This window comes from Diospyros lotus, chromosome 12 (genome assembly GCF_014633365.1).
Source record: "Diospyros lotus cultivar Yz01 chromosome 12, ASM1463336v1, whole genome shotgun sequence".
NCBI lineage: Eukaryota > Viridiplantae > Streptophyta > Magnoliopsida > Ericales > Ebenaceae > Diospyros > Diospyros lotus.
This window is the reverse complement of record NC_068349.1, coordinates 12,200,942-12,345,120: the sequence shown is the minus strand read 5'-3', so window position 1 is coordinate 12,345,120 and position 144,179 is coordinate 12,200,942. Positions and strand designations below refer to the sequence as shown.

The 144,179-nt window shown below is 34.2% G+C and overlaps 5 protein-coding genes across 9 annotated transcripts; 2 read left to right on the top strand and 3 right to left on the bottom strand.

The window, feature by feature from the left end:
- Window positions 1-11,138: 11,138 nt before the first annotated feature.
- On the bottom strand, window positions 11,139-13,209 carry LOC127787088 (protein RGF1 INDUCIBLE TRANSCRIPTION FACTOR 1-like). Of its 2 annotated transcripts, XM_052314946.1 has the most exons (5): window positions 12,752-13,209; window positions 12,465-12,641; window positions 12,310-12,384; window positions 12,084-12,224; window positions 11,139-11,872 (listed from the first exon to the last, which is right to left on the bottom strand). In XM_052314946.1, the coding sequence occupies exons 1-5, from the start codon at window positions 12,752-12,754 to the stop codon at window positions 11,516-11,518; spliced, it is 753 nt and encodes a 250-aa protein (XP_052170906.1). In that variant the 5' UTR covers window positions 12,755-13,209; the 3' UTR covers window positions 11,139-11,515. The 2 variants fall into 2 exon arrangements, with proteins under 2 accessions (XP_052170906.1, XP_052170905.1); XM_052314945.1 differs by lacking the exon at window positions 12,752-13,209 and having other exon boundaries at window positions 12,465-12,745.
- A 25,224-nt stretch (window positions 13,210-38,433) lies between these two features.
- LOC127813933 (uncharacterized) lies at window positions 38,434-44,370 on the top strand. 3 transcript variants are annotated; one of them, XM_052355076.1, is made up of 5 exons: window positions 38,434-38,688; window positions 40,670-40,822; window positions 41,116-41,295; window positions 41,774-42,333; window positions 42,442-44,370. In XM_052355076.1, exons 4-5 carry the CDS (start codon window positions 41,859-41,861, stop codon window positions 43,701-43,703), a joined length of 1,737 nt encoding a protein of 578 aa, XP_052211036.1. In that variant the 5' UTR covers window positions 38,434-38,688; window positions 40,670-40,822; window positions 41,116-41,295; window positions 41,774-41,858; the 3' UTR covers window positions 43,704-44,370. The 3 variants fall into 3 exon arrangements, with proteins under 3 accessions (XP_052211036.1, XP_052211035.1, XP_052211034.1); XM_052355075.1 differs by having other exon boundaries at window positions 40,676-40,822; window positions 41,790-42,333; window positions 42,442-44,367; XM_052355074.1 differs by having other exon boundaries at window positions 41,790-42,333; window positions 42,442-44,367.
- A 16,321-nt stretch (window positions 44,371-60,691) lies between these two features.
- LOC127787432 (adenine phosphoribosyltransferase 3-like) lies at window positions 60,692-87,183 on the top strand. Of its 2 annotated transcripts, XM_052315476.1 has the most exons (7): window positions 60,692-60,867; window positions 61,094-61,161; window positions 61,392-61,502; window positions 72,527-72,619; window positions 75,094-75,243; window positions 76,558-76,616; window positions 86,832-87,183. In XM_052315476.1, the coding sequence occupies exons 3-7, from the start codon at window positions 61,397-61,399 to the stop codon at window positions 86,883-86,885; spliced, it is 462 nt and encodes a 153-aa protein (XP_052171436.1). In that variant the 5' UTR covers window positions 60,692-60,867; window positions 61,094-61,161; window positions 61,392-61,396; the 3' UTR covers window positions 86,886-87,183. The 2 variants fall into 2 exon arrangements, with proteins under 2 accessions (XP_052171436.1, XP_052171435.1); XM_052315475.1 differs by having other exon boundaries at window positions 60,728-61,161.
- A 10,557-nt stretch (window positions 87,184-97,740) lies between these two features.
- LOC127787002 (uncharacterized) lies at window positions 97,741-99,072 on the bottom strand. Its single transcript, XM_052314824.1, has one exon. The coding sequence runs from the start codon at window positions 98,726-98,728 to the stop codon at window positions 97,922-97,924; it is 807 nt and encodes a 268-aa protein (XP_052170784.1). The 5' UTR covers window positions 98,729-99,072; the 3' UTR covers window positions 97,741-97,921.
- An 11,048-nt stretch (window positions 99,073-110,120) lies between these two features.
- On the bottom strand, window positions 110,121-115,050 carry LOC127814057 (protein NRT1/ PTR FAMILY 6.3-like). Its single transcript, XM_052355282.1, has 5 exons — window positions 114,891-115,050; window positions 114,591-114,768; window positions 114,466-114,505; window positions 113,085-113,665; window positions 110,121-111,208 (listed from the first exon to the last, which is right to left on the bottom strand). The coding sequence occupies exons 1-5, from the start codon at window positions 115,003-115,005 to the stop codon at window positions 110,338-110,340; spliced, it is 1,785 nt and encodes a 594-aa protein (XP_052211242.1). The 5' UTR covers window positions 115,006-115,050; the 3' UTR covers window positions 110,121-110,337.
- Window positions 115,051-144,179: the final 29,129 nt, after the last annotated feature.

Below are 144,179 nucleotides of genomic sequence, written 5' to 3'. Positions count from 1 at the left end.
CTCCACATATGGATGGAGATGTCTCTACACAAAGAATGAAGTGTTTTAGGAGACTTTTTCCTAATCCAGATGAACGTGTTATTGTTGATGATGAGTTTGCTGATTTTTCTCTCAAAAGTGGGCCATTTGGAGACCCAGATGCTATCTTGAATAGCTATGACAGGGAACCTAGGAAATGGTGGGCATGTTATGGTTCACGTGCTCCTTTGCTTCAAAGGTTAGCTTTTAAGGTGCTTGGACAACCTACTTCTTCATCTTGTTCTGAAATGAATTGGAGTACTTATTCTTTCGTTCATTCATTTAGAAGGAATAAATTAACTCCAAAACGTGCAGAGGATTTGGTCTTTGTTCATAACAATCTTCGTCTTTTATCGAGAAACACCTCCCAATATTATGACGAGAAGACAAAGATGTGGGATATAGATGGAGATGAATTTGGAAGTATGGAAGATGTGGTTATTCTCGAATTTGCTAATCTCTCCTTAGATGAACCAGAGTTGGAGTCTATACTCTTTGACGAAGATATTAGTTAGTTTATAGAGACATAGCATGATGAACTGAATGAACTTTTATAAATTGTATTATGTTTGATTCTGTTATTTAAATTCTATGTTTATTTTTAATTACTAAGTCATGTGAGGATAATAGAACTTTCTAAATATTGTTTATGGTTATTTGAATGCATTGTGGACTTTATGTTTATATTTGTTTGAATACATTATGAAACTTATGTTTATTATTTATATTTGAATTTTTTTATATTAAAAATTATATTTATAAAAAAACCCCTATATTTTTTAAATTTACAGTTTACCCCGCGTTTCCGTTTCCTACCTTTTTAGAAAAATACCGTTTTCGCGTTTCCGTTTCCGCGTTTCCACGTTTCCCGTTTCCGTTTCCGTGCAACATAGCAAATAACTAAAAACATAACTAATCATATCAATCCGAGTAATAAGGCAAAAATAATGAAGTAATTCTTGTTTTTTTTCTAATTTCACTAGCAATCATGAACCTCTCATTTATGTTTGCAAATGGGATGGTATCCAAAAATTTGGCCAATTCTTTCTGTTGTTGTAATATCTTTCCTAATTTGTTACTAACTGAGCACAAATTTTTCTCCATTCTCTCTAATAGTTTGTCAATAGAATCATTGACAATTGAAAGCTCATTTGAAAAGCTCTTTACTCCCATCCTCATTTTCTTATTACTCCCTTTCCTACTTGAATTAGGGGTAGTCTCAATTGATGTAGCTTCATCTCCTCGCTCCCCCAAATTATTAACCTCTTGTTCCCTTAGTTGTTATTGTTCCTGATGATTGTTCAAGTCTTGGAGTATTTTAGTAGATGACTAAGCATATTTTTACTTGGCTCTATTATTTCTCCAAATTTTCACCCAGTCATCATAGTATGGTGTGGGTTTTTCTCACATACTTCACATATTTGTCTTTCTGTAGATTTAAAATTAAATATTTTAACAAAATATGAAATTTTTTTAAGTCAAATAAATAACAATAAAATTAGTAAAATAAAAATCAATAAAATATATTATTACCTCCTCAAACTCGGCCCATACCTCCCCACTGTCATACTTAATTATTTTAAGCATGTCATTCTTATCAAATACAGTGTTATTCATCAAAGTTTGAAGACAATTGTAGAACCTCTTCTAAGTATCCATCTTTGAAGTGATATGCAGCATAGCTTTCAGGTTTATATTGGGAAAAATGGCCTTCAACCTAATCTATAGCTCAGTCAAGTAACCACTTCTCCACTAGTTATATATCTTGCTTAAACCTAGGATCCTGACTTTGTTGGATTTGAGCCCTTAAGACCAGTTCTAATGACACAGAATGACTCGATTTTGTAATTCTTCAAAATATTAATAAAATGACAAGTTTATATTTTTATTTAAATTGTAATATGATTTAAATTAAACATATATTCATTAGTATAATAAGGAGTGGATATCATCCTTAAGTGTTAAAGATATGAATAACGGTTAATCCACGGTTCATTATACTATAAATAAGTTCCTAACCACAGAATTCCTAATATAGATAATAACAACTCGTAAATGCTAGCACACCGTCTTCTTTTTTGTTCAGTTTGAGATACTAAAGGTGAAGGTTGGTGAGTCCATGCCATTCTATATGAGATATAGAAGGAAGATGAGTGAGTGTTCGTTATATGAACGAATCCACTAAACGAGACTGTTAATATTAAATCACATGGATTCTTCCACACGAGTCGATAATTCAATGTTAGTTGTGTATGTACAACTAGTCCTTAAACCTGAGATGACATAGATATAGTGCATCGGTGGATTAAGATATCAACGATCCTATATAATTGTTATAATCAAGAATGATTATATATATCTATGTGCCTAATCTAGTGGTGCATGAGGTATGTGTGTATTAGATATGGAATCTATCACCTCAAGGTTTGAGAGAAGGATATCATGTTCGATTCAATAATCACTTGACAATAAATCCTTAACTGAGGTATTATAACTATATAATGTATGTTTCATGAGTAGTGTTATATTAGTCAATAATGATTTAGAATTTGGTCATATGATAAGATTGAGAAATTTGACATGTTGTCCATGATCTCATATCTTGTCAAAATATATGATGATAGAATGGTCGTATTGCACAAAATTATAGTAAAAAATTCATTATATCCGATTCACATTTAATTAGGTAGTCATGACATATTGCTAGATGTTACTCATGATTTATGAGAATTAATAATAGATTATTCTCATTGTTAATTTAATTATGAACCTAGAAAGTCCCACCCAATAAGAATCATTTTTTAAGAAAAGAATTATTAGTAATTTTGAAAATTACTAATATTGGCACATTTATTTTATAAGGATAAATAAGAATAATTAAATAATTTCATTGTGAATAAAATCATTAATATTATTCATAATTGGATTAAGTTTACTGCTAGCACATTAAACCCGACCCAAAAGTGCCGTAGAGTTTCATTATGGATTCCTATAAATAGGACCATAAACCCTAAATCAAAGATAAAAGAAATCAAAAAATAATTTTTTCAGAAAAATTTCTTATTCTTCTCTTAAGACAATCTTGGATCTAAAGGTAGTTTTGGGTAGACCGACTCAGCATCCTACCGTGGAGCGGGTAACATTTCGTGGAAATTGGATTTCGTCAAAAAAGTATTCATCTGTCTTCTTCTTCGTTTTGTAAATCATAAAACATGAAAAATATGATACTGTAAAATAATTTTATTCAGCTGCACATGATTCGATCTAATGTAACAGACTTAACTCCTTTAACAAATCTTAAAGAGCTCGTTTTTCATTCTCCCTCCACAACCTCTTACTCTTAGTACCTTCTCCACCATTATCACTATGAGAAGTACCTCTAAATTTTCTTACATTTTTTCTTTTAAAATTGCTTGAGTTATCTAGGCTTTCCATTTTTGTTTAAAATAATGATTAAAAAAATGCTTATAAACTTTATGGGTAAAAAATGTAGAAAGATATAAACAAATAATTATATTACAAACAATTGAAAAATTCAAATATGACAAATATAGAATTATAAGAAGAACAATAAGTTTTTTAGTACATACATAATTTAATTCTACAATTCGCAAATAACAAAAATTACATAAAAAATTCAATTATATAGTTTGTTACAAAACACTCCACATTTGCATGGTACATATAAAAAAAAAATTCAATTATGCATGTTATACATTATATAATTCATTAAATAACAAAAAAAACTACACAACAAACAATTTCGCATGTTACACAATATAATTCAATTCTGCCTAGTGTTCTTATTCCACATTTGTTGGGCTTTATGCAACCGCCATGTTGTCCACTCTACGATTGGTTCAACAACATTTACACTATCATAAATGTCAGTATTCCAATTGTTGTAGTTATCCTCTACATATTCATCAACAAATGTTCTCATCTCCCTATAAATAAAATTTTGTAAAATATAACAAACAACAATAATTTTGTTCACTGTTTCAGCAGGGTAGTAAGATCCATAGCCCAATATCTTTCAATGAGTCCTTAACTATCAAGGGCTCTCTCAACTACACTATAAGCTTGGGAGTGTCTCCAATTAAAGTACTCCTCATGATTTGAATGAGGAGGATGTCCACTTTCGAAGATTCCTAACTGATATTAGTGGCCCCTAAATGGTGACAAAAAACTAGATCTATTTGTGTAGCCAAAATCAACTAAATAATATTTTCCTATAAATGTTAATAAATTAATTAATTAAATATCTAATAATTTACAAAATTTCAAGATAAAGTTTTTAAGTAATTTACCAGTTAGAACTTCAAAGCCATTAGGTTTTGTTATTTCATCTCTCAAAACCCTACTGTCAACTGCTAAACATTCTCATCCTAGGTAAATGTACACAAACCTATCAAATCCATCAACCACTCCAAGTACATTAGTAGAAATTTCTCCTTTTCTATTTCTGTAATGATTATTTTTATCTTTAGACACTATTACTTTCATATGGGTGTCATTTAGTGCACCTAAACAACTTATACGAAATGTAAATATTTTAACATTAATATATGATTTATGTGTAACTTCAAAGTTAATTCAAAATTACTATAAAGGATTAAGTCAAAAGACTTTCAAAGTATTTCCAATCAGTTTGTTGTTAGTAGTTCAGGATTCACAATCATCCTTTGGTAAAGTTCTAATATGGCGAACAAAACTTTATGAAAAATCTTATTAATGGTTTACCCTGATCTAGTCCAATCAATGCTTTAGTATCTATTTTTCATATAATGTGCACAAATATTGAGAAAAATAACCACCATCTCTTTTATTGTGATAAACCTAGTTTCTTTTAAATTTACAAAAAAAAAAAAAAAAAAGACCTAGTTTCTTTTAAACCAACATGCCTCAACAAATTACATAACATACCAAAAGTTCTCGTATCCATTATTATAGTGCATATTGTAGTTCTGTCATTATGGAGCAACTTGTTAAGTTGTTCTATCTGTGACCTCATTTTAATGTAAATTAGATCTCTACTAAGATTTCTTACTTACAGGAGGTAGGGTCATCCAAACTAAATTTAGATATTTTTACAGCAGCTACAACAACACTTATTATAGATCTAAACAACCAACATATTACAATTATCAACCATAACAGTCTTTCAGGGTTATCATCAATGTCCCACGAGTCCTTATCTCATTCAATGTCAAAACTCTTCAAGACCCATATTATCCATTATGACTACAAATGAAAAAAAAAAAAAGAAGTAAATAATAATATGAAGTAAACATGACATAGTTGAACTAATAATGAGATATCGTTCGAGTAAAAGAACATAAACGTGACATGTTAGATAATATAACATGATAAAATGGAAAATAAAAATGTAGAATGTCAACGAGAGCTAGCAAAACAATCACACTCATTATCAAAATAAAACAATGGTGTGTTAAGGGGCAATTAGAAACAAGAGGAAATTGAGATTAGAAAAAGAAAATCGGGCAACGGGCATAGGAGCAGCGGCAGGTGGTGATGAGCCGTCGACAATAGTTGGTGAAGTAGGGAGAAGTAGGGCGCTGCAAGTAGCGGGCCAGCAGGCTATGGTAGAGGCGACAACGACAAGAAAAGCAAGTTATGGTGGATGCAATTGTGGTTGCGGATGACATAGGCAACAATGGAGAACACAATAGAAGGTGCTGGCAGCAACAATCAACACAAGCAACATCGACGAGCGCAGAAGACGCAAGAGGTCTAATTGGTCGATATAGGCAACACCGGTGAGAGAAAATACAACACAAAACAAGTAAAAAAAAAATGACAATGGGAAAGAAGAAAATTGTGCTAATCTATACTGACACCGGTAAAGAAAAGAGAATCATCATCTTACAATGGACAAAAATCAGTAAAAAAAAAAAATAATAGATAAGGTCTTTAACTTACACTGTTTCTAGGCTTGTTTCTGTTGAAGCATAAAGATGAACATGAAGATGAAAGAAAACTTGAGGGTTTTATGAGATGAGTGGGCATATGGGTCTTTTCCTTTTATCTTTAAAATCTCAAATAGATTAATCTGGAGGGGTGGAGAGATTTGATTATCTAATTTTTGACAGATAAGAAGTCACGTGACTTCTTTTCAATGGATTGCTAGATAAATTTAACAAATACAATAGAAAACACTTTTATTTAAAATGCTTTCCATATCCCATTTTTTTCATCCCATATCTCGGTTAACAAACACTTTCTTAAAAAATAAAAAATTATTGTAATTACGATATATATATATATCATTATATGAATATTATATTACAATCTAATTACATGTCAACATTTAAATCAAAATAGAGTTTTTATTCCCAACCTTTCATGTATTTACAACTTGAACATATAATAATGTATCTGTTATCTACGAGTTCATTTGCTTACGACAAAGCTCTCTTATAGTAATTATCGATCGATTTTGGATAGAGTTCAAAGGCAGATGGGCGCTTGGAGGAGCTAACTCTTATCTTTCAAGGTCGTCTTCAATTATTCAGGTCTGTCTTGTATACTATGCATACTTATTAAGCTTATATGTTCATTTTGCTTAAACAAGTTATCCAAAAGCTGGAGCAAACTATTTGCACCTTCCTATGGAATGGCACTGATCTTAATATTCATAAATCTAAGATGGCATGGATGGATGTTTGCTGTCCTAAAGAGTGGGGATGGTTAGGTATCAAACCCCTATTCATCTAGAATCAAGCTTTGGTGGCCAAGTTTATTTGGCGTCTATTGTAAGATTCTCAATAATCTCTTTGGATCCAGTGGGTGCACTCATATCGTTTGAGGGGGTAATGTTTCTAGCTTCTCCATATCCCATACTCATGTCCTTGGCATTGGAGAAAGCTTATATTACTTTATGATATGGTTCGAAGGCATTTCGTATGCTACATTGGAAATGGGCAACAAATCTTCCTTTGGTATGATTCATGACGTTTGTTAGGAATCCTAGTAGATCGTTTTCTCACCATTTGTTTCGTCAAACAGGGTTATCTATTGAGCTCTCGAGTTTCTGAGATCATTGCTAATACGAAGTGGCATTGGCCAATGGAAAATACCACGTCTTTGGTAGTTATATGGGAGTCTATGCTAGCCCCCATTTGGTGGATTGTCTAGAGCTTCTTCAGTGGGTGCCAATGAATAATGGGGCTTTCTTAGTTAAATCGACATTTACTTACTACCTTATCATTTCCACATGAAAAGGTTTCTTGGAGTTTGTTTGTTTGGCATAGCTTGGGAATTCTAACGTATCCATTCATCATTTAGTTGGCTACCAAATACCGGATGTCTACCCCGGATCGCCTTATCTGTTCGTACCTTTCCTTAACATGTGTGTAAGGCAATTGTAGAGGGACACTACCATTTGTTATTTACGTACCTATATGTGAGGCAAACCTTGGTTTTTTTTTTCTAGAGACAAGCTAAATTTGGTTGGTTGTTACATTACTAGGATCAATGAGTGTTGTGGGCTTCTAAAAAATGAAACGGCAAACATCCATGTCAAGTGCAAACATTGCCTTAGTTTTAAAGGGATGTTTTATTTCATATGGTACGAGCATAATAACTAAGGGCCTGTTCTCTTTGCTGTTTTCAACCCGTTTTGAGTTTTCAGTTTTTCAAAATACTGAAAACACGTTCTCTTTCTTGTTTTTAAAAACGCATTTTCAAAAACAAAGAAAAAATTTGTAAAGAAAACCCAAAACAACATTTTGTTGTTTTGGACGTTTTCTGTGAAAACACGCCCAAAAAGTCAAAACACGGAAAACGCACAATTGCACACAGCGCTGCCCCCTCTCCTCCAATCTCGCATCTCCTCTCTCTCCCCTCTCTCAAGCCTCGACCAAAAACACCGCGCGCTGCCATCTCCGTCGACCTCGCTCGCCATTATCGAAAGCCGCCATCTCCATCGCTGGTAGACCCTCTATTTTCTGTCTCATGTCTTCTCCGACTTCTCTCCAAAACACCCAAAATCGCAAAAGCGAAAACACAACACCGCATTTTCCATCGCTGTCAATCGCATCCGCCACTGCTACCACAACCATCGCCGTCGACCTTGCCCACCACCGGTCGTGCGAGCGGTAGTCGACCACCCACCGTCTCTCCCCTTGCATCGCGTCCAACATCACCGTCTCCTATCTGTTCAACTGCCAAATGGCCGACCATCGGGCTCGCCATCGCCTACAGCCGTCGCCTACCGTCGTCGACCGACCACCCCAGCCACCACTGTCGTTCGAATCGTGGCTCCCTTCACTGATCTTCATCTTCCTTCTGCGCCTCTTCTTCTCTGTTTTATCTTTTATCTATTCATTTTTTATTTTAATATTAAATTTATTTTGATGCCTAATTTTCATTTTACTTCCTTCTTTGAATACTAAATTTGATTTTTTATTTCTTTTTTTTGATTTATAATTTATTAATAACGGTTATAATTTACTTTTAATGAAATTTTTTAAATAAAATATTATAAAATAGCATTTTACAAAATTTTAAAGTAAACACGTTTTCTAGTTTTCTGTTTTAAGAAATAATTTTTTAGAATGACAAAAAGAACGCGTTTTCAGAAATTTCAAAATAGACGCTCAAAACACAAAACTCAAAATGAATTCAAAATTCAAAACTCAAAATTGAAATACAAAGAGAACACCACCTAATGCTTTCATGGGCATGAGTAATCGAAGTCCTACTTGGCATATTTGATTCAAAATGCAGTTTGGACCTACCTATCTATCTTCCACTTTCCCCGATCCCTTCAAGGTTGGCCTTAGGCATCGCTCTTCAGGTTGTCTCTGTTAGTGTCATGTTTGGTTTAGTTTTTTCACTCGTGAGACTATGAGATCCACTCTAGTGGTTTGGTTTGGTTTTCTGGCCCATGAAGTGAGATCTAGTCTAGTGGTGTATTAGTTTTTTCTTTCTTTCACTTTGATTATGCTTGGGGTGTGCCCTAACTTTGTTTGTGTACAATTCTTTCTCTTTTATGTTCTATGAATTTCTTAATTAAAAAATGTCCAAATCACAAAAAAAAATTAGCATGCTTTACCTTGAATTTTTTTTTTTTTTTTTTATCTTTGTCTACACAACCTCTTCTAAGCATCGGTTCTAGCTAATCTATTTTTGTCTTTCATTACTTATAATATAGTACTGTTCTATTAAAATTAAGAGCAAATTTGAACTTTCATAAAATTATTAAATTTAATATTATCAAAACTGAAAGGATAAAAAGTTTTCATTATATTTCCCTTACATCCATTCTCTCCAAATTAAACTGATGGAGATAAAAATATTTTTCTTAAAAAAAATGGATAAAAAGTGTTTCCATCTATTATGAAAATTGTGATGATATAATGTATAAATATTTATGTATATGGTTTGAGAAATATAAATGTTTGATGAAATTTTAAGGATAAATCTTCATATCTTCCTTATCGTTCAAATTGCTTAGTTATATGACTAACTTTGATTTGAAACTACAAAGCTGAGAACATACCAATAACAATAACAATATATAATTTACATGATATTTTTTCTTTTTTGGTGCATAAGAAATAACAAAAATGCTCATACTAAGCGATATAAAAAAATTTCAAATCATAATCTCATACTTATTATAAGAGATCGATCACTACTAGAGTTATATTTGAAGACACACAATAATTTTTAAAATCATAACCAAACTAGTGATACGATGAAAATTGTATTACATAAGATTTGGATAGATGTATGTAAAACACAATCTTTTATGGTCATTGATCGAATGATATTTATTTCTTGTAAAACAATAATTAGGATTGTTTCAAGGTGTTTTCTTGAAAAGACCTTGCTTTAGGTTAAAAAAATTAAAAATAGATAATTACTAAAAATAAATAGCCAAGTCTGAGTTGAGTTTTAATTCTATTGTTAGGGTCTTATAATAAATTGTTATCGAATTGTGAGATAATATATACATGTCTCTTTTTAGATTAATCCCTAAAACGGATACAAATTTGTTTAACAAAGTCCACGATAACATGCTATGGATGCTTTTCATGATTTGACGTGATATTTTAGACTTAACAAGATTAATGGGTTATTTGGATAGACTTAATAAGATTAATGGGTTGTTTGGATAGGAGGTAGTTTTAAATAAATTTAATGATATTAAAATAATTCTTTATATTATATATTTACAATTTATACATAATAAAACACGATATCATAAATACACGTATGCACCTTGAATCAAAAGAGCGAGAGATACAATTTATTCTTTAATTTAAATCACAAATGAAATAATAATTTATGGTATTGCCAAGAAAAAGAAGAGGAATTTCTGAAAATGGCAAGGGCAAAAACGAGAGAAGTAAAAAGTAGAGGAGGGAGGAGGAGGAGGAACGTAGTTGCCATGTAAATGTAACGTAGTCGGATTTGGGATCCAACTGTCAATCTGCGGAAAGTGGGGTCCCAATTGGTAAATGCATAGATTTGAGGGTCCCACTGGCAATCCCACATCCACACACACACACAGCTAAGTGAGCATTGAGAGAGGAGGAGGAGGAGGAGGAGGGCCTTTTTTTTCCTGGCAACCCTGATGCTGGGCTTTGCCACAGCTGTCCAGACATGACAAGCCATGCCCCCCTTTGCCTCCAATCCCAAACCAGCAGCATCCAACATCCCTTCCTCCCTTTCCTATTTTTCCCCCCCAAACCCCAATGAACCCCACGGCCCCACCTCTCCTCTCATGCATCCACCGCCCTTTCCGAGGGTTTTATTTATATTTTTAAAATTATTTAAATAAATTTATTTTAAATATTATAAATAATAAAAATAATTTATATATTTTTAAAATTTTAATAAATAATCTAATAAAAATCTTAAAATATGATAATTTTATATCTTAATTTAAAAAATATTCAAACTTTATATTAATATAAATTTATCTCACTCGTTTTAACTTGAACGTGAGATCTTCTTATACACATTATTAACATTTAAATGTATTACTAAACTAATTACTTATTGTACCCAGAACTAGATTTCTAATTTCTCAAGTAAAATCAAATTTATTATTTTTCAAATTAAGGATTAGTTAGATGGAAGGAGAGTAAATAATTAAACAAGCTCCTACAAGAGAAAAAGAAAATACAAACAAACTTCAGTCAAAGACAAAGTCATTAAGAACAAACATAAAATAAAACAGAAGAAGAATATGAGAAATTGACCATATTTTTAACCCTTTAATTTAATTGGATGCCTCTCATTAATTTTAAAATTTACATAATTAATTTTTAAATTTATCAAAATTAATCACAACATATCTAAAAGGGTGTTGTGATTAATTTTAAAAAAATTTAAAAATAATTAAGCAAATTTAAAATTTAAGAGGCACCGCTCACCACCACCAGCGTTAAAAGGGTTAAACTTGAGAGGTTCTACCGTCAATTTAACAAAGAAAAATTCCATGCACATCCCTCCCTAGGATTTAATACAACGGCGACCGGTGAGGAACTCTCTTCCGGCGGTTAACGCCGTCGGGACATTCAGGCGCCGGCGCACATATCACCCGGTGCCGAGACCGAGAACCAGAAATGGCGCTGCGTTTTCTCCTCACGAACTCGGTGGTCGCAGTGCAGGCGAGCGTACTCCTACTGCAATTCAGTCCACCAACATTGCTCGAGCTTGATCCAGACGACGTTTGAATGGAAACCGCCAGCTCAAGCACCGATTCCGGCGTCATTTGGCCGCCGTCTAGCTCCAAACAGCTCTCGAACCTCAGCCCCTTCGCATCGGAGTTGCAGAGATGTCCTTTGCCGCTCGCCGCCGTCCGATGAACCTGAAACTGCCGGAAACGGTGAACAAAGAGGAAACTGTCAGCATCAAATCTCGCACATCACATACAAAAATCAAAAGAAAATAAAAACACTACACTAGAAAACTATTTCCAGGACAAAATTGAAATCATCCTAGTTCTCTGCAAACTTTGATTATCGAGTCGAGAGCCTAACAGAAACTCATATGAAGAAAATGAAAATGGAGGAAAACTGGCTAACCTTGCAAGAGATTGAGCAGAAAAGGTAAGGCTCTTGCAGGTTCCGGTCACAAACGGAGCAAATGTTGCCGGAGACTTTGAATTGGCGTGTCATTGGCCGTTGATTCAAGAACACCACTTTTGCACTGTTTGTTGTGTACGGCTGCGAAAGAACAGAGGAACAGAGTGTGAAACAGAGAACTCTCCATACCCAAATTCAACACTAATTAATTAACTGAAAAACTCACTTGAACGAACGAGCAATCCATCAGTTTCTGGGCTTCATTCAAGCGTATGACATCTTGGTAAACGTACCTTCTAATCTGAAACCCACCAAATTGAAGAACTTTAGTCACAGATTGATCGAAATTTACAAAAAAGTTGGAAGACTTGATTGCAAAACCTGCAAGAGACGGTGAGTTCTGTGGGGAAGAAGGCAATGGGAGCAGAGACTGATGCAGCAATCCAAACAAAAGGTGTTCTTTTCACATTTCTTCTCGGACAGATGAACCGAGCAGGGGATGAAGAATTTCTCGCCCAGTAAAGCTTGAAGCCACTGAGGAATCGGAGTTAAACCCACCTGAAAACCAGAAAAAATAAACCCAGAAAAAACTGAATCAATTTCCATGGAAGGTGACTTGAGAGCAAGAAATAGAAAAAAAAGAAAAAGAAAGAGAGCCCATGATTCACCATTATTTTGGGATGGTAGAGAGAAAGAATGGGACTGGTAGTAGGTTCTGTAAGACCATGACCATCAAGTAGGGACCCGGAGAAAGAAAAAAGGAAGGAAACGCCGCTCTGTGCAGAGCTGAGGACACTGCAGGATACTGTTGCAAACGAAGACAAAAGTGTTTTGAGTTTTGGGCGTAAATTTAATTAAGATGAAAAATGAAGACTTTTGGAGGATTTTTATACAAGAAAAGAAAATCTTGATAGCCCGATCTGGTTTGTAACCTAAGGAGGCAATAGGGTCATGGGTCAGAGGGGGCATCACATTAATCAATCAGGAGGAGAAGGATGTTTTACGGCTGCTTTGTCTGGGGGGCTGATGGTTAATCCTCTCCAAAATGACAAGGCGAAGGGGCGCCATTAAAGGCGGTGACTTTTTATTTTTTTGGGTTCTTTTTTCTGCCCTTCTCTTTTGTGCCCTGTTTTGGGTTTGAGAAAAAGTGGGTTCTGTACAGAGAATGAGTTGGCTTTGAATGCAGGAGAGGGACGCCAGATCTGCTTCTTCATAATTCATATCTACTGATGAACATCGGCCACCATGTCCCCACTTAATTTTTATATATATATATAATAAAGTTTTTTTTTAAATATAAACTATTTTTTTCATTTTCAATATATATATATATATTTATATATTTTTTTTTTGTGGGGGTGGGGGGCGGCTGTGTTGAAAGAAAGTGTATTGATGTTTGAAAATGGGAGGCAGGCTGGAGATTTTAGCAACGAAAATGACAATTTTGTGGTCTAAACGGAGAGATGTTCCATCGCACCCGAACCGTCACCCGCACCCACACACTATCCAATTGCAGGGCTGATGTGAAATTACGTAAACACCCTTGAACTAACTACCCCTCTTCCTCTTCCCTTCCCACTTAATTTACTACCCCTTTTACTCCATGGTATGGTACTAGTAAAATTATTATGGTGTAGCTACTGTTGTGTAAGTAGCATTCGTTCAATAATTATAGTACTATTATTATGATCCTGATGTTATCAATTGCTAACTCAATTTTCTTACAGGTTTTGGAAAAGTGACAGAAGAAATGCCAAAATTGATGATGGTTTTGGTGTGGTCATGTGATGTCTGGTAGGGGACTGACTCTGCCCAAATTTTGTAAAAACCTGGCTGCTTCATATATATGTGGTCCACTGCACGTGCCCAGAGCATGTAAGCTTGGGAACTACCATACCTTGAGAATGGGAATAACCTGATTATTCACACCAAACCCTTCTTTAACACGTACGTACATTGAATTCTCCAGCCAAAATTCTTAGGCTGTGTTTGGGAGTGAGGCCTAATGGTGGTGTCGGATCGGGGAAAGGTAGATTAAGTCTATCAAATTTTTAGACATGTATATGGACTTAGCTTTTACAGTATTATTTTAAAAAAGTATTTGGAATTGGGAGTGATATATATATATATATATTTTTGTTAAGATACCATCACGAGCGTCTCCTATTATTCGGCTCCATGATTTCAGCAAAAGATGTCAATTAGGGAACTTAATAACCAATTTCGATCCATGGCCTCATTCCGTTAACGTGAGGGCGATCTGACATTTTTTTCAATTTTCAAGAATGCTCCTAATTGTTAAGCTTTCTTTCTTGATCAAGACTAGAACACAAAATCTGAAGGTGCCATGAGTTGAGTTACAATGTTAATTAATTAAAAATAACATATAAATATATAAATAGTTATGAACAAACACACAATTTATAATAAAAGGGTAAAAATTGAAATATAATATTTTACTTGACCAAAATCATCTCAAACTCGTCAAATTCATGAGGCTGAGTTTAACTACTAAACTCATATCAACGTGATTGAGTTAATAGAATTGTAATGTTACCAAATACAGCTTAGAATGTTTGGAACAAAAATAAAAGGGTAAATTATAGAATAACCGCCTTTGAGATTTGCTCTAATTATAAATATTTTTAACGTTTTGAAAATAACAAAGACTACCTCTATTGTTTAAAAAGCAATACAAATTAACTATTATACCCTTGGATCTCTCATCTCTTATATATTATCAGTATTCCTTTCTCTTCTTACTTCTTTTTTTAATATATATATATATATATACCTTTTATTTAACAAAAATATATTGATAATCTAAATGTTTCTCACTAATTCATTTTTCTCTTTTCTCTCACATCTCTCCTCATTTTCTATTTTTTTTCTCTTATGTCTTTTTCACTTTGAATGTTATTAACAACAATGACCGTCGTCAATAATAGATTTATTTCAATAGAGTCCATCATCGTCCATGTAGACAATCATGATGATTTCTAACCATTGATGGAAAAAGAGAAAGATATTGAAAATTGAGTGATTTGATTATGGCAAGATGATCTTTAATAAGAATCAATGGTGGAAATTTTTCACATTAATAGTATGTGTCACTTTTTTCTCTTTGTTTTCTCTTATAATAAGAAAAAAAATCATATTTTCACCATCAATTGATGAGATTTTTTTTACTAACTCTTACAAATCAAAGAAACCTTTGACACAATAGATAAGGTTTTAGAAATCGTATCATAATTGATGTAGTTTTATTAGTTATATTGGGGCTTTTAGATTCTCAACCAATGGAATTTTTATTAATTCTCAACATCGTTATAATAAAAGACAATGGTTGTTGATCTAGTGATGATGATGGTCACGAGCCCATTTTAGTGAAGATAAATAGTTGAACACAACTTCTATTTCTTTTAGTTATTGTATACATAAAGAATAGAGGATATTTTTGAAATTTTTAAAAAAATAACTGCCTTTAATTAACAAGAAGGAAAAAACCAATAGTGATCATAAAAATCCAAGGAGGTTTGTGCTATTTTGAGAAACACAGGGATATTTAGCGCAATATAGGCAAATCTCATGAGTAGTATGTGAAATTTACCTAAAAATATATTAAAATGTATTATAACTATATGAAATATATATTTAAATTATAGGAAATATATATATTATTGCAGAAAATTATATTTAGAAAACCTAATTCTAAAAAATACATATTTTTCTACAAATAACAACAAAATACATTTGTATATGTTTATTATTTATATAAAAAATTTAAAAAATAAGAATAAATTCCAATTTTCGAACAAACCCTAAATCCTAAACCACATAGGACAAAAACCCCAAACAATCCAACAAATTGAAAAATGGCAACCACACCAAAACTGTACCATTTTCTTCTCAATCTGCACTTCTTTTTGTTTATTTATTTGTCTATGCCAATTGATTGTGCCTTAGCGGCTTATCACAAAAATCCTCATCAACAGATTGTTGGGTTGAAGTCAGCAATCTGCTGTGGGTTTTGGCGGCCTATCACTTATCAGGGGACAACAGAGGACTCTGGGAGGGGAGTAAAAACATGCATTGCCCATTGGCCATTGCAGCCTTAGCGAGCCCTTCGTCCAGGCTAGTGAATAATAGTGATGTGATAGCAACCGGCCTGCCCCGTTCACCACCCTTGACCCTCAATCCCAATGTCCTGTCTCAAATCCAATCTTGCCTTATGTCTTTGTGAGATAGAGATTTTCATCTCATTTTTCATCCCATATTAATAATTTTTTAAAATGGCTTATTTACTTATTTGTTTAATTTATAGAATTATGCTTAATAGAATAAATAAATTACACATATATAATGTATCTATCTAGAGAGAGAGAGAGAGAGTATTAGGTTAAGGCACGTATCAGATTTGAGATTAAGATGTTAAATACTATTCTATTCTCATCGTCTTGACCTTGATAGAAAATCAATTTGGGATTACTCAATCTTAGTCAAACAATCTTTGATCCTTTCCCAACAAGAGTGGGACAGGTCAAGTCCACCAAATTCAAATTATTTTGCCAACCAACATGAGCTTGTCCAGAGCCGGGTACGTACTCAGCCCGAAAACTGAAGCCTTTTCTTGGTTTTCCACGTCTAAGTTCAAATATGTGTTTGATTCCACCGTCGAAAGTAATGAACTTGCAGATTGTCTACTACTACTAGGCTTAAAGCAATAAATAGTTGCACCGTGGGGGAAATGTGAGGTAAGAAGTTGCACTGACCATAGCTTCCACTATTGCTGGAGAAAAATGGGAAATCAAATGTTTCGATCTTGAATGGGAGGGGGCATTTTTGGTATTTCCAAAATGTTATAGGGTTTTGTAATCCAATTAGTATTTGTAATTTTTAAAATTTCAAGGGCATTACTTGTATTTCAATTAAATTTTAGGGACATCTATTGCATTTTTCTCAAAATAAAATTACATACACTTATAAATTTATTAGGCATAAATAGTCGTGGAGTCAATTTTTAATATATTGTGGTTTATATGAAGTTATGATTATTTTAAATAATTGAATATAATGCCTTAGTAATTTAAATATATATTAGGGAAAATTGCTGGTTGTGCCATTATATAAGATTTACTTTTATTGCAAAAATTACCCTTAATATGAAAAGTCCAAGGAAAAGATAAAAAATTGAGTTGGTTTTGGGAACCCTTTTTTTTTTCTAAAATACTAAAATTATATAGATATCCCGTGCACATTTTACAAAACACAAGAGTACTCATATTTTATAAAATTACAAAAGTGTCCACAATAGCATGTAACATTACCTCAAATTTTTGTGCTACTGATACGTGGCCAACATCCAAAATATTAAAAATACTTTTTTAAAATACAAGGGCAAATTTATCATTTTACACTCCAAAATAATGCCTAACTAACAAAAAAAAAATAGTTTTTACCAATTTTAAGACATCAAAAATAATTTTTATAATTTCCCTAAAACAATAAACAATGTAAATATATTATATATCCATATGAAAGAGTCAAATGCATAATAAATGCCAAAATATCAGCTTGGTTACTACTATTAGATAGTGTTTGTTAATTAAAATATATACTAAAAAAATAAAATATGAAAAGTATTTTAGAGTTTTATCCTTTTTAATATATTTGTTAAATTTATTTAACGAGACTTAGAAAAAAAAGTTACGTGATTTCTTATATGACTTTTTTCAAATATGCTTATCTTTCTTATTCTCAGGATAAATATATATTGGTCTTTACAGATAAAAAAAAAAAACATTTATGTTCTTCAATGCATTCCAAAAAATTTAATAAATTATTTAATAAAAATCTTGAAATACTTCATCTTCTTATTTTGATCATTTCATATTTTGGTCCGAAAAATATTATAACATTACCTTAGACCATCTCCAACCCAACCCCAAATTTAGGGTAAAACCCTCTCCAACCCACCCCCAAATCCTACCCCAAATTTGGAGTTATGAATAGTATTATCTCAAATTTGGGGTTGCACTATTCCTTGACCCCAAATTTGGGGTAATATATTTATTCATGTTTTGTCCCTCTCATTTTAACTATAACAAAATTTAATTCCTTTTGTATCCCATCTTTATATATATTTACATTTTTATTTACTTATTATTAGTATTAATAATATTTAAATAATATTAATAAATTTTGTCGTGTTCAATATAATGTTTTATTAATTGAGATAGTAAATGTAATGTTTTTATTTTTTAATATTATTGATAATTAAATTTTTTTAGTTAATTATGTAATTTTTAGGTAATAATTTAAATTGATATATAATAAATAAGTAAATAATTTACATTATAAAAAAATATTTAGAATCATAAAAATAAAGAAAAAAAAAAAACTATTCCTCTACCCAAATCTGGGATTAAGGGTTGGAGAGGAATTAGATCTTACCCCAAATTTGGGGTAAGTTTTACTTCAAATTTGGGGTGAAGGGTTGGAGATGCCCTTAATATAATCTTATTTTACTTATTTTAACAAATGATATCTTAGTAGTTAATTTATACCCATGCAATTTAAACTTAAACATATTCTTGTTGCTATTTAGTTATGAAAAAGGAAGCAAGAATTTACGTTTTTTGTTTTAGAGAACATGCAAGAATAACATATAAAATTATTTGACAAAAGTAATTTTTATATAAATAATTCTCATTATGGTAAAAATTTAGTGTTAAATAATATATAATATATTATATCAATGAGTACTCGTAAGGTGAATATCCAACTTTATCTCTAAATTAGGGATGACAATTGGCAGGGGGCCGGAGACCATAACATTTTCCTTGGTGGGGACCTTCAGATGGTGTTTGTACACGCATCTTTATTTTTGCCCCTATACTTATATTCATACTTTCAAGGTATATTGTTTAGCCCCAACTCAATACTTGTACCCAATAAATACTCATATACCCAATGTATATTATTTTAGTAAATTTGTATTCATAATTTAAATAATTTCACAACAATTTGATATATAATATATAATTAGATAATATATATATATAAACACACCCAAAAATTTAGATTTGTACACCAAAACAATAATTCTAATGTCCTAATTAATTATATGACATTAGAATTAATTAAGACATTGGCTCGGCTTAGATATTAGCTCGGGATGGCCCGAGGGAAGACCAAGATCGCAGAAGTATATGACAATGTGATGAATGACAGGAAGAACATATGAGAGTATGATGGGTATCAGGAAGAGCATGTAACGAGTATCAAGAAAAGCCAAATGTTGAATGTCAGGAAAAGCCGATCATGTCAGGAAAATGCGGGTCTAAGAGAATGATGAAATGGAAGCCTATGTTAGACTGCAACAGGTTTGTATGCGGGACATGGGTGCCAATGTGTGACTTATGTGCAGTTAATTTTATGTTATACATTTAGAAGTAAGGCACTTATGGCTCATGACATGACATGGTTGCATTGGCATGAATTGCATGGGGTGTCATGGGAAGAGTCCAATCTTTAACCTATAGCCTTTCTTTCACGAGCTTGCTGAGTCTCGCGACTCACGTTTGCTTTTCATCATTCCAGGTAAGAGAAACGCCTGTGATAGCAAGTATGTTCAGTAGGGTTTGGGTTCAGATCGTCGTGTCATGGTAGCAAATGTAGAGCTCTCCCGAAACTAGATCATGGGTGTCATTATGCCTTTGTTAAGGTTAAAGTTTACATGTTTTGGAGATTGACGTATGTTATGTAAACCCAGGTGTAATATCTTCAAATTTTTGGAAATAATAATGAAAGAATAAATTAATTTAATTTAATTAATATGTTAGAATTTTGTGTGGCAGTGCGCGTGTGCTTAGAGGTTAAGCAAGGTGGCCACTTTTCTGTCAAATGGAAACCAGAGAAGAAACAGAGAGAGAGAGGAAGTTGTGTGAGAAGGAGAGCTTGCAAGAGAAAGCTGGGAATTGAGAGAGAGAGAAAGAGAGATAGGAAGAAGGAGAGAGGCGCGGCAGCCATGGAAGCCGGCCGAGTGAAGCTCGGCCATGGCAGCCGAGCACCCAACAACGGCGACGAGGCGGAGCAGCAGCGGCTTGAAGAAGCTGCGGCCATGGGTGACGCGAGAACAGGTGGTGCATGCAGCTGGAGGAGTTCGGCTGCGGCTGGTGGCCGCAAGCTGATGCGGCGCCATGGGGAGGAAGAAGAAAGCAGCGGCCGCGGGAAGAAGAAGAAGAAGAAATGGAGAAGAAGAAGAAAAAAGAAGAAGGAGACGCAGGCGCGCAGGGAGCACTGGGCGCGGGAAGGAAGAGAAGAAAGGAAGAAGAAAATGAAGGAAAGAAAGAAAAGAAAAGAAAAGAAAATAAGAAAAAATAAAAGAATTTTGAAATTTTTTCGGCAAATGAAGTGATCACGTACGTGGATAAAAATTATTAAAAGCGTGATATGTTTAAATTATAATTTTACGCGATTAAAATTTTATTTTGGGTCCAATTTTATTAATTTTGGGAGTTTAATCTATTGCAGTGTATATTAATTTGGTGGTGTTTAAGCGGGAAAACGCTGTAAACGACTAGATACAAGCAAGTTCTCTTCTACCCTTGCGATCTCTTTCCATTTTATGATCCCCTCGTCTTTCCTTAATTCGTTTCGATATCGCGTATTAATTATTCGAAATGAGGATTTTATTAGCGTGATTTAATTTAAATTAAATATGAGACTCGTTAGGGTTTTATTTACGGTGTGTCTACGTGGGATTTTAGACAGTTAAATTATTTATATTACATGGTTAAATTTAATTAATGTGAGGCACGATTTTATTAATCGCTATTAAACGTTTTACTTCGCAGCGGGAGTGCAAGAAGGGCAGGAAACGGCCGTGTAAAGGCAAGCTCTTAACCCTTTCCTCGTGTTCTTCAATTCCCGTGAAAGACCCCGTGGTTTATCGTATTTTATCACCTCCCTTCCTCTAATTCGACACCTAGCATTAATTATTGAGTTAATATTCATTTGTTTTAATTTAAATTAAATTCGAGGCTTCTAGAATTTAATTCGTTGTGAGCCTATGGGGGTTTGTACCGCCCCCACTCCTTTTAGGAATGATGTTGACCCAACTTGGGAACTAGGTTCCTAGATGTGTGGGTTTATTTACGGTTTTTTCTCAAATTTTTTTATGATTCGGTTAAAGCTATCGAGCAGTAGGGCAGGGGTTTGTTGTTGGTGACGTTGGGGTAGACTATTGTACGGCCCTGAAGTGGACCGTCAGGTGGACACTCCTAGTCACTGGCCGTTGACCAGTGCCAGGCACTGCTGACTAGCTCTACCAGTATTAGATTCTCTGCATGTTTAGATTCATTATATTGTTGTTCATGATTTGATATGCACATGGGTACGGGTTGCATATTGGGATATTCATTTATTGAGTATGCTTGGACACAGACATGCTAGCTTGGTTAGGTTGCATCCGGCACAGACATATGCATCGCGTGTGGTTTACTATGTGGGCAGAGCATGGCCTGATGCCTGGATGTATGGGCGCCAGTGTATCACGTTGATGCTCACTACGCCATTGCATCGTTATGTGCATTGCATGGTTACTGGTAGTATTTAGTTCTCGGACGGGAGTACCGTTCCGAGGGAGCCTTTGGCTCGGGTGTCGGGAGTACCGACATGGACGGGTGACGGGAGTACCGACCCGGGATGGCGCGCATAGGTTTGTTGGAGATTCATGTTACCTTTCAGGACAGCGACATGTTGGTATGGGACTTGGGTGCCAGGTGTCTTGTGTGGGCCCCAAGGATCGGTATGTGTTTTTATTTTGCTATGCTATTGTGTTGTAGCGTCTCATGGCTTGTGTGTGCCTGGGGGTTTATTCTTGGGAGAGATTTCTGGTTTTGTGTAGCCTTCAGCCTTTCTTTCCTTACACTTGCTGAGTCTCTCAACTCACCTTGCTTTTTATCATTCCAGGTAGAGGCAGCGTGGGCCATGGCAAGGGAGTCAGCGTCTGGCGGCAGAGTCGGTATGGTGTACAGGCAGTCCCGTCAATCTCTATCAACTCTGATGGTTGAGTAGGGTTTACTCTATCATTTTTACTGTGCCAGGTCGTTTCTCGAGTCTCGTGTATATTGGCACAAGAGTCTGTGTTTATTTATTTATCATGTGACCGCCATGTTGCGGGGTACCCGTAGAGCATGCATGTGTTTAGCTTCGCTTCCGTTGTTCTTATTTTTGTGTATACATGCCAGGGTGGTTCTTGTCTCGTATTTCATTCTTTCTCCTTCCGTAAGTGCTCCCGTTCGGGTGGTCCTAGTGGTTGGGGATATCCGGGCGGGGGTGCTTACACCAGGTGGGCCCAAGTGATGAATGATTTTGTAAAGATGTTTATGAGATGTTATAATAAAGAAAGATTACGATTTAATAAGGGTTGTATATGAGTTGTAGTCGTGTTATTGTTCGATATCATTTTAGTAATGACCCTCTCACGAATCCTTTTTGTGCATAAGGAGGCTCCGGGAGGCGGGCCGTTACAGTTAAAATGTCACTTTCGTTGTTTTCAGCCAAAATAAGCTTTTCAAGTTCAAAACGCAAAAAACACTCTCCATCCTCATATTCAGGTTCAACTCTTCTTTATCTCTTATTTCTTCTCTTCTCTTAAAGGCTTGACCGTTGACCACGTCGGCCATTGCCATCACAATCGCGAGCCGTCATTGATCACCAATTCTCTTCTTGCGGCGATCGGTAGCCAGAGGCAAAGCAGCAACAAATGGAAAGGCAACGAGAAGTAAGGCGGCAACTAAAGGTGAGGCGGCGATGAAAGGCGAGGTAGCAACAATAGCGAGAGGAAGACGATGAACGTAAGAGGGCTGGAGAAAAAAAGGTAGCCGTGAGAGGCGAGGCAACGACGATGGCGAGAAAAGGCAGCGAAGAGAAGAAGACTGGAGAAGAAGAGCAATAGGCGGCCAAAGAAGGGAAAAAAATAGGAGAGAAAGGAAGAGAAGAAGTGGGTGGGTTTCTTGGGTAGACAAAGGATCAGAGAATAAGAGAAAAGTGGGGGAAAAATTAATAATAATATATAATTTAATAAATAGTATAATAATAAGAATAAGAATGTATATGCATGTATATTAAATAATATATTTATAAAAATATATATCTAATATATTATACATACATATATTATTATATCTATTCCCAAATTTTTATCAGCCTTGCTCACGAACCTCTACTCGAGTCAATTTGCGAGCTAACAAGTTAAATTTTACTAAGTTCAAATTCGACTAGTTTACAAATTTAGATTTAAAGTTTGGCTATTTTTTTATCAAGTCAATTTATTTATTTATTCTTATTTTATTCTTGTGAGTGAAAAAAATGTTATAAGATTCATTAACTTTAAAATGTATACATTTTTTAATAATATATTAATATTAAATAGTTCTAATTTACTGAATAATCAAATATATTAAATAAAATGTTATTAAAAATTTATTTCCAAAATTCTAAACATAACGTTTTTTTTATTTTTTTGTTTTGAGAAATAATTTTTCAGAATAATAAATAGAATGCGTTTTTAATTTCTGAAAATAAAATATTAAAACAAAAAACTAAAAAAAATTTAAAACTCTAAATTAAAAATTAAAATATAAAAAGAACAAGCCCTTATTTTTTTTGGAGATTACTTTGCTTTCAAGATTCAAAAATGAATTGGTTTTAGGTTATAAACTGATTGCCTTTTATACTTCTTTAGAGATAAACTGAAATTTTATTTTTCTTCTTAAGTCATCAATTAACGTTATTTTCCTCCACTTAAACAAGTTTGGCATTTTTATTTTTAATTGATTTGTAATAATAGAATTATGTATAATTATTCATGATTGATTGAGATATTATAGTCATTTTATTTAACATATAAATCTAGTTTTTTAGTCAAAAAATAATATCAAAGAGATTGTCAGCTAAAAATAAAATTGTAAGAAAATTAAGTATCTTGAATTATAAACGCTGGGATTGGAGGAATTGGGTTCCACCCTCCCATTTATTTCGCTCGAATCATGTTACATGTATATCATTTTTGTACATCTTAAGCTACATAAAGGGATATTATGACTAAAATACCCCTCGCCTCACATGCACCTCACGCGCCTTATGAGGGATTCTTTTGTCATTAATATACTTTTATATAGCTCAAGATGTACCGATAGCATTTTTCATTTCGCTTACCCCCAATTCTTTATTTCACTCACACCCAACTTGTCCTGACATAACAATGTCACGTCAGTATTGTGCAATATAATTGTGATCGCAAGTAACAAATTAAATTTGTTTTAACCAAATAAAAATTGAATATATAAACTATCAGAATGAGTAAAGAGGACTTGTTATTTATATTAATAAATAAAATTATTTAGATAAAAATTTAACTAAGTTTATTTCGTAACAAATTACAGTATGTATTAACCAATTGCATAATAAACTTTATGATAAAAATGTTAAATTTATGTTTAAGTAATTGATATATATATATATATAAACATATATATAGCTATAAATAAAAAAAAATTAAAAAAAATTAAAACCTAACGTGGAACCCATTATCGCAATGGGTTCCAAATAGTCGAAACCCATTCGTAGGCGATGGGTTCCAACGACCTAGAACCTAGAAAAACAGGAACGAGAGATGGCGGACGCAACGGAGTACTAGAGAGAGAGAGAGATGGGTTTACCAATTATCATTCGTTGCTGTTACAATGAGTTAGATCACCACGAGTGCAGTGGGCAAACTGCGACAACATTGGTTGTAGCGACGATGGCAAATGATGGTGTAGCAGTGGTGGTTGTAGTTGGAAAAGAATCCATGATGATGATGATGATGATGATGGTGCGAGCAAGCAAACAGCGGATGACAATGGTGCAGCAGCGAACGAAGACAAGAGGTTGGAATATTTAGGAACGACTTCTAGGTTTTGGGGGAAGAAGAGTTAGGGATTTGGGGACTTGAATGTTCATCTTTAATTTGTTTGAGGGTACATTTGTCTTTTTCTCGATTAACTGTAGCCCTTTTGAGACAGCTTAGTTAGACGTTGTTTGTCGAAAAAAGTAGGCATCTCATAGCTTTTCAAAAATGCTAATGAGACAGCATTTAAGCTGCATATATAGTATTTAAGACGTGTGCGGTGGTAGGGGACGTCGTCGTCTGCAACAGATCTCCACAACTTCGCTGGAAGGAGGTCCTTCGCTCGCAGCCAAGCATCGACACCACAGCTGGTCTAACCTCTCTAGCGGGCGAGCGAATGGTTCCTTTGCAATTGGTGAGAGGCCTTTGCGCCGTCCGATATCTCTTGAACTACATAATAAGCCCGGTGGCAGATATGAAATGCAAATGGTAAGCCCAATGGCAGCCTCTTCTACATTCCAATCCCACGCTGTTATCAAAATATTTAGGTTGCGTTCTTTTTGCTGTTTTTAAGTCATTTTTAATTTTTAATTTTCTAAAATAATGAAAACGCGTTCTCTTTGTTATTTTTAAAAATACATTTTTGAAAAAAAAAAAAATTATAAAGAAAACTCAAAACAACAAAAAGTTGTTTTGAGTGTTTTCATTCAAAATAAACTCTAAACTCAAAATATATCTATTTATTTATTTATTCATATTTTATTATTGTAATGAAAAAAAATATTACAAAATTCATTAATTTTAAAATGTATATATTTTTTTAATAATATATTAACATTAAATATTTATAATTTACTTAATAATCAAATTTATTGAATAAAATATCATTAAAAAAATATTTTCAAAATTTCAAAGAGAATACGTTTTCTAATTTTCTGTTTTGAAAAATAGTTTTTCAAAATGACAAAGAGAACGCGTTTTCAATTTTCTAAAAACAGATTATCAAAACAGAAAACTGAAAATGAATTCAAAACTCAAAACTGAAAATTGAAAAGCAAAAAGAACGCAACCTTAATTTTTTTAATTTTATATTATGAATTGAAAAATATTAAATAATATTTTTTAAAATATATTCCGTTCAAACTTATTTAATTACAAAATTCAAACTAAAAATTAAAAAACATTTTCTGCAACTAAACATTTAAATTAAAAAAGTCTAAAATTCACAGCCTAAATACTTTTCGTTGAAATCAATATGCAAAGAGAGATTTCTATTCTTTCTCTTTTAAAATGCTGACAATTTTGATCATCTAAACAATATTATTTAGTTTATACCAGGGGCGGATCTAGGAATTTAGGTTAGGGGCTGAAATTTTAAAAAGTTAATGTAATAAAATTCTTATATAACCAAAAAGTCAATACAACAAATTTTCATTAAACTTGAGCTCGACGAGATTTTGAAACAAAAAATTCATCTACAACAGAATCTACATCTATTGTAAGAGCAAGTTCTCTTTCAATGTAGAGTGTCATATAATCAGTAAGGAAGTCGTCCTCCATTTTTGTTACGAAGTGTTGTCTTTAAAAGTTTCATTGCTGAAAATACCCGCTCAATAGTTGCAGTAGAAACATGTAATGTTAATACAAGACGAATCAATCTAGTTATCATAATGTATGTATCTGACCTTCCACTGTTGGTCAACTCCTGGCACAATTCAACAAGTGTAGATACTTGAAACCTTTGGTCAGCAATCACATCATGAACATAATACTTCAACTCATATTCTAAAGCACAAATATCTTGACTGCTAAAATCTTCAGAATAGAACTTCTTTACAAACGTACAAATATCATCACTATTGAATGATTCAAATGAATTTCTAGGATCCAAAGCCACATTGAGAGAAAAGAGTTCTACTAATTTATCATTAAATCGTGTACTCAACTCCATCAATACAAAATCAATTGCTTCATTGAAAACATCAAAATGATAATAGTGCTCAACTGTAGTTTCATCACTACAACGACCAATCATATATGAAGAATCTAGATTCGGTATGTGAATGTTGTGTCTTGAACAAAAATCTTTTACTTCTTGAAGAAACACTTCCCAACCTTCTTCTCTCAATTCTTGAAGGATAAGTTTCGCAGTAGAAACAAATCTCATAGCAGCCAAAATGTCTAGTGATTTTTTTTTAAGGGCTTGACAAAAAACATCAGTTATTCTCATAATTTTGTGCATTAAAAGCAAATTGAACATAAATTCAAAACATGCAAAGTATCTATAAGCGCCACGGACTTCAGCTCAAGAACTTGCTTTTGAACAATGGACTTTAAGATATTCAAGCACCTTGCAAGTTGCAGAGTACATGCCTATCATGCTTTTTACAAAATCATAATGAGAACTCCAACGTGTTGCTCGAGCACATTGCAAATTACCTATTTGATTGGCCACTTCCAAACTCACGCTCTCCAATACTCAACATATGCTCAACTTCTTTTCTTTGAGCATTTTGCAACTCACTAATGTGCTAAGAAGAAGAATTAATAATATTGATAACATTATCCAAATGAGAAAAGAATTCTCAAATAACACTAACATCCTTAGCTGCAGAAATCAATGCTAGTTGTAACCTGTGTGCAAAGCAATGAACATAATATGCATATGGATAATCTCTAAGAAATAAAGCTTGAAGTCCATTCCAAGTACCACGCATATTATTAGCACCATCATATCCTTGACCTCTCATTTTGCTAAGTTGAAGGTCGTGTCGAGCAAGAATATCAGATATCTCATTTTTTAGGTTTAATGACGTGGTGTTACTAATGCTTTTGATTGCAAAAAAACGTTCTGTCAAAATACCACAACTATTCACAAACCTCAAAATAATGACTAATTGCTCTCGGTTAGATTCATCTTTTGCTTCATCTACAAGAATACAAAAGCGTTCATCTCCAACATTCTCACGAATTATCTGTCATACTCTGTTAGCCATAATATGCAAAATATCCTTCTGAATATTTGGAGCAATGTACTGAGCATTTTTCAGAGCATTATCTAATACAACTTTATCAACTTCCATACTCAATTGTGCAAAAGCCTTAAGCATTTAAATAAAATTCCCATGGTTCAATGAAGATGAAAATTCATCGTGACCTCTAAAGGCACAATCTTGAAGTGCTAGCAACCGGACAGCTATAACTGAAGCCCTTAAGCGCAAGCGATTTTTTTGAAATTCCTCTTTTGTTTGTGAATGAATTACCCTTTCAATATGTTGAGATGGATTCATTAAATCTTCAGCCATTCTCACACAATTTAAGTGGGGTGACGAAGGTGCAGAACCAACATGAGTAAGAAAAGCACATTTATTTCCTTAGTTAACCCTCTTCCAATTGTCAAATCCCACAATAGTCAACGTCGAAATATTTGATGAATGACCATCATTTAGAAATAGAAAATAGTAGAAACAATATGCCTTGTCTTCTGAAGGTGAATATTCTAACCACCTAAATTGATTGAACCAATTTTTCTGAAAACTCCGACGTTGATTTCCAAAAGTGGTCTTCTTGTAATTCAAAAGTGATGGTTGATATGGCCCAACTAGTAGATATGCCCGTCTAATCTTATCCCGTGCATTAATAGGATGTTCACAAATTTATTTTCTTTTTCCTGGATCCCGTTCAATACAAGAAGACTATTGACATTCAAGTTTTGAAGATGGAGAAGCTTCAATTTCAGGAGATAAACTTGAAGGAATTGGTGTAAATTCACTAGATTGATTTTGCACATTATGAGTTAAAATACTTTCACTAGTACGATGATCTCTCTTTCTGAAAAAAGATAACAATGTTTTTCCTTTCTTCGCAGAAGGTTGTTGTTCCATTCTAAATTCTAAGATACACAAACAAAAAATAACACAATTCAATAATCGAACAATTGAAATATTTAACTCAAAATTTGAGGCAAATGCAAGGCCAATATAAGTTATATAACAATTGTATTCCTAATTGAATGCAGCAGTCAAACAAACGAACAACTCCAAGCAGACACAAAATTAGCAAAAAAATCACTCAAAACTTGCTCAAAAAAGACAATAGCTTCAACCAATCAATCAACAACAAATCAACTAATCAAGCATAAATAAGTAAACAAAATATGGCAAAAAATAAAAAAAAATTACCTAGCTGTCAATCGAATGAAGGCAGAGGCAGCAAGGAGCGAGCAAGGGCGAGGCCGAGAGGCAGAGGTAGCAGAGCAAAGGGCGAGCAAGAGGGAAAAAGGCGAGAGCCAAGACCCAAGCCGAGAGGCAGCGTCGCACGACTTGCACGCAGCAGCTAGGATCGGCGAGAGTGAGAGCCGAGAGGGGTCGAGCAAGAGCAAAGAGAAAAGGGCGAGGGCGAGCGAGAGTAAGAGAGGTAGAGAGCGAGGGCGAGTGAGAGCAAGAAGGGCCGAGGGCGAGCGCGAGCAAGAGCGAGGCAAAGAGCAAAAGCGAGGGCGAGTGAAATGTAGAGAGTGAGAGGTTGAGGGCGAGCGCGAGCAAGCAAGAGGCAGAGAGTGAGGGCTTAGGGCTAGCACGAGGCTCGAGCGGACGCCGGCGGACGAGAAAGAGAGAGCAGAGAGCGAGAGGCAGCGCCGCAGCGACGGTGAGAAAGCGAGAGTGAGGTTGAGAGTTGGGAAAAAAAGGGTTTCAGCAGGCAAGTGGGCTGGGTGAGGTGAGCTGGGGCGAATTTGGGGTGGGGTGGGGCGAAAAACTTATAAATTTTAACCTATCAAATTTTTTTTCCTTGTGAGCTGCCCTGGGCTTCACACTTAAATCCGCCCCAGGTTTATACTAACCAATATTGATATGATAACTCAAATATAATGATGTGTGACTCACCCTAGCAAGTTGTTGTATTAAAATAATTAAATAGGTAAATTTCACATAATCATTATATTTGAGTTGCTATATCAATCTTGTTTAATATAAATTAAACAGTGTTACTTAAAAAATTAAAACTCTCTCTCTCTCTATATATGAATCTACAGTTTTTGTTTTTTCTCATAATTTTTAAAGAAAATGAATAGTAAGATTTTTTCTCATAGATTGATCATTTTCTCACAATTTGACTTGGGAGTCCATTATGGATGAATTGGGTCTCATCTAAATTCGTAATTCAAATTTAGATTAATATTTCTTACATCTCTTACTCGCACATAATAGATTTATTATCGTATACCCATTATTATATATTCTTATTTATCTATAGTTTTCAACAGGCAAATAGGTTGTGCAATCAACATACTTATTTTCTTCGAGGGTTCATTGTAATATAATTGTTAGGTATATACAGTAACGCCAATATTTAAGAGAGTCTATATGTTATACCCCAAATCCATTAAAACACATTTAAGTGCATTCACATCTTTGACCATTTAATCATTTGTTTAACATATAAAATATAATTGCCAACCTCTAAATACAATTAAATGTGACACTCAAATGGTCTTCCATTTCTCCTAGAATCTTTCCATCATAATTCAATTGCTTTTCTATATATGCCCCATCTAATCGAATCATACACAATCTTAGGTAGCATTCTAAGATAGTATCATTGAATTATAACTCTAAGAAATAGTTAAAGATCCAAGCGTATTATTATGAGATCATTGTGACTTTAAGAGTCTCACATAATTGAAAGAAGAGATCTATATATATTTTTCATTACCCTATTTTGGTCGAATATTGCACACATGATATGCAATATGTGTTATGATATTTTTCTCTTTTCTCGTGGAGTATGTGTTTGCTATAAAACAAATACTATATAGATGATAGTTCATATACACTTAGCATTTAAGTTGAGTTCTTAACTCTATTTCTCACATAAATTTATAAACAGGGCTTCCACCTAACACTTTGGGACAAATAAGTTGAGAAATGGATATTCACCTTTCCTTACTCAGATATAATTGTAGCCTTGTATTGATATCTTATTAGGGAGATTTGGCTTTAAGCTTGAGCTCTTTTTAGCTTTCTTTTATAATATGCTTAAAACTATTTTTTATCTATGTATAACTCAATCATAAATACGATTGCCCATGTGAAAAGACTAATCAACTGTTCAACATACTTTTAATTCTCACTCTTAGCATTATGCACAAAACATTACATATATATGTGTAGTCTTAAACAAAAAATTGGGTACTAAACACATCCAGCATTAAATATAATTCATTCATGAACACCAAATTAGAAAATAAGATTTATATTTTATTGTTCACAAATACAATAATCTATCCAACGTTTATGCATTTTCAAAGATTTAACATGACCATAAAACAAATCCCTCGGGGGTTTTGTTTACGGATTTGTTATTATTTTATGTGTAAAACTTTATTGTAAGTTCTATTTCTTTTGTGAAATTGTCTCTAACAAAATTATATTTGAAATCGATGTGTTTGGTCTTTGAGTGATACTTGAGATCTTTTGTGGATACAATTACAGCTTGACTGTCGCAATTCAATACAAAGTTGATGCATCATTTATAACTCCCAAGTGATCCAAAAATCTTTTGAGCTGAAAAACTTATTGTATTGGTGCTAATAATGCTACAAACTCAATAAATAGTAGACAATGCCACAAAGTTTGTTTCTTACTGTTCCAGGACATAACTTCATTGCTAAGTAAGAAAGCATATCCAAAGATAGATTTTCTTTCATATAAATTTGCTCCCTAATCAGCATTAGTGTAACCCTCAAAATGTAGATTAGTTCTTTGATAATAGAGGGAATAGTCCATTATACCTTTTAGATACCTTATTATCCTTTAACAACTTTTTAATGTTTGATCTAGGTTAGATTGATATCTACTTGCCATCTCAATTGGAAAGCAGATATCCGGTCTTGTGCATATCATTGCATACATAAAACTAGCCATAGCATTGAAATAAGGAATCTTTGCCATCTGTTCCTTTTCTTATGGAGTCTTAATGCACAATCTTTGACTTAAGCCTTACCCCTTTGCGATTGGAGTATCTTTAGGCTAATAGTTTTGCATATGAAATTGTTTAAATATCTTTTTAATGTATGGCCCTTGGGAGAGAGCTAGCAATTTTTTTGAACAATCTCTTTTGATTTTAACACCAAGTATGCATGCAACTTAGCCCATGTCCATCTTGAAATTAGAGTAGAACCATTTTTTTATACTTAATAGATATTGTTGTATGTAAAAGTCTATTTTGATAGTTATTCAAAATAACTCTATGTAAATAATCAAGTTAAGAATATTCAAATGTGTATTTAAGTAAGAATGTATTTGTTACTTGCATAATATATGTCATTACTTGACTAACTGAATATAAAAGTATGAAGTATTAGTTTTAGGCTTACATTACTTGACTATGATTTAAAAGTAGTCGACTTCCTATCAAGATACAAAAAACTCTTCATTTTGTACTTGATTAATATAAATTATTATGTAATTCTTAAGTTTGGACAGTTGTTTGAACTATTAAAGGAATACTCAACTAATTCAACACATTAGTTAACTTTCAATATAACAATAGAGAACAACTCAAAGTGTATTTGACTAATAAGGACAACTAACGTGCTTGGATTTAGAATAGGTCTTAAGTCATTGATATTTCTATAGTACTCGATTACTTTACTTTGTACTCAACTATCATTGAACAATAATCAAGAAATTATGTGTTGATATTGAATACTTTATTTTGATATATTTTACTTGACTCCTTAATTAAAATAATTGAGAAATTGATTATCTTACTTAAGTAACTTAACTTTATACTCAATTATTGTGTGCTAAAAATAAAAAACCCCAAAGTATTGAAAGTAAATACTGTAGTAACTCAACTTTTTACACAACTATATGCTTAAGTTACTAGACTGCAAGTACTTCATACTCGAGTAAATTTAAAAATCTTGTTATATTACTTCTCTGATTGAACAATTTGACAAATTTATTTAATATTCTAAACATTACACGTCTTCAAACAAGTTGATGTGAATATATATATATTGATTAAGATTTTTGATCATTTTGATGTTTAAATATGTATTTGTTTAAATTTAAAATTTAAAAAAGACAACAATTGATGTGATTTGATGAAGAAACCTTGTATAGAGAAAAAAGTATTCTCTTGTTTTATATATAGATAGGATTAATCAAAGCAGAGGGGGAGATTGCGTGACATAAATACAAACATCCTAACACATGAGTTGATAGATATCATCTTCTTTTCTACTAAAAGTTGATTCAAGCTACAAAGCTTATTTCTTCAAGTTCAAATACATGCCTTGAGTGTTTTCTCTATTCTTATCTTGTACCATTCTTGAGAGAAACTCGTGTAACTTTATACATCTTTGTTTATTTTATACTCCACTTGTAAAGTAAGATTTGAGGGTTAGTGGTTGAGCCTGAGGGAAAAAAAGTTGGAGGGTTAGGCTTGCTCCTTGAAAAAGCTCTATAAGTTATAGAAGATGGTGTTTGTGTAATGCCTTTAATTTCTCCCAATTTCTCGTTTAGACAAACTCTGATAATTATAGTGTCCCTATCACCGGAGACCCCGTATTCGAGGAATCCAAGAAGAGTCCATCAGAAAAGATAGCATGTACACAAAACCCAATTAGAAGCATTATGCATATTCCTTGCTATTAACAACAGAAGCCATACTCATACATCATTACTCATAGACATATACATATTAAGGTCATTAAACCCACCATATCCCCTCAGGGGTACGACCTAGAACATAAACAAAATGTAACTTAATATTACACATTTCAAAAACACCTCCCAAGGACTTTCCGATTGAGATGGCTTTATACACATTTCTTCCCTACGGCTTCAACTTCACTTGACTCGCCCACTTTTTTAGCCTTACCTTTATCTGGAATGATGTAAGCAAATATAAGGCACAAAGCCTAGCAAGTATAACTGAAAGAAAATGAGCATAAGAATCATGTGTATCAAGAGGCAAACAGAATCATGAATAACATTTAAGGCACTCTCGCCGCACCTCTTTATATCATTTTACATGATAACAAGATGAAACATGCATTCATGCTCGTATGCAATCTTTTAAAATCATAATCATGGGACTGAAGTCTATATTATAACCATGAAGCCTTTAAACATTTTAAAGGCTTTCTCTGCGGATATATCCTGCGGATCCTGTCTGCTGTACACATTATGAAGCCTTTAAACATTTTAAAACCCTTTTTATGTACATGCTCTATGCATCATCATAACTATGCATATTATAATGACTTATCATATATAACTGACATACGATTACCCAAGGCAACATACATGAGAGAAAAAAACCCATGCAAGATAACATCAAACCCTTGCATGTCCTCAATAAAGCATTATTCCCAAAGAAAGATAAGATGATACAAAACCTTATTTGGGATTCAATAGGTATAAATGAGAACCATGATAAGTTACCAAAGTAATCACATAGGCCATATGCAAGCTGATCCTTCCATAATCGAGGGTTACTTACTTCAAATTCAATAAATCAAGGCATCATATAAGTAAGAGCAATAGAATGTTAAAGAGCTTGCAAAATAGAGAGAATGTGAATGAAATTGCAAGAAAATGAGAAAGAACTTGCAAAATAGAAAGTTAAGAAGCATGAATATGCCTTAGATATTTTTCCTTAATCTTTGCAATGTACCAGTGTTACTAATGCGCGTCATTGCTCAAGCATTTTCTTGACAAAATTAAGCCTACCCACACCACTAAAAGCTTCCCAATCTCTCTCTGGCATTCTTCCATTCACTCAAACCTTCACCATAATTATATAGGCCATGGCACTTGAAGAAGAAATGATGTAGAAGTAACGTGGGGGCAAAGGGATATCAAATTCTAGTGGAAAAAAGGCTTGGGACACATAAGGTAACAGGTGGTCGCGGCTGGCAGCCGCAAGGTACGCAGTATGGCGGTGCTTGGTCACGCGTGCTCGCGCACATGGGGCCATCTGGCGCCATGATATGGCGTCGTTTTGGCGCTTGGCTAGGTTTTAAACCCGACCATTTTCTTGCATGGTTGCGGGTATGATCCCACGACCTCCTCCAACCCTTTAAACATGTGTGCCAGCTTGCCTACAAGATCCCTTGATTAATATTATGCATATTTTATACTTAAGGTGATTTGGCTACTAGTTTTCAAAATTACATTTAAACCCCAATATTTTTGAATAATTGCTAAAACTCCCCTGATAAAAAATACATTAATTTTAATTTTTTCACTTAATTCTTTACACACAAATTTGCATTAATTTATAAATAAACGGATTATTATAGTTTGCCTCTTCAAAAAGCATTCAGTCAGTGGTTGTTTCAAAATGCTTGGCTAATGTCAAGGGAGTAAATGTAGCTTTAGGACTAAACCCCTATAAATCTATTGTTTCATTCACTTATGCTTTTATTATGTTGTTTTCTATTTTTTTATATTTTCATTTGATTTAAAAATTTTAGGGTAAGTTTAATTTACCCCTCTCTTAATGTAACATTTTCAATATATACTTTTATTATTCCCATCTTTGAGTATGTCATCACGATAAAGTGATAAGATCACAAACTTTTTTATTTGATCATCTTCTAGCTTGTTTAAGTTACAAGAGTTAGGTGCTTGAGGCATAAAAAACACATTGCAAAGTTCCTAGTTACACATGTGAAAAAGCTTTGTAAAAGGTTCTACCTAAACTTGATAAAAACTAAATAGTAAGTGATTGAAAAATTCTTAACGAGGAGTTAGGGTAGTGGATATAGATAATTGAGATATACATCTTATGCATTGCATTCTTTACTTTGATTTTATTTTAGCAATTTTTTTTTTATAATTTAAAATTATCTTAATTCACCCTTCTTAAATTAACTATTTTTCAGGCTTTAAATAACTTTTAATTCATAGCCTCATTTATAATGCCTAGTATTAAACTCAGCTCAATTTGATTCGATTTAGTCTAGTTTTCAACTCAAAGTTAGCCCTATAACTTTGCAAAATTGATCTATTTTTACAATTTTCAACCAGTTTTAATTTACCTAAACCCAATTATTACTAAATTTGTGTTTGTTTCTCTTGGATTCCTTGAGAGGTTTAATAATTTGTCAAATTATTGTTAGACTCCATTTTAGGTCTAATTTTAATTAATTCAAAATTAGTTTTTAAATATCCAAAATATCTCAAATTTTCAAATATTATAGTAAAGAGGTGATGCTAGTCATTGCCTAAGGTAACAATTAAGGTGTATAAGAGTAATATTATTTATCCAAAAGGATATTAATACCTTTTATATGACATGTAAATATGTTTAAAGGTAAATGGTAAAATTGTCTTCTTTTTTTTTTAAATAATAATTAAATTTCAACTATGCTTTAAAAGTAAGAATCTTTTTGAAGAAAATAATACTTTTAAAATATGTTATTTACCGAAATACCCTTTTTTAATTATGTTACGAACTTTCAACTTTTTTAATACTAGGACTTGCTTTTTAGTTTGTACCACACTAGTTCGTTTTGTGTTAGAATTACTCCTTAAAAAGCTAATAATAATATATATTAAATTTGATCTACGAACATAGGCCGGTAGGATAATGTTGATAGAAATTAACCAATCTATTTAAACGACAAAATTGTCAGTAAAATCAATCACACTTGAAAAGCAGCGTGGCCACTATAGAAAGCGGTGGGGTCCACTAGCATGCATGCAAGCGAGCTGCACAGGATGATTTTTTTTGTTGGGGGGTATTTAAGGAAGTTCCACATTTGGATTTTCAAAGGGGTATTTTTTATGAAGGGTTAACTGTATAGTTGACTAAAACACATTTAGAATTAATTACAATTCTTCATAAATTTGTACGGGTGAAGGGATAAAAATATCTATTCATGTCTTTTATTAAAAAAATTAATTAATTTTTAAAACGTAGTATTAAACACTTCTACTTAAAAAAAGTAAAATTATTAATTTTTTTAATTTATATTAAATTAAATATATCGTTATACTTTATCAAAAAAAGATTTTATGACATCTAAGAGCGGAGTCAGCATTTTAATTTAATGAGAGTGAATTTAAATATAAAAAATATAATTTTAAAAATATAATAATAATAAAAAAATAAACAAATTTTACAATCATTCTTTACAATTTTTCATATTTTAATAACGTTGCATAATAACTTCATTATCAATTCTATATATACGAGCTTAAACTTTCGGTCAAACTCAACCGTGCATATATATATATATATATACATATACCACGAATTTATGCTGAAAATAAGAATGATGAAACTAAAAATCTTATCTTCTTGTAGATCAAGATTGTTCTTACGATGAAAATATGGTCGAATCTAAGATCAAATGGATGAATTTCACAAAATTGATGATTGACAAACTTGGAAAAGAAAGAGAAGGATAAAGAGAAAGACAGAGCGATTGTAACATAAAGAAAAAGAAGAAAAGAAGTAAAAGGAAGCTATGAGTTGGAGTCAGGATGGCCCTGGCTCCCTTAGACGTTTCACATTTGTAAAAAAAATAAAATTAAAAAAATTATAGTTCAGTGGGGCAAGGTCTCACATGGCTCCGCCCTTGATGACATCCTAAAGTTTTTTTAAAGGAAATTTAACAAGTAAAATTATTAAATATTTTTTAAACAAGTTCAGGTGCTCATAGATGTTTTTGATAAAATATAAAGATGAATTTAATTTAATAAAAATTAAAAGATATTTAATAATTTTATTTTTTAAGATATGAATATTTAATGGAACGTTTTAAAAATTTAGAATACTACAAGATTTTGTTGCTAAAGTAGAAGGGGTGTATTTATATCTTCACCTAACTTGTATCTATCTAAATTATTATAACTTATATTTAAAAATTCTTTAATACACACCCAATAAATCATAAAAAATAACACAAATGCTTAATTCCTTTTAGAAAGATAAAACCCCTTTATTGACCATAAAAAAATTATCAAAATATAATTTAATTACAATTTATACTTGTCATAATGTGATGTGAGTTAAAGATAAACACTAATAATGAGATACACATGAAGAGAAGAGAAGAGAAGTGAAGAGAAGAGAAGAGAAGAGAAGAGGGAGACACTTATTTATATATATAGATAGTGTTAATGGTGAGCATGTTAGATATGGTTGGGGCATAAATTTGCAATATTAAATGCCATTATTATTTTATAATATGAGACGATGCTTTAACCTTTCAATAATAATCATCATTACTTTAAGTCAATTTCTCATAGCTGGGAGGAGACAAAAAGGGAATAGGAAAAATCTGGGAAAAACAGAAAGAGAGAGGCAACAGAGTAATAAAAAGAGAACAAGAGGACAAAAGAGTAAAATTGGGAAAGGGGGACCCTTCCTTTTAGCCTTTTTAGTGTAACTGTCCCACCCCAAAGGTGCGAGCAGCATTGCGTCTCAGATGCCTTTTCCGCCCCCACCTCGCCCTCTCTCTCTCTGTCTCTCTCTCTCTCTCGCCCTCTCTCTCTCTCCGTATTATATAAAACAAGAAGTTGGAGAAGGATTTTGTCAAGATGATGATATGATCTTCCTGGATCATTGAGGTGCCAATCTTCCCATCTTTAGTTACCCATGAAAAGCGCCAGCCTGCCTTTTCGAAGCTTCAGATTTTCTGAATATGGCTGAATGTTTCGTCTGTTCCTTCTCTCCATCCTCCAGGTTCTCTCTCTCTCTCTCTCTCTCTGGATGTATATATATATATCTGATATTTGCATGTCGGTCTATGTTTATCAACGTTCGGTTGGAGCGGAATGTCTTGATATTGGCTATTTGACCGAGCTTTCTTCGATCTTTCCTTCTCTTTCCTTTTGTTCTTCCAGTAATTTTATCATCTGATATGACGGTGCTGGTTGGAAACCGTACGGTAAAGATTGTTGTTTCGTCGGTTTCCGGGAAAATGTGACACCCAGAATGAAAAAGTAAATTCCGAAATTTAGAGGGGTTTTTTCCCTTTTCCTTTTAATTTTTCATGGGTATTACGAGAAAGGGAATCCATTTTTTTAGCTTGAGTTGGGTGTTTCGACATCCAGAACCCAGAGGCTTGACATATATTGGAATGGGAATGGGAATTTTCTGCTCCTTTCTTTTCCCCCAGCTTTCTCGCCATCCAAACTGTTGGTAGTAAACGTGCTTTTATTGTTTTTCCTTTTTCCGTTGGTCTTTTCTTTTCCTGGGTGAAAGGATCAACCTTATGTGGATTTATAAATCTGAGGGCAGCAGTGTCCTGAAAGCGAGGTGCACAGTTACACGGTAATACGATCGACTGGGTCAGCCACTCATTGTCACTGTACATTGTTTTGTTGCTATTTGACACGCTGTTTGGCCTGCTGTAAAACCCAATTTCTTTCCGAGTCATTGATGAGAGCTGTCTTGCACTGGAAATTTTACTTCTCATCACTAATGGGAAGGAGCTGTAGTCCGACTTATGGCATTTGATTATGCCAAAAAGTGCTGATATTGTAACAAAAACTACTTTAAGATTAGTTTAAATGTTTAATATTCTCGTTTGGTTTAGTCTTTTATGCGGTGGTTGTGTAAAGTTTTTTATTTCTTTAATTTTTTGGAGAGAATCAGAGAAAGGAAAGTGGAAGGAAAATTACATTGCTAATACATTTTTCTCTTAATTAAATAGATGCTTTTTTGATGAATATCTATTTATTTTCTTCTTATTTTTGTTCCAACTCTAGCTGGGAGCCTCATGCACTCGAGATGTCCTGTATTTTCTAGGTTCCAACAAAAAGGAACCAAGTATACTTAGCTAAATTCCTTCTTATTTTTTGTTCTTTTCCTTTTCCTCTACAAATCCTAGTTCTAAATTCAGTTTTGTTTAGGATCAAATTAGATTTCTAAAGATAGTCAAACTGCCTCATTGGAATTCAGGCTGCATCTTGATCATTTGGAGCCACGGGTGGTGATAAAGTGGATATGTTGAAGTTGATAAAGAGGCTAATCATTCTGAAATGCCTGATTTTCTACAATGCAATTCATGACAACAAAATGAAAATCTTTGTTAGAAAAGGATGAAATATGTGGAAAGGATAATGCAGTAGCATCGCAGAACCACCTTAAGTAACTTAAGAGAATGAGTTTGGAGGTTTAACCCTATTTCTTCTGACTCTCCTCATTCATAGATTAAATGGGGGAATAAGAAAATATTAATAATCGTACAGGGTGATGCCCTACCAGTACTAAAAAAAATGAGTTTGATAATTATGTTCATGTGGTTTTAGGTTGTTTAAACTACTCTTCCAAACGATGTCACTTTGTCACTTTTTTTTTTTTTTTTCTTTAAGTGTCAGTTTGTCCTCTTTAAAAGCTAGGGTAGGGCAGCATACAAGAATGACCCCTCCTCCAACCCTCTCAAGCCAGGGAGCGTGGTGCATTTGGGACACCATTTTTAAGTGTCAGTTTGTCCATTTCATGCCTTTGTTTATTCAAAAAAAATAAATAATTTGTCATTAAAGTTACTTTCATATGAGTGATGTTCCATATTTTACTTATACTAAAAAATAAGTGAAAGGTCCAGTACTTCTTAAAATTGGGTTGTCTCTCAAATTAAATTAGTATTTTTGCATGAAAAATATGCTTGGTGGCCCAGCATATTATACAAAAGGTCCTCACAACTTGATTACTCTCATAGCTGCAGGACTAGATTTGCATGAAAACTAAAGACAAGATGCTTACTGTGGGAGATTTAAACTTGAATACGATGCAAGGATATGCAATTACAAATTCTCTCAAAGAGGTTTTAAAGCAGAAAATGCTCAGCCAAGAAGTTATATTCAGAAACCAGGTACCTAGTTAGTTTCCTTGTATAACTGTAGTTAGTCCTGGTTATTCTCTGATAGTCAACTTGCCCCTTTTGAAAAAGTTTTACTCAGTTTTTAATCCTAAATGATCTGTTTTGGGCCAAATCCTACGACTCTTGGGCGGTCTCTGGTGTCTGTTGCCCAAATTTTGAGCTTGTCGGCTTGCTTGTCTTTGACCATACTAGGTCAAGATATGGTTCTGCTGAATGACTACTCTCTTAGGCTATACATTATAAAGCATGACTTGCTCATTTCCTTGCAACTTATTTCCATTCAGGTCCATGAACTTCACCGCCTGTACAGGATTCAGAAAAGCTTGATGGATGATGCTGAATGTAAAGAGCTTGATGGATGGACTTTGTCTAGTGGAAGCAAATATTCAACTTTGGGTCCATTCACAAACCCAATACGGTTCTCACTTATTCCAAAGGGGAAAATATTTCCCAGTATTCCAATGGTATAACACAATCTCTTTTTGTTCAAGTTTAATGGCAAGATTTTCAGTAAATCTATTATTCAGTGTTTATTGTTATTATTTTGAGAAGATAAGACCATGGATTGAGGTAATTGGAGAGGTAGAATTCACATAGCTGACTCCACCTTGTCGGATTAAGGCTTGTGATGATGATGTGTGGGATGGGAGGAAGTAGTATCCTTATAACGATGGATTGTGGCGTGAATCCCTGCTGTTTTGGGGAGTTACTCTTTTGTGGTTTGACTAAGGTATGAGAGTCAAAACGTTGGCATTGGCAAATAAGTTCTGTATATAGAACGACCTAGTGATTTGAGATTCTATTTCATACAATGAGCTCCTTTTTACTTGGATTTCTTGTATCTTTACCATTATGAAACTCATAGTACAGGCAGAACAGTTAGATATAGTAATAATATATTAGATGCTGATGCACGGTTATGTTTTGTTTCTTATGTTGAAGTTAACATGCCATTCAGGTGGGCTCTACAGTGTGTGTAAACAAGGATTTTCAACGAGAGGACAATGACTACTTTCCACTTCAACGGATGTCTTTTGATCTTCAGCTGCCTGCTGCTCGGCTTGTTGATCATGTTGATAATGACCATTTGGAGAAAAGTAATGGTTGGAATTTAAAAGAATCCATACAATTGAAGGATTGTTTTCATGATGGTAATGTTTATTCTCCAGAGGAGGTGAAGCTTACACTGGGCATTGTAGACAACCCTAGGATGGGTAGTGGCAAGAGAACTTGGTATGACAAAGCTGCTTATTCTTCCTCCCATCATGTTATTGACTTGGAGGAACCAACTGATATAGCAACAAATGAGGATGCCAAATCTGTATCTACTCTTAGCTCTTCTACTGTGATCATGGGAGACAAGCATGATGCACGAGAACCTTTCCAGTCTATTCACGTGTCTAAAAGTAATGTTGAGAAAGAGTTATCTCATGGGCCAACAGTGAGAGACTCTCTTATGGTTGGAAGTTACAGTTGTGAGGAGCAGAACTCCAAGAAACAAGGTTTGGCATTTCTTATGTGCTTCTGTCATTAAAATGTATGACCTAGTTGTGTTGAAAAAGGTATGCTCAGCTTATATGAGATTTATTTGTCTTGCTTCCTTTGTGCAGGAATTAAAGAACGGTATAATGATATTGAATCAAACTTCTTTTTCACTGAAGGGAAACCATTTACTTCTTGTGAAGCAATTGGATTGGATCTTAACAGCGTTCCGCTTGATGACTCATTTTACCTCAGTGATCCAGTAGTTGCCTCTCTTTCAAAGGCTTCCTCGTCGGGTCCTTCTAATGAACTAATGGGCAAGATTTATGAGGGAACTTGTCCTAGTGCAGCTAGTTGGAAAAAACCAAATGGTGATTGCTTCAAAGAGGTTTCCACTTTAATGGATCCCCTTAGTGACAGCAACAGTTCAAAAACATGGGCTAGTTGTACGACATTTAAAGGACAAAGTCAAAATCAAGCTTCACCAACTGATCTTGAGACAGAGTCGGTGCACCTGTCATGCATTTCTGAAGATCTTAACAGTGACCATAGGGAACCTGGCAATAGAAATGTAGACTTCCCAACAGAATCTCTCAAGGGAAATTATGCAGATGTTGATATAATAGAAGTAAGTGCATGTAGAGATGGAAATATAGTAGAAGGTGAAAATAGTAACAAATCTACTATCTCATGCAAGTTTGATTGCAATGATGATGATAGTTCAAGTGGCACAAAAACCATGCAATCTGGAACAGACTTGGGAGGATCAACTATTTCTCCTTGTACTCAGCTCCAAAAATCTGACTTGTACAAAGTTGCTGAAAATGAATCAAGTCAGCACGAGTCCAGATCTTTTGACAGCAGTGCACTGAAACATCAATGCTACAACAAGAAGGAAGAGCAATCATCAGGAGGGGATGCTCTGATCCAAAGAGCAGCTGAATTGCTTATTCATTTTTCCTTGGGAAGTTCAACTAATGATCAAGATTGTTGCACCAAGGCAGCATCAAATGGGATAAAAAAAGAGGGGAGGGATCAGCCTCAATATTCTCTAGATTCTTATGAATCAATAGTGCTGAAGCTAAAAGAGAGTGTCGTGGATGATGATTGTGTGTCATCAAAACCAGTAGAAGTAAATGAACCGGATAAAAAGGGAATTGGAGTTCAGATGAGAAGGGGAAGGAGACTTAAAGATTTTCAGAGAGATATACTACCAGGTCTTGCTTCTCTTTCTGCGCAAGAGATTCAGGAAGATGTGAACATTATGGTAGCAGTGATCAGGTCAAGAGAATACAAAAGAATGAGATCCAAGACAGCAGAGAACTGTTTTGCACCTGTCAAAAGCAGGAGGTCAAGGCTCAATTATGTAGGACGACGATATTGTTCATGACAATTTTTTGCAAGTTAGCAGAGCCATAATAGTTGAAAGCAAAATCATTCTAGAGCACACACCACAATATGGGAAATGAATTCCAACTTACTGCATTTCCTGTAATTTCTGAATCAGAGTTTATCCAATTATTTTACAGCATCAAATTATTCACCTTCCAGAGAAGAAATTTTGACTTCTTAGGAAGCCTTGGTCCATTGCTGAACATTGAATGCATTGAAGATGGGTACGGCATAGTGGAAAATATGAATGGTTCATAGCCTGCTTTCTATCAGAGAGCCTAAAGTAGGAGAAGTGCATTTACCCTCTCCTTCTCTTTGTCTCCAGGCACCTGAATTTGCAGAATTTGTTACATTGTTGTCATTCCCCATTAGGTAAAGTGGCTACTGCTCTAATTACCCTTCTTTTTCTTCTTCATTTAGAAATGAAGACTGCAATTGACATGAAAATTTTTATCTGCCTGACCTTCTTATCAAACTCGTTGCTTGGGAATACTTTTTGTTATGTTTCTAGTTTAATTGATTCTTGTAGGGTTCTATTTTTGAATATATTTTAGACCTTTTGGGGACGTGGCTTGTTGGAAGAGCGTGTATATATATTATATATACATAAATGTGATTACACCTTAACCTACTTGGAGTTTGCCTGCGTACCCCCATTCCATGGATACAATAGATGTTTTGATGAGCAGGGAAAACTGGCAACTCTGAAGAATTTTAAAGTAGTCTGGTTATAAGGTCTGGCTCTTCATGCCATGTTGGGATCTTGGATTTTTGGATGGAAAGGAAAATGCAGTAAGAAAGGAAAAGGATTTTCTGTTCTTTTTAATTCTTATGAAAACAAGGTGAAGGTATTTTTCACAGGTTTTCCCATTTTCACTTGACGTTTCGTTCTAGAATTGATGTAGCCGAGTCCTCTAGTGAGATTAATGCTTGTGATTTTCATTTCATCCTTTCACTTGGTTACCCATGAAAACAGAGTACAAGTTAAAGTCTCTTTTCACTTCCATTTCTCCTCTTGACAGACACAGCACTAATGTGACATCCAGACATAGCACTGGTGTGACATTCCCAATGAGAGTAAAAGGTGTTATTGTGATAATTATGATTTAAAATTTTTGTTTATTTGTGATTGGTTTCCTAATTTGACCGTGACTATAACTTTGAATTTGACTGTGATTATGATGTCAAATTTGATTTTATGTGAGATTTATCTCATTTGGAGGAATATTCGTATACTTCATATTCTGATCAGGATATGATTTCTTGTGTTCATTCATAGATGATTTTAATTCTATAAATAGATATCCAGGTCACATGAAATAAGACACCGAGTGTGTGTCAATATCATTTTTATATTATCAATATTTTATTAGTGATATTTTATTCTTTTTGTTCGTGATTTTTTTTAATTTGGATTTTATACGTTAAATTATGTGTTTGTGTGTAGTTGATTGGTTTGATTGTTGTTTATTTTCGATCTAATTTCGTAACAAACTAGTTTGAGAACTATTGCGTCAAACCATCAACATTTGACAGATCCCAGCCATTGATCCGCATCATCATCATCTTCTTTTTCAAGCTGGGTTTCAATTTACCTAGCCACAACTGCATTACCACTGCCAGCATTGGTCGTCGCCCTCATCGTCGATTTCTTTGCCCCCATCGTTCACTGCCGATTGACTTCCCTCAGGCTTGGCTGGCCGTCATTCCAGCTTCCTGCCACTGACATTATCTTTTTCTTCCTCCCTCACTGTCTGCCATTAATAAGAAGCTCAAGCAAGACCCAGATCCTTGCCAGATCTAATTCGACCCATCAGGTCCGTGACCTGCTCCAGATTCGCCATCAAGTTTCAATTTTTGTCCAGATTTAGTATTTTTATCCGTTTTTCAGTTGGATTTGTTATTTAAATTATTTGATATTATTTGGAGATATTTAATGACTTCGTTGATATTCCTCGATTAGACTGGATATTAGATTTTCGCTATAACAAGTTAAGATGTGTGCAATTTTGGCACAGATGGATTTAAACAATGCACTTTTGGACTTCAAAAAAATGTTATAATCATGGAGCATTGAAGAAAAACAACGTAAGGATCGTAAGGCCTTCTTTTAGATATATTTGCATTTATCGAATCAAATTTTGCAAGATGTTTTGAAAGAAAAAATCGAGGCAGCCCTATGTTTGAAATTGAAACAACTATATATGACGAAGAGTTTAATCAATAAGTTGCATCTAAAAAAAATATTATATTCTCATCGAATAATTAAAAATATGTCTATTGAGAGTCATTTAATAGTTTTTAAAGAAATTGTTTCTGATTTAGAATCCATAAAGGTTAAATATGATGATGAGGATTTGGCTCTAATTTTGTTATGTTCTTTATCGGTCTCGTATTCAACTTTTAGAGACCCCATACTCTATAATTGGGATACTCTTATTTTAGATAAAGTTTATGATACTTTATTGTCAAAAGAAAAAATTAATAATCAGTTATTAAGAACTTTTGAGAATCAAGGGAATGGTCTATTGATTAGAGTAAGAACACGTGATAGAAATTTTGGTAGTAGAAGAAAAAATGGATCCAAGTCCAGAAACAAAGAAAAAATTTGTAATTACTATAAGAAGAAATGACACATAAAGAAGAAGTGTTATAAGCTGCAGAACAAACTTAAGAAACAAAAAACTGACCAAAAAGGAAAATAACCAGAAACTTTAAGAGAAACCAATGTTGTTGAAAATAAAAGTGCGGGGAACTTATAGTGGTTATTAATGAGGTTACTAACCTAGTGAAGATTGAATTCTCGACACAACATGCACGTTTCATATTTTCTTAATAGGAATTTGTTTTTGACATATAAAACTCTAATTTTGGTAATATGTTGATGGACAATCATTTTTCTTGTAAATTGTTGGCATTAGAACTGTTAAAATTAAGATGTTTAATGGTATTGTTCAAATTTTAACTGATGTAAGATATATTCCCGATTTTAAGAGAAATCTTATTTCGTTGAATACTCTTGATTCGAATGGGTACAAGTTCATTGGTGATGGTGGAGTTATTATAGTTAGTAGAGGTGCTCTTGTTGTAATGAAAGATACGAAACAGTATTGTCGATTATATGTTCTACAGGATTCTAGCGTTACAGATGATGCTTTTATTTCTACATTTCTTTATCTGATACTGATCTCACTTAGTTATGGCATATGCATCTTGTACATATGAGTGAAATATGTATGGTTGAATTAAGCAAAAAAAGACTTCTTGAAGGGCAAAGTATTGAAAAATTATAGTTTTGTGAGCATTGCGTTTTCAATAAGCAAAAATGGATTAAATTTATTAAAAGCATTCACAATATGAAAGGTATATTGGACTATGTCCATTCTGAACTATGGGATTTGGCTAGAGTACCCTTTGCAGGTGGTGCTAGATATATATTGACTTTTATCGATGATTTTTCTAGAAAAGTTTGGGTATTCTTCTTGTAACATAAGATTGAAGTTTTTGCTACTTTCAAGCAGTGGAAGACTATAATTGAGAAATAAATCGATAGATAGATTAAGCGTCTCCGCACAGATAATTGTTTAGAATTTTGTTCATGTAAATTTAATGATTTCTGCAGGAAAAAAAAATGAATTCTAAGGCATTTAACAGTTCCAGGTATGCCACAACAAAATGGTGCAGCCGAGCGGATGAACAGAACCTTGATGAAAAAGGTACGGTGTATGCTGTCTAATTTCGGTTTATCTAAATCTTTTTGGGCAGAGATTGCTTATATGACATGTTTTCTGGTTAATCGGTTGCCGTCATTTGTTATTGATAAGAAAACTCTAGAAGAATTATGGTCAGTTACTCTTACAAATTATTCTAATTTTAAAATATTTAGATGTCTTGCATTTGTTCATGTTGATAATGAAAAATTAGAACCAAGGTCTAAACAGTGTCTCTTCCTTGGTTACAAGTCTGGTGTTAAGGGTTATAAGTTATGGGATCCAGAAGTGTCTAAAGTTATGATTAACAAAGATGTTATTTTTTTATGAAATTACTATGTTTCGTGGTTCGTCTATAAAAGAAATTAACCTTATAGATCACTAGAGTTTTGATATTTAGGTGGAGCTTGAAATCGACAAGAGTCAAACATTTGAGTCATCGTCATCATCTCAAATCAAATCAAGCCCTAAGTCAAGCCCAGAAGTAAGTGCTGGTCCATTAGACTATTGTATTGCTAATGATAGATCCAGAAGAAATATCAAATATTCTCAAAGATATGCTGAAGCTGATCTCATTGCATATGCTTTAAATGTGGTTGAAGATATTGACTACAGTGAAAAACCTTCCACTTATTCTGAAGCAATTAATTGTGCTGAATCTAAGAGATGAATTATTGTAATGCGTAAAGAGATGGAATTTTTACACAAAAATGGTATTTGAAAATTGACGAAACAACCCAAGGATAAAAAAATAGTTAAGTGCAAATGGATGTTCAAGAGAAAAGAATGTACACTGGGAGTTGAAAAAGCGAGATACAAAGTCAGACTCGTAGCAAAAAGATACAGTCAGGTTTCAGGTGTGGACTTCACAAACATATTTTCTCCGGTTGTGAAACATAGCTCTATCTGAACATTGCTTGGTATTGTGGCTATTTAAGATTTTGAATTGGAACAGTTGGATGTTAAGATAATATTTTTTCATACGGAAGTTGACGAGGATATCTATATGCAACAACCAGAGAGTTTTGAAATTCCAGGCAAAGAAAACCATGTGTACTTGTTGAAGAAATCTCTATATGTCCTGAAACAGTTTTCTTGACAGTGGTATAAAATGTTTGATTCTTTTATGATTAAACACAATTTTAATAGATGTAGTTATGACAGTTGTGTCTATTTTAAAAGAAACAAGAACGAGTCTTTATATATATGCTTCTATATGTTGATGATATACTAGTAACATCAAAAGATAAGGACGATATAAGGAAATTGAAAGCTCAGCTCAATAAAGAATTTGTGATGAAAGATTTGGGAGCAGTAAAGAAGATATTTGGAATGCAAATTTCAAGAGACAATAAGACATGTAAATTGTATCTAAGTCAAAAGAGATACGTTGAGAAAGTCTTGACTAAATTCAATATGTAGAAGACTAAACCTGTGAGTACTCCGTTGGCTACACATTTTAAGCTTTCATCGAGCTTATCTCCTTAGTCAAATGATGAAATTGACAAGATGTCAAAAATTTCATACTCTAGTGCAGTGGCTTGTCTTATGTATGCTATGGTTTGTACACACCCTGATTTGGCTCATGCAATGAGCTTGGTTAGTAGACACATGGCTAACCCTGGTAAAGAATATCGGAAGACAGTTCAATGGATTCTATGATATTTGCATAGTACCACTGATACCTGTTTACAGTTCGAAAATACTAGAGATAGAGTTATTGGTTTTGTTAATTTTAATTTTCTAGATGATCCCGACAAGAGAATATCGCTTACTAGGTATGTGTTCACCATTGGTGGTTGTGCTATCAGTTGGAAGACTACCTTACAGTCTACTATTGTTCTGTTTATTATAGAAACAAAATATAATTACTGAAGCAATTAAATAAGCTATTTGGCTAAAAGAATTTATGGGTAAAATCAATGAAGATCTTCATGACAATACAGTTTATTGTAACAGTCAAAGTGTTATTTTTTTTTACTAAAGATCAGATGTTTCACAAGAGAACGAAGCACATTGATGTGCGATATCATTTTATTCGTGATATTATTGCTTGTGGTGAAGTTACTGTAAGAAAAATCCACACTCATGACAATCATGCAGATATGTTGATCAAGTCCCTGCCTATTTTAAAGTTCAAGTATGGCCTGGATTTGGTTGGTATTCGTCAGGAAGATTGATTATTCGTAATTTCGTTGAAAAAAAGAATTCTGGATAATTTCGTTTGTGGATTTAGAGTCAAGGTGAAGATTTGTGATAATTATGATTCAAAATCTTTGTTTATCTGTGATTGAGTTTCCTAATTTGACCATGACTATAATTTCGAATTTAACTATTATTATGATATTGTTAAATTCGATTTTATGTGAAATTTATCTCATCTGGAGGAATATTCTTATGTGTCATCTTCTGAGATTTCCTGTGTTCATTTATAGATGATTTTATATCTATAAATATGTGTTCCGGTAATATGAAATAAGACACAAAATATGTGCGCCAATATTACTTTTGTATTATCAATATTTAGTTAGTGATATTTATTCATTTTTTTCGTAGTTTTTCTCGATTCGAGTTTTTCACGCTACATTCTATGTGTTTATATGTAGACATTATGTGTGTTCGTATGTAGTTGATTAGTTGATTGTGATTTGTTTTTGATATAATTTCGTAACAGTACGAATATTGATTTTTCTCCCGCATGGTTGGCAAGGAAAGGGATAATAACCAAACAGATTTATGAAGCTCAGCTACTATTGCATTACAGAATTTATCATTTTCCTTTTAATAAATCTAACTCTACGGTGAGTTGAATTTCTTGACAAATTAATTGCCATAAAACGAACAGTACTTTACACTAAAAAGGTTGGGCTATTTCTGGTTGTGGATCTCTTCTTGCAGTTGAGTGTCTGAATGATTGTTGTTTTTGTTTTTTGGGTAGTGACAGCATGTAGATTTTTACAGGTGGGGTGCTCCATTTTTGTCATTTTCTGCAACATTAATTTTCATTTAAAGAGAGAAAAGTAACAGTACTACTAGTACCCCCTTTGAAACAAAGAAGCTCCATCATGGCCCCATATATAAAAGAGAGACCAAGCCATTGAAGTACTGGGCTGTCTGCTTGCTGGTGGAGGGTTATTGAATTAAGATGGTGGCCAAGTGGAACAGTAATGCCACATGCAACCATTGACCTCTGCCGCCATTTGCATCTTTGCTTTTTATTATTATTATTGTTGTTATATATATATATATATTATATTTTGGAGTTGAAAAGTAAAATAATGTGTTTGGTGAAGTAGTTTCAAAACTGTTTTGCAACAGCTCTTTGTCTATCGTCGGACAACATAATAGTTGCCCGACTGAAAGAAAGGGGTGGGTCAGGGTGGTTTTCGCCGGCGATAGTGAGCTAGATCACCGAGAGAGGGGGATGAAAAAATTATTTAAATAAATTCTAAAAAATTAAAAATTTTGAGTTAGAGACATAAAAAAAATTATTTATTTATATTTGCGAATGAAAATGCGTTTTTAAATTAAAAACGAGTTTTCAATATTTTTTTTAATATTACGAAACAGTCATAAAAAATTTTTGAAATTGCAAAAATAGTGTAAAAATGTTTCTCGACATTTCAGAAATGAAAATATTTTAAAAACATTGAAACATGCTCTTAATAAGTTTTCGTGCATCATAGTTTAGAACAAATTTATATTCATGGATGACAATGTGTACTTGTATGAAGAAGTTTAAGATAAATATGGAAAATGCACATTCATTTAATCCAATTTTTTGGGTGTCATTCCATTCTTTAATAACAGCCAACCCTACTTTTGAAGGATTCTCCTTCCTATTCCCTAACAGCCCATTTGGTTGGAGAGGAGAGGTTTGAAGGAATGAAAAATGATATTCTAGCTAGTTTGATGAAGATACAATAATATAAAATTCTCTTAATTAGAGTGCCTAGCTACTTTGATGAAGGGCCACGGTTGAAATTAGTTCAAGCCCAACAACCCTTCATGGGCCAAGTAGCTAATGGGCCAAAGCAAATTGTGAACTGACAAATTAAACTGTCTTTTCATGTCAATTTCCCTTAATAACTCCAAAGGCTATTTCCGTCAATTCCTGCATCATGGCCTCCCAGCAACCAAATGCCTGTATTGAGATGATCTAGCGATTGGGATACTTAATAATTTTCTAGTGGGTCTAAAAATTTTAAGACCCACTTGTTATGTAACAAGCCAAGATTTTTTGGGGTATAAATATGTGAGATTTGGTTAGGGTTTTGGTTGGTGGCATTGAATCCAGAAGATCAGCCAATGAAAGTGCTAATCGGAAGTAGATTTGGGGTTGTGTATGAGCCAATGATGGGCCTGGATTCATGCATGAGTGGGTGATGAGTGGTGCCATCAACCCTCCCTATTCCTGCCTTCTTCGCTTGCCCCACCCCGACCCCCACCATTTCATGCCACCTCTAACATCATCCTCTTACCATTTTTTTTTTTTCTTTTTTACTTTGAAAAAAACACTAAAGCATGTACGTGTTACGTTACGTGTTTTGGTTAGTGGTTACCTGCCTTATAATAATTAAATGGACATGAAAACTGTTTCTGACAGGGCCGGGCAGGACGAGGACGGGTACCAACGAGAAAAATATTATTTATTATTATTTGTTTGGAAATTGGTGCGCCCTCAAGCACAACCCACATATCCTTTTAATATATATATATATATTTATTTATTTATTTTACTTTAATGATTGTTATAAATTAATTTAAGTTATATGTATGTGATGGGTACCCAATCGTATTATTTGGCAAAAAAATTAAAAAAAAAAAAAAAACATAGCTGATGCTTAACCCAAACTCAATCCATCGTACTTCTTAAAAAATAGCATCGCAATAAGCCACTTATTAATTACCCAAAATTTGTATTTGTATGTCAGTCATCATCTGTTCAAAAAATTTGAAGGGCCCACATTGATATCCATCATCTCTGGTAGATGAGGACATTAAGTTGAGTGTATGAAATTTTCTAAAGCAATTGGAATCATGATTGTGAATTACTTACAAAAAAGAAAAATCATGATTGTGAATTGAAATTGAAATTGAAATTGAAAACTCTCTCCTCTCCATGCCAAAATCACTTATAAAGGGCATGGACTATGGACTGCAGAAGATGAGTGATTAGTGATTAGTCATCATTTACTTAATTGCTTGTTAGAAACTTGGAACTAACAAACCACTCCATGTCAAATACAAATATTTTCAGTATCTTTTAGTTTGTACAAAATTCTCAACCTAAATAATGACGGTTGAAGACAGGACACAATTGGAGAGCTTGTTTCTATCCCTTTTTAGTCTTTGTTGAACAATAGAAAATCAACCTTAATAATCGTAAATCAACCTTAATAATCATAAGTCTTAATTTCATTAACTAGCTAGATTAAATTAATATCATTGTCATTGTCATGTCTTTAAAAATCATTATATCTTTATCGCTTCTTCTACAGCTAACTTGCTAAATAGTAGAAACCGTAATATATATATATATATAAAGAGAGAGTTGATATATTACTCGATACGGATTAGTAGAGGTGGTGTGTGGGGCTCAACATCTCTTATGGGATTCACATCTTGTCTCTCAAATTGATTACATTGAATAATTGTTATGTTATCCGAAAAGAATAACATAACAATTATATATATATATATTTTCTTAATTTTAATTCTTTTGCTCTTTTGTCATTCGTAAAATTTAAAGGGATAATTTTTATTTTTTTTATCTAAAGATAAATATATATAAAAAGATCAAAATTATATAAGAGAAACCCTGGGATACCCAGGAGGAACCATAAGGTCCACTAATGCCCCAAAATACTCGTGTTAGATTAAAATATGGGGATATAAAGGAAAAAACCCTATATATATATATGTGTGTGTGTGTGTGTTTTAATGCAATGAAGAACACAAACAAACACAACCTTGGGATTGATGCTACGTACCAGCCAACTTGGGTGATGCTTTACTGGAACAAATAATCTCACATCGTTAAATCTCGTACCTCGGTTTATCTTTTATAAGTACTTAAATCTAGTTAGTAAGCATGAATAAATCTAGTTAGTAAGCATGAATAAAATATAAAAAAGTCCAAAAGAAGAGAGAGAAATGAAACCAATATAACAAGAGCCAACAGTCCAATGCACTTCCCATCTGATCTGCCCCTGCCTGAGAGGATGAACAGTAGGACTGCTGGGAGTAATGAAAAGGCGTGTTTGGTGGGGTGCAAGGAAAAAAGGTACAAATTTAAAAGGTGGGGACGAGAAGATCTATGGCCTAAGATACCCCCCCACCACCACCACCCTCTCTCCTTTTCTAGTCCCCCTCCCTCTCTCTCTCTCTCTCTCTGCCACGCACACGGATAAATTAAGTACACACCCAAACTGACCCCCATTGTCTCCCCCCCTGCTCTTTAGCTTCAGGTAACCCTACCCTACATCCCTGTCGTACCCACCCTTGCTGGCTGCTGCCCCTTTCGTCTGCTTCCAAACTCCACCAAACCCTATACTTCTTGTGATTTCAAAACAACTAATTGTTGTTAATTAATGGCAAAGCATGGTTATACATAGAGGAATGCCCTTATTTTACACATGCATAGATATCCTTATTTTACATGCATGCATATATAGAGGAATATGTCCTTATTTTACACATGAAAGAAACAATTGAGATTTTTAAATTTTAATTAATTTTAGGGAGAGATTTTATGTATTTGTATTTATTCTAATGGGTGATAATTTATTAGAATGAAGAGATAACGTATTGCCTTCATTTAAAATATGAAAAAGAATCTGACATCTCCCATAAATAGGATGGTCACATCAAGTGGAAAGTTGACTATCCATCTAATGAGATATTTTGGTGCAAAGTTGGTGAAATAAATCTCGTTTTAACCATTGAAAAAGATGTATCATATAGCACTTGTTTAATATATAGGGCGGGGCATGAGTATATAACAAACAAACAGTTTATTAGTATTTTTTTTTTATTTAAATTAAACAATCAATAGGATAAATTCTGCTTAGACGTGTACGTGGTGACGATGACAGGGCTAACATTAATTTATTATGGATTTAGGTCGAATTTTGACAATAATTAAAATAGATTGAGATATAGATTCTCACGCTAAAGGTAGACTTGACCCAACAGAATGTAATGCCGCCTAAATTAGCTGTTGTTACACACTGGTGAGGTCTTTATATCCTAGGCATGCATGCATGCATTCTATTAGCTCCTAGTATTCAATTTGATTAAGCCATGCACGTGTTTGATTGATCACAGTCTTTTCTAGCTTAAACTAGCATACCTGCATCCTTTCACGCATGTCTCTATTCTTCATTAGCCAACAAGAGATTGCTAAATTCAGCCAAACAATATAAAAGGCAAGAGGGGGCTCTCTTCATTTTTTTAATACCGTCTGTTATTTGTTCTTATTTTATATATGTACTCTTTAAATCATACTTCTTTTTACATTAATTTTTTAACTATTTAAAACCAAATAACATGAGTCTGAATTTATATAATTCACCCTCTTAATTAACCAAGTTCTTAAAGTTAATCTCTCTCTTATTCTATTAAAGTTGAATAATCGCAAATTAAATCTTTAATTAATTTCATCCTAATTGTGATGTGACATTATTATTATTAGACTGGTATATATAATATATCATAAGTTCAATAATTGCTACGTAATAATATATATTTAGCAACATATAATTAATTATTATTATTATTATTAGAGAATTGCGTTAGCTAATGAAGGACGTTAAAGTAGAAATGGATATTATGAGAGATGGTTGCGGCGCTTGAGAGTCAAAATCTTTGGCGTAGATTCTGTCATCATGCGCAAGTCATTTATATAGGCCGGTCCCCAGCTAATTGAATGTCTTTGTGAACCACATACTGTTCAATTTGGAAGCTGAGGCAGACAGCGGCAGCGGCACACCACTGTCAGTATAGGAACACTCGAAAGCAACTCATGATGCCCGATGACATTTACAAAACGTCGTGGAAATTCTATCCGTAACCATATTTTTGTTCTTTGTAATTTATTTTTAATATTTTAAAATATTTTTAAATAAAAATTCATATTTATCTTTCATTTAAATTGTTAACGATCAATCATTCACCATTACTTCTCAAGCGCGTGCACCCACTTCCTCACCCCACCATCGCCACAGTCATTTTATTTTATTATTCAAATAACAACAATTATAGTAGATCGATATAAGACAGTAAAAAATTATTAATATTTTTAAAAATTAAAATATTTTTTCAATATTATCAAACAACATGCATCTATATAATTTATTTTTAAAAATAACATAATTTATAACATCAATCACTAGTTAAATCACATAATTTACATACACTACAGATGAATTAAATCACATAATTTACATACACGACAGATGAATTAAAAAAATAAGATTAATTAAAAAATAAAAAATACCTTTCAAGGGTACCTTCAAACCCCAAATCCTAATATTCGGGCAATTTAGAGTTTCCCGAACCTCTGAGTTCGGAACATCCCCCAACCCCTGAACTCCAAAATTGTCTGAAGCCCCGAACTCCAAGGTTAGGGGCTTGGGATGTCCCGAACCTTGGGATTCGAACAATTTGGGGTTCTCCAAACCCCAAGATTCGGGGTATCTCCCAGCCCCCGAACCTCGTTATTCGAGGAATCCCTCAACTCCCGATCCCCAAAATTCGAAAGATTCATAGAACTTTGAATTCATAAATTCAGTGAAAATGAATTCTCCGAAACCTTGAGATTCAGGAGAATTCAATTATCCTAAATCTCAAGGTTCAAGGGAATATATATATATATATATTATAATATAATATATATAATAGTTTATGTAATATAATTATGTATAATTATCATTATAATATGTATCAATGTATGTATATATATATAATAAAATTTTAGTTTTCTCATAAAATATAGTTATAATATATATATAATTATAATATTACAAATAGTGTGAGAATGATTTCATATTACATAACCATACATATATATTACATACATATATATGTTGTGATTCTTTTGAATTCATTGATTTAATTTATTCGTAGTATGTAAATTATGTTATTGAACTAGTAATTGATATTATAAATTATATTATTTTTAAATATAAATTATATAGATGCATGCTATTTGATAATATTAAAAATTTATTTTAATTTTTAAAATATTAATAATTTTCTGATGTCTTATATCTATTTAGCTATAGTTGCTGCTATTTGAATAATAGAGTGGGTTTGCTACACGTAGAGATATCTTTTAAGAGAGGGATGTTTGAAGGGTATATTTGAAATATGGATGGCTGCAAAAAAAAATCACTCTGATTGTAAATAGTAAAAATTAAAATTTTACTTACACTGATTACGAAGAATAAAAATTATGGTTGCAAATAGAATTTCTCAAACGTTGTTTATAACATTGTTCGGGATCTTTTTATCAATAAGACTGAAATGCCCCTTTTATCTAAATTAAATTTCTTATATATGATTATCAATAATTCGTAACACTTTTTTTTCTTTTTTTGTTCTTATATTCAAATTCTTATATATGTATGATTTAATTATTTTTATTTTTTCTTAATGAAAATCCACATCCATTGAATTTTTGAGAGTAAGCTCGCTATATGTGTACTAGTTGGTTTATAAATAATGTGCACAGGTATATAAAAAAGAGTAAATTACAAAAGTAGTTTTGAAGTTTTGGTGAAATTACAAGAAATTATTTAACATTTGAGAAATAGTAATAATAATTTATGTTATTAAATAAATAATAAAATAATTAATTTACCAATTATTTTTCTTCATTTCTACTCTAATTAAAAAATAAAACATAAATATAAAATAAATGAAACATTAACTAATAGCAGCATGAAACCCATTGAATTCATCTAAGTTCTTCGCCTAACTAAATTTTAAACGTAGGTCTCGGCTCATTGAAATCCATTTTTATCTAAGTTTCATAAAACCGAAAACAAAAGAAAAAGAATAAGAATAAGAAGAATAAAAAGAATGGTTCAATAAAACTTAGATGACTTAGGTTCCATTCCTTTCATAACAGAAAGAATAAAAAAGAAGAAAATGACAAAGAATTTGATGGAACCTAATAATTTGGGTTATGTCAAATCCATAATAGTGTGTGAGAGAGTGATGGAAGAAGAATGATTCATTGGAATCTAGATTTGTCTAAATTTTATCAAACTTACAATACAAATAGAGAAGAAAAAGAAGAAGAAATGTTCGATAAAACCTAGATGATCTAAGTTTGTTGGAACTCAAATTTTTCTCGATTCTGATAAAACTAAAAATCTAAATAGAAAGAGAATAAAAAAAAGAAAAAAAATAAGACTTAGAACACAAAGAGAAAGAGTTTAAAATTTGAACCATTTCTACTTTATCATCATCGACTAGCCGAATTAATAGTAATACCATGTGTGTAATATTATAATTTAATTTTATTTTATCATGTATAATAATTGAAGAAGATAAATTATATTTTAAATTTATCAAAAACTAATAACTACTATGCATTCAAATTACAAATATACAACAAAACATTAGTAAATTATAATAGTACGATAACCTAACATTAAAAATATGAATAGAAAATGAATAGAATAAAAAAATAGGAATAGGAATAGCCAAGAAACTAGCATCTAGATAAAATTATTAAAAAGGTTAAAACAACATACAAAGGTTTATTTATTATTATATATTTGGTTGTGGGAAGTAGGGAAGAAACGACACAAAGCACAACATTGGTTTGACCTAAAAGCGCAGGATGGATGAGATCTGATCTGCTCTGCTCAGCGCTCAAAGTTCCTCATAGATTATCAAATCAATCTTTTTAGTACTTCGTTTGCAACAAAAGAGACAAAAACTTGATCCAATTATTGTTCCAATTCAGATCTTCCCGTTTGCTGCTGCGCCTACCTCGAAATAAATACAATTCCAAGTTTGCGACTGCAATCGGCAATCGCAATCGCAATCGCAATCAATTCAAATCCTAAACCCTAAAACAGAGTTAGACGACGACGACCTCCGACCTGGCGCTCGTTTGTTCTTTGCGACAAAACTGTACTTGACGACGAGACGCGCATTTCATCCGATTCGATAAAGGCTGAATAAAAGTCCGATCTCCATATCAACTGCGAATTTTATTTTTTTTTACCTCAGCGTAATATCCGAAGCGGCAAACACCGAAGACGTCGACGCCCAAACAAACGAAAGGACACTGGGAATCGCTTCGGGTATTCAGTTGAGATCTTTCTTGTTGGCCCTATGCAGCAGCACGAGGCATAGGCGTCCAAATCTATGCATTTTTTTCTCCTCGTTTTCTGCCATTGCCAGGCCAAGCGATTGATTTTAAGAGCCGCCGTGTCAAGATTTGGTTGCTGCAGTGCAGCCTCCGCATTTGGGAGTTGTCCATTGAAGCTTCAAATCACTCCCTTCTTTGATCCTCTTTCTCACCACATTTGGCGTGCATGCATTGATGGGCCTAAAAATAATATTTTGTAACTAAACATGGCTTCTAATTGTTGCATTTTTCTCTCCTCTCTCTAAGCAGAATAAAAGGTTAGATATGCCAAATTTCATATTATTTTGATCACATTTTCTCCCTTCTAATTGTTTTTGTATTATTTTGATTACGTTTTCGACGTTGGGTATGCCAAATTTCATTGGGATGATAATACTTTTGCTTTTAAATCGAAAAGATGTCATTTTTCCAAACAATTTTTAAAAATGCCTCCAAAATGAATTATTATGAATCATTATGCGTTACTCTTTTTAGATGAACGATTATTAGCTACTTTAATATATGTTTATATTTGTTTTGCTAAATTACTTTAGTATATGTTTTGCTTTGAAATATATGCTTGGAAGCTAATGTCGTGTGAGGGGTCAGCATTCCACATCGTTTGATGATGTCTTTCATACAATTATCTGTGCATTTTAGGAAGATTTTGGTTCGTAAGTAGTATGGCTGGCCCTGGCTGGCAATTAAATATACCAAATACTGTTTTTATAAAACTTTTAAATCATTGTGTTTTGAAATTGTAACATTACCAAACAGCTTAAACACAGGCTGTGTTGGGTTACGGTATATCCATAGGGTGACATTTAATTTAATAATTGAATGTATTTTTTTTATTTAAATTAATTTTAAAAGTAAATAATAAATAGAAGATTGACTATTTTTAATCTAAACTACATTTATTTTTAATAATAATCTTAATTATATCGATAGGGTGACATTTTTTTAATTAGAGTATTAATTAATTAATCAATCCTCACCCATCCAAATACAATTAAAGAACCTAATTAAATTTTTTAAACATGGTAAGGCAATTTATTAATATTTAGATCTTAAAAAGTAATTAAAATTCCCAATATGGTGTTTAGCATCTGCAATTCTTTTTGCTGAATAAAAAAGATAGATTTATAGCACTAACACACACACACACACACACACACACACAGGGCGGCGCCCCATTTTAGATAATATATTATTTCAACTTTGCAAACATCACCCATATTTAAAAATTCCAAATTGCTTTTTTAAAATCCAATAATTGTTACCAGACGGTCACATATCTTAAGCTTCTGCATTTATTAAATTATTCTAACATTGAGAATATTTTAATTAACAATATAGAATTAAAATTTTATTCTTACAATTATCTTAATAAACATTTCCACTTTTTAATATCTAACTTTTAAGAGCTTTCTAATAATAAATATTAAGATTCACGCACTTGAAGTTGACGGCACAAGTATATATAATCATGACCTTAATAATGTTAAGGTAACTTTAATTAGTAAAAATTTCTAAATCTGTGTTACTAATCATTATCAGAATAATTTATAATTGAAAAAAAAAAAAAAGGGTAACCAACTTATATTTTAGTCATAATTTTTGTGCATAGTGACGAAGAAGTCTTCTCGACTCTTGAGCTCCAAATAGTCCAAGAATGCTCCAAAAGACGCAGAAATGGGGTAACGTAAAGAGGCAAATCTTTTATCTCCCAAATTTTGTGCGAGAAATTGTCCGAAAACAGTCTCAAATTTAAAACAATTAAACGCCTTAATAACATAAACTAAAATATGAATAATAATGAGAATTATTGTGAGATTAATAACATAACTTAAAACATAGAGGGTAACAATACGCATATAGAGACACACTTATATTAGGCGATTTGGTCTCACGGATCTTTCTCTCTTTCTCTCCAATTTGAGCTCCATTCTTGTGCAGTGCGCCAGGCCACTCTCTCTCTCTAAAGGCCCGCGCGCACAGATTCTCTTCTCTCCCTGTCTGCAAAATTTCACACAAGCCATTCTCCACGCTTTCTATATAAATACCTTCAAAATCCCTCTGTCTCTCTCTTGTTTGCTCTCTACGCTCCTAACTCTCTCTCTCTCTCTCTCTCTGTCTCCGAACAGCTTCAGAATTCAGGCAGTAAAGAGACGCGCTCGTATAAATACGCGCGCGCCCACACACAAACACTCGCATATATAGAGAGAGAAGGAGCTTCTCTTTTATTTTATATATTTTTTTCTGCTTCTTGTCTCTCTGAATTGCGTCCGCAATGTCGGCTTGCAGAGACGACGATCCTCGCATTATAGGAATCAAATCCAAAATCCGCGTCGTACCGAACTTCCCCAAACCAGGTAATATACATGTTTATACCGTGTGTATGAACTCCCAATATTCGTCTAAATTTCAAAGCATTAACGTGTGTGTAGAAATTAACTAAACTATGCCTATGCGTGTTCCAGTGAGTTTTTGTTAATAAACTTACGAATATCTGCGTGTCGTGGTTCTGTAAGTTCATTTCGGTGTTTAACCGGTTCTCTAAAGAACGATTTTTTATTTTTTTTTATTGACTGCTTAAATGCAGGGATTATGTTTCAAGACATCACGACACTGTTACTGGATCCAAAAGCCTTCAAGGACACCATCGATTTGTTCGTCGAGCGCTACAAAGGCAAAAATATATCAGTAGTTGCAGGTATTTGTTGATTTGATCATCCGGATCATGTTTTGTCAGTCACTTCTTTGTATTTCTTTTTTCTTAGAAAATAATTTTCCCAACTGTTAAAATGGTTTTTTTTAGCTGTGGTAGGGTCCGTTTATCTAAGAGAAGTAAGTAAGAGCAATGCAATATACTCCATAGAGGTACATATGTAGGCGCATTTGTTGTTACTGAGGATTGCATAGGTTTCTGAGTGACTTTTTGAGTGCTTTTGAGGGACAATGTGTGGACGTGACAATGTTGGAGTGATTTTAAGTTTGACTATTGGGGTTGTTAGTGGAGTATATTATCGATTACTTTGCTGTGAAAGATTATGAGCGGCTCAGTATTTCGCCGAGGACCCAATTTGGAAGGATGGTGGTTGACGATGGATCCCACCTCGAGGACCAGCCCGCCTTTAGATTGGGCCAATGTTTTGGCTCTATTGCATTCTCGAGTTCAACACCACCGTTGGATGAAGTCATCCCGACCTTCAATTCCTCCTCGTTTTTCTTCATATGTGCCTTGTCTTTTGATTTGTGTTTATATTTTGATTTCATCCTCAAATGATCAATTATTGATGCAAGGTTTATTGCTTGATGTGCAGAGTTCACTTTAGTCTGTGGGGTATTCTTGCCCCTTCACTTGCATTTGGTCAGTACTGTGTATTGCTTTTATTTAAGTTCTAGACAGTGGGTATTGTCTTTATTTCCATTCTTGTATTTATATATATATATATATATATTTTTTTTAATTTTCTGATAAAGGAATCTATTTTAAGTTTGATTCTTTCAACAAAAAGAGTTCATTTTTAACTATTATAAATCTCACTGTAGAGGGCACCTTTTCATGATTGATTTGTGTGTGAAAAGTTGAATGCGATCTTTTGGGTTGCTGCAGTGCTCTAAAATACTATCATCACTCCCTAAAAACTCATATAAAGTCCAATAACTTTCCTTGAGCTCTTCATTGCCAGGGCCCTCAGCTCCCATTTTCATCAATTCTCATTAAAAAAGTGTAATAGGCTCAAGACGTATAAAATTCTTATGTTGTCATCATGGTTGTCCATTATAATTTGTCTCTTTGTTTGGTTGACTAGACACTCTGTCTTCTTGTGTTTATAGTGCATTTACAGAATCTCATTCAAGTGTAGTTTGCCTGTTGCGAGCACCGCATACCTTCGTGTTCTCACTTAAAAGGTTTTGGGCTTATTAGAAACTTAATTACTAACAATAATATCAGATTATATCACACTAACAACCATGTGTTTTGGAGTGACTTGGAAGTTTGTTCCTCTAGGACTGATCCCGTAGCATTCAAGTTATAGGGTGAGGTCTTTTGCTGTCCTGTAGCTATTGGACGTCTGTTTCATCTGCTTGTTATTTTTAAAACTATTTATGGTCTGTCTTGCCATATAGGTATAGACTTCTTGTTGGTGAGACATATGGATTATTCATGATTTTACCTTTCTGGGAAAAATTGAAAAAAAAAAAAAAGAAACCATTGGGGTAATGGTTGTGTATTTACAAATTGTCTCAATTTTTTTTCTGTATAATTCCTAATTTTCTGAAGACGCTCTTAGCTTTAACAAGCTTGGTCTGGATGATTTTAAAGCATCAAATATCACTTTCTCGAAGTGTGTTGAAGAGATGGACATTGTCAATGTTTAGTGGCTAACGTTTGCAGTTGGTTTAGTTGACTCAGGTTACAAGCAAACAAGCATACTTGAATGCAATACCTGTAATTCAGTGTGGCTATGGCCATTGGCCAGCCATTGTGGTCAGTTGGCAGTGGTCAATTGTGATCCGTTCTCTCAATTATAAATCTTTGGCCATTTTTTGTCACTAGCCTGACTGCTATCTGAACGGAATCAAATGGTAGCCAGGGCTTTATTGACAGCATATCAGGCCATTTCTGCTGCACTTAACAGCCAACAACATGAGCATCGGCCATCAGGCTCCGGCATCATCTTTGTTCATGTTGTCTAGTGAAGCAAGAGCTTCATGATGGAAAGAGAGAAAAGAAAATCAAGAGATAGAAAAATCCCTCCTACTGAAACTTGAATTAAGGGTGTGTTTGATAGCATGGAAAATGCATGGAAAATGTCCCATCTAAGGAATTGAATTCCATCTTGGGTGTTTGACACACTATAGTTTCCATGAAATTGAATTCCATGGTACAACCATTAAAGCTTGTTTTTGGCTCTTTTCCATGGAAAATTCTATCTAGGGGGGAGATGGTTTTTGTTTTCCATGTAAGTTGGAAAACACTTTCCTTTCCACCTAAATGCTATCAAACACATCCTAACAAAAAAATGATTTCTAGTTACAGAAATCAGTCATGAGGCTAGTTTATATACTAGCCTCAACTGCCTAACTAAACAACAATAACCACATAACTATATGAAATAGATTCTCTACAACAGCATGCATAACTATATCAATACAACCACTACTTAAAAGCAGTTAACTAGACACCGATGCTTCCACATGCCCCCTCAAATCAGACTCCATATTAGACTTCCTTAAAGTGACCTTTAGCTGCTGAATTCTGATTTGTAGGTATCACTTTGAGTCCGAGCTTGTCACATAGATACAAAATTCTATCTTTTGGCAGCCCCTCAGTAAATATGTCAGCCACTTGATGCTGTGTAGGAATATACTGAATTTCAACATCACCACATTCAACCTTCTCTCTAACAAAGTGAACATCAATCTTTCTATGTTTAGTTCTAGAGTGAAACACCAGATTTTCTGCTATACACTTAGCTGCTAGGTTATCACACCAAAGAATAGGTGTATGAGCAATCGGATAACCTAACTCTGAAAACAAAGACTTCAACCATAACACCTCGGTATTCAACTTGTGTCACTTCTTAGTATTCAACTTCACCAACAGACCTAGCCACAACAGTTTGCTTCTTTGAACCCTAAACCAAAAGATTTTTACCAAGAAACACACACGTCACTAGTAGAGCCTCTAATGACTTTGCAACCTGCATGAACAGCATCAATGAACACGATTAGAGACAAATTTGAAGGAGTAAAAACTAGACCTAGACTTACTGTTCCCTTGAGATAATGGAGCAACCTCTTACAACCCAACCAATGTTGAATCTTAGGGGTTATAGGGGAAGCCAAAAATTGACTCAACTTGTTAACCACAAAAGCCACATTAGGTCTAGTATAAGTTAAATATTGAAGTGATCCAATGTCAGTTTGGTAAAGTGAGGGATTGGAAAACATAGCACCCTCATCAGTCAAAGAGGTAGCTCATGGGAGTGGCACAAGGCTTGCAATCTTGCATTGCAGCCTTCTTTAACAAATCTAGTATATACTTTAACCGAGTCAAATAGATACCTGTATAGTCTCTATAGGCTTCAAACTCTAGGAAGTAATTAACTGAACCAAGTGACTTGAGGGAAAAATAGGTGTCTAAATCTTGAATACAAGCATGCAAAGTTACAGAATCAGAACCAGTGATCAAAATGTCATCCACATACACCAACACAAACAACACACACTTTGAAGTTCTTTTAATGAACAAAGAAGCATTTGAAACTGCTCTCACAAAGCCCCAGTCTTGCAAAGTTGACCTCAACTTGGTATACCAAGCTCTTGGAGCTTGTTTAAGTCCATAAAGAGACTTTTTAAATCGACACACATGAGAGGAAAATTCTTGATGCACGTACTCCTCAGGCTGGGACATGGATATTGCCTCATGCAAATCTCCATTAAGAAATGCATTATTTATATCAACCTGCTGGATATCTCAGCCAAACGTGATAACCAAAGAGAATAGAACTTGAATTGTAGGAGCCTTAACTATCGGGCTGAATGTTTAAGCATAATCAACCCTAGGTGTTTGGAGGAAACCCTTAGCAACTAATTGAGCTTTATACTTGAGAATAAAACCATTAGAATTATATTTAACTCGGAAAACTCACGTACAATCAATAAGGTTCATATCTGAGGAAAAAGGAACAAGATCCCAGGTGTTATCCTCTATAGAACAAAATATTCTTCCTCCATAGCTTTAACTCAGTTGGAGTCTAAGAGAGCTTCTTGAACAGAATTAGACCTAGGGAGCTCACTAAGGCATGGGGAGAAGCAATGGTAAGCTGCTTTGCTTTGGCTCTAGTGATCATTGGGTGAATGAATGTAGTTGGAGTAGCCTTAAATTTAGATGGTTTAAGTAGAGATGCATGTTCAACAGGAATAGAAGAAGAGGAAGAAGGTTGCTTAGGAGTAGATAAAATAGGACTAGTGGCAGGACTGAATTGGGTGGTGCTACTCGAGGAGAAGATTTAAAAGAGATAGGAAGAGATGAATTTAGAATGGCTGGAGATAAACTATTAGACAAGCCATTAGACATAGACTGAGGGGTTTGAGAGTTAGAAAACAATCGAGGGAAGGGAAACTCCTTAGGATTAAATTAAACATGTCTTAACACATAGACTTTACCCGAAGGATGCGTACATTTATACCTAGCTTGCACATGACTGTAGCGAAGAAACGTGCACTTGGTTGAGTGAAAATTGAATTTGTGCTTGTTATAGGGTCTAAGGTAAGGAAAACAAGCACAACCAAATTGTTGCAAATGCAGGTAGTTAGGTTGTTTGTGATAGAGTTCTTCAAATGGGGTTTGAAATTGAAGTGGTGAAGTTGGTAGTAGATTGATGATATAGACAACTGTTTGAAAAGCTTCTACCCAAAATGTTAAGGGCATTTGAGCATGGGATAAGAGTGTAAGATCCATTTCAGCTATGTGTCTATGCTTTCTCTCGGCAACACCATTTTGTTGGTGTGTATAGGGGTAAGAAAATCGAGGTTGAATTCCATAGGCATGTAAATAGGGTAAGAAGGCTTTAAATTCTCCACCATTGTCCATTTGAAGAGCCTTAAGTTTTGATTGGTATTGCAATTCAGCAAATTTGTGGAAGGTCTTAAAAATAGGCAAGATGTTAGATTTTTGTCTCAAGGGATACAACCATGAATACCTAGTATAAGCATCCACAAAGACAATGTAATAACAATACCCCTCAGTAGAAAGAACAAGAGAAGGACTCCACAAATCTGAGTACACTAATTCCAAAGGACTCTTTGTTGTGATTTGACAACTAACAAATGGAAGTTGATGCATTTTACCCAAGTTACAAGAGTCACAAAATGTGAGATCAGTAGGTAGAACAAGGAACATTGAGTTTATTAAGAACAAATTGTGATACACGAAAGGAAGAATGTCCCAGCCTAGCATGCCACTGCTTACACACCCTGTCAACACAAGCTAATTACATACTAGGCATCCCACTAGAAGAGGATAGACTGTCATTTACAATTATTCAGACAAGATATTAGAGACTTATTAGGAACATCAGCAGTACAATTGCTGGACACATAAGAAGAAATAACTTGGGATTCAACATGAGCAAATGCTGGAGCCAGCTGATAGAGACCATCTTTAAGGATTCCTCAAAGTAGCACTTGGTCCGAATCCTTGTCCTTAATCAAACAAAAGGTAGAGTGAAACTTAGCAATTACATTATGATCATTAATAAGCTGAGAGACTAATAAGGTTTTTCATCATGCTAGAAACATGTAGAACACTTGGTAAAGAAATAATAGAGGTAGGATCAGTGTGAGTAAGCATTTGGCTAAGTCCAACATTAACAATAGGAAGAGTCTTACCGTTGCCTATTGCAACTTTGTCGCTGCCATTGTAGGGAGATTGAAGAGAAAGGTTATTGAAATTTGAGGTTATATGGTTCGTAACACCAGAGTCTATACACTAAGGGGGCGTTTGTTAAAATGAGCAAGATAAGGTGGTATCAAGATAAGATTGGGATGCTTTCCGGATCAAGATATGGAATGATCAAGATAAGGCCGGGAAGCATTCCAAGATTTCTATCAGACTGTTTGTTAAATTTTTTAGAATTCACTGATAATTGTATTTTTTCTTTCCATGTGTTTGTTAATACATATGATAAGTACCAATATAAGGGTTTTTTTTACCAAAATATCCCTATTATCAAATTTATGATTAAAATAGTATTTTATGATTAATATGAATTGTCAAAAAAATTAAGATTAAAATTAAAAATAATATTTTATTTTTCAAATTCATGTTCAAAAATAAATTTAAAAAGAGTTGAAAAGAGTTAAATAAAATATATATTGAGAGAGAAATTTAAATTTTAAAAATCAATGAAATGAATAATGTCATTTAAATTTTAAAAATTGTCAAAACATATAATAATTTAAAAATATATTAAAAAATATTAATTATAAGAGTTAAATAAATAAGGTTTTTTAATAAATTTAAATCTTTAAAATGCACTAAATGACATTAATTATCTTACAAGGGGCAGATAAGTAATTCAGCCTTATCTTGAAAGAGCAAGATAAATTTATCCGAGGGGGGAGGTCGGATAAATTTATCTTGAAAGGGGGAGATAAGAGTTTACGTGAGGCCTTTTCCGGAAATGATCAGATAAGGTTAACAAACACGTTGAAAATACCAAACATCCGGAATGCTTCCCATATCTAACCTTTTCTCCCTCTTATCTTGGTTAACAAACACCCCCTAAGAAGAATCACCATGCTGAGAAGGGGAAGAGGAGGAGAATTGGATTGTGTTTCTAAGGATTGAGGTGAATTACTATAGTGAGTCCTAGATGCAAACCCTAGATCAGTCAAGTAGGCTCCATTAGACTCCTGAGAAGCTACAAAAGCTTGAGAATTAGACTGAGTCATACCACCACCTCTACCAGAAGAATTAAAGTTGCATTCAAAGGTTCTATCAAACCGGTGAAAACATCAATAAGCAAAATGACCGGGTTTACCACATAATTGGCAGTAAATTTGTCTGCCAGAGGACCTGTCTCGACCTCTACCTCCTCATCATGAAACAAAGTTACTTCTACCAAAAAAGTTTCTTCAGCTAGAACTACCACCACCTCTAGCTAACTGAGAAGCAACATTAACATGCACTGTTGTTGAATCAAAACCATGCACGGATGACACATTAGATATACTCGTAATAGCTAGTCTTTGTTCATGCATCAGTAAGAGATATTGAACATTTTCTATACTGATTTCATCCATTTGATAGCTGATCAAACTTATGACCGTTTCATGCTCGTCATCCAATCCATGTAATATAGCCATTAACAAATCTTTATTACGTAGAGGTTCTCCAATAGTAGCTAGGGCATGTCCTATGGTCTTAATCTTCAAAATATAGTCATTCATAGACCTGTCATTCTTCTTAACAGATCTAAATTGTTTTAATTGAAAGGATCTAGCAACAGTTTGTTGTGATTAGAGATTCTCAAGAATTGTCCATACCTTAGCTGTCGATTCACACTAGATTACCTAGCCAAGAACCTCCTTATCTATTGTAGAGAAAAGCCATCATAACAATAGCTGATCTAACCTGATCTAGATTAGGTATTCAGGATTTTGACAATTGGTTCTTCTTGATTGGAAGATACATAGGTAGTGGAGACAACTTGTTGATGGAAGACAATAGATCAAAAGTCCTAATTGTGGCCAAGATTTGCGCCTTCCAGTACAAGTAATTGTCGGAATCCAATTTTGTAGGAATGAAATTGAAAGCCTTCGCCATTGTTGAGAAATCAGACTGAGTAGTCGAAGACAAAGTAGAAGAGGAATGGGGAAGAGTCGGTGAATTGGAATCGCGAGAAGCCATTGACGTTAGTCGCAAGCTTTGATACCATGAAGCAAGAGCTTCACGATGGAAAGAGAGAGAAGAAAATTGAGAGATATAAAAATACCTCTTGCTGAAACTTGAATTAACAAAAAAATGATTACTAGTTACAGAAATCAGTCATGAGGCTAGTTTATATACTAGTCTCAACCTCCTGACTAAACAACAATAACCGCATAACTATACAAAACAGATTCTCTACAACAGCATACATAACTATATCAATACAACCACTGCTTAAAGCAGTTAACTGGACACCGATGCTTCCACATCTAGAAGTGATCTAGGCACTTTCATTTCTAGACGTGGGCTTATTAAATATTTTAATAACAGCCACTAAGTGCATTTATAGATGTATACATATGTGTGTGTATATACACACACATGCACATGTGCTATTTACTCTTTCAAGCAAATGTAGACCATCCCCACTTCCTCAAGATGGTTTTGTAGAATAGAGTGAAAGGTACTTCAATAACAGTTATAGGTGAAATTAGCTTTCCCTTGTATACATCTAGATATTCTAGATTTCTGATTAAGGGGCTAATATGTTATATCTCTTCTACTTTGATTCAAAATTTATAGTAGGTTGTTAAGATGCAATTTGTTGTGTGGTTGCATTTGGAAGATATGGGAGTTTAAATGATCCTTCATTGAGTTAAGGTGGGTGGAAGGTATTAGGTCAGAAATTTGTTGGAAATGGATGTGCATTTTAAATTCCTTAGAAGCTAAGATAAGTCCATGTAAATGACATTCAGAGTTTTATTTAAGCTTCGTACTTTTGTGGGTGCCATGAATCTTTCGAGAAGGTTTAACAACTAAGAAATCTTTTTTTTATTTTCCATCAATAGGTCATGGACTTCAATCTTTTTTTTGAACATGTATAACTATTCTTATTCGATTCTAAGCAACAATGTGGATTTGATGGGAATACAAAGGAGGAACTCTTTACATTTTAACTGCTTTTTGATTGATGTAGTTTGAATGGAGAAAAAAGCAATAGGAGCTTCGTAGCATTCAATCTTTAGATTGAATAGAGTTTATTTGGTTGGATGAGCCCTTCAATATCAAATGGATGAAGGTGAATCTTAGCTATTGATGAGGGTGAGAGATAGACATTAGGAAAGGAATAATGGGAATTGCTTCTAAAAGCTTTTTTTTTTTGGGGGGGGGGGGGTGTGGTGGTGTGCAGAATCATAGAATCTATTGCATAATGGGAATTAAGGGAGTCTTAGGTGATAAGCCCCAGGAGAATAACGAGAATAATGATGGTGTTACAGCTCTCAAATATGGTAGTATGTCTCAAGATTGAAATGAGAGGATGAATGGAAGATACATGGATGAGGATCCCTTTGTTTGTTCTGTAGAGTTGGAAATAGGTTGCGTAAATCCTATCCTTGGTCAAAATTTTGGAATTTGTGAGGTTTTTAGTGGTTTAAGGGGTCTATGGTCTCCTTTTTTGTTTTTATGTGAATGGCATTCTCTTGATGCTCTAGAAGTGCAATTTTTGATTAGTTGTAGAAAAGAAAAAACCTTATAGTCCTAATAAATTTACTTCGTGGTCATGAGTAGATTCTGAGGGGCACACATTGTTCATTTTGCCTTTTCATATTGAAAAAGTTGGTGTCTATATGGTGGCAATTGACTTCTTTGATTCATGTTTGTTGTGTTAGGTTTGGCACAATGTATGGCACTACACACCTGCCGGGAGGGGGGGGGGTTGAATTGGGTGATTGAGAAATTAAATTTTTTTAGGTGGTTTTGAAACAAAATATCAAAACAATGAAACACAACCAAAATAAATGCAAGAGAGATACAAGGATTTATAGTAGTTCGGCTAAACTAGGTCTAATTCACTACCTTACCTCTTCACTAAGAAATTTCAAATCAATTCACTAAAACTTTTTACCACACCTGGTAGGCCCTCTAGCATAAACTGCTAGGAATTACAAATCTCCTACTTAGACAAGTAGGTTCTCTAGTTCACAAGTTAGGAAAATATAAGAGTTGAACAAAAGAGAGAATTTAAGAGTAGACACTCTTAGTTACAATGATCTCTCAAAGTAAACACAAGGCTTAAAATCAAATGATACAAATTAAATATAAAGCCTTTTTGAGAGAAAAATGAGAGCACAAATACAATTGAAAAGTATGAAAACAATATGTAATCTCAACTCAACTCATTCCCATCCATTAGTCTTCTCAAGATCCCCCTTTTGCTGTATTTATAGGCTACAGAAAAGCTTGAAGCAAAACTAGCTGTTAGAGATAAAAATAGTTGATAGTATATAAGAAACGGTCGATAAGGCCAAAAATGGTTGACAGGAGATGATACAGAAGCTGTCGATCGAGCACGGCTGAGGGCTTGCATAAAAACGGTCGACACTTTAAGGGAAAACAATCGACCCCTTTTGAAAAACGGTTGACTCCTTGGTCTTAGATTTTAAAACATGACTTTGACAGCTTTGGCTACAAAATGAGTTTTCTTGATCGGAAAATATTTTGACACTTAACACATTTGATTTCAATCAAATGCCCAACATTCATTTCAAAACAAATATTTTACATTTCCAATGATAAACTTTAATTCATTTTCAAATGCCAAGAATATAAAGTTTTTCATCATCAAAACATTAACAAAGACAAAACATCAATGTCTTATTTACAAGGTTGTATCATGCATTATATTGTAGTACTAGATAATAGATTATTCTGTAATTTTTATTTTAAGCATTGACGATCTTCAGAATAAGTTCCTTAAACATAACCTTCTTTGACTTTTGGTTAGGGAGTGAGCTAAAATTTATCTCTCTATTATTTGCCATCAAGTCTATGCTAGGGTTAGTAATTATACCTGCTTCTTCAGAGAAGGATATTGAGTAGCCTTTTCTATGATACTGTTTTCGACTGATCTTGCCCCTTCTTTTCTTATGCTTGCTGCTTGTTTGAAAGTGTAAGGTTTTACCTTCTTTTCTGAATTTCTGCTTGATTTGTTCAAGCTATAAATGTTATTAATATTATGCTGTTTTGAATTATTATTATTGTTATGCTGTTTGAGTAGTCTATTCTATAAATGTTATTAATATCTTGCTGTTTCGAATTTATAGCTTGACTTGTTCAAGCTATAAATTTCTGTTTGCTGTTTTGAATTATGTTATGTTTGCAGAGTAACATATTCTGTCTCTGGTTGAACAGCTTAGAGGACACAATTAACATCCTGTTTATGCATGCTTGAAATATTTTTCCTATGCGTTGTTTGCTCAACATGTGGGTGATTTTATTTTGCTTGCTAGGAATTGAGGCTCGTGGCTTTATATTTGGTCCTCCCATTGCATTGGCTATAGGAGCAAAGTTTGTTCCATTGAGAAAACCAAGGAAGTTGCCTGGTATTTTCATCCTTACCATCTCTATTTGTATTATTATAGTTAAATGTATGTTCCTAAATTATTTTCTTCATACATTATAAATGACCTGTTCTTTTGCTTAATGTTGTCTTCTTGGTGGTGCTGTCATGATCTACCATGTTGCTTGGCATTTGATTCTTGTGTCCATCTGTTGTTGATCCATCACCATTTTGTGGCAACTAGAGACAACTACATGGACTTAATTTAGATAGAGATGATAGGAGAGTTAGAATTCATGTAACTGACCCCACTATTGGGGTTAAGGCTTGATATGTTGTCATAGAACGTTTCTCAGATTAGGAGTTCTATGCACATGCAATGATATATCCAAACGATAATTTGCCTGCCATAGCTGTGGATACTTGTTAAAAGTTTAAGCCATTTCTCTTAACAACATTGATGCTCAAGAACTTCCCCCGGGAAAGGGGGGGGGGGGGGGGTTTGGCGGGGCGGGCATGTATAGAATATTGTTTCTCATTTTTACTTATGAATAACAGGGAAAGTAATTGGAGCAAATGGGCCCATATAACTGGTGACCTGCAGTTGTGAGGAAATTGGCTCATATGTGTTGCATTCAGTGTCATGTCAATTTAAAATACCTATGCTAGACAAAAATAATTGCCTATGTTGTGTAACTTCTCAAATTTCTAATTGAATAGAAATGAACCTTTTTGGTAGATCTAATCTCATATTGATAAGGAATTTAATCCTATTGGGGTTGTTGCCCATAAATAGGCCCTTTTGAGGTACCGTAGTTTAGTAATTAGTGTAATCTGATAACTAAGTTATTTGAGTTGTATAAGTTGTGGTGGTTTTACAGTTTTGTCCATTCAAAAGCTATAACATAAATGGTGATTAATTGGTTATATCATTTCTGGGATTTTGGATTTAGCTATATCGAGATATGGAATCACACTTAAATTTTTTGTCTGTCTTTATTTTCTTTGTGATTTCTGTGATCTGATCCTAAGATGACTATTCTTATGACCTGAAATTTTTTTATTAATTGGAAAATTGTACTTCACTTCTTTGTGGCTTGCATAGAAAATACAATAACCCTCTTGTACTTTGGATTGTAGTCAACTCATAGATTTAATAATGCATGTTCTTCATGTGCTAACTTGGCCTAAAAATATTTGAGACAGTATGGTGTATGTTATTCTTGAAAACCATGGAGCCATATGTGTTTGTTCATTTTTGCCCTTTTACCAAATTTGTTGACCATTTGTTTGCATTTTAGTTAAGACTGGAAGAGGGTCATGTGTCACCTTTTAAATCACTTGGTTTTGTGTTTCTGTGGAAACCATGGAAGTAAATGTAATTTCTCCATGTTAATTTTTAATTCTCGAAATTTCCTTTTTACTTGTTATTTTCATAGATATTTTTCTGATATTTTATTATGTTTGTGATGTCTTATTTGTTGTCATATCACACTTCAATGATGCTAACTTGCTTAGCTGATATTTTATGTTCATAGTGTTGCCTTCTGTTTTCATTACGATGTTGAACACTTCACTGACACCTCTCTCAGTTTTCACTTCCTAGTTTTCTGTCATGCATTGATAAGATGAGGATCTTGTTGAGTTTTGTAGAACTTTAATAAAATTGCATACGATATGTAAAATACCTGAATCGTACTGGAATAATCAAAACTAATTTGTCTAATGACTTTAGTGGAAGAAAACTATAAAAACTTTTTTATACGTCCACCCTTTGTCCACCCGAGGCTCAAATGGTGATGCTGGAGACAGTATATGAATGACCATAAATTGATTCTGATTGTTGTGTATTTTCATTGGATTCTATGCCTATTTATAAATATCACATAGATATAGATATGTGTAGGCATATCTCTTTAAAATTCAAACGTCTAAGAATTTGAATCTAATTCAAATTCCAATCACTTATCCCATCATCTTGTTAAAATTCAAATGTGGTTGAATTTGAATCAAAATCAAATTCTAACCACTTATCTTATCCCTAAGGAACTTATCCCAGTGTAACTGCAATTCTAACAAGTTCTGATGTGTGAATTAGCAAATAGAAGACTTGGCTTTAAGTTGGACAAACAACCAGTGCTTCTGAATTGTTTTTTATTTGTTGGCGTCTAGTTCTTGAATATACAAAAGATGGTGCTTGTTTATCTGGTCCTGTTGCCAGCACATTGAGTGTTCAATATGGTTGAAGTCTATCTAGATATTTTATAGTTAAATGCAATAATCCTAATTCATTTTGTTTGAATTTAACTGTCTTCTCAACTTGCTCAATTACCGCTTTTTTTATTGTGTATAATGTTTATGCATGCACTATTACTGTTCCTTCTAACATGTAATGGCAGGCATGAATATTATTATTGTCTTGTGAAATCACAATTTGAAAGCTCATCTGATTTCCTGGTTTTCATAATGACAGGTGTAGTTAATTTAATTTTTTAATCATCTTTCTGGTTTTGATAGGAGAGGTTATTTCTGAAAAGTATATCTTGGAGTATGGAACTGATTGTCTGGAGATGCATGTTGGGGCTGTTGAACCTGGCGAACGTGCTTTAGTGGTTGATGATTTGATTGCTACTGGTGGAACACTATGTGCAGCAATGAATTTACTGGGTATCCCTTTTAAACCATTTGTATCTTATCAGATTCACTAGTTCTCTTTTTCCTTTTATACTGTCTTTTACTAACTTTTACCATGCTCTGAATGTGGTAAGTGTCTTTTCTCATAGCATAATTCATCAAATCCTGATTGGAAGGCATATTTACCATGTTATGAATGTTGTAGAATCTAAGGGTCTGTTTGGTATGGTTTTTGTGTTTTTGTTTCCTGCATGTTTGTAATTTGTAAAACTGAAGATTATAAAACTTTGACAACACCTTACTTTTATTTTTTGCTGTGATTTTGGAACTAGTGAAAATATATTCATTGTTTTCTAAAATTATGTAGTTCTGTGATAAATGTCATGAAACAGTTATTGAAACTAGTTTTTATCATGTGTTATTGAGTTTATTTGGTTTCAGAATCAGAAGACAGTTTTTGTAATCATAACCCAACAGGGCCCAAACAATTGAAATATGCAAAGTAGAGCTAAACCAGCTGTATTTTAGGCACTGAAAACATGGACTCCAACGGAGTGCTACCTTTTTGGGCTACAGCTTTGTTTAGTTGGATTTGGGTGAGTGACAACTTCTTTGCCTACTGCAGAAGGGCCAACAGAGACCATTATCCAGTTCTACCTTTAGCCAAGACTTGAGCCCTATCATGCATTATCTCATCCCTTTGTCATACACGTTTTTTCTGGTCAAAATTACCCTAACCACATCTTTTACTTAAATGGAGTAGGAGTCAAGACAAATACTGGTCTGAATTGAATGCGGTAATCTAGAAATACTTCACGTCTCATCTAGGGTCTTGTCATGTTCCCTCTAATGCTTTGGATAGATGAATTGCTCTATAGTTCATTGTAATCTGTATATTTTGCCATAATTTCTGATTGTATTTCCTTCACAACTGCTTTGCACCTAGTATAGAATTTAATTTTTAGTTTTGTTTCTAGAAATAATTTCACCGAACCAGCTATCTTACGATCTAAAATGAGTTCTTGACATTACTAGTTTCAATGCCTCCCAAGTGTTTATTGTGTTGCTTGTTGTTTATCAGAATAACAAATGAAAGGCTCAATCTTTTTGTTTTATTTTTTCCTCTTTTCCTGCAAAACATCTTTTGACTTTTAAAAATTTTCTCTCTCATATTCATGAGGACTGAATTGGCCTTGGTCTAAGATTGCTCTTTTTTTAATTTATTGGTTGATCAGTACCCATTGAATTAATATTTCAATGGCATACACTGTGTTCCCTTGCTGGGATTACGTTTCTTTTTCTTTCCTTCAAATTAAGATCTATTTTAATTATTCCTTTTGGTGTTAGAACGTGCCGAGGCTGAAGTTGTTGAATGCGCATGTGTAATTGAATTACCGGATTTGAAGGTGCGTAAATCATATGCCTTTAGCCCTCTTTTGTTTTCAAGAATTTTATTTTGTACTATGGTCTGTTTACTTCTTAACTATCAATCATTTTTTTTTTTTTTTTTTGCAATTCTTATTTTTATGGTTCTGGGTGAGCTTTGATGGCAATTGTAAGGTTCTTTTGTGATTGGAAGGTGAGAGTTACTATTTGGGGAATCAACCTCTTTGCATAAAAAAAGGGGGGGTGGGGGGGGAGGGGGGAGCAAGGGAAAGGCTATGTACAAATGCATCCCTCTCATGACTTTTGCAAAGTGGGAGCCTTGTGCATTGGGGGTGCTCTTCCCTTTCTTTTTCTTTCTCTATTGTTGTATTTTTTTCCATGTTGGAATCGAGCTCTTACTCCATGGGCCTAGATTTCATATATGTGACTGAGCTGTTCATCTTTTATCATTTTGGTAATAGTAGCCTTATGGTATAATAAAATATTTCACTAGATATTGAATTTATAGCCCTAGGAGAGTTGTGTGGCATGACCCTAAGGGCAGACAAGGGTATGATTGTAATTAGTAGAGGGTGGGGGGGGGGGGGTAAGGCTGTAATTAGCCTAATACATGTAATAAGAAACTGTTGTACCTAACAATTATTGTTGTAGCCGCTTGTACAGTTTCGGTTACAACTTTAAAGCTACCTATAAAAGGAAACCAGGCGCCTGAGGATGAGAATTATGAAATGAGATAAGACATTCTTTCCCTCCTATTCTCTCTCAATTCTCCCTCCTACTTTCAAATTCTTTCTCTCTTTCAATTTAAATTCCTACGGTTACAATTCTTTCCAGAACTTTATAAGTCTCAAATCCGTGACTTAACATTTTGGTACCAGAGCTGGTCATCCTCAGCTTCGAAGGCAGTGATCAAATTGAGTAGGAGAGGCGTTACAACAATGTAGAAGTAATGGCGGAAGGAACACGTCTGAAGCAATTGGAGACACGAAAGGAGGCGTTGGAGTTTGGATTGACTAAGACACATGAGGCGATCACTCAAGGAAGAGAGGATCAGGTTGCTACAAGGGAAGGAATGCAGCGTGAGTTGGAGAAGCATCGGGAGACAATTGAGCAATACGAACTGAGGATCCATAACATATTCAACATGCTATCCGCCTTACCGCAATTAAGGTTGTCGCCTGAATTTCTGCCCCGATCGACTATGGATTCGAGTCATTCCAGCCATGGAATACTTTCGTGGCTTGACAGAATGGTGGAGCCAAGTGAGTTGTTAGAGGAGGATACTGGAGTACCGGTAAGAGGTCTAAATTCCCATACTAATGCTCATACCCTGATGCCTTATTTGGAGATTCCCATATTTGATAGATGAGCCTAGGTGGTGGATGTGCATATGTGAGAGATTCTTCCAATTGTACAATGTACCTGAAGTGCAGAGGGTAACTATGGCAACGTCTTATCTTAACGATACGACTGACTCTTGGTATCAGGGGTGGATTAAAGCTAAAGAGGGGGAGGTAGGGTGGAATGAGTTTGCAGAGGAGTTGTGTGTAAGGTTTGGGGAGAAGAATATGTTCGATGTTATTGAGGAATTTAAGATGTTGAAGCAAGTGGGGATGGTGACAGAATACTTGGATAAGTTTGGGGAATTAAGGGCCTTGTTGTGGAATGCTTATCCATCTTTGACTAAGTAGTATTTTGTATCCAATTTTGTAAGTGGCCTAAGGGGAGAACTAAGGTCTATGGTCAAAATGATGATGCCTACCATAGTGAGGCAAGTTGTGGAGAAGGCTAGGTTATCGGAATTGACATTAGAAGCTATATTAAGGAAGAATAAGGTCTGGCCTAAGACTAGCTCTAACTCTTAATAGTCAATGTGGGTGAGCTCGGAGGGGATGAGTGCTGGTGTATTGTTGGGACCTCCTAAGACAAATTTTAATGGGGTAAAGGGGACTACAATTGAGCAGAGAAGGCAATTGGGGCTCTACTACAAGTGCGGTGATAAATATAGCCCAAGCCACCAATGTAAAAGACAGTTGTTGAAGATAGAAAGTAGAGAAGAGGAGAATGAGGATGAAGAAGGGGAGGATAACAGGGAAGACATAGAGATGGCAAAAGAAGCAGAAGTGGAAGATGGAGGGGAGATCTCCTTCCATGCATTGAAAGGGGGACCCACGGGGAAGATCATTAAGGTGAAAGGACAGGTAGGGAAAAGGAGGCTGATGATTCTTATAAATAGTGGCAGCACACGTAGCTTCCTAAATGAAGCTACTACCACCGATCTAAAGTGTAAACTGATGGCCACTATCCCATTATTGATTACTGTAGCCAATGGAAACCACATGTACAACCACTGCAAGTGTGCTGACTTCAAAAGGATCATGCAAGGAAAGGAATTCTCTATGGATTTGAGGGTCTTAGAGCTAGGAGGATGCGATATTGTATTGGGCGTTGATTGGATGAGGACGATTAGTCCTTTAACATTTGACTTTAACAAGCTAGTGGTTACAATAGATGTGGTAGGTGAGAAACTAATGCTTGTGGGGAGTCTTGAAGCAGGGGAGTGTAAACTTATTTCAAGGAAGAAGTTGCAGAAGTTATTGAAGAAGAGGAAGGTCTAGATTTCCCAGCTATTTTCCATTCAAGCCATGGAAATAGAGGAAGGAGAATGCACGGACAAGAGGGACAATGGGGAGCATAAGTCAGTACCTACATTGCCCCAAGATGAGGTAACAACTCTGGACTCTCTCAATGTACTTTTGACTAAATTTAGGGATCTATTTGTTGAGCCTACCTCACTTCCCCCTACTTGAGCCCTAGACCATTCCATTTCTCTTAAACCAAATTTTGAACCAGTTAATATTAGACCATATCGTTATTCACTTGTGCAAAAGTTTGAAATTGAAAAACAAGTAAAACAAATGCTATCAACCTCAATTATACAACCTAGCCATGCCCATTTGCCTCACAAGTTCTATTAGTAAAAAAAAAAAGAGAGATGGAACCTGGCAATTTTGTGTGGATTACCGCCGGCTCAATACCCTCACCATTAAGAATAAATTCCCTATACCTATCATAGAAGACTTGATGGATGAATTATATGGGGCAACCATTTTTTCAAAATTAGACCTAAGATCTAGATACCACCAAATCAGAATGCACTTTACTGATATCCCAAAAATAGCATTCCGTACCCATCAAGGTCTCTATGAGGTTCTTGTCATGCCATTCAGGCTTAGAGCTTACTAATGCCCCTGCCACCTTCCAAGCCTTGATGAGTCAACTATTTGCACCCTACCTAAGGAAATTCATATTGGTATTCTTTGATGACATACTCACCTACAACCCTAACTTGGAACTACACCTAACCAATCTAAGGACAACTTTTGAGATCCTTCAATTCAATCAACTGTATGATAAAATGTCCAAGTGCCTATTTGCAAAGGAGGTGGAATATTTGGGGTATGTGATTTCGGGTGAAGGTGATAATATGGACCCGAAGAAAATATCAACCATGACAGAGTGGCCTAGGCGTGATGGAATTAAGGGGTTTCCTAGGATTGACAGGGTACTACAGGAGGTTTGTCCCACACTACAGGATAATCAGTAAACCCTTGACAAAGTTGCTGAAGAAAGATAAGTTCTAGTGGAACCCTAAGGCAGAAACAACCTTCACAACACTTAAGGAGGCCATGACTCAAGCCTCTGTTTTAGCCCTGCTTGATTTTTCAAAAACTTTTATGGTGGAAATTGGTGGCTGTGGACAAGTGGAGGCACTACCTGGAGAGTAGCCACTTCATCATAAAGACTGATCATGAAAGCCTTAGGTATCTTTTACAACAAAGGTTACATACCCAGCTACAAAAGAAGGGAGTGTCTAAGCTACTAGATTTAGATTATACAATCCACTATAGGTAAGGGACAGAGAACAAAGTGGCCGATGCATTGTCTAGGAGGGAAGGAGAGATTAGTTGTAATGCAATCGTAACCATGATACCTGATTGGGTGAAGGAAATTACAGACAACTACGCACACTCGGTGGCTTAAGGAATGGCAAGAACTATTGGTTGTGGAGCCAATTGGGAGTAGAGGATATACATTGTCTAATGGGCTTATTAGATATCGGGGAAGAATAGTAGTGGGGAATGACCACAGGATTAAGGGTAGAATCTTACAATCCCTTCATGACTCACCCCTAGGGGGCCATTCAGGGATTAGGGCTACTTGCCACAAAGTAAGACAACTCTTCTTTTGGCCGAGACTAAAGAAAGAAGTGGTGGAGTATGTGTTAGCCTACCCTACTTGCCAAAGATGCAAGCATGAGCATGTGGCCTTACCGGGATTACTTCAACCACTAGCCATTCCAAAACAGACTTGGGAAGGGATATCCATGGATTTTATCAATGGGTTACCTAAATCAGAGGGCAAAGATGTCATTCTGGTGACTGTGGATAGATTGACCAAATTTGCACACTTTGTAAGTCTCACTCACTCATTCACGACTCGAGAGGTTGCTAGACAATTCTTAGATGCAGTGGCCAAGATCCATGGGGTTCCAAAATCAATTGTGTCCAACTGAGACAAGATTTTCAAAAGTCATGTCTGGCCAAAGTTGTTTAAAAGGTTGGGAGTAGGGCTATATATGTCTACAGCCTACCATCCGGAGACGAATAGACAAACTGAAAGAGTAAATCAGTGTTTGGAGTCCTATCTAAGGTGTATGTGCTTTGCCAAACCCAAGAGTTGGAATCGATGGCTATTTATGGCACAGTGGTTGTACAACTCAAGCTAATCACAGTGCCACTAAAAAGTCCCCATTTGAGCACTATTTGGATACAAGCCCCCTACTCTACTTGCCCTGATGAATGCTCCCACAACAGTATCTACAGTGGAAGACCATTTGTAATAATGCTAGTGAAGAAACTGGAACTTCTTGTTCCTTCTTTTTTACTTCTTCAATCCGAGAGAATAGATTACAATATATACGTAAACATCTGCTAAGATTTTCTAAAAAAATCTCCTAGTCTTTAGCTTCTAGATATTAGGATGAGGACTCTTAATTTTTTTGTCTAGATTATACATGAGATTAATTCATAAGGTAAACAAAATACATGAACAGATAAATAAGATAACTCCAAAGATGATAAACTCTTCGTCCAGATAAGATGATAAGATTCAGCAACCCATTCTTCATTCATGACACTAGTAGTTAGAAAGCATGTAGGACATTGTGATGCATAGCTGGAATTCTACACTCTCCCTCAAGTTGGGCTATGTATATCAAGCATATCCAGCTTGGACTTCAATTTCTCAAAGGTTTGTCTCGACAGTGCTTTTGTTAGAATATCCGCAGTCTGAGACACAGTTGGAATATAAGTCAAATTCACTATACTTGCTTCCACCTTTTCTTTAATGAAGTGTCGATCCAATTCTATGTGCTTTGTTCGATCATGATGGACTAGATTTTTTGCAATACTTATTGTGGCCTTGTTATCACATAATAATCTCATAGACATGTTGAGTTGCATTTTTAGCTCCCTTAGCAGCCTCATAAGCCATATTCCTTCACGTATTCCATGGGACATGGCCCGATATTCCGCTTTAGCACTACTTCTTGCAACCACCGAGTGTTTTTTGCTCCTCCATGTAACAAGGTTTCCTCAAACATAGGAACAATAGCCTGTTGTAGATCGACGATCACTTGTGGAACCAGCCCATCCTGCATCAGTGAACACATCTATTCCTCTATTTTCTGTTTTCTTGAAGTATAGTCCCTCTCCTGGATTTCTTTTTAGATATTGAAGAATTCGATGAACAACCTTAAGATGCACTTTTGTTGGATTATTCATGCTTCGACTTACCATGTCCATTGCAAATTTGATGTCAGATCGGGTATGGGAGAGGTAGACGAGTTTTCCCACAAGCCGTTGGTATCTTTCCTTGTTTGTTAAACTATCTCCTTAAATTTCATCAAACTTGTAGGCTGCATCCATTGGAGTTTCAACTGGTTTGCACCCAATCATATCCGTCTCCTTTAACAAGTCTAATATGCATTTCCTTTGGGTAACAGAAATTCCCTTTTGATCGAGCTATTTCCATCCCGAGAAAGTACTTTAGGAATCCCAAGTCTTTTACTTCAAATTCCTTTGCTAACAGCCCGAGAGAAAGAAGGACGTGGAAATACTGTTGAATCACAAATAAACGCTGAGGCCAATCCTTTCAGTAAAGAACAACTTGAAGCCCTTCAATAGATATTTGAAGTAAAAGCTACAAAAGATACTGCTTAATTACAATATATACATAAACATCCGCTAAGATTTCCTAAAAAATCTCCTAGTCTTTAGCTTCTAGATATTAGGATGAGGACTCCTAATTTTTAGGACTAGATTATACACTAGATTAATTCATAAGATAAACAAAATACATGAACAGTTAAATAAGAAGATAACTCCAAAGATGATAAACTCTTCTTCAAGATAAGATGATAAGATTCAGCAGCCCATTCTTCATTCACGGCACTAGTAGTTAGAAAGCATGTAGGACATTGTGATGCATAGCTGGAATTCTACAGCTAGAGTATGATACAATTGCTGAAGAAGAAGCTTATTACAACTCAGAACAAAATGAAGCAAGTGGCTGATAAGAAGAGTAGTGACAGGGAATTAAGTGTGGGTGACAATGTGTACCTTAAGGTCAAGAGGTTTCTCTAGCATTCTTTCTCAGCAACTTCGATTTCATGCACCGCCACTAATGGAGTTATTAGTCCAATGGAGCCACCTACACCCAGATAATACTACTGGGAGTATCTACCGAATTTGCTGAAGCAGTACCCCTGAGCACCCCATCTTTTGTCCTTTCTTGGGGACAAGAAAGATCTCAAGGGGAGGGGAAAATGTCATGACCCTAAGGGTGGACAAGGGTTTGATTGTAATTAGTAGAAGGGGGGGGGGGGTTAAGGCTGTAATTAGCCTAATACATGTAATAAGCAACTGTTGTACCTAGCAGTTATAGCTGTAGCTGCTTGTACACTTTCGGTTACAACTTTGAAGCTGCCTATAAAAGGAAACCAGACGCCTGAGGATGGAAATTATGAAATGAGATAAGACATAATTCTTTCACTCATAATTTCTTTCCCTCCAATTCTCTCTCTCAATTCTCCCTCCTACTTTCAAATTCGTACTCTCTTTCAATTCAAATTCATATGGCTACAATTCTTTCCAGAATTGTATAAGTCTCAGATCTGAGACTTTAACATTGTGTTCTCTGTTTCTGGCCAAATTCAAGTATTGGCGACCAGTTCATGTCCCCCATCTTCATTACTGTAATTCCATTGACACTTAGAGGAACATTGTCAAATGCCATGATGTTTCAATTCTGGGAATCTATATTGACCCAATGACTGGATTAACTCTCTCCACACAAATTAGTGATAGGTAGATATGAAATTTCAGTTCCAAGCAATAAGAACCCCAAAAGCAATGTGCCAATAGCTGGCTATGTTTTCAGTTAGGACCTAGCAGATCTTACAAGCAACAAGTTGACATGTACCCTGCTCACCCAGACATTTTAAACGGTGAAAAGTTCTGATCACAATAACCTCAATTGTCTCCTAAGAGCCTGGTAACAATTGGTAATTTTGTACTCAATGCAGTTGAACAGTATTTAGATCCTGCCACAATTTACTTGGTAATTTATGGATGTGGGCAGATATAGACACCCTACCCCTGGAATATATTTATCCTCCTTTCTCCTGTGCTTCCTCTCTTCAATTATCCGTGTTCTTTCTCTTAGTTTAATTTCATTTCCATGACTTTCTAAACCAAGTGGTATAGTGGAAGCTGTATGTGTCCATTTTCTGCATAAAAAGACTGACCTATTTTCACGTTTGCTTTGCGCTTGGCTTAGGCCTCAATGATAGCTTCACAACTTTTAGTGCAGCTGGATGGATGAAGATTCTGTTCTGTCAATTGCTAGACTAACTGAATCTGAACTTGTTGGAACTTCAAATGAAGCAGAACTTGTTGGAACTTCTATACAACCACCATCTTCCAATCTATCAACCTAGTTGTGATTTATTTATTTCTTTCTTTTAAAAGTTAATATTGCTTAGACATTGAGGTCTCTGCTGATTCTCTTTTTGAATACACTATATAAAGGTTTGATTTCTCTGATTATGTTTACTTGAAAACGAACATGGAGGTAAAAAGTTCTCACAAGAGTCAGCCAGATCGTTGACTGCCCTAGTTGTGACCTGAAGGTTGTTAACAAATATTATTTAACTATATGAAGAATGGACAATTCAAAAAGAGTGCCACATTTCTGCTCGATATGTACCTGACACATTCATACCCTTTGGATGCACTAAATTGTGTGTGAAACAAACATGTCACTTGATGTGGCCATTGGTGATCACTTGGGGTGATGTGTTAAAATGTGTTGGCCACTTTGTGCTGCTTGTCCAGGTGTTGATGTGTTTGAAATTGGATCTACTTGAAATTTAAAGATTTGCAAGACTTTGTTTTTTTCCCCTTTCCCTCTTTTCTCCTTTTTAATGAATGGTGGATGTGATAGGTGTTTTGAAATTGCAGTAATGTGGTTATTACCATTCTCTGGACTTGTAAATTTGATCCTTTTTTTTTAATACTGAATTAGTATTGTACTTTTTGTGATTTCTGTCTTATTATTGACTTTGAATATTAAATAAATAATTGTTTTGTAAACTTCAATTTTCAAGATTATTTTATTTTTATGAATGCATGTTTTTGTTTATTAACTGGTTCGGTTGTAAAATCATATATATGTATATATATTCCTACAAAATCATTTCTGTTAACAATTAAACCTTTCTTACACTATTCTATATTCCCATTATTATAGTGGACAAAAGAACCATGATTTCTGCTGCATCTAGGGGGTTGAAATTTGGCATTTGGATTTTGAGACCTATCTAGTATGCAAATTGAAATGCCCTAGCAGTAATTAGAACCTTTTAATGTTGAAAATTTGCATGCAATACAAATTCGTTTACAAAATTTATACTGCTGTTTTCATATTAATGAACAGAAAAATTAATTAAAATTACATGAAGACATGATTAAGATGGCTTGGGCATGTAAGAAAATGATCAATAGGAGTCCCTGTGAGGTGAATGGATAAAATGGAGGAAACTTCTAGCCAAAAAGGAAGAGGAAGAGTAAAGAAAACTTCATGAAAAATCCTTAGACATGATATAAGATATAATGGCCTTGCAAGGGATATGATCTTGGATAGAGATGTTTGGAGATTTAGAATTCATGTAGCAGACCCCACTTAGTGGGATTAAGGTTTGTGAATGTTGTTGTATTAACATTTTAATGTGTTATAAATTTGATTTTTTTGAGCAAAATAAATGGCATGTTTTGCACAGCTTCAAATACTTGTATGGACTTAACCATAATCATAATCTAAACCAAGAAATACATGGAAGTTTGATTTCACACCTATTCATCACCATAGGCCTGTAGGATTTTCTTTAAAATTAGATTGCATCTTGTGTTAATGAATATTTACAGCTCGACTCTTATAGTTGTGATAGTAAACCATTTATGTTTATGATTGAGTAGTGACTACCTCTTTTTTATCCATTCATCGATGGGATGGAAAATACTGATTGTAGCTCTTGTCTCTTGTCTAATGTCATATGTTTTTCCTTGTCCACTAGTGATGCCTTTTCTTTCTTTCTTTTTCTCAGTTTTAATGAAAAAGTTGATTTTTTTTTTTTTTTTGGGGGGGGTCGGTTTACAATACCCTAGAAGCTCCGCATGGAGGTTCTTTGGGGCAAGTATATCATATACTGTAACTGTGATGATATAGAAAGATGTTGGACTGTTGTTAGAAGGCCAAGCCCTGGTCCCTCAATTAATTGGCCAAACGCATTCAACTCAATTTGCCAGGGATGAAAAAGGTCTGGTATTTAAAATGAATTTTGTTTTTAATAGTTTTTATCTGCGTTCAAATACACTTCCAATGCATATGACCACGTGCTCTCTTATTCAGTAATATTTTCTTTTTTGCTGAGTAATTCAGTAATATCTCTTACTTGGTTATTACAATTACCTCCTCACACTAGTTACTCAGTTATATGCTTGTATGGCCTGTTTATAGTCTGGGAAAATTCCAAACTTGTCATGTTTCTTGTCCACAATGCAGAGTCTCCAGTTTTCTAACTACATTTTTCCTTTCTCATTGGATGGTTGCAGGGCCGTGATCGATTGAAGGGAAAACCATTATATGTGCTTGTGGAGTCTCACTAGCTCTGCCAGCTGATGCTACAACTGTGTTTGTTGGCTTGCTGCAGCATGATGAAGTGTACATTAGAGGGCTATTGTTGGCTATACCTTTATCGCAGTCTCCTGCCATTATTTCTCCATTTCAGCTTATTAATTTTCATGAACATGTGGCATTCAGGACCATTTTTCTTTTAGTGTAGAAGAAGACACCGGATTATGTCGGAACAACCACATTGTTTCTCAAGGATGAATTCATATAATTCATTTAGAGCTTAATTGCCAAACAGGCTTTCTTTTGATTAATTATATACTTTGCTTGTCAGGGATGTTTTCAGTCAACTGCGTATGTTATGCATTCAATTGCATATACATGGCAGGACTTGGTTGGGCTGTGAAGCCTGTGGTAGAATAACGTGGGGATATCAAATTTACATTGAATATTTTGTTGTTGCTTACATTACCAAACGAGGTCTTATAAGCATTGCGTTGCCACCTGCTGCATGATGCTTGTTTTCTCTGTGAGAGAGGGAGAGAGAGAGTGAATTGCCAGGAAAAGTAGGGATTTATGGAGTTTGTTTTCTTTTGTTTATGAAGTTCAGAGGTGCATGTGAATGATACCGACACATCAAGTTCAACTAGCGACCAAACTTGTATGATTGTTTCAGCCTCTTCATTTGTTTTAGTGGGCCCATTTGATCAATTGGTAAGGGCAACTGATCAAAAGTTTTTATGAGCTTCTATGGTTATAGAAAATGGGTTATTTACACCCCTTATTTTCCTATCACCTTTTTTTCTTTTTCTTTTTTTTTATAAAAAAAAATCAGTTATAGAATTAAGGAATAATTACATAAAGATGCTTGAGGATTGTTACGACGTGCACATTTTATTAAATTTTTTTTTGTCAACTTTGTAGTCTTATCCCTAAATTATGTTCAACATGACAGAAATGTACATAAGGTTTAAATTTTTTTAAAAATAGTTAAAACTATCAAAGTTGGAGAGAAAAGATAAATGATTGATTTCATTCACATGTTGTATAATCCAATATATATACAGTGAATTGGCCAATCTACGCAAGGAAAACCTAAATTAAGGAATTCCTATGATGGAAAAAATCTCTAAATTAATGAATAAAACAGTCAACATCTATCTATACATTTGGAAACTATCTCTAATCTTCTTAATTCATAGCTTTCCAACTTTCCAAAGATACTCGAATAAATCTGCCATTAATTAAGCCAGCTTGTTTTCTAACACTCTTTCTTAAACTGATAAATATATATTATTTATTCTTAGCTCAGAAATTAATGTCTAAAACTGAGGATTGTCAATTTGCTTTGTGAACACATTTGTCACTGGGGAATCTGAAGGCACATAAGGAGTGCAAATGAGACCATTGTCTAGTTTTTCCTTTATGAAATATTTGTCAACTTTAATGTGTTTTGTCCGGTCTGTTGTATAAGATTATGTGTTATGTCGATGTTTGATTTATTATCATAGTAAAGTTTCATAGGACCATCCTACTTAATAAGTCTACCAAGATAATTTTTAACCATAATAACTTAGTGCAATTTTATATACCTCATTTAATGAAGTAAACATAACTCCCGTCAATTTTGTGGGGCCCAATGTTTTGAATACCGAGCTTCTTCCTCATTCTCTCTCTTTTCCTCTCCTCTCTCTTTTCTCCCACTACTTCTTCTCCAACAAGCCTCTCGCCTTCTTCATCTTGCTTCGCCGCCTCTCCATTGCATCATCGCCAATCGCCACTTCATCCTCCCTATTTGTGGCAGTCGGCGTGCGAGCGGCAAGGCGAGGCAGCAACAACGAGGAAAGGAAGGCGGCGAGAGGCTTACTAGAGAAGAAGAACGAATGGGAGAGAGAGTAGAGAGGAGAGAGAAGAGAGGCACCATTAGTTTTTTGATGGGGGTTGTGTTCACTCGGGGTGAACAAAATCACACTTATAATAACTCACATATCCCTCGTGCCACAACTCGAATTTCAAATTCAGCATTTTACCTTGCCATCACATTTTGCTTCTTACTCTTCCAAGTGACTAAGTTTCCTTCAAAAAATGTGCAATACCCAAAGATAGATCTCCTATCTGTCACTGAACTTGCATAGTTAACCCTAAACCCTAAACATCTGTATAGGCTTCAGGTGCAATCTATGCATGCTTCTTGAACAATATTCCTTTCCTTGGAGTTCTTTTTAAATAGTGTAATATTCTGTAGATTACTTGTAGATGTATTTCCTTTGGATACATGAATTGGCTCACAACACTCATTGCATAGACAATGTCTGGGTGTGTGTGAGATAGATAGATCATTCGACCAATTAATATTTGATACATTTCTCTATTTGTTGTTGTGTCACCTTCAACTTCCCCAAGTTTGTGATTTAGATCTATAGGTGAGTTGGCAGGCTTGCATGCCAACTTTTGTGTATCCCTCAAGAGATCAATAATGTACTTTTGTTGAGAAATGAAAATCATTGTCTTGGATCATGCTACCTCAATTCCTAGGAAGTACTTAAGGTGTTTGAGCTCCTTAGTTTTAAATTCCTTCCTCAAGTGTTGTCCTAGATTTTGACTTTCTTATTGATCATTCTCAGTTACTATAATGTTGTCCATATATACATGAGGATTGTGACTCCATTTGAACTCGAATGTTTGATAAATAGAGTGTGGTCTTCTTGACTTTGTTTGTAGCCTATGCTTATCATCATTTTAGTGAATCTCCTAAACTAAGCTCGATGTGACTATTTCAAACCATACATTGCCTTCTTAAGTTTGCATACCTTATAATTAGCAACGTTTCTAGTGTAACTAGGTGGAATCTCTATATATATTTCTTCCTAAAGGTTTCCATGTAAAAAGACATTTTTCACATCAAAATATTGAAGGGGCAGTCAAAATTTACAACTAAAGACAAGAGAATTCTCGCCATGTTCATTTTTGCTACATGAGCAAAAGTTTCTTAGTAGTTTATTCCATACGTCTGTGTGTATCCTTTTGTTACCATCTTTGCTTTGTACATTTCTAATGTACCATTTTCCTTGTATTTCAAGTTTATGCCCACTTGCACCCTACTAGTTTCTTCCTTTTTGGAAGATCTATAACTTCCTATGTATTTTCTCCACGGCACTTGTTTCAACATTCATAGCATTTTTTAATTCTCACAGGATAAAGCCTTATAAAAGGTATTGGGAATTGTTACGGTGTTTAAATTTGTGAGGAAATATCTATGACAAAGTGAACATTTCACAAATGACACAAACTTAGAAATTAGGTATCATGGCTATTTAGTACATTCTCTAGTTACCCTACTAGTTTCTTCCTTTTTGGTAGCTTTATAACTTCCCATGTATTGTTTTTCTCCAAGGCCTATATTTTAACATTCATAACATTTTTCTAATTTTCATAAGATAAAGCCTTAGAAATGATACTGGGAATTGTTACAACATTTAAATTTGTGAGGAAGCATTTATGACAAAGTGAGCATCTCACAAATGACACAAATTCTGAAATTAGGTACCATGGCTATTTAGTACATTCTATGGTTCCTTTCCAATGTTAATAGGCAAATCAATTTCAAGTGTAGATTGAGAAGAATTATAAGGTATTACCTCATTTCTAGGATTTGAGTCTGATGCTTGAATCAGCTTCCGTTTAGGAGCTAGATTTTTCCTCTCGAGTAGACTAGAGAAAATATATTATTAGAAGCATCCTCATTATCCCCACCTAAGGATATAGGTTCTAGTTCAAGATCATATTGGGCTTTAAGTTGAGGTTTAGGGTATCACTGATGTTGCATAGTTGTGGGTAGGTTTATAAGGAAAAAAAAAATCCTTATCTTCCATAAGGAAAAAAATCCTTATCTTCCATAAGCGTCGTCTTCTTTTGAAGCTAAGGTTGGGTGAAGTATGGTACTGTCTCATCAAATGTTATATCAGCTTAGATGGGGAATTTTCTAATTGGTGAGTGATAACATTGTACCCCTTTTGAGTTAAAGAATATCCAACAAAGATAATTTTGAGAGCTCATGGATCCAATTTCCCAAGGTTTTGATCATGAACATGGACATATGAGACACATCCAAATATTCTAGCAATAATATGGTTGGTTATACTTAGACTTGGATAAAACTGTGATAGTACTTCCATAGGACTTTTGAGACTCAATACTTGGGTAAGATATTGGTTGATAATATGAGTGGCTGTGAAAACTACTTTTCCCCCATAATGTTTTGGAATATATCCTTGGAATAGTAATGCCCGAATTGTGGAAATGAGATGACTATTTTTTCTTTCTGCTACCCAATTTTATTTGGGGGTATAGACATAGGATGATTCATGAATGATCTATTTTCTCTAGAAAAATTAAAAAAAGGTTTGATTGAAGTAATCTCTTTTTTTTTTTTTATATGAACCTTTTAACTTGGACACCAAATTGGGTTTTTATCATGATAAGAAAGTTTGGAAGTGCATCACTAACTTTGCATTTGGATTTGAGAAAAAAAATCTAAGTAACTTTGGTACAATCATCGATGAATAACAAAAACCAACGTTCTCCTGAAATATTAGAAATTTTGGATTGACCCCATATGTCACTATGAATCAAATCAAATGGAATAGAGCTCTTTTTATTGATAATGGGAAATGATGCATTTGTGTTTTGCAAACTCACACATATCACAAACAAAAAGTTTATTGGCTAATGCTTTGAACAAGAAAGGAAACATAATTTCAAGAGTTTTAAAAAAGAGATGACCAAGCCTATAATGGCGATGCCAAATTAGGTCTTTATTGGTGGAATGGTGTTAATCGGATAAGAGAGTTAGGTGATGATTTTGCTTGCTGATGTTTGGTTTCTAAAAAACACCAAGATAGTACAATTCGTCATTTTCCTCAGCATTCCCAATTATCATTCTTGAATCCTGGTCCTGAAACAAACAATGAGTCGAGAAAAATATGACTTTGCAATTTAAATCTCGAGAGATTTCAGTGATAAAAACTAGGCTTGTGAACAATTTTGAAACATGGAAGATATTTTTAAGGGTGAGGTTTGGACTAATTCTTATATCTCATATTCTAGATACTGTAGTGGGTGAACCATCTACAATAGATATTTTCCTATTACTTGGACAAAGAGTCTATGTGCTAAAGTTTTGAGAGGTATCACATGATTAGTGCCTCTTGAATCAATAATCCATAGGTTTCTAAAGGTTTTTTCTAAAACATTTAAACCATGAGAGATTGGAAACTTACTTGAATATGCCAAATGCCAATGAACAAGTACTTGAAGGTTTTTCAAGAGATGCCAAGAAGTTTCGCAGTTTCTCATCTCATCTTTATTGAAGTCCTTTGATTTTAGGGTTTTCTTTTCTCCCTATTATGCTGACATCTAGTGTGCTTGCCTTCTTTGCTACTTTTACTGTCCCGTTTGTCCACTTTTGTTTCCCCATTCTTTATTAGGACGTGGTTTCCCATGCAATTTCTAGAACTTCTCTTGAGTATGACTTGTTTTTTACAATAGGTGAGGACCATAAAGAGTCATTGTCTTCTTCATTTGTAGACTTGGATTCGGTCTTCCAATGTTCATTTAGATTGTGTCTCCTAAATCAATAATCCATGAGTTTCTACAGGATTTTTTTGAGACATTTAACCATGAGAGATTGGAAACTTACTTAAATGTGCCAATGAACAAGTACTTGAAGGTTTTTCAAGAGATGGTAAAAAGTTTTTTAGTTTCTCGATCTCTTCTTTATTGAAGTCCTTTGCTTCTAGGGTTTTCTTTTCTCCCTGTTGTGCTGACACCTAGTGTGTTTGCCCTCTTTTCTTCTTTTGTCCTCTTTTATTTCCTCACTCTTTATTAGGTAGTTTCCCATGCAATTTCCAACACTTCTCCCAAGTTTGTCTTGATTTGTTACAGTAAGTGCACCATAGAGAATCCTTATCTTCTCCATTTGCAGACTTGGATTAGTCTTCCGATGCTCATTTGGACCACGATTTGTAGTCTTTATTAGCATGGCCAAATGTTCCAGTGGTTTTGCTTCTTATATCACTTATCTTCTACTCTTTCTCGGCCAAAATGATAGATACTACCTCTTTGAGTGAAGATAGATATTTCTTACCTAAGATGTGGATTATTACAGGATCAAATTCTACATTTAGTCTTATCAGAAAGTCATAGGTTTGATCCTTCTCAATAAACGCCTTTAACATGGCTACATCCTCACTATCTTTCATTTGTATTATCCGATATTGGTTGATCTCCTAACACATTCAAAGGGATGTTTAGGCAAAATTGAAACATATCTCATTCCCATCTATTAGGATTTAGATGGGATTTAACTGTCACTCCTTTTAAATAAATTTGTCAAGTACATATAATAATTTACGGTTCACATTTATTAACAAATTGATATTTTTTATTCTTTGAATAAATTTTAAATACTTATCAAGATAATTGAAAATTGAAAAGCTTGTACCCTTGGAGCAATTTAATTTATGATAAAAAGTGTGGAAAACATATCCATCGATCGACTATATATATTTGCCTAAGCATAAACATATCCACTAAGTATCAATCTAGAATAGATCTTGAAGACAACTTAAAATATTTTTTCTTTAAGAGAAATACATACAAAAGTAAAGATGACATTTTTAAAATAAAATTACTCACAAAAAAATTGAAGTTACATCCTGGCTTCTAGAAGGGATCAATTTTAATCATTTAGCATTTGAGCTTAATTTAGTTTTTTCTTTTTTTTTTTCTTTAAGTTAAGATACTAATGAAGTTAAAAGAATGTATAAATTTCACTCCATCCTCTAAGTTTTAAAATTTCAGTTCTATCCATACCATTTGTGATTTAAATTTACAAGTTCAAGCTTATTAAATAGATTTAGTGAGGAAAAAAAGGTTAAATTTTATTTAACAATTTTGAGATTTGACAGAAAGACAAAGAAAACATTGATATTTGAGAAATGATAATAATCTTTTCTATTTTCTTTCTTCCATTTTTATCTCCCCTATTTATATGATAAATTAAAAAATAAAAAAAATCTAGTAGTTCATCAATTTTTTTTTTTTTTTTCTCTAGGTTGACGATGGTTAAACTATAGTTGAAGTAGAGAGACCAACTAATAATTGGATTTTGGCTAGTTCACCATAAGAGAGAGCGTGTCTATAGTTTTAAAGTCATGGGAGGTCTTTGTCATTATTTTATAAATGTCAAAATATTTTTTATCTTTTTATCAAGCCTCAAGAGAGTTGAGTGTAATTTATTGAAAAAAGATATTAAGGGAAAATTACAATAACCACCCTCCATATTTGACATAATTGTGAGAACCACTTTCAAAAATAGAAATAACCTTATATGTTGTTAAACAAAAGGATAAAATGGTCATTTACCTTTCATTCTCTCTCATTTTTTCTTTCTTTCTCATTTTTTGCTAATAATAATAATAATAAAAGAAATAACTAGTGGTTGCAAGCATTCAATGACCACTAAGTTATTTAGCAAGAGAAAGAAAAAAAAAAAAAAAAGATGATGAAGCTCATTTTCGGTGAACCCAAATACATCTTGATTTATCGTGGATGAATCCAAAGTCTAGGTTTATTTGTAATGGACCCAAAAACATATCATGATAAATCAACAAAGGTTAGTCTGTTCATCACAAATGAATCCGAACATGTGATGAACATTTTTTTAGTTTATTAGAGAGTGATATGCCACTACAATAAAGATCTATGATAAACCAAGAGGGAAGGAGAAATAAAGCGGAGAAAAAACAGTTTAATTCAAAAAAAAATGAGAAATAAGAAAAATATTTTTGAACATAAAGATAGAGCTGGCTCAACGAAGTTGGGGGCTTAAGTAAAAAGATTTGTCGAGACCTTCTTAAGAGTATTAATTTTTTTTATAAAAAAATAAATAATATACTTTTTTACACAAATATTTCATCATTTTATTAAATAAAAAAATTAAAATTAGATCAACTACAAAATATAATAATTTCTTAATAATAATAAATATTCAACTAAAATATAATGTCTCTGAGATTAAAAAAAAAGTCAAATAACTTACTACAATAAATAAAGAAAAACAAAATTAATTTTTTTTTAAACTCTAAGAAGATCAATGTAAATAAAAAACTATACATTACTGATTCTTTTATAGAAGGAAACAAAACAAATATTAAACTGATAGAATTAAAAAGATAAAATTCATTAATAATGAGCAACTTTTCATTCTATAAATATGTTTTAAACTATGTTTATCTTTATATAAAATTAATTTTTCTTGTCTTTTTAGATGTAAAATTGTTGATTAAATCTCCATAATCAAGTTTATCTAATAAATTATGTTCAATAGATAATGTTTTATGGGAAGAAGGAAAAATTAGGAAAGGTAAGTGGGTTTTATGGGATATTGGGATTATGGGATTTGAGAACAACACCCAACAACGATAAAAAAAATTGAAAAATGGAGAAGGGAAATTAAAAAGATTTATAATATTTTGTATTTATTTTTTTAATAAAATATTTATTATTAAAAAAATAATATATATATTAATTTTTTTTAAAATTAGGAGTCTTCCAATTTTAGAAATCTTATACCACCGCATATATGACTTTACTTTTGGGCTAGCCCTCTATTTTAGTCATTTGTTAATGTTTAATAGGTTTAGAATAGCATAGCATTAGAATTCAAGAATAGTGTCGCTGTATTTTCTTAAACATTAGAGATAATTTTTACAATTATCTTAAATCTCAAAATTATCTTATAAAATTTATTTTTAAATTTAAATTACAAAAAAATTCTATAAAAATGTTGAAGAGTTTCGAGTAAAGTTTACAGTTACGAGAATGACAAGATTTGGCAATAGATTTTTTAGTTTTACGTTTTTGTCACTTAATCACTGTCTTTGTCTTGGTTTTCGTCATTTCTCTATGCTGCGATCATTGTCGTCGCCTCTTTATGGCTGTCGCCCATCATATACTTGAACTTTCAATTTCCGAAATCAGAACATTTATGTTTCATGTAAACATAAATTTTGGGGGTACATTTTATAAATTATTTTTAAAAGTTTGATTAAATTACACTTTTGATTATTTTTTCATTTCTAGAAAATAACATCATTTTCTTTGAATTTTATAAACGGGGATTGCCATTGACAAACACATGTTAATTTTTTTTTTCTAGATTTACAAAATACCCATGTTTCCACACTATTCTAAAAATAAAAATAACAAAATAAAAAATAAAGAGAAATTATATGTGGTCCCCAATGTCATGGCAACCACATGCATATTTGGGAACCTGGATATGTAGGGTTTTAAGTGAAGCTCACCAAATATCCCAATCAAGAAAGAAAGGTTGGGGGATTCTTGTGGAACCTCGTTCATAGTTAAAACTCACTGGGTTTTAAAATGGTTTCATTGGAAACCTGCCCCTTACCCTCGGCATCATGAGAGATAGATAAAAAGAGAGATTTTAATTAGAAACCCAATTACAAGTTAGGGAAAGAAAGTGTTTTGTGTGTGTGTAGAGGACGATTTAACCTAGCTTTTTGTGTTGAAGTTTCAATGAATCTAGATCAATGAATTCCCATTTGATGACACTCCAATAAGAAAGAAAGAGTATGTACGTGTTTGAAAGTTTGTTGAACATAGATTTTTAGGTTAAACCGATGATGAACTCTTATACGATGAAACTTTAACTACAAAAGAGAAAAAGAGAGTATTTGAAAGAGGTTTAATAAAAAACTTAGATTTTTGGGTTAAACGTCTAACAAATCTTAATTGATAAATCCTGATATAGTGAAACCTTAATCGTGAGAGAAAGAGTCCTCATTTGTGAATTTTTTTCATAATTTTTGACGTTTGATCGATTGAACCATATCGATTTCAATTAAAATCTAAATGGGTTTGATTTTACAACCACACAAAAAATAAGAGATGAGAGAGAAGTTGGAAAGGAAGAGAGTGAAAGAGACGATAGAGATTGGTCCAATGATGACCATTAGCTAGCTGTTGATCGTCGATGTTTTCTGTTATGTGGGAGATGCAAAAGAGAGATTAAGAGAATAAAAAAGAAAAGGCGAAGATGAGAAATTAAAGAATAAGAGTGAAAGAGTAATTTAAATATTAGGCAATTTTCAAATGGGTCATGATCTCTTGAGTTTGAATTATTTTGGTAGCTATACCTAATTTTTAAAAGTTTAATAATTTATTTGATTTATTTTAAAATTGAATAATTAATTTCATTCTTACATTAAAATGTAGCGACGAATTTTATGTTTTGACTTAAATTTTAATATTAAAAATGTCATAAAAAGCATGCGCTAGTAATATTTGCACAATTACGATTCATTTTGTTGCCTTCTTTTAAGATATGATACCTTTTTTTAAAAATTTCAGTGAAAATTTGATTTTATATAAAATTATTAATTATGGATCAAGAAGTTTTACTAAAAATCCGAAATTTAATTTAGAAGAAAATAAAAGTAATGTTTCCATTTAATGATACCATTTAATGAATGAGATCTAACAGTCACATCATATCCGAATTCCGAATCATTCATTATGATTCTGTAATATTTTTATAATCTTTTAATCCAATCAAAGGATTTTCACAGATCCGTAGAAGTTGCTGAGAGCATAATTATATATAATACTATAAACAACATTTTAAGAATATGATTTTTTATATAAAAAGATTGAAAAAATCAAAGTGCCATTAAGAAAGAGATTTTCAAGGATTGAGAGTAATTTAAGGCTCCTAATACATTACATTTTATTTATCTTTTAATATGTTGAGATATCAAAGAAAATATATACTAAAAATATATAAAAATCAAATAATCTATTAAGTAAAATCTTCACCTTAAAAAAAAAAAAAAATTATTTTTACATTGAGCATTCACAAATGGCAACGAATTTGTAGTGATTGCCAATACATTTGTGAATTTAAAATATCAAATAAAAAAAAATTAGGCTCATGAAAATTGGGCAAAAAAGGAAAACTACTTCTTGTCACTATCAATATATGTCTTTACAATTTGTAGATGATGAGAAAACAAGGCAATACCGCACGCGAGTCAAACACGAGCAACTCGCCACCGTTCCCACTCACCGAGTCAAACCCCTTTCTTTCCTCCAACAAGGCGTCCAACCCGACACGCTTACACACCCGACCCGCAATCACCCTGCATACCAGCATTGCCCTCCGCCCCCTCCCGCCGCCGGCGGACTCGTGGGCTCTGCCGCTCTCCGCATACGTGCATATCGCCGTCCCCTTCCCGCCGTGGAACCTCCACGAGGCACCACACCCGGCGTCGTAACCCGGATCTCCCCCTGTCGAACCCAAGCAGTGGAACCTCATCACCTCATTGCCATCCGCCCTGCAACGCGCGTGGTCCTCTTGGACGCCGTCTGCGGCAGCCGCCCGGGACTTGACTCTCTCCCTGTACTCCTCAAACCGGGTCACGGTCCGGGGCAGATTCTGGACCTTGAAGACCATCTCGACCCGACCGGAGAAGGCCTTGGGCGACCACCTCGTGTGGAAGATTATCTCCACTACGTTGCGCGACGGGTGGCCCCCCGGCAGCTCGGTCAGCGCTGGCAAGATTGCCTCCGGAGCACGTGAGCGCCGGCGGCGGGTGGCATCGTCGGAACTGGGTTGTCTCGGCGGCGGCGGTTGTTTGGGCATCTTCCTAGGATTCTGTTTGGTGGGTTCAACGACATCATTGAGGCTTACACTTCTTCTGCAACTTGAAACGGTAGTGGTAATATGGTGGTGGACGACGTCGTTTACTGCTCTTGATTTGCATTGCAGAGACTTGACCCAGCCAGTCGCCATGAACGTCTTCCTCAGCGAGCCTTTTCTTCTGCTTCTTCTTCTTCTTCTCTCTCTTTTTCTCTACATATAATAGTATATAATATGGGGCTTGTTCTTCTTCCGCGTCTTCTTCTTGGATATGGATTTTGAGCTGGACGGGGATGAAATGGAAGAGATATGGCCACGATATATTAGAAGGGTGTAACTATATTGGGAGGAGATGACAAAACTGCCCCAATGAATGTTGGAAAATAACAAAGATGGATTCTACCAGTTCCCCTCTTCATGGGCTTTCTGTCTTTTCCGGAAAAACCAAATTTCATTTATTAAAAGGATACAAGAAGTCATCAATGGCGTTTCAGAGAGAGAGAGAGAGAGAGAGAGAGAGTAGGGGATGGCCCTGGAATCCGCGAGCAATTTTAAAAAGGGAAGGCATTTCATGGACATGAGTACACATGATTTATTGTTATATTTTATTGTTACTTTTAGTTTTTTTACATGTTATATTATTAATATCATTATTCCTAGGTGGGAATTACTTAAAATGTTCAAAATAATTGTAAAAATTATTTTGATGTTTTTAAAAAAATACGAATACCTTTCAAATTTGATATTACTTAACAATTTTTTTATTTCTTATTTAACTATAGGTAAACATTAAAAATAAACAAAATACTTTTTGATATTTAGACACTCTTTCATCCTTTCTTATTTTTCTTTTTAATTTATCTCTTTTCTTAGACACACACACACACACACTCTTGATGTGCAGTGGCGGGGGGGGGGGGGGGGGGGTGGCTGTTTGCAGCGGCCAAAGCTTCTGTCATCTCTTTCTCTTTTCCCCCTCTCTCTTTCCCTTTACAATGCTGACTACGAAGGAGACATTTGTTCTCTCTCATCTTGTAGCTAGATTTGCGATGATGAAGGTTCTAAATTCTAATTCTAATGAGGCTCGTCGCAAAAGCCGGTGAGGCTGAACACCCCCCCCCCCCCCCCGTCCTTTCTCTTTCACGGTGGTTACCGGTCATCAACGGTCACTAATTGTCTTTTTTTATAATTACGTCCAATTTAAGAAATGAATATTAACTTTTTTCTTGGTTTTTAATCAAAATGTTTATTCAGATAATATTATTATTATAATAATAATAATTAAAACGAAGTGTATGATCAGTATCAGGTGCCCAAAATGAGATCTTGGTTCTGATATTGGAATCATCACATTCGACAATTTTAAAAACCATCCTCTCTCTCTCTCTCTCTCTCCGCCTATACCAGCATATCTATACAGGAGCGTGCAAAGTTTTGGGAGGACAGATTTTTTGACAAATTTTACTTTTAAATAATTTTTGATAAATTCTATCTGTTTTTTCATAGAAAAGCTTTAGGTTTTATAAATATGCATAGCTTACTATATATAAAGCAAAAGCAAAAGCAAAAGCAAAAACATATACAGATTGCCTCAAACTCAGTATGCCATGTGCTAATTATACAACCTTCAAACATTAATATTTCCTTAATTACTTCGTATTTTGATATTATATTATATATAACGCGAATATATAAATTAGGTAAATAATCTAAATAGGAAATAAAATAAATACAAAAAAGTTATAAAAATCTTTATATATATATATATGTGTGTGTGTGTGTGTGCGCGCTTAATTACTAATATACATGGACAGTGAGACATGAATACATCTTTTCATGCAAAGTCCCTTTCGACACTGAAAAGGACTTCTTCATTAGCATTAAGGTATTATAACTGTCGGTCGGTAAGACGCTTAACAACCAAATTGAAGTCTTCTTAGCCAAGCTGCTGCTGCTGCTGCTTTCGGTTCTTCCACGTTCCAACTAATCGATCCTTAATTAATTTTGGAGTTCAATATATATATATTATTCCTTGCACACAAAGCGACGGTTGCTTCCTTCCTACTGATCTCTTCCAGTACTCTCTCTAGTAGTTTTCATATTCATAACACAAACAAACAAACAAACAAACAAACTAATTCTCTCACTCATCATTACCAACTTCCTAGATAGATGCACAACACTTCTCCTTTTATTAGGGTCCAAGATGCTCATTATATTGTTATATGTAATTTAGTTTTTAATTTTATAAAGAGACTATTTTCCCCCTCAACACATAAAAAAATACTTTTTAAGTATCATTGTTCGCAAGGCTTTAATTTGCCACTCTCTCTATTTTAATATATATATTAAAAGAAATATGAATCTCATAAAATATGAGAATAAATATAATTTTGATATCATATTATAATAAAACATAATGAGTCATGGGTTTATCAGTCAAATACATGTCAAACCAAGTCTAAGTTCAAAAATGTGGAAGAGAAAGATAAGTTCTTTTAAGCAATCAATGTTTTATCACTCAAATACATATTAAATCAGATCTACGTTTAAAAATATGAAAAAGAAAGAGATATACCTTTAAGCAATCGATGTTGTGAACCCAATGAGAGTTCTTAAATGGTTCGATAAAATCCTACCTCAACATTTGAATCCAAATGACTTTGCCATTAAACCCTACCTCTACATTTGAGTTCAATTGAACTCTAGAATAGAAAAATGACCTTACCTGCAAGTGGTTGGTAGTAGAGTGGCAACAATTTGATAGCTAGAGAAAGGTGAGAAGAGAGAGATAGAGTAGAGTCGGTGGCGATGCCAAAAAAGAATAGTTGGTAGTGACAAAGATTTCGACTGAACTAAAAAAAAAAAATAAAAATGAAGAAAAACTTTTTAAATATAAAAGTATTTTGATTATTTTTAAATATTTATCTAAAATTAATTAATAACAAAAAATTTAAATTTCAAAAATACTCATCATATTTTCTCAACATTAAAGGCGATCCTCATAATTTTACAAAATATCAAAAAGGTTGTTTGTAAATTTTTCTCGTTGGTGGTACGTAGGAATGTTGAAATGGTTTAGCCATTTGCATGCTCCATCGTTATTGGATGGTGAAGATCCTTCTCTCCCAAAGTGCCCATAGCCAGGGGCCCTTTAAGTCAGATACCTTAATTCGTTTTGGTTTATCACACAGGTTGGAATTGGCCAAGTCTGGCAGACAACACCAAACACGTTAGTGCAATTAATTAGTATTTATATAAGTTCGTTTTAATTATATTCATACCACCAAGGCTATATATATATGAAAAATGCTATTAGTACGTACACCTTTGTGTACATCTTAAACTACACAAAGATGTATCAATGCAAAAATATCCCTCTGAGGCGCATAGATGCGCGTGAGGCGAATGGTATTTTTGTCATTGATACACCTTGTGTAGTCCAAGATATACAAAAATAATGTACATATAGCATGACTATATATATATATCAATAGAAAATTATTATATAATTTGTTATAGAATATATATCACTTCTCATCTTCCAATCTAATTATATACTAGCATGGGTGCTAATATATAAATATAATTTTATGTATAATTATATCGATTCATTAATTTTAAGGATAAAATGTGAAATGAATTATTGTATTTTAATTTGGGATTTAAATTGTTTATTATATTTAAAAAATAAGTATTATTATACTTTCATATTGGAAGTCAAATTAGTTATTATATTTAAAAAAAACAAATAAATTAAAAAAAATATTTTTTATAACTGACTGACAATACTTTAATTTTTTTTATATATATTCAACGAAAAGATAGTCTTGAGATTTCTGTGATGTGTTTTCACCCTTTCTTTTAAAACTATAAAATAAGTTTGGAACTAACACTTTTTTAGTTATTTTTTATTTATAAAAACTAAAAATGCTTAGTTGATAATTTTTGTTTTTCTTAAAAGCAAAAGCATTTTAGAACAAAAAAAATAAAATAAAAAAATCTAAAAAAATTAAAGATGATGGTATCTATATATATTTACTTTTGTAATGAAAAACAGATAAATTCTTATATTTCAAGAAACTCCTTTTTTGTATGATATATAATATGGTATGCATATTTTTGGTGTGAAATATATTACTTACAGAGATATGTTATCGTTTTCTTTATATGAATACTGTTATCTTTTTTATTACTAACTTCTTAAGTCCAAACTTAATTTCTTTAATTTGGAGAACAATTTTTTTGCTTGATTAATTTAGAAAAGAATTGGTGCCGAAGAGACTCATATGATTGTGAATGCACGCATACATTTCTCCTTTTCTTTATTTGAATTAGGGTAGTGGCCTATCATTTAGATACCCCATTTGAGATATTATATACCCTCGGGAGAGGAAAAAAAGGAAGAAGAAAAGATATTAATGAGAGGAAGCATGCGAGAAGAGGTGGAATCTTTTTGTTGAAGTTTGAAATGGGAATGGAAGAACAGAAATGGATGGAAGCTGGCAACGAAGGTATCCCTGAAAGAGCAGCACTGAAGTTTGAAGTTTAAACTAATAATTAATTGAGACCACATGCAGCCCGTAAAAGTTAGTGATAAAACCACAAACTTATTCATTAATTCCAGTACTTGTTTATTAATTAATTAGTTTATCAATAAATTATGGTTACAGATATGAAGCTGCCCATAAAAAGTTTCAGTACTAGAAGGCGACAATTATATTGAAATGCGCAAACCCTGATCAATGCTCTTAAAAAATTAATCAAGGTACTATTTGATGATATATTTGAATGCACAAGCAAGTTGTTGCGCATCAAATTAAAACCACTAGATACTCAAACCACCACAAGATAAGGCTCAAAACACTTGAAAATCCCATCTGTTAGGTAATGAAATGACAGCCCATTCTCCCAATGAAGGTTATTTAAAGTTCTTGTTGGATGCAGCCAACTGGAGCTGAATAGGTCCAAAATGGGCTAGGGTCGATCAATGAACTTAAACTACTTATTTAAGATGTGGTAGATGGATATATATATGTATATACACACACACATACATATACATTTAATCGTTGACAAGAATATACAATCTTTTTTTTTTTTTTGAGTGTGTTTATTCAATTGAACTCAATAGACACACAATAATTCACAAACTAATAAAATACATTAGTTAATTACTTTATCTTCTTTCTTGGTATAGAGTCTAAAAAAATGTTGTAATGATTAAGGTTCTTTCTTATTTTATGTGATACTCTCACATGGTATTTTTTATAATGTCTTACCCTTATTTTAACTTTTATTTATTTACTTATTTTGGACAAAATTAGTAGTTTTACAATTTAAACTTAAGTCTTCTGAATTATATATATATATATATATATATATCCCTGCAATCAAACATGTATATATAGTTCGAAAAAAGAAAGTGTTGGTCAAGTAACTTTTTACGTACCTAACAAATAATAAAAAAAGTGATAAACTGTAGTAAATAGTTAAAGTTTGATTAGGAAAAGAAGTGCAAATCTTAAATGAATCATTTGAAATCTAAGTGTGAATGCGGGCACAAATAAGTTGGTTTGCTAATTGAATCCCTAATAATTAAAGCACTGATCATTGAGACATGAAATCAGTACTCAACTAAGCGAGGCCATTTGGAAGTTGGCTGTTGGGAGAGTGCACAGGTGATCCAAGTGAAAGACATTGAGCAGGGAAATTTAAGTGAAGTGTTAAATTTTGATTTAATTAAATATTAAATATCGAGATCAACTTGTAAACTCACAACATTTTTCAAACTTTGGATCCATGAACTGGAGTGCCAGCCTTTGGCCTCACGCCCGCATGGCATACTGCGTCTTGGAGACCCCGGCAATTGCGTATTCTCTCACTCTTCCTCCCTACTTTTTCACTTTCCTTTCATTTTAATTCTTTGTTTAGTACTCCCCTTTTGCATTCAAAATTGATTTTGGATGCCCCATTCGGGCACTTTTCAGATGTGTGAGCTTTGCCTCCTATCTGGGTACTTTTTGATTAGAGTAATCTTGAAGAATTGATATTTCTATACAAGTAATTAGAAAATTAAGTATGTGGCAGGGACCTTTTTATCATGTTATTAAACATATATAGGTGTAGATTGAGCCAACTCGAGCAAATTTGCCTAACTCGAGGTGGAGTTTGATCCCAGTTTGCCAAGAACCCACCCATAAAGAACTAAAAAGGGTAAATTTCACCTCTCTCCCTCTATATATATCCTTTGTTCGAGTATTTTTACAATCTTATGTGATTTTTACTTTTGATAATTCATGTTTTTGTAATTATTTGTTTGCTTACTTTTTAAATTGCTAAGAAGAGATGGAAAGATGGAAACAAGACAAAATAAACCCCAACAGTGTAAATGAACTAAAAATGTCAGAATATTAAGCTCACAAATTAAGGGGGCACTTAAAAGAAAAATAAATCATGAGACATGGAATACGTACTAAAAATAAATTATATGAAGTGTAAGTGAAATGTATGAAATTGAAAATCCCATTACCTTCCATTTATAGCATTTTAATATTATTTTGGCGCTTTTAGTATTTTATTTTAATTTAGTACTGAAATTTAAATCTCATATAAATATTTTAAAAAATAAAAGTAGCATATATTTTATACTTGGTGCAATAAAAAGTACAAGACTATGGAGAAGACTTTCTCAAGAGAGAAGGATCTATTAAGGTGTTTGTAAAGCTCATGTCTCGTTGTTGATTCTTAGCAAGAGCTACATATATTACAATATCTTGTAACTAACGATAATTTTTGAAGAAACCATATCCTAATAAGTAATTATGTTTTTATTGACTTGTTAAATTATCTTTATAATTGTGATTAACCTAAAAGATTAGAAAAAGACAATTTAAAAAATTATACTTTCTCAAAACCTGTTTAGCATAAATAAGTAAATCAGATAGGACTACCTATTCCCAAAAAGGAAAAAAAAGAAAAGAATGGCAAAGGTATATATATAAGGTAATGAAACTTCATTAATTTGTTTAAGGAAATTCTTCTTCTTTAATTAGAAGGTAGGCCTTTGGTTGAGTCATCATGAAGCCAAGGCAACATCTAGTCATCTGTCATTACTAATCATAGTTATTTTTTTTTTTAAATGACTAAAATGTCTTCATTTTTTTTTAATTTTTCTCTCCCTTATCTGTGTTTCTTCCATTTTCTCACCTTTTCTTCTTTGACAACAATTGATGATTTCTTTTCTTTCTCTCTCCCTCGCTCCCACTCTTTGTCTCCTACTTCAACCTAGCGCGCTAGGTTCATTAGAACCCAACAAGTCAATGAGTGATAAACCTAGCTATTGTTGAATTTGATCAACAACTCAACAAATTATTAGGTTCACTGACTTGCTGGGTTCACGATCAAGCCAGCACATATCTCTCTCTCTCTCCCCGTACAAGGGTTGTCGCCATGGAGCCCATTAATTTGTCTTCCGTTCTCTTTCTCTCATTTTGATGGCAACCCTAGCTATATGTGTGTTGCGGTTTCATCTAATCCCAATGATCACTGGGGTTGAGGGACAGTGATGGTGGTGGTTGGCCTCATTGACCACCACTAGTTTTCTATTTTTTTTTTTTTTAATTTTTCTTAAAATTGGGAGGGAGAAGAGAAGCAAGAGTGAGGGAAGAGAAAATAGTGAAGTAAAAATTATTAGTCCGTTTTCAGAAAATCCAAAGCTTTGAGCTACATAACATGGCTGAAGGCTGAAGCTCTTATCCCTCCATAATGAGAATCATTTATTTATTTTATCTTGATATAATGACAATCATTTTGAATGGATAAATTTTTTGACAATTTGGAACATCTTAATAACAAGCTGTTTCCACAGTCTTTTATAAAATGTTTTAGAAATAATTTATGCATAGTGATAGTGTTGTGGTCAACATATGATTACTTCTCATTGATTATGTTGCGGAATGACTTTCCAAATTGGTGCCCTAATCATCAATTTGTGCCACCATATTCAAAGAATCATATGTCAAATCATTACCCAGAATTCTAATGACCACATTCTGCACTTAGCAATCATTAAATTTAAAACACCTAAGAAGTTTGAAATGTTCCATCCACACCCACAATTTTGCTAATCAAATAGGTGATCAATGAATTAGAAGCTCTCTCTCTCTCTCTCTCTCTCTCTCCAAATTAAATCATATGAGCTCTGTACTGTTGTAGGGTTTAATTTAGGTAGTTATCTGTTCTATTATTTAAATAAATATTTAATTTGATGTATTATTCTTTTCTAATTTTTAAAATATCTTTGATATATTATTTTATTTTAAACAACATAACAATAAAAGGAATGAACCGGTATGACTTTTAAATTACAATAACATATGAATGATTTTATTATTTCATCAAAACTTATCTCTTTATTTAAAATTTGTTTAATAAACAAAAATTAAATTGCAATCATATATAAAATAGCTCTATGTAAATATATATTTATATTTATTTTTTTATTTTTTAGTTACATCTACATAACATGAATAATTTATAAATAAGTGAAACAAAGTGAGAAAGGGCCATGGCGTTCTCACACTCTATGTGAGAACGCCATCTAATTAACTTGATTCGTGCTTGCTCGACTTAAAAAAATGATTTGATTCATGCTAAGTCGAAGAGAGACTCACATAAAATATTAAGTGTATATATATACATTTAGAGATATCAAACAAATCGGTGGCTGTGAGTTGTGTTGGGTCCAGGGCCTTGTGGGCCGAGGCCTGGCCCATGATTGGCCCAGGCCGCCAGGCGCCACACACCCTTGATAATTATTGAAAACTTAATTCTGAATTCTTAATAATCATACCCACTCCAGTTATACACTTAATTCTGAATAAGCTAAATTAATGATTTCATCACAAATTATAGTGAGATGCAGATAATTGTTGTACAAATAATTTTAGATCTGTCACACAAGTAGAATGGGGAAATGGATACGATACGAAAGATAAATATAAAATGTTATTTTTCAAAAAGGCAAGAAATACAAAAAAAATTTGAAAACAAATTCTAGAAGAAATTAAAAATTTTGAGTTAGAGACGGAAAAAATTTCAACCTATTCGTGAAATTGAAAATGCGTTATTTATATTTTTCTTATATTATAAAATGATTACGAAAACTTTCTAAAATTAAAAAAGTAGGTCAAAAATATTTCGTGACATTTCGGAAATGGAATCGTCGAAATGGTACCCCTAAAAAGTTTTCATGCATAATAGGTGGTGGTAGTAGTAGTTCAAAAAAATATCTTTGGCATTAAGAAATGCATTGGAAATATTAGATGAAAATAAACAACAAAATGTGAAGGTACACTCTTCTGAGAGTTACATAATATGAAGTAAAAAGTAACAACAATCAAAATAATTGTGGATAACACTCAGAACTTCTGAGAGTTTCATATATATAGTAAGAGCCAATTAAAGAATACCTAAATATGGGCCGTCTAGTACTGGGCTACTAGCAGTTTGTTATTTAGATTGGGCCCAGCCCTCAATGTTGCAACAGTTAATTTCGTTGGGCCAGCCTTAATTGCATTTATACAGACATTAAAGCACCTCACACAACCAATGAAAGACTTTTAACTTAAGATGAATAAAATAAATAATAAATACTACTTTGTACTTATGATAGAAAAACCATAATACGAAAACAATAATGCTAATACAATATGGCCGTACGTATGGCACCTTGCAGTGATGGCAGTCTCCGAGTTAGATGATATTTTGGTATGATTGATTGGTTTTTGCCCAATTTGCAATGGCTTTCGAATTTATGGTGCTTGCCAGGATGCATCCCAAAGCCAAGACTTCAAACATTCACTGAAATGGAAGTTCATGGGATGGAACATAAACATTAATTAATTTTGTTTTGAGTATGGATATATAGGGCAATCCATTCATTAACTGAACTATCTCTTTATAAAATCAATTGATTTCTAATCTGTCTCTAACTTCAGATTAAGCTCGCCAGCTGCCCCTTACCCACCTTATTTCTTTTAACACCTAAAATCTATGTACATTAACCACCTATGTTGGAAGTGCACTTGGGGTGAAGAGGTCTCATGTTTAAGTTTACTAATTTTTAATGTTACCCCCTTTAGAACTCGCGTGGTCCCCTGTCATTGTATCTAGTGGCGTACATGAGCTGCATTAGTTTGGGTTCTGGTTCAACCCAAAACCTAACCCAACCCAACCCAATAACCTTTTTTATATGAATCTTAACCCAAATCAACCCGAAGCAAAAATTTACAGCCTAACTAATGCAAACCATAAAAAACTGAGTTGGTTTCATTAGATAGCAAAAGTTTTTAATAAGAAATTCATAACATATTCTAAAATATGTTAAAACAAGGAATGAATTGCTCAATTTCTGTTACTGTAACTAATATATTATAAAATATTAGTTACAATAAATATATGGGTTGGGTTGGGTTAGGTTAGTTGAGTTAAAATTTTTATTAGTCTCAGCCCAAACCAAGCAAAAATTTCTTAAAGAAGTTTGAATCAACCCAACCTAACACAAAATAAAAACCAAACTGACCCCACAGTTTGGGTTGGGTTGGTTTGAGTTTTGAGTATCCTTAATTGTACCTTAAGAGATTGGGCTACAGTGATGGCTATAATTTAAAAAGATAAATTACAAATGTGTGGCGCTTTCTTGAATCTAAATTTACCATTGCGTTGAGTTATTTTGATTGGTGATATGGTTGAAGTTGTTAATATAATTAAAATGTCATTGAATGAAACCAAAATCTATAAATTATTTGACACTTTAACTTAATAGGTACTATACAATTTTTATAGAAAAAAAGTATACTAAAATAGTGCCTAAGTTAAAAGTGTTAGAACAAAGTTGAGTTTTGTCTTCAAAACAACACCCATTATAAAAAACAAGTATTATAAATGCTCTTAATCAGTGCCCACCCAAGAATTGATCTATATGATATAAGCCTCTATTTCTTTTTGGAATCGTGTGATTTTGGGTTTCAATATTTTTTGAATTATGATATTATTTTTAATGTCACTAGGTACTGGCTAATTAAAGTTTAGTTGTCGATGCAACTGGTGGTTGTACCAAATGGAGAGAACCATTACCTTGTTTTTTCTTTATTTTTGCCAAGATTTCCCATCGTTGGTTTCCTTTGAGCGGAAAGTCCAAACGTAATATCTTCGGAGGACATCATTCTTCTTTGATTTAGCTAGATAAAATTAACAAGAGGATTTCAAGCCAAAAAAATAAAAAGATAAAAAAAAAAGAGAATATTAACAAGAGAATTTTCATCCCTTTAGGGTTACCCCAGGCTATGGGATTAATCGAACTTTATGGCCTTAATTTTCCTCCAACCTTTTACGCATAATTCTTTGTTCTTGGCATTCCTTTCTGGCATGCACAAAAAGTTCACAACACCATATGCCTATAGCATCTATAAAAACGTTGCAAAACTTGTGTTGATTTCTATCACTTAGGCAAGAAGTTAATTATGCGGCAAAATTAATAGGATTGCACCGTTAAGAAGATAGATGTTTAATTCATATAATACAAACACTAGTATATTTGTACACAAGCTCAGCGAGAAAAATAACATTAACCGTGTGTACATATATTCTGACCATAGCTAAGAAAACTTAACATTCACCCGTAACAGTAGTCTTAATTAATTTCTTAATGGGTACGTTGATGGGGCGCCATGTTTTCATGCATGCTGTAGCTGCTCTTCTTAAACATGGCAACTAGGCTCTGTTTCCTCCAATTCGATGCCCTCCTCGGCAAGCCTATTCTCCTTGTACACATACCATTTGGCACAAACCAAGTACAACAAGAAGTTCAAACCACTTATAATGGCCAACAACCAGTAGAAATCGTAGAGCCTCCCTTGGTTGAGATTATCAGCCAGCCATGGGTTCTTCTCCCCCGTCACTTTGTGCACTATAGTCACCAAAACAGAGCTAAAGAAAAACCCTAGCGAAAGTGTGCTCAAGAACAGCCCCGTGCTCATGGTTTTCATCCCTTTGGGGCATTCCCTTAGGAAGAAATCAAGCTGCCCAACGTAGGTAAACGCCTCGCCGGACCCCACAAGAAGGAACTGTGGGACCAACCAAAACACACTAAGCGGCACCACAGCCGTTGGATCGTTGCTTGATCGGGCAACAACGCGTAGCCGCTTGATCTCGGTCAGGGCGGCTGCCACCATTGCCAGTATTGACAACACTAGGCCAACCCCAATGCGTTGCAATGGGGTGAGGCCTTGTGGGTTGTAAAGGATCCTTCTGGCCGCTGGAGCGATAACCCGGTCGTACACCGGCACGGTCAGCAAGATGCTGCCGACGAAGAAGACGGTCAGGGAGGCGGGCGGAATCTGGAATGACTTGCCAATGTGGCGGTCCATGGTGGTGGCTTGGGACACTGAAAATGTGGTCATTTGGGCATAGACTGTCCAGAAGATTATCGTGGTGGCCCAAATGGGGAGCATTCTAATAACCAATTTCACTTCTTCCACATCTGTTAAAGTTGAGAGGTGGAATTTGTTCTTCTCCACAGTGATTCCACTGTCAAATTCAGGGTCTTTGATGGCTGCTTTATCCAAGAAACTGCAAGAAACAAAACCCACCAAATAATGAACAGAATTGGCCTGATATCTAGGGTCTAAAATAATATCTTTTGCCCCTAGTTTCCTAAAATCATAGAGTTTGGTGACGGAAACAGTCAGTGCTGAGCACACAAGACAGTGAATTGTCCTCGTGCTATATATATGACAAGTGACGTGAAGATAGATTTGTAGTTTTTGTATAAACACAGACAGGCTGCCCCGTGATCTTACCCTGATTCCTTTGGGTCTTTCCCATTCAATAACATGACCTTTTCTAAAAGAGTGTTAATTGATTCCCATAGATATCTCCTACGCTTTTTATTTTATAAAAATAGATAGGGACTTAAAATTTTCATCAGCTTGTTCGAAATATAAACATCTAATTTGAAGTATAATTGTTCAAGTTATTATTTCTATTATGATTTGAGTATTTGTGCATGAAAAATTGGTCTCCATGCACGCAAAAATTCTCCAAGTATGCATTTTTCTTACCATTTGTCGTATCATTTCTTTTCTATTATTAATCCAAGAAATGATATTAATACCATATTAGCCCAAGAGGGAATTCAGGAAAATGCTATTCTATCACTAAAATTTAATAAAAAATTTTGCTTGCTGTTGGAATGGTAGAGAGTTGCTCCATAGATGTTCATGTTTGTATTTTTTCGTGTTCAGTATGTTGGGTCGGGATTCCCTTCTAATTGGAGGATGACCTAATAATAATTGGATATTCCTAAAATGATGATTTAATATAATGGTTGGGTATTCTTAAAAGGATGGACCTGTTTATATTACTAATATTTTTATCTCATGGGACTAAAATATTTCTTGATGACATTAGGGTTTTTGTGCCTCTTAGGCTATAAAAGTCATGCATAAGGGAGAGAAGAAACAAGAGAGCAAAAATGACAAAGTTCTTGGTTTGATTTCGAATTTCCATTTCTGCCTGTGCAGCTGTGATCAAAAAGATGATCAGACGGTTTTGTGGTCCAATTGAACTAAAATTTAGAGGGTATGTTCGAGACTCGCAATTCTAAGATTTGAATGGTGGAGATTTGATTTTGATGCCGGCATCCTTGGGAATTGATCCATTTCTTACTGCCTTGTGGTATTCAATTTCACTTTACGCATCTCTAAACAAACAGATGGTCAGATGGTGTTTTGTGGCCCAATTGAGCTAAAATTTGGAGGGTACGTTCTAGGCTTATGGTTCTAGGATATGAACAATGGAGATTTGATTTGGAGGTGATCCTTGGGAATTGAGCCATTTTCATACTACCTTATGGTTCTATCTATTCTTCCCTAATTCCTTTGTTATTTCATTAATTTGAGATAAGTTTGATCATGTGTTTTATGTCTTGCCTTTTGTGATTATTGAAAGAATTTTGTAATCCATATTTGGTGATATTAGTGAAATTTTTGAGTGAATTTCGGTACCGTAGTTTTTACTCTTCACATACATTGAAAAGGTTTTTCACGTAAATTGGTTATCTCATTTGTAAATTGGTTATCTCATTTATTAATGTGATTGCACTTGATATTTGGTTGGTTATTTTTTTTCTTTACAGGTTTTCACAAATTAGGAATTGAGTATATTGATCCCAATACTGTATTGGACAAATGGAGTAAACTATGGAACATTAATTCTGTATAATGACTATGGAGATTTTTTATGTTTCTAAACTTACTATTTTTTCATTATCTTGGGAGTAAAGAAAAAAAAAAATTCTCAAAGCAAGAAACTCTGTAAATGAATAGGACAAATGACTTTCAGATAATTAGAGTTATAACTTAGTGATATTAAAAAATAAAAAATAAAATCTCAAATTCAAATATTGTCACTTCTATAAGTTTTAGTTATCGAGAAAAAGGCTTACCGGAATTGCTTGGTATGTGGCAGCGTTTGCTTCTTCTTCTTCTTCATTTGTCCATCACTTGCCAAATCAATATCGTCCACATTGAAAAGCAGCGACGAATCCGATGGCAACTCCAAATGCCTCTTCCTCCATGCCGCAACAAAGACACTGGCAATTTGCGTCAACGGACTTCCCACAAGTTTCTTGAACCGGTATCGCCTCGTCCCGGCCAAGAACACGAGCAGGCCAGCAGCAATGGCGAATGCACAGCTGCCGTATCCCCATTGCCGCCCCAAGTTGTCTTGAATGTAGACCAGAACTGTCACCGCTCCGAGCGCCCCGATGCTGATGAAGAAGAAGAACCAGTGAAAGAACTTGGCCATTTGGGCTCTTTCTTCCTTGTCTGTGTCGTCAAATTGGTCGGAGCCGAACCCCGAGACGCTTGATTTCAGGCCGCCGGTGCCGAGTGCAGTGAGGTAGAGAGCTACGTAAAGCACTGTTAGCTGCGTGCCGGTGGCTGGGATGCAGGGCTGGCGGTCGGTGGTGCATTTGGGAGGTCTCAGGCTGGGGATCACGGTTGAGATGGTCAAGATTGTCACTCCCTGCAGTTACCAGGCCGATCGAAAATATTAACAAAGAAAAAGTATACTCCTTCATAGATATTAGGTAATATTGTGAAAATTGTGAATCCGTTCTTGAGAGATGGATAAGGTTTAGATTATAAAAAGATATGACGTGTGATTTGGTTCAATTTGTTTAACTTTTGACATTATTATTAGTTTATTTAAATTTTATATTTTATAACGAGAAATCATGAAAAATATAAAGAAAGTTTGATAAGACATGAATTCAAGATTTTAAACTCATTAGTGCTACTACTATCTATGACTATATTATTAATTTGTGGTATGAATAAATTATATTATTATATTTAAAATATTATAACAAAAGATATGATCATCAACATAATAGATATAAAATTTATAATTCATGTAATTGATATATACTACCAAAAGGAATTAAAGGGCACTTGAAATTTCTATTATTATATAAAGTTTTTATGACATGGCTATGTAACCCTTCTTAATCGATATTAATCGGAATCTCTGTATATAAAATTCACAGATAACTCTATTTCGTCCCAATTGTAAAGGAACATCAGATTCATTTACTTAAAAAAAAAAAAAGAAAGAAAGAAGAAAACATGAGATAACCCACACGAAAGGAAGAGGAGGAATACATAAACTAGTACTGCGTTATGTGAAAGAAAATGTCAAAAAGTTAAAAGTGCACGACTGATCAACCTAAAAATCCAGAGAAAGAGAGTAAAGCTGGAAAACCCTAAATCTTTCTTCAGGAAAAAGATATTTCAAGTTCAACGAAAGGCAAATTAAGCACTTACAGTTGCTTGAACGGCGGCAAAAATGGCCACAGTTAGGTACCTGCAAAAGAAGAACACCATTCCACAAACAGTATCAAGGGCAAGATCGAAGAAAATAAATCTGGATAAGTTTCAGTATTACTTACCTGCCGAGGAAAGTGTCAGCGACGAAGCCGCCGAGCAGACAGAGCATGAAGGAGCTGCCGAGGAAGTTGGTGACAGTGTTTGCCGAGGATGCATTGCCCAAATGCATGGTGTTCGTCAAGTAGGTCACCAAGTTAACGGCAATTCCAAGCGTCGTCAACCTTTCACATGCCTCAACTCCTGATGAAGAACAAGAAATTAATTGAAGCTTTTTAGAATCCGCAAAACAGTTCCTATATGTCATTGAGAAGAAAGTTTGCTCAGGAAATTGAAGCAAAGAATGATGCAGAGAAGGAAGAGACCCAGAATCATGGCGGCGCTGGCCCAGCCGCCGGTGGCAGATCGGAGGGCTGGGCGGCCTTTGAAGTCCCAGGCATTTGAAAGGGTGTCGGGCCATTGGCTTTCAGGCGATGCCATTGGTGGTGGTTGATACGTTACGGTTGCTCTGGGCTTTGGCTTTGAAAGTTTGTACTAGAATGGGGAAAGAGATGGGAGAGGACTTCCCTATTTATAGCCGTTGCTAGAGAGCACCTGTGACCTAATTTATTTTAGACCCCACGGTACAATTCAAAATTTCATTTTCAAGACAAATGGCTCCTATGCTTATTCTTCCAACGTGGCCGCACCTAAGACTGACAGGTGGTTAATGATTTTTTTATATAATAATCCTATTAATTAATGACGATGTTTCACAATTTTTTTTTTAAGATTAATGCTAATTTTTGTTTTAAGACCAATGGCTAAGTAACAATAAATGTGTTTTATTTTTAAATAAATGTATTTGTTATAACAAATGAATTATATTTGTTAAATAAGCATATAAAGAGTCTTTAATGATAGATAGATTCACATAAGACTTGCTCTTTATAATAAATATGAGATTATGAATTCGAATTTTCTTATGTGATTTAGTATGAACATTTTATGAATTACACTTAGCGCTGAACAATTTATAATTTTATGAATTATGACTTACCTTCAAATTCACACCAATTTTATCCATCCATAAATGAAACCGAAGTTCCACAGGACATTAATTATAGTGCATGTGCATTATTAGTCATTTAATTTAGATGGATCTTGATTATTAGTCATGGGTAATTATTCACTCTTTTAACGGTGGTTATAATCATGTCTTCAATGGATATTTATTACCAACCAAAAACTCAGGGATATTTATTGAATAAATTAGAATTTTTAAAAATGATTAAAATAAATTTAATCAAATAAAATAAAAAAACAAAAAGATTGACAAAGAAAATGTCAAAGAAAGTTTGGGTTACGTGGGTGAAGAACAAGTTTTATTTTTATTTTGTTTGGTTAAATTTAATTTTAATTTTTATTAATTATCATTTAATTAATTTAATTTAATTTAGAGTTTAAGTGATGGAGTGAGCAATAGAGGGTTTGAGTGCAATTTATCATTTGTTTTGAATTTTCTCATTTTCTTGATATTTTGGTGAATTTTTGTAAAAATAAAAAAAATATTTTTTGAATGAAAAGTTGTTCCATCAGTTTAAATTGTAATTGTTACAATTATAAAAATTTAAGTATATATTTGATAAAAGTTAAAGTTAATTATATAATTGATATACTGGCAAAGTTTTGGAATTTTTTTTTGGTAATTTGTCTAATTATATATTATAATTTATAGATTCAAAAATGAAAAAACCTATATAAAAAATATTCTTAGAAAACTTGAAATTTAACTTAGTTATAACTTCTCTTCCCTCTTACCCTTGCTATTGACAAAAACTCAAGTGGTATTTTTCATTACTTAAAGTATTGGAACAATTTAAAATATTATAATTTTTAGTTTTTTTGCTAACACTGATATCATATTCATTTATTATCAAATTGTTATAAAATTATTTAAATTATAAATATAAATTTATTTAAATTATCGATGTTGAGTTTTGTGTTATGAATGTTTTGATGATGATTGTATTATGTCAAAACTTTCTCTTATATTATGTTCTCATAGATTAATTAAGATGTTTTGTATATATAGAAATTAGATTATTAGTTAAGGTAAATGTAAGCTTATCTTGATAGAATATATATTGAGGTTGTCTTGAGAATTTATGAGATCAAGGAATCTTGATAGATTTATTTTTTAACATGATTTATCTATTAATGTGCTAAAATTGTTTTAGCTTTATGACATATTTTTTAATATGCTTATTTTTGGGGTCATCCTAAAGATAATACATGATTGTTTTGTAGAGCTCATGATATGCTAAATGTTTTATGTGACAACATTACTAAAAGTTCAAGAGTAATGTGTTTTATGTTTTATATCTAATATTTAAGTAAGTGATCATACACGCAATTAAGTGATAATACTCAAGTTTTGATTTGTAGAATTTAAATTGTCTTATGTTAAGTTTGTACTAATAATCTTAATATGTTTTTTTTTGTGATAATATTGTTTTTGTTTCTTATTTGTCAATATGCTTGATATGTTAATAGGTTGTTTTGGGATTTCAAGGGATATTTTAAGTGTCCATAATGCATGAGTATCATATGATCCTTATGATGCTTAAAGTAAATTTTAGATTGGAAAATATCGTAGGTACTCAAATTATGTGGAAACATTTCTCAAATCTAGAAGCAATGTGTCTTATTTGATAAATAAGTATCAAACATCTTTACTCTTGAGTAAATGTATATATTTTTAGGCAACAGATCCTAAGTTCTAGAGCATAAATTCCTAAAGTTCTCAAAATCTTAGAAGAATCTCTTGAAGAACCTATAAAATTAAATGTGTGTAGCTTGATAAGTAAAATCATTTAAGTACTTGAAATGATTTAAATGCTGTATGTTTTCCAAACAATACTTCCTAGCGTTATTCATGTTTATGTTCAATGCATTTGACTATTAAAATTATGAAGTTTCTATCTTTCAAGAATTACTCAAAAAATGAATTAGTACGTATTATGTGTATGATGGCTTAGAGCTTATAGAATAGAAGTGATATATGTTTTGTTAAGCTTATATGTGTTCTTCTTTTGGTAAGTATGATTGAGAAATCATAGTACTCAAGCTAGTGCATCTTGGTGATTATATGTTGTATTTTGTTATTGAATAGCATATTTTGTACTTAACATATTTGAAATGTTTTATGTGTTTTATTTCAGTCAAGTAATGGTGAGTTACTTGACTTATGAATGTTGATGTGAGTATATTTTATAAAGAAATTGTGAATATGTATGCTATGTATTGATGTATGAACCTAATAGAATGATTCTTATTTATATGTAAAAAAGAGAAAGTCTTTGGTTGAGTATTATATATTGTTCTCAAAACTATGTGCTTTAAGAATATATCTCATTTATTTTCTAAAACTTTCTATGTAACCAAGTGAATGTAATTGAAAAGTTAGTTTTAACCAACTTTTATAAACAACACTTAGTGTTGTAAATGTCTTGGCATAATGTATTATGTTAAGTCCTATTTTAGATGATGATGAAGAAATTGTTTGATAATGATATTCAAAACAATATATGTTGATTGAATGATAGTCAAGTAAGACATAGAATAAATCTAGTACGTTTGAATTTTAGTCGAGTAAAAGTTCCATAATACTCGAGTAGAATATCGATCTAAGCATTGAATCTATGGTTTCATCAATTTACTCTAGTAAATGGTCTTAATAATTGAGTACTTATTGTATTGCAAGTTTCGGTTATATCAAAAGTAATCGAGTGATTAAAGTTATAGTTAAGTGTTATACTTTTTTAATTGAGTAAAATCTTGTATTACTTGAGTATTTTGATTCCATAGTCAAGTGATTTTGCTTGAACAAAGATTATGAAGTTTTATTCTCTTTTAATCGAGTATTTTTCATACACAATTAATCGAGTAAAAGTTGATGTATAATCAACTATTTTGGAGTGATAATCGAGTATCTTATGCATGTTTCTATAAAGCTATATACAAAAAACAATAATCGAGTATCTATTGAGTATAATCGAGTGTAGTCAAAACTTACTTGAGTAAGGGCAAAAAATAGTCGATTATTTTTGTGTTGAAGCTGAAATTTATAATCATTAAACTAGTTGTTGCAAGTGTTTTTAGTACACAATTTTCTCCAAAAATGGCTCTAAATTTTACCTCAATCTTTTATTTTGATTTTTGAATATTCTAATGATTATTTTTATGAAAAAAGAAGGTTGTACTTGCAAATTTCATTTTCTTGACAACAAATATAAGAAGAGAAGAAGATGAAGAAACAAAACTGTTGATTTTTGAATTCTTTCCACCCCTTCATCAAGTAAAAGAGAGCTCAAAGCTTACATCTCCTACTAGCAAAAGAGATAGAGTGTTTTTGATTTCACAATCTTTTCATCTCTCTTTTATTTGTCAGAATCTATTTTCATCATTTGATTTTAATCATGTAAAAGCTTCTCAAAGTGTTTAATTTACATACTTATCTTATCTTGTTGTGGTTAGTACTTGATCCCTTAAAAACAAAAGTATAACATATTTTAGTTGCTCCTTATAAAAGTTGTTTGTAATTGGTTACTATAGAACTATTGAAGAACAAAGGTTATAGATGTACCTGTTAAAAGTGAGGTTTTAACTGATCTTGTAAAAGCTATAGTGAGTTGTTGAAATCCTTGATGAGGAGACAAGATAGTGGACTAAGTTGGGTGAGCCAATCCACTATAAAATCTTATGTGTTGTATTATTTATTTATGTCTTTTACTTCAGCTTGTCAAGATTTTATTTCTAGCATTTATAGTTTGCAATATTTGTTCTAAAATTGATTTTGAGAAATCCATTTTCACTCAAATCATACTCTTATCATTATTTCCTAAATCATTTAAAGTTAAATCTTTCAATAGATACTTTTGTCACTAGGTTTCAAAAGTTCTAAAAAGGTCAAGCAGTTCTCATTGCATAAAAGCCTTTAAATCTAATTTTTTTTTGAAAATTTAATTCACTCTTTTCTTGGGTATCTATTATTAATTTCTCACAAAAGATATAAAAATTATCAAAGAAAGGTTGACAAATTATAGAAGATGCTGGTTAGATCTGTTAAGTTATGTTGAGAAAGTTTGTTTGTACATTTTTTTTTTTTTTATCACCGTTAGTTTTCTTATGTTAGCTTCTATTAGTTGAGCTCAGTATATAAGCTGTGACTATTGATTTGTTTTCTAAAATCTTCTTTAATAATCAATTAAATATTCTAAACAATTGTATTTTTCTTCTTTAAGATTTGTTATGGTATTAAAGCCCTAAGACCTAGAGTTTTGTGATTCCAGTTTATTTTCTTTTGTTTTTCTTTTGTACCTTTGAAGGTTTGATTTGCTTTGATATGACTACTCGTTCTACTTCCCCAACTTCTATTGTTTTGCAGATAGAGGATCATTTCTCTCCATACTATTTGCATCACTTAGACAACCATGCAACTATGGTTGTTTCATCGGAGCTTATTGCTAACAACTACGCTTCATGGAGTCGATCTTTCCTCCTTGCGCTTTCGATTCACAACAAAATTGGATTTGTTAACAATTCAATTTCTCTTTTTCTACCTTTGATCCTATATAGTTTGCTTGGCTTTGTTGCAATAACCTCATAGTTTCTTGGTTATTGAAGTCCATTTCGCCTCAAATTGCTTCCAATGTGTTCTATGAAAACTCGACTTCTAAGATCTGGAAAATTCTAAAGCAACATTTTTCTCAACTTGATGATGCTAGAATTTGTCACTTACACCACTTACTCTGTTCAATCACACAAGGAATTAAGATTGTAGCCATTTATTTTAATGAGTTGAACATAGTTTGGGTGGAGTTGAGAAATTTCAGACCTGCACCTTATTGTCAATGTGGAAAATGTCACTCATGCTTATTTTCAGTATTTCGTTGATGTGCAATAGAAGGACTATGTTTCGAGGTTTCTAAATGGTCTAAATGATTCATATGCTCCAATTTGATCTCACATTATCATGATAAAGCCTTTCCGTACACTCGATCAAGTTTATAATCTGGTGTGTCGAGAAGAATCACAACATACTTTCCAGGTACAAATGGAACCTTTTACAGAGACTTCTGCAATGGTAGCTCTTATGGATACAAGGAAAAGAGAAAGGATAACAAATCTAACATTATTTGCAACTACTGTAAGAAGCCGAGGCATACTAAGGACAAATGCTACAACCTAATTGGATTTCCACCAGATTATAAATTTGCAAAGCCTAAAAACAATGATCAAAATTAGAAATCATTTGTTGTTACACACAATATTACTATCAAAACTGAATTCGATGTTGCTGAAATAGTTTAGGGTGCGTTCTCTTTGCTTTTCAATTTTCAGTTTTGAGATTTGAATTTATTTTCAGTTTTCTGTTTTGGTAGTCTATTTTTAGAAAATTGAAAACACATTCTCTTTGTCATTTTGAAAAATTATTTTTCAAAACAAAAAATTAGAAAACGCGTTCTCTTTGAAATTTTGAAAATATTTTTTTAATGATATTTTATTCAATAAATTTGATTATTAAGTAAATTATAAATATTTAATGTTAATATATTATTAAAAATATATATACATTTTAAAGTTAATAAATTTTAAAATATTTTTTCCCATTACAATAATAAAATATAAATAAATAAATATATTTTGAGTTTTGAGTTTATTTTGGATGAAAACACTCAAAACAACTTTTTGTTGTTTTGAGTTTTCTTCACAATTTTTTTTTTGTTTTCAAAAATGTATTTTTAAAAACAACAAAGAGAACGCGTTTTCATTATTTTAGAAAATTGAAAACTAAAAATGACTTAAAAACAGTAAAGAGAACGCAACCTTAGTTTCCGGCTGTCCCTCCATTGCCTTTGACAAAAGCTCAAGTTTAAAACCTCATGTTTTTTCTCATTGTGCAGGAACCACAGATAACCTCAACCTCTCCTCAACCTGATCAAACCACACAACTAAATAATCTAGATATTGCTACCATAAACCTTCATATACCATTACAGCTTACAATGCCTATAAAAATTGCAGTAAGACTCACTTAAATCCAAAGCTTGGATAGTAGATATTGGTGTATCGGATCACATTGCATGTTTTATTACTCAATTTGCTTCTTATTCCTCTGTTTCTAATCTCCATGTTCTTTTGCCAAATGGTGATCAAGTTGTTGTAACTCGTGTCAGAATTGTTATTCTCAGTTATTCTTTAACTTTATCTAACATTTTTTTTGTTCCTACATTCCATTTTAATCTGATTTCTCTGTGTAAACTTATTGAAACACACAAACATTTCTTAATCATTTTTGGTGTTCATTTCTTTATTCAAGATAATATTTCATGGAAAATGATTGAATTATCTAAATTGAGGACAAGTCTCTTCTTCTTCTAACCTATGTCCCAGTCATTTCATATTTTTTCAAATTATGTTTCCTTAAATACTACAAATGTCTCAGATATGTTTGATCTTTGGCATTACAAACTTGCTCATTCTTCATTTGATAAAGTCAAGGTCATAAGTAAAGTTTGTTTTGATGTTGAATGTAATTGTATATCCCTCTGTGATACTTGTCTTTTTGCTAAACACAAGAGATTACTATTTGATGTTGCACATTTTTGTATATTAGTTTTGATGATAAAAAACATCTATTGGCTTAATCCCTAAGTCATGAGTTAAGGTTATGGTTTTCAACATATATCAATTTCAATATCAAGTATTATTTTGTTCAAACAAAAACCAGGTTAAGTTCATTCTTATACATATGGAGATTTGAAAAAATAAGTATTATGATTTAAAAGAATCTCCTAAAGTGATTTTCAAAATTATCCTTGAAATCGCTGGTCAATAGAAAGATAAAAATGTTCTAAAGCAAGAGACTAACTAGAACATGTTTTTGAAAATGTTTTCTTTTGAAAAACTATTTTCCGATATTTTGATATCTAATATTTCATGAACTAGAAAATATATATTTTGAAGGTAGTAATATTGCTAAATCTTGAGTTTGTACTAAAACCAAAATTCTACTTTCTTATTGTTATGGATTTTGATTTTTTGCATATTTTTATTGAATTCAAATAGGGAGTACTTGCTTATTTATATTTATATATTAAAGTAAATGGAAGGTAAAATATAAATAAAAGAAAATGTGGACATTTACTTAAACTAAAGAAATATAAATATGTTGTAATGTATACATGCTATGAATTGTGTTTTCAAGCAAATACTTCTAAAAATCTGTCATGTTTCTGTGCATGTTTTGAAACTTCTTTTAAAAAGGTTTTCAATGTTTTCTAAGTGTGTATGCTATTTCGAAACATCTTTGTAATGCATATGTTTTCAAATCAGGTTTTGGACTATGTTTCGAAATTTGTATGTTATGTTTCGAAACCTGTATGTTATGTTTTGAAACCTTTGACATTTCTATCAGCAGATCATTTAAAAAATCGAGATGCATATGTGCCATAATTTTGTTTTTATCAAAATCATTTGTTTAATGTTTTCTCCATGCTTTATAAATTCAAATTCAAATTCAAATTTGAAATGAAGATCATTATTATATGTTAATGAGGAATAGATTACGTCTCCCACTCATTGCTATCTCTAAGTACAAGTCTAGCTGGAAAGATTGTTTGTTTCAAAACATGAGGAGTATGTTTCGAAATCTTCTTTTCTGTCTTGTCTCTAACAGTTATAAACAACTAGATTTCTATCTCTTGATATAAATAGAAGGTGTTTGAAGACAAGAATAAGTTACAACAAGAGAGCACAGCACACACTAGAGACACATATACAAACACAAGTCTTAATCAAATCATTTATTCAAACTCTCAAAGAAGATCCTCTACAAATCCTATTCTTATGCATTGTAAGTGAAAAAGAGAGCAAGTGAAAACTGAAGTCTCATCTTGTCCATCTTTCCTCACCTCAAGTTAAGAGGTTTGTCCAGCCATTGGTAAGATATTTATTACTATAAATTATATTGGGTTGTAAAGATAAAATTCTATTTATCTTGTTAATGTTGTAAGGTTTGAGTTTAGCCTTAAAACTCATTGTGGTGTAAGGTTTGAGTTGAGCCTAAAACTCATTGTGAAAAAGGTTTGAATTGAGCCTAAAACTCACTTGTTGTAAGGTTTGAGTTAAGCCCGTAAAAACTCACTTGGTGAAAAGTCTGAGTTGAGCCATAAAAACTCATTGTACAAGGTTTTGGGGTGAATCGTGGTAAAATCCTTGTTGTGATTGATCACTAGTAAAAGTGATTGGAATTGAAAAATCTTTCAAGTGGGTAAGCTTGAAGGTAGTGGACTAGGCAGGGTACTGAACCACTATATATCCTGTGTGCAGTTGATCTTTCATTTTTGCTTATTGATTATTGCTTAATCTTCATAAGATTTGTTAACAAAGTCTAAAACACATTTTCCTTAAGCATAAGCCTATACATATACATAAGTATCTATCTTTGATCTCAAACACATTTGGTATACTCTTACTTATATAAATCATCTTTGCTAAAGATCATTATTTTGAAACACAAGCTAAAAGATTTCAAATCAAGTAAAACAAAAAAATATATCTTGAAACATACATTCTATATTTCGAAACAAGTAAAACAGTGATGTATATTTCGAAACATATCTAGTAGGTTTCGAAACTTACTTAATAGAAAGGTTTATTTCAAAACATATAGTCTATATTTCAAAATATAATATTCTGTCATCAACCATTATTTTAATTATCGAAAAATTTATACGAATCCCAATTCACCCCCCTCTTGGGATATATTTGCCATCATTAGGAACCAACACCATTTCCTTCTCATATTCAGTCTACTCAGTCTAGCTTTGAGTTACTTCATGTTGACATATGGTATTCCTACATTGCAAGGATACCGGTATTTCTTAATTGTTGTGGATGACTTTAGCAGGATGACTCAGTTGTTTTTAATGAGATCAAAGTTTGATGTGTCCCATTTATTTCCTTAATTCTATAGCATGTTTCATAATCAATTTAACACCTTTAAAAAATTTATTCGATCTAACAATGGCCCCAAATTCAATTTGTTGGACTTTTATTCCTCCAAAGGCATTATTCATCACATGAGTTGTGTTGGGACACCACAACATAATGGCTTTGTATAAAGGAAACATCAACACTTATTGATTGTTGCTAGATCTTTATTGTTTCAATCCAACTTACCTATTCAATTTTGGGGGAAACTGTTTTAATAGTTGCATACACCATATACAGACTACCTACACTATTATTAAACAAAAAATCCTCGTATGAATGTCTTTATCACAAACTACTTGATCACCCTTCCTTGAGAGTATTTGATTCCCTTTGCTATGCTTCCACTCAATCTGTTGGTAGAAGCAAGTTTGATTCCAGGGCCATGAAGTGTGTTTTTGTAGGGTATTCCACGAGAGTTAAAAGATTATAAACTATATGACCTTGACAAACACAACATTCATTTACAAGGATGCGGTCTTTCATGAGCACATCTTTGCTTTCAAATCTTATTCTTCTCCATCTAATTCTTCCTTTCCAAATTTTCTAATTCAACCTTCAACTTAAGATTATTCTATTTTTGTACCTTTACAATCATGTCCTAGTATTTCTTCTCCTTCTCCTATTTTCACATGTTCAACTCCATCATCTTCTTATAGATGTGATCCACATAGCACTAATGATGTGTATGATCTATCTATAGTGGTTGTTGAATCTTCTGTTCCTGATAGAAGAAGCACTAGAGTAAGTCGTTTACCTTCTTATTTGGCGACTTACCACCATACATTACCTACTAAAAAAATACCTCTACCCCAAATCCTATCTAACATTTTGTTTCCACTAATAGATTATCTCCTTCCCATACAACATTTGCCACATCAAATCACACCTTTGAACCAAATACCTATTCCTAAGCCTAGGTTTATGCACATTGGTAGGAGGATATGAACTCAAAGCTTCAAGAATTGGAGGACAACCACACCTAGACTGTTGTTCCACTGCCTCCAAATCAACATGTTGTTGGATGAAAATGGGTGTATAAGGTGAAGTTACTTATTGGTGGGATAGTTGAAAGGTATAAGGCCAGATTAGTAGCTAAGGGTTACAATCAGGTTGAAGGATTTGATTACCAAGAAATCTTTAGTCATGTTGCTAAGCAAGTAACATTCAAGTTATTTTTTTCTTTAACACCTGCTAAAGGTTGGACCCACAACCCAATTAGATGTGAATAATGCTTTTCTCAATGATGATTTTGAGGAGACTATGTACATAGAGTTACTTCTTGGTTATGAGCCTCAGAGGGAGCATGCACGTACTGCTAAATTAGTTTGCAAACTTCTTTGTATGGTTTGAAGTAGGCATTTAGGCAATGGAACTCAAAGTTTACCTCTATTTTTTAGCAACTGGTTTTCACCACTCTAAACTTGATTATTCACTATTTAGCAAAACTATAGCTGCAAGTCACTTTATTGCCTTAATGGTTTATGTTGTTGATATCATTATAGGCAGTGATTTAGAGATGAAAATTAGTTGGTTAAGACAGTGTTTGAGCAACAGCTTTAAGCTCAAAGATCTTCGTGTTCCTAAATATTTTTTAGGAATTGAAATAGCTAGGTTTGCAGAAGGGATGTCACTTTGTCAGAGGAAGCATGCATTAGATCTGTTAACTGAATATGACTTTCTTGGTTCAAAGCCAGTCTCTACTCCTATATATCCTAATGCCAAATTGTTCCATAGTGGTAAAAATTTGTTGTTTGATCCTACTCAGTATAGGCAACTAGTAGGCAAACTATTATATTTGACCTTTACCAGGCCAGACATAACACATGCAACTCATGTTTTGTCTTAGTTCATGGACAAGCTTGCCTTAGTTCATTTACAAGCTGCTCATAAGGTTTTGAAGTACATTTAAGGCTCTCCTAGGTTAAATATAATAGTTAATATAAGCTGCTCATTAGGTTTAGTTCATTTGACCTTTACCAGGCCAGACATAACACATGCAACTCATGTTTTGTCTTAGTTCATGGAAAAGCTTGCCTTAGTTCATTTACAAGCTGCTCATAAGGTTTTGAAGTATATTTAAGGCTCTCCTAGTTAGGGTGTTTTGATGAAGGCACATTCTAATTTTCACCTGATAACATACTCTGACAGTGATTGGGCAGGTTGTGTTGATATTAAGAGATTAGTGTCAGGACATTTTATTTTGTTGGACGTGTCTTTGGTCACCTAGAGATCAAAGACACAAAGTATTGTTACGAGAAGCTCAACTGAAGCATAGTATAGGGCTATGGTTGCTACTTGATGTGATATGGTATGGTTGTTGTTCTTATTGAGGGATTTTGGTGTGCAACATTTTAGCCCAATCACTTTATTTTGTGATAATCATTCATCCTTATACCTTTATTGAAATCCAGTGTTTCATAAGAGAAGTAAACACATTAAAGTGGATTATCATTTCATAATAGATAAAGTTCTTGAAGAAGTTATACAACCTAACTATGTGTCTAATACAACTCAACTTGTAGACTTATCCACCAAGGGTTTACAACCTAAACCTTTTCATTCTTTGTTGTGCAAGATGAGCATAAATGATTTTCATGCTCCTCTTGAGAGAGAGTATCAAATGAAGGCTAACAAATTATAACAAATGTTGGTTAGATTTGTTAAGTTATGTTGAGACAGTTAGTTTGTGTAATTTTTTTTTTATATACATAACTGTTAATTATCTTATGTTAGCTTCTATTAGCTGAGCTTGGTATACTAGCTACACCTATTGATTTGTTTTCTAAATATTTTTTTGATAATCAGTCAAGTATTCTAAATAGTTTCAGTTTTAATTTCTCTTTCTCAAATTTGTTAAAAATAATGACTATAATAGGGATGCAGGTTAGAAAATCAATGAAGAATTCCCTAATGCATGTCGTCTACATGCTAATAATTTATTTTGCAAGTCATAATTGTTAAAGTTATAGTAAAATATTAATTTTTACATTTCCCGGTCAATAGGAATATTATCACTAATAAAGTTTTTGAAAGAAGGAAGCCAATGAGAGAGAGAGAGAGAGAGAGAGAGAGAGAGAGAGAGAGCAGGTGTGCCCACGAGACAGAGACAAGGGATATTGAGGTTCACTTGATATGTTCCTTTGAGTCTTTGACATGCAAACAAGGACAGATTCATGCCGCTAAGAGAGGATTCCTTATCCTGAACAAAATGATAGTCACACTCGATGTGTTTTGCGCGCTCATGGAAGACCGAATTTGAGGCAATGTGAACGGCAACCTGGTTATCACAAAATAAAAGAGCAGGAGTAATAGAAGGAATCTGAAAATCAGCAAGCAGCTAATACAACCAAACAATCTCACTGGTTGTAGTAGCAAGTGCCTAGTATTCAGCCTCAGTAGAAGACCTGGAAACTCTAGTTTGCTTCTTAGCCTGCTAAGAAATCAATGAATCACCAAGAAAAATACAAAAACCCGTAACTGATCTTTGAGTATCTAAGCAAGAACCCCAATCAGCATCAGAGAAAGCCCTGATTTGCAAAGAGGAAGAAGTAGGGAAAAATAAACCTTGCCTAGGGGAGGATTTGATATACCTTAACAAATGATGAACATCATCAAGATGTGGCTTACGGGGTTGTGAGGCGTATTAACTTAGCTTGTGAACAACGTAAGTAATGTCAGGGCGTGATATAGTAAGGTAAAGTAGACGACCAATAAGCCATCTGTATGCCGAAGCATCTTCAAGTAAATCACCATCAACAGCAGTAAGTTTAACATTGGGAATCATGGGAACCAAGGCAGGTTTGCTAGACAAAAAACCTGTATCCTCAAGAATCTGGAGGGTATAATGACGTTGAGACAAGTAAAGACCTCTAGAGGACCGAGCAATTTCAAGACCAATGAAATATTTTAGATGCCCAAGGTCTTTGAGTTTAAATTTTCTATTAAGAAAATCTTTAAGGGAGGCAATAGCAACAGAATCAGGCCTAGTAAGTATAATATCATCAACATAAACCAACAAAGCAACAAAATTCGAACCAGTACCCATTGTGAAAAGGGAATAATCGAACTTAGATTGGAGAAAACCATACTGGAGAAGAGAATTGGAAAATTTGGCAAACCATTGCCTAGAAGCTTACTTTAACCCATAAATGGACTTATGAAGCTTACACACTAGTCTTGCTCCCCGAGGAGCAACAACTACCTTAGGCTGATATCCAAGTGGAAGATCCATATAAACTTTTTCAAAAAGATCCCCATGAAGAAAAGCATTATTGACATTAAGCTGAATAAACGGCCAATTGTGGATAGCAGCTGGAGCTAAGATAACCTTGACAGTAACCAACTTAGCAACTGGAGAAAAAGTGTCAAAGAAGTCTAACCCTATTGTTGAGTCCTTTTGCTACCAAACGAGCCTTGTATCGTTCTATGGAATCATCAGATTTATACTTGATCTTATACACCCACTTACACCCAATGGTATGCTAGTCTCGAGGTAAAGGAATAACAGACCAAGTATGAGTAGAATGCATAGCATCCAACTCGGCATTCATGGCATCTTGCTAGTGAGCTGTAAAGATCAAAAAAAAAAAAAAAGAATTAATTTAATTAAATTAAATTATTTATATAATAATTAATTAAAAAAAATGAAAAAAATATAAAAAGAAAAGGGGGAGGCGCTCGGTAGCCCCCCCCCCCCAAATTAGAATCTCTCTCTCTCTCTCTCTTTTATTCTCTCATTTCCCCTCTCGGATTTTCGACGACTTTGAGCAATCCGACCGTTCGATCGACGATCCGACTTCGTTTTCACTGTTAAAGTGCCCCCGATCTACAAGGAGGTAAGTGCTTTGGCTTCATCTTTTCGGTTTTTCTTGTTGTTTTCGTGAAATATGGGTTGAGGCGCGATGGGGTTTGTTGGCCGAATGTTTAAGGTCAGATCTACGAAGATCCGACCGTTGGATTTCTTTGATTCTTGGATATGTTGGTCGATTTGCTTGAGGGGGTTGGGTGGTGGTCTTGGATCGCCGAAAATCGCCGGCCACGGTGGCCGGCGACGTTGGCAGTTTGTTTGTCCATTTTGGCCGAGAGTTTGTGTAATATCCAAAAAAAAAAAATTAAAATTAAAAAATTAAATTAAATCAATTGTGTGCGCTGTGCTCGTGTGCGTGAAAGCTGTGGAATGGCCAGTGGCCATGTTTTTCAAAGAAGAACAGAGAGTGAGTAGAGGAGCAGAGAGTGAGAGATTGAGATTGGGAAAAGGAAAGAAAGCTGATGCGAGAGAGAGAGAGAGAGCTCGGCCTAGAGGGAGAGATCGAGATCGAGACCGAGAGAGTGAGAAAGAGAGATGGAACGAGAGAGAGGGATGGCCAATCGGCCATGGCAGCCACTGCCATGGCCGACGAGGAGCAGCCGCGGCTTGAAGAAGTCGCGGCCATGGCGACGTGAAGCAGCGGCAGTCGGGGCGGCGCGGTGGCGCGCGGTGATGGCCGGAGGCAGGCCCGGCAACCAGCGGAGGGCCGGACAGTGAAGGCCGGCCGCAGCCATGCGTGGTTGCAGGCGGCCGGACGCGTGGGAGGAGAAGAAGGAGGCAGCAGCGCAGGGAAGAAGAAGAAGAAGAAGAAGAAAAAGAAGAAGAAAGGAAGAAGAGGAAAATGAAGAAGAAAAGAAGAAGAAGGAAAGGAAAGGAGAAGAAGAAATGGAGTTGCAGGTGCGGGAGATGCAGGGAGGAAGAAGAAAAGAAGAAAAAGGAGAAGAAGAAGAAAGAAGAGGAAAGAAAGAAAAGAAAAGGAAGAAAATAAAGGAAAATAAAATAATTTTGGGATTTTTCGGCATGGGAAGTGATCAGGTACGTGAGTAAAAATTAGTAGAAGCATTACGTGTTTAAATTATAAATTTTACGCAATTAAAATTAATTAATTTGAGTCCCGGTTGTATTATTTGCTAGGAAATGATTTAATTTGCCTCGGGAGCTTAAGAGAGGTCGGAATCAGCTAGTTTCAGGAAAGTTCCTAATACTTTTCTCGTATTCTTTAATTCCCGTGAGAAACCCTGTGATTTCTCGTATTTTATACTCTCCCTTCATCTGTTTCGGCTCGTTTATTAATTATGGAATTTGGAGTCGTTTGATTTAAATTTAATTTATTAAGCTGACTTTATTAGCGTGATTTAATTTAAAATAAATATGAGACTCGTTGGGATTTTAATTGTGGTGCGCCTACGTGGGATTTTAGGCTGTTAAATTATTTATATTACGCGGTTAGATTTAATTAATGCGAGCCATGGATTTATTAATCGCTATTAAACATTTTATTTTGTAGCGGGAGTGCAAGAAAAGCAAGGAACGGCCGTGTAAAGGCAAGCTTCTAACCCTCTCCTCGTGTTCTTCAATTTCCGCCAAAGACCCCTTGATTTCCTATATTTTATCTTCTCCCTTACTCTAATTCGGCGCCTAGTCTTATTTGTTGAGTTATTGTTCATTTGTTTAATCTGAATTAAATCCGAGACTTCTAGAGTTTTGTTTGATGAGTACCTACAGGGGTTTGTACCGCTCCCATTCCTTTCGGAATGATGCCGGACCCAGCTTGGGAACTAGGTTCCTAGACGTGCGGGTTTCTTTATGATTTTATCGGGTTTATTTACAGTTTTCTCAGATTTATTTATGTTTCGGTTAGAGCTATCGAGCAGTAGGGCAGGGGTCGATTGTTGGTGACGTTGGGGTAGATTATTGTACTATCCTGATGTGGACCGTCGGGTGGACACTCCTAGTCACTGGCCGTTGACTGGTGCCGGGCACTGCTGACTAGCTCTGCCGGTATGTGATTTACTGCATGATTAGATACATTGTATTACTGTTCATGATTTGATATGCACATGGGTACGGGATGCATATTGGGATATCCATTTATTGAGAATGCTTGGACACGGACATTCTAGTTTGGTTAGGTTGCATCCAGCGCGAGCATATGCATGGCGTGTGGTTTACTATGTGGGCGGAGCATGGCCTGATGCCTGGATGTATGGGCGCCTTGTATCACGTTGATGCTCACTACGCTATTGCATTTCTATGTGCATTGCATGGATACTGGTAGTATTTAGTTCTCGGACGGGAGTACCGTTTCGAGGGAGCCTATGGCTCGGTTGTCGGGAGTACCGACGGATACAGGTGACGGCAGTACCGGCCTGGGACAGCGCGCGCAGGTTTGTGGAGACATTTGTTGCCTTTCAGGGCAGCGGCAGGTTGGTATGGGACTTGGGTGCCAAGTGTCTTATGTGGGCACCAAGGACCGGTATGTGCTTTTATTTTATTATGCTATTGAGCTGTTGTGTTGTAGCGTCTCATGGCTTGTGTGTACCTGGGGTTTATTCTGGGGTGAGATTTCTGGTTTTGTGTAGCCTTCAGCCTTTTCTTCCTTATGCTTGCTAAGTCTCTCGACTCACCTTGCTTTCCATCATTCTAGGTAGTGGCGGCGTCGGCCATAGCAAGGGAGTCAGCTTTAACGGCAGAGTCGGTGTGGTGTACAGGCAGTCTCGTCAATCCCTATCCACTCTGATGTCTAAGTAGAATTTGCTCTATTATTTCGTACTGTGCCAGGTGTTTTCTCGAGTCTTGTGTATGTCGGCACAGGAGTTTGTGTGTATTTATTTATCTTGTGACCGCTGTGTTAGCGGGGTACCCATAGTGCATGCATGTCTTGAGCTTTGCTTCCGCTATTCTTATTTTCGTGTATGCATGCCGGGGTGGTCTTGTCTCGTGTTTCATTATTTTTCTCCTCCCGTAGGCGCTCCCGTTTGGGTAGTCCGGGTGGTTGGGGATATCCGGGCGGGGGTGCTTACATTGTTGGTATCAGAGCGTAGTTTGAGTCAGTTTTTTGGGACGAGTTCCTGTACACCAAGGTTGTCGGGTAGAGTTAGGGATGTCTAGGTGAATCGAATAGGGTTAGGCTGTGTCCCAGTTAAGTTTTACTGGTTCGTGTGAGAGATTGTGTACCGATTTATGTTCGTGTAGGGGTGATGTTTATTAGGAGGTTATAATGCAAATGTGTGGTTGTAAATGATGAGTATTATAAGGATAAGAATTGTGTGAGAAACATCATGTGTAATGTTTGATGGTATTATGTGATGAGAGGTATTTAGTAAATTTATGTACCTTGGGATCCTTAGAAATAAAGTAGTCGTTGCTATTAGTAAAGAGTGTCCTAGTGATCTGATATGATGAATCGTATGCACCTGGAAAGTCATAGGGTTGACCTGCGATGGACATTTGGGGTTGCGGATTGTTTTCGACCGAGTGGACCAGATATCGGATTTGTGGTGGATTTATTGGGTCCCTAACTATTGTCTATTGGTGACAGAAATAGATGTTTGGAGATTTCCTTGGTCTCGCCAGGCGTTGTCGACGCCCGACAAAAGGCTTGCGTCAATCTCATGAGAGATGAGGTCGTGGTAGAATGTGATCTGGAGGTTCATGATTGAATTTTGCCAGGAGTGGTACGGGAAGGTCCCACATGGTGGAAAATGTGCTATAGGAGTCCGATTGTAAATGGTAGACCTGTAGGTACCGAGATGTGTACAAGGTGTATTGGGACAGAAAATGGAAAGTTGGGTAATGCAGTAGCTCGTGTGTAGTTGACAATTAAACTGTCGGTACATATTCGGTCGGGAGCTACGAAATGTGATGGGGTGTGAGGGCAAATTGAGGTTCTAAGGGATTTGTATTCCTTGGAGGTTTAGGGCATCCACCCTAAGTTTAATCGAATCTAGAAGGATAAATTGGAATATTAATACGAAGTCCCAAGAGAGATTTGTGATGGGAATTTATTGAGGGATTATTATGGACTTATGAACTTGGAGTTTATAGTAGTTATGCTGTTTGGAGATTTAGCATCACGACCTAAATAGGGTATAGGTCTTTAGTTCTCACAGGTGAAGTGGAGTTCAGGTGACGCCGCGATTGGCGTGTCGAAAGACTAAGGCTGTGAGATTCTGTAATAGGCCAAAGCATGGAGATCGTCCAGGTAGTTCGTGATAGGCTTTTGACAGCTCAGAGCCGTCAGAAGTCGTATGCAGATCGTAGGCGTCGACCCTTAGAGTTTGCAGTTGATGATTTGGTGTACCTTAGAGTATCGCCTATGAAGGGGGTAGTGAGGTTTGGGAGGAGAGGTAAGCTCAGTCCTCGGTATGTTGGACCTTTTCGCATCCTTAGGCGGATTGGGAAGGTAGCTTATGAGTTGGCACTACCACCGTCGATGGTTGGAGTGCACCCCGTATTTCATGTGTCAATGCTACGCGGAGTTATTGGAGACCCCTCTCATGTTTTGCCCCCGACAGCACCCACTATGATCCAACCAAGCTTGCAATATGAAGAGCAACCTATTAAGATCTTAGATAGGCAGGTCAGAAAGCTTAGATCTAAAGAAATAGCTTCCGTTAAAGTTCAGTGGAGCCACCATAGTGAGGGTGAGGCCACTTGGGAGATGGAAGATGCTATGAAAGAGAAATATCCTTATTTGTTTTCGTGAAATTCGAGGGCGAATTTTTATAAGGGGGGAGAATGTAAAGATCCAAAAAAAAAAAAAAAAGAATTAATTTAATTAAATTATTTATATAATAATTAATTAAAAAAATGAAAAAAATATAAAAAGAAAAGGGGGAGGCGCTCGACAGCCCCCCCCCCCAAAATCAGAATCTCTCTCTCTCTCTTTTATTCTCTCATTTCCCCTCTCGGATTTTCGGCGATTTTGAGCAATCCGACCGTTTGATCGACGATCCGACTTCGTTTTCACCGTTAAAGTGCCCCCGATCTATAAGGAGGTAAGTGCTTTGGCTTCATCTTTTCAGTTTTTCTTGTTGTTTTTGTGAAATACGGGTTGAGGCGCGATGGGGTTTGTTGGCCGAATGTTTAAGGTCAGATCTACGAAGATCCGACCGTTGGATTTCTTTGATTCTTGGATATGTTGGTCGGTTTGCTTGAGGGGGTTGGGTGGCTGTCTTGGATCGCCGGAAATCATTGGCCACGGTGGCTGGCGACGTTGGCAGTTTGTTTGTCCATTTTGGCCGAGAGTTTGACTCTAGATCTACGAAGATCTAGCCGTCCGATCTTTCTCATTTTTGGGTATGTTGCTCTCCTTAGTGTTGCGCACCTCAGGGTAGTTTCTGATCGTCGAAAAAATGGCTGGCGGCCGGCGAACGGCCATGGCCAGATTTGCCTCTATTTTTGGCCAAAAATTAATTTTCAGATCTATTAAGATCTGACCGTCCAATGGGTTTCATTTTAATATATGTTGTTATTCGTGGCGAGGGCTTCGTATTGGTATATTGGTCGGCCATTTTTGGCCAACCGGCGGCGATCGCCGGCGGCGGCAGTTTGATGGCAAGAAAAAGAAAGAAAAGAAAAGAAAAAGAAAGAAAAGAAAAGAAAAATAAAAATAAAAATAAATAAAATATAAGGAAAAAGGAAATGAGGGCTTTTGGGGTTGGGTATGTCGGGTTAGGTTTTAGCCTAGGATGGCGGGGCCCGATTGGGTTTTAGGATGGCCCAATGTGTTGGGCATGACTGACCCAGTTGTGGCAGCCCTTGGGCTAGCCCACTCTGCTTGTTCTCCCTTGTCGCTTGTCCGTGGACCTAGGATGACTTGGTTAGGTTGGTCCTACTCAGGATATCGAGGTTGATCTAATTTGGGTTCTCTTTAGGTTTCATAGAATTGGCGATATGATTGGCGAGTCATTTTGTTGATCAGAGTCTTAAGGATGAAGCCCTATTAGATGACTCGAGACCGAGTAAGACTGACCCCGAGTGCGTTCTAGGCTAGCCTATGATGATGACGTGGGTTTATTTCGAAACCTGATTTCTGATGGATTCCTTTTATTTTGAGGCTAGAATATTGCAATTTATTCCTTTTAAACCATTTATTAAATTATTAATTAATTATTAAGTTTTTAAGAAAATTTATCAATTTAGTTATAAATATATATATGTGTATTTTTGATAAATGAGGAATTTAGATAAAAAAATATATTATTTACATTAAAAGAAAACTAGTTTATGGGTAAATATATATATATATATATTATGATATTGCAGCCTATAAGTGGGTGTGTAGTTCCACTATACACTTACGCGTAGCAAGCAAAGCGAGACATGATGACGTAGTCGATGGTTTAGCTCGACGAATTCCATGACGCCAGATTTGAGTATTGCATGGGCCAAGGTACCAAATAATCGATTCAGGGTGTTAGGCAATGGTTAGGATTTTCGATAATTTCATTACGTCGTTATTCTTGTTACCTAAATGTGACACCCCATTCTATTTATTGTAGGTTCAGATTCTCAGGATTTTGTTCGATCTTCTCCCCAGACTCGGACTTGAGTCATCGTTTCCCAGGCGAGTAGACAGGATATGTTATGTTTATCATATTTTTATGCACGTATATAAATTGTTCTATGCATAACTTGTAAATGATTTCTATATTCAAATCATAGAAAATATTCTCTTTTAATTGTTCCTAAATTACATGAAATATTTTTATCCTACTAGGAGAGACATAAACAGAAAGATACCCTAACTGATTTCTTGTTTTGAGAATGTGAAATGTTGAATGATATGGTGTATTTTAGACACCACATGAAATGATAAATGATTATGACTTGTGCATAAATTAGGGTATCATTTGCATTATTATTAGAGGACTATCTAGTAGATTCCCTGGTGACTCACAGCAGGAAAAGATCATGGTACTGTGAGGCTTGGCATGCCAAGGCCATGAGAGACACGGATAGTATGTTTCAGCACTGCTATCACGTGGGCCTTTATGATGATATTGTGTGATGATGATGTATGTGCCGATATATATACTTGTGTGCATGTGTACATAGGCGTTAGGCCAGTTTCTACTAGTGTGTCCTCAGAAATCAGTGCATGCATCTCATACAAAAGTATAGGGGACTTAGGTGGTTAGGGAACAAATTATGAGGGTTGTCTTTAGGCACCTATTTTTCCTACACTATGTTTTCCTTTGAAACCTCAAATTATTTAAACTTATGGTTCATATTTCCATTGTTTATACTGTTATTACGTTATTATACTCATGATGATCATCCTAGCATTTTATTGTATACCCTCCTAGTGGGCATGACATACCTTATACTCGCGAGTCCACAAGACTCACCTCGTTTTATTAAAAATATTTTCAGGGAATTCTCCTTTTGATTATTGGTCCAACAGATCTTCTGGTATGATATCATACCCTCTTTTGATTCCGGATGTATTATATGATGCTCTGTGGAGACATACACGTGTTGTAGAGTCTGATGTTTTGTCTTTATTTTTGTTGGCACATAATTGTGCCAAGGGCCCGAGATACGGGATCGGGTATGTATTATTGACAGCAGTGTGATAGATATTTATTTTGTACAGCTGCTGTATATGAAATATTGAGATATTATGTTAGAAGGTGAATTGGTATTTTATTCATGTTCTATATCTTGTCAGTAATATTGTTTTATTCAAATCGAGCTAGAGAAGAGGCTTACTAGTCCATTTTGGGGCCGCTGGGCCTAGGGATTAGTGCCGGTCATGACATACCAGATTTCGGGTCGTGACATGAGCATAGGGCACTGCCTGATGATAAAATTGAGCCTCAAAATTGGAAGAGATATTGAGAAAATAATGGCGATGAGAAGAGGACAAAGTACAATAAGAAACAAAATTTTCTAAGGGATAGGAAGAAGGAGTAGGAGGTGTAGGAGTTTGGGTAAGCAAATGACAATGGTAATTCTGAAGATAAGAAGGAGGCCAAGTGACCCTAGTAGATCTTCAAACAATAGGTTCAAAAGGAACAAAATCAAGTACATAAGAGGTAGAAACCAATTTAGGAGGAAGAGAACTAGAAACTAAAGAAGGAGGAGAAGGCACATCATGATTAGGTTGAGGTAGAACTAAGTCCGGGAAAGGGTCCACAATGATAGGAAAAGGATCAAGGGAGTGGAAAGGAAAAACTTGTTCATGGAAGACAACATCCTTAGAAAAAGAAAACTTCTTAGAGACAATGTCATAAAGTTCGTAACCTTTGACCCAGGAGGATAGCCCATGAAGATACAAGCCGTAGCCCTTGGTGTAAATTTGGATCGATGAGAAGGTAGAGCAGAGGCAAAACAAAGACAACCAAATACTTTAAAATTCGAGTAATCAATAGGTGACTGATATAGAAGCTAATAAGGAGATTGATATCCCAATAAAGAGGTTGGTGTCCTATTTATCAAGAAAGCAGCAGTGAGGATGCATTCTCCCCAAAATTGAATAGGAACTTTAGAATGGAAAAGTAATGCCCTAGACACACTAAGAAGATGTTGATGCTTACGTTCTACCACTGAATTCTGTTCAGGTCGTTCTACGCAAGAAAATTGATGCACCACCCCTTTTTCACTAAAGAAATCATGAAAACTCAACTCTGGGGCGTTGTCGGATTTAAACCTTTTCACCTTCTTATCAAATTGAGTCTCAACCATAGAAAAGAATCTTGGAATAATATTCTTAGCTTCTGATTTATGTCTTATTAAGAATACCCAAGTGAAGCATATGCAATCATAAACAACAGTAAGAAAATACTTGTAACCAGCATGAGTAGGCACATGATAAGGTCCCCATGTATCACAATGAATTAGATCAAAAGCATGTTGAGAAAGATTATTATTAGAAACAAAAGACAATCTTCTTTGTTTAGCTAAGGGGCACACATAACAAGGCATATTTTCAGCATCTCTATATTTCAACAAATTCTTCAGTTTATATAGTTTTTGAAAAGAAACATGTCTAAGCTGACTATGCCAAGTATGTTTACTTACAATATGAGCCATAATGGCATGGGCATTAGAAGAACAAGCCAAAGAGGTTGCATTAAGCACATATAATCCCCCATGTAGGCTAGCCCTGCCAATCATCTTCGAAAGGTGGACATCTTGAATACCATATGAATTAGAAGAGAAATGAAGATGAACATTAGCCATTTGGACCAGTGCACTTACAAAGATCAAGTTAAACTTGAATTGAGGCACATACAAAACGTTTTCTAACACCATATGATCACTTAACCGCATAGTGCCTATGTAAGATACTGATAACCGAGATTGATCTGGAAGGGTAACAAATATATCCTTGACAGGTCTCATTTCATGAAAACATGATTTATTAAAACAGACTTGACTTTTAGCCCCTGAATCTATAATCCAATATTGTAACTGACCGATTAAAGGATTAAGAGAAAGACTGAGATAGATACCTGATGCTTGATTTTGAGAAACATTAGATTCAGCTCTATCCTTAGCTGCACTAAGTTGGTTATTCAACATTCCCAAAAGCTGCTGGTACTGGGCAAAACTCAAGGATTGCACAAAATCTCCCACGCTTGGAGTATTTGTAGTACCCTCAGTGTACTAACTCACAAGGTTATGATTGGATTGATTAGTAGATGTCAAGAAATTTGGTCCATTAGGGTTCTTCGATTTTACTTTATACCCCAGGGGATACCCATGTAATTTATAGCATTTCTCAATCGTGTGCCTGTGTAACTCACAATGTGTGCACAAAGACTTATCCTTCTTCTGAAATCTACCTTGACTAGCCTTATTATGACCATGTTTAGCATGAAACAAAATTGGATCTCCCATGTTTTTCATTACAGTCCGTTGTTTTTCCTCTTGAGAGATTAATGCAAACACCATATTTATAGGAGGAAGAGGATCTATCAATAACAACTAACCTCTAACTTGAGAGAAAGATTCATTTAAGCCCATAAGGAACGACATTACATACTCAACTTGATGAAAATCAGTAATAGCCCTAGCACCACCACAAGTATAGGAATTGCAAGTACAAACAGGTCTATAATTTTCCAATTCATCCCTAGACTTTAATTTTGTGAAATAGGCACTTACTGACAGTGAACCTTGAGTAAGGTTCATTAACTCACGTCTCAATTGAAAGATTTGCGGCCCATTACCTTGCTAAAACCTTTCATTTAGGTCATTCCAAACATCTTGGGCAGAGTCAAAGTAAATGATGCTAGCCGAGATTTCCTTAGAAACAGCATTAAGAATCCAAGAGATAACCATGTTATTATTTCTAATCCAAGTGTTTAAAAGAGAGGCATCACTTGATGGACGTTGGATCGTGCCATCTATAAACCCTAACTTGTTCTTGACAAATAGGGTAATCATCATTGATTGACTCCAAGATGCGTAATTATCGTCTGTCAAAGGTTGAGAAACCAAAGAGAGATTAGGACTATCTGAATGATGCAAAAAAAAAAAAAAAAAAGAATCAAACCATCATCGATGGTGGAGTTGAGTCTCGATGAAGTTGAAGAAAAATTTTTTGCCGCCATAGGGGCAAGAAAAAAAACAATCACACAAAGGAAATGGCAAGATTGACTGCAACTACGAGAAAATGGATCGATCGCGGTTTGTCAAACAAAAAAAAACCCACTAATGAACGGAAAAAATCAATAAAACTCTGAATAAGAAGAGATTTGCACTGTTGTTGAGGAAGAAACACACATGACGATAGATGGAGAAGCAATGAGAAACCCTAGGGTTTGCAAGAAGAAAAATAGCAAGATCACAAAATAGAAATAGAACCGGAGAATACCTCCGAACGAAGGAGGAAACACAAGCGAACAAAGCGCTGGAAGACCAATGGAGCAAGAGAAAGCCGACAAAAAGAAGTCGATGGATGCGCAACAAAAGTTAGGGTTGCTCTGATACCATATTGGAACAAAAGCAGAGAAGAGAGAGATTTGGTAAATGCCTCATTGCCCTACCGTGGGGCCTCAGCTCATCTTTAAATATGTCTAGAACTAATACAATAAGCAAAGCACAAAACGTCACCGTTCAATATCAAAAGAAAATACAGCAACTAAAACTACAACATACAAAAGATACAAAAATACAAAGCAGCAAGTAGCAACAAAACTCTAATATATATTTTGTTTCCGGCACTGAAGTTAAGATATATTCGATATGACAACTGCAAGAAATGGATTTCAACAATCAAAGAATCAGTAGATTCAATCATTTGTGACCCATACATATATAATAATATAATATAAAAAAAAAAACTTACAATTATACTTGACACATGATTGAATATGTGTCAGCAACACAAGCCACATATCTATACCAAATTGAAGATTAATTAAGAGCTCAAACGGCCTTACATATAAAAGAAAACTTAAAAGGGCTAGCAAATTTAAAAATTTATCTTAATTCTCTTCCAGCCAAAAACACTTTTGACTTTCATGGGCTATTGGGCTGAATCCAGACCACACGATCGATTCTGGCCTAACTGAATATTAATGTAACCATATATAATAAGTTGGCTGAACAAACAAAATAAATATATATATATATATCATATATGTGGATCCAAGTTCATAAAAAAATTATTGGCCAGTGTTCCTTGAGAATCCCCAAGAGGCAGTCAACCGTATATCGCGTGAGAAATGGGCAATATTTTAACGCGGCAAAACTAACGTCATAAGCCACGAATTAGGAGACTAATAATTCAATGTGTGAATAGTGTTAAGTAGGTGCTTATATATACGAGTCCGAGTTTATCATCGCCATGTAGTCAGTCATATTTAATATTTTTAGCTGAAATTCAAAAGGGCGGTGGCGAATGATCATTGAACAATGGTTAATTCACATATATAGTAGCTCAGTTAGTCCAATTATTGCCGTCTTCTTCGAGTTTGTCATCCCCACATTAGATAAATGTCCAAAGGCCACTTTTAAGGATTGCAAATACGACTCTTGTCCAGATGGCAAACCAACAATTCCATAATTAAAAATGCTATTAGAGTGGATATGATAGGAACGTTGAGTCATTTTATGAGTATTCTTTCATAATTAAACGATACTTTAATTATGAACATTTTTTAATGTATGATTATTAATCAATCACCCAATTCTATATAATATTCTTTTCCCCCATAATTTCTATTTCTATGTAGTTTCCCAATTAATATAGGATAAGGGCTGCCTGTCATGAGAAGTTTTATAAGCAGGAAGTTTATATTCATATCCTCATAGCCCAGTTATCATTCAAACTCAAAGGTATTGTAGTGTCTAAGTCAAAACAGTTAATTATGTTAAAATAATTGGACTATAAACTATATAGTATGTATTTGGTCTAGTCAGCTTCTCAGTTTTATACATGTTTAAATTACTCTTAGATAGTGACTTAAAATTAAATAAACATTAATTATGCTAAAATAAATTAAATAAAAATTAAAAATTAAAAAAAATCCCTAGAACCATGAATGGTGTAATGACCCGTTAGTGGGCCTAGGAGTTTATTAATATTTTATTTATGGAGATTGAAAAATTTTTCCCTATCAAATTAAATGTTAAGAAATATTTTTGTGTGGCAAAATTTATGTAAATAAAGTAGGTATTAAATTAATGGATTGGGCTTTGGAAGCTTGAGTTGAGCCCAATAGGAGATTTTGTATATTTTAATTTTTATAATGTTGTGAAGCCCATTGGGCTTAAAGAGATGTTGAGGTCTTTTGAGTAGGCTAATGGAAATGGGCCATTATATTTAATTGGTCCAATGAATTGGGCTTAGGCCCATGTATTTATATGAATGGACTTTTTGATTTGGGCTTAAACCCATGTCTATAATAATGAGAGATGGAATTATATAAATGGGAAAAGAAAATGAGAAAATGAAAATGATCATTAGGGGCTTGGATATTTGTGTGTGTGTGTTTTATGTGAGGGGTATATTGGTAAAAGCAAAGGGGAGAGTGGCTGGCAAGCCAATCCCTCCCCCTCACCTCTCCATGCCACCTTAATTGTTTTCTTCTTCATTTCCCAATCTGTCCCTCTCGTGAACCTCTTCTTCCTTCTCTTCATTTCTTTTCCTTGCTATTTTCTCCATTTTCTTCTCTTGGGTGAAGCTTCAAGAAGGAGGATTTTCATATTTAAGAAGAGCAAGCTTCTTCTTCTTCCGTTCAAATATCATCAAAGGCAAGTTCTCCTTGCACTCTTGGTTTCTTTTGTGCAAGCTTGTCGTTCTTGTTTATTGTGATGTCAAAATGCTTCATGACTCTTTCTCTTCTCATCGTTAAAAGTATTGTTGGTATTGGTTGTATATTTTTGTCATTTTTCCTTTGATCCGCATGTTACGTATTGTTATGTCAAGCCTTTGTTGGGTCTTGCTGATGGTTTCATTGGGGTTTGTTCACCCCATTCTTCCTTCAAGGAATGACATTGATGGGTTACGAAGCTAGAATGAAAGTTTTGGAATGTTTGGTGGCCATTTTGTGGGTTTTTGGTGAGTTTTTGGCCTTTTTCCGTCGTTCTCGGCCAAGTTGACTCGTCCAGGAGATCAAGTCGACTTAAATTTCCGCCGAGTCGACTCGGCCGCGCGGTTTTGACTACTCTGCACATGCTTCTCTTTTTCGGCCATAACTTTTGATGTAGAACTCGGAATTGTGATCCGTTTGAAGCTTCATAAACTAGACTTCAAGGGTTTTAATTTGATATATAATATGATATATTTTGGTTATGTTTTGAGTGATTTAAGGCTTTCCTAAATCTATATTATCCCTAACGATCATGTTTTGGGAAGTTGTTACGTTATGCTTTTAGTTGGCATGTTCGTGGAACTCTCTTATCTTGTGTGATGTATTGATATAATTATCTTAGCGTCTCTTATTATTATTTTGGCGTGACGGCTAAGTTCCGCAAGTGTGAGACGGGATATCCCATTGAGCGTCTAGCGCAGGTGAGGTGGTCATAAACCCGATAGGTGATGCTCCTGCCACTGTGGTGGCTGATGGATTTATATATATATATATATATATATGTAAGCATTATAGTCATGGATGTGGAGGCTCGGAGGGCCAATGTGGTGCATATATTTTCATTATTATGTAAAATTGCATGAGCATGAATTGATGGCTTCTTATGTTATGAGTCACACATGGAAAGAGATGGGTTTTATGTGTACTTTGTTGCTAAGTAAGGAGATCTATGTATTCATGAGTAATGAAACGGTGCATAAAATGCATAATGAAAAAGGCATGGGAATGATTTTATTGATAGGAGCTAAATGGGAAATGCTACTCATACTTAGGGAGTAGGGTCTATTCCACTTTGATTTATCCATGCCTTAACTCTATTTCTCCCTTTGTTGTAATATATGTTTGCTTATGGGATGATTTTATAAATGGAAATTGAAGGATGGGTTAAATTATATTGGGGAGTCGGGTGTACTCTATTTTGTTATGCACCGCTTCTTTCTCGCTCTATTGATATATATATATATATATATATTTGCTGAGCCTTATGGCTCATTTTGAAATATGAGTTTGGAAAACCATAAGCATGTGTATTCTTAGAAGATGTTAATGTCTAGTCTAGAAGGCATGAACCCAAAGGGTGTAGATGTCGGGTAATGATTTTCTTTGACTTTAAGTTATTCATGCCTTTATGTATCGTGCTATTGATACTTCTTTCGCTATATACTTCTTGAGTCTCGTGGCTCACGTTATTTCTTTTGTCATTCCAGGTAATGGAAGTTAGATATTTTTGTGGTGAGTTTAGCTTAGATGTG

Excerpts from the sequence above, each read along its gene's own strand:
- LOC127787088 (XM_052314945.1), bottom strand. The coding sequence starts at position 12,689 with ATGGAAATTGATTCAGTTTTTTCTGGGTTTATTTTTTCTGGTTTTCAG. Across the intron at positions 12,385-12,464 it reads GAACTCACCGTCTCTTGCAG|ATTAGAAGGTACGTTTACCA; the intron begins GTTTTGCAATCA and ends GGTGGGTTTCAG. Across the intron at positions 11,873-12,083 it reads TCTGCTCAATCTCTTGCAAG|TTTCAGGTTCATCGGACGGC; the intron begins GTTAGCCAGTTT and ends CGTTTCCGGCAG.
- LOC127814057 (XM_052355282.1), bottom strand. The coding sequence starts at position 115,005 with ATGGCATCGCCTGAAAGCCAATGGCCCGACACCCTTTCAAATGCCTGG. Across the intron at positions 114,769-114,890 it reads CAGCGCCGCCATGATTCTGG|GAGTTGAGGCATGTGAAAGG; the intron begins GTCTCTTCCTTC and ends GTTCTTCATCAG. Across the intron at positions 111,209-113,084 it reads CCACATACCAAGCAATTCCG|TTTCTTGGATAAAGCAGCCA; the intron begins GTAAGCCTTTTT and ends TGTTTCTTGCAG.
- LOC127787002 (XM_052314824.1), bottom strand. The coding sequence starts at position 98,728 with ATGGCGACTGGCTGGGTCAAGTCTCTGCAATGCAAATCAAGAGCAGTA.
- LOC127813933 (XM_052355075.1), top strand. The coding sequence starts at position 40,688 with ATGAAAACTAAAGACAAGATGCTTACTGTGGGAGATTTAAACTTGAAT. Across the intron at positions 40,823-41,115 it reads AAGTTATATTCAGAAACCAG|GTCCATGAACTTCACCGCCT; the intron begins GTACCTAGTTAG and ends ATTTCCATTCAG. Across the intron at positions 41,296-41,789 it reads TATTTCCCAGTATTCCAATG|GTGGGCTCTACAGTGTGTGT; the intron begins GTATAACACAAT and ends CATGCCATTCAG.
- LOC127787432 (XM_052315475.1), top strand. The coding sequence starts at position 61,080 with ATGTCGGCTTGCAGAGACGACGATCCTCGCATTATAGGAATCAAATCC. Across the intron at positions 61,503-72,526 it reads AAATATATCAGTAGTTGCAG|GAATTGAGGCTCGTGGCTTT; the intron begins GTATTTGTTGAT and ends TTTGCTTGCTAG. Across the intron at positions 76,617-86,831 it reads TTGAATTACCGGATTTGAAG|GGCCGTGATCGATTGAAGGG; the intron begins GTGCGTAAATCA and ends GGATGGTTGCAG.